This window comes from Phodopus roborovskii, unplaced genomic scaffold (genome assembly GCF_943737965.1).
Source record: "Phodopus roborovskii unplaced genomic scaffold, PHOROB, whole genome shotgun sequence".
Taxonomy (NCBI): domain Eukaryota; kingdom Metazoa; phylum Chordata; class Mammalia; order Rodentia; family Cricetidae; genus Phodopus; species Phodopus roborovskii.
The window spans coordinates 10,067,729-10,211,907 of NW_026126424.1; the positions used below are offsets into that span (position 1 = coordinate 10,067,729).

General features: G+C 40.1%; 1 protein-coding gene across 3 annotated transcripts; it reads right to left on the minus strand.

The window, feature by feature from the left end:
- Positions 1-8,225: 8,225 nt before the first annotated feature.
- Arhgap29 (Rho GTPase activating protein 29) lies at positions 8,226-71,895 on the minus strand. Of its 3 annotated transcripts, none has more exons than XM_051185571.1 (23): positions 71,769-71,895; positions 53,186-53,422; positions 43,833-43,967; positions 37,979-38,075; positions 37,589-37,661; positions 36,345-36,393; positions 35,511-35,648; positions 34,658-34,722; positions 34,132-34,242; positions 33,972-34,052; positions 33,648-33,836; positions 32,775-32,912; positions 22,829-22,989; positions 21,997-22,136; positions 21,646-21,750; positions 20,476-20,574; positions 19,325-19,464; positions 18,515-18,703; positions 18,147-18,284; positions 15,817-16,049; positions 14,277-14,607; positions 13,711-13,822; positions 8,226-10,300 (listed from the first exon to the last, which is right to left on the minus strand). In XM_051185571.1, exons 2-23 carry the CDS (start codon positions 53,388-53,390, stop codon positions 9,396-9,398), a joined length of 3,834 nt encoding a protein of 1,277 aa, XP_051041528.1. In that variant the 5' UTR covers positions 53,391-53,422; positions 71,769-71,895; the 3' UTR covers positions 8,226-9,395. The 3 variants fall into 3 exon arrangements, with proteins under 3 accessions (XP_051041528.1, XP_051041529.1, XP_051041527.1); XM_051185572.1 differs by lacking the exon at positions 71,769-71,895 and adding an exon at positions 59,047-59,175 and having other exon boundaries at positions 13,711-13,819; XM_051185570.1 differs by lacking the exon at positions 71,769-71,895 and adding an exon at positions 59,047-59,175.
- Positions 71,896-144,179: the final 72,284 nt, after the last annotated feature.

The following is a 144,179-nucleotide window of genomic DNA, read 5'->3' on the forward strand; positions in this document are numbered from 1 at the left end:
AAGGAAAAGAAAAAAAAAAAAAAAAAAAGGCTCTCACTGAGCAGTCTTAACCACAGAGTCATCTCTCTAATCTCTCTAGTCCCTTGCTTTTTTTTTTTTTTTTTTTTTTTTTTTTTTTGAGACATGTTTTCTCATAAAGCCTGGAGATCCTGCTCAGGTTGAGCTGGCTGGTCAGTGAACTCCAGGAACTGACCCGTCTAGGCCTCCGTGGCGCTAGGATCCCAGGCACATAGCTTCAGCTGGCTTTCTACTCAGTGGTAGGCACCAAACTCTGGGTGCTCATGAGTGTGTGGCAAGCACTGCACTAAATGGACTATCTTCCCAGCCTCAAATTCTTTTTACAATTTGTGTGTATTAAAGTGCCTGTATTTTTCTCCCTTTTAGATAATTGTGATAATTGGGACAATTTTCCAAACTCTATGGTAAACTGAACTAAGTCAGTGAGACCTGATGTCACTGGATAGTCACAAACTACACTGTCCCTTTTCTTCTTCGACAGGTTCTTTTTCACCAGAGGCTTGCAGAACGCAGAACACGAGCTCACCAAGCCATCTCTCTAGTTCATTTTCAATAATTTTGTCTGGATTTCTTTGGTCCTTAATTGTGTTCTCGTTCAAATACTCAAACTGAGGTTGTTCATTGTATCATTTCAAATGTTCAATTCTCTAGGAAGTTTGTTTTTCAATTCCAGAGACTATTTGTCCTTTGAAAAATTAATTTTGCTAATTTCTCAATTTTTTAGGCTTTTCAAAACTTAGCTTTATTGTTTTAAAGTTTATGTTCTTCTACGTCAATTTCTACTCTTTTATTTCCTTTTGTTTTCTTCTGTCATGTCAGGCATCTTGGGGTTCACATATACAGGACAAGCACTCCACTGCTGAGCAGTCTCTAACCCCAGACCCCTTCTGGTCTTTCTGCTTCTAAGGATAGTTTCAAAATTTGGAGTGAATGTAGTTGGTGTAATGAATGTAGGACGACAATTGCTCTCTAATCATTCTAATAGCTGCATTTCCCAACTTTTGGTATAGCTCCTGTTAGTATTTGGTTTAAAATACTGTTATTTCTTCTTTGAGGCATGATTTACTTAGAGGTGTGTTTTGTTTAATTTCTACACAATTCAGGCAAACCTGTTACTAATTCCCAGCACTTTCTCAGAGGTTGGGGAGCATATTTTGAATTATTTAGCACCTCTGAAATGTTTGGAGGCTTTCTTTTAGCCTCTGTTGTCAGTCTTGCTAACGTTGTGATAGAATCTTCAATGGAACAGGAATCTGTCTTTTGTCCAGCCTCATCTGTATGTCAGGGGGATTTGCTGGTGTTCTATTCTCATCTTCCAAGCCATGCTGTAGCGACCCTGTGGGCGACTATGGGCCCATCCAGTTTTCCGCTCAGCTGTTTTCTTTGCCATGAACATTTAGAAACAGTGTTATTTAGACGTACAGAGCCTTGATTAAGCGACTTTTTAGTTGTAAAATCTTCTCTTCAGTCGTGTTTTATTTAAAGTTTGGTCACATCAGTGTTTTAGTAGGAGCTGGAACCCACATCCTTCTGTCCTTCCATTTCCTGGGCACCTTTATTTAGAGTCTCTTGAAAACAGGAAGTGTGTTTATCCCTCTCTAGTCTGGCAACCTTAGTTCCCATAACTTGGAGTCAATTACTCATTTAGGTGGGGTTTTCTCTGCCACTTGACTATTTCTGTTTTCTCTTTGATCTTGTTATCCAAGTAACCCCACCTGAATTAAAGTCTACAAGTATTTAGTTTTCTCTTACTCAACCTTTAAAATATTCAAGCTTTGATTAAACTGAACACAAACCATTCCTTTCAATATTTCCTTGAACATTTCAATGTTTCACTCCATCCATTCGCCTTTTCCATCATGGTTGACATGTGTTCAAATTCATCATCCAATTCCAGTGTTCACTGTATTTATGTTTTTCTACACAAGTCTTCCTCCTTCCAGCTTTGCTGTATTTCTGCCTAGGATTACTTTCCTTAAGCCACTTAATCTTTTGCTTTCATTTTTTTTTTTTTTTTTTTTTTTTTCCTTTTCAAATAGAGTTTCTTGCCACATTGCCTGGCACTGGTCTTGAACTCTGCTACTCACGAGATCCTCCTGTCTTAGGCTCCTGACTAGCTGGGATTAGTGCCACTCATCCGGCTTCATTTGCCACACTTGGGAGAAAGCTACTACATTCCAGGTTTCCAGGTCGGGTCTCCTTTTCTCTAATCTGCCCAATTTTACATTCACAATGGGCCACTAATCCCTGTTAATTGTGTTCCTAAAAATAAACCAGGATTTACATCATTAATCCTAAAGGTAGTGGCTTAAGGCCTTTTTTTGTTCCTTTGATTTTGGGCCCTTTCCCTGATTGTGAGGAAAACTAAACATCCCCTTCACATCTTGTTCCCTCTATACTTAAATCTCTAAAAGCTGTAATAGCTTTGCTTCCCAAGTTGTTCTTCGGGGAGAGAATGGCTTGTTAAGCCTGTCATCGGCTGTGTTCTCTGACAAAGTATAACCTGTACAATTCACTATAAGGAAAAACTTATTTTAGATAAAAACTTGCAATACATTTTTATATGCACACACTAAAAGTGACCTTGGAGTCCTGCTATGCCTTAAATTCAATATCCTAGCAACCAGAAAGAAAAATCCCTAAGTATGATTGGTAGCTGCCTTTGCTTTAAGAAGATCAAGTTTTAGAAATGAGGTAATTTATAACACAGACATCTGAGTTCACCTTTTGCTAGTTACAGAAACTTTTGGGAGCTATTTAGGCTCTGTTGTCAATTTGCTTGTGTGAAAAAGCAGTTAAGCCTGTTTCACAACTATTAATTAACTACGAAGTTAACTTTTTAAAAGAGAACTTTCGAGACAGCAACTGTAACAGGTCCTATCTGTGCCCAAGGTTCTCAACCCGTGGGTCAAAATCCCTTCACCAAACCCCTTGCTCCCCCAAAATATTTACAATTTATAACAGCGGCAAAATTATAGTTAAGAAATAGCAATGCAAATAAATTAATGGTTGCGGGTCACCACAGCACAAGTGCCTGTATTAAAGGGCTGCAATGTTAGGAAGGTTGAGAACCTCTTCATGACTACAACTATTAATAAGCCCTTACTGTACAGAAAGGTCTGGTCTACCTGATCTCTACTGCTCAGAGCTACATTCACTGACCACCCAGCACTGCTTGGACAACAAAAGGCTTCACGTCTAGTGATGTTTGGACCTACCATGCCTCAGAAAGGCTGAGTGTTGAAGGCTTGCTCCCAGTTTGGCCTCGTTTAGAGGTCACTGATCATGGTGGCCTTCAGTCACTGACACATCATAGCTAAATGGACTATTACGAAGTGGCAGGGACCGGAAGGAGGGGCCTGGCTGGAGGAATGGAGGAGATATACCACTGAAAGACTGGTCCATTGCTCTCTTTCCTGACTGTCATAGGGACAGCACCCACGTACTCTCTGCATGATGATCTGTCTCAGTTCAGATCCAACACAATGGAGCCAGCCAACCATGAACTGAAACCCGTGAAACTATGAGCCCAAACCAACCTTGCCACCTTTAAGTTGTCTGTCTCAGGCATTTTGTCACAGAAAAAAAAAAAAAAAAGAGTACCGTCTCCCATTCCTCAGTCTCAGTTCTAAACATCTATCTATGCGCAAAATACAAAGGCACCCACATTCATAAAAGAAATATTACTAAAATTCAAATCGCACATAAAACCTCACACATTTATAGTGGGAGATTTCAACACCCCACTCTCACCACTAGACAGGATCACCAGACAGAAACTTAACAAAGGAACTAATAGAAGTTATGACCCAATTGAGTTTAACAGATATTAATAGAACATTCCATCCAAACACAAAAGAGTATACCTTCTTCTCAGTGCCATGTGGAACATTCTCTAAAATCGACCACATACTTGGCAATATAGCAAACCTCAATAGATACAAAAAACATTGGAATAACCCTTTGTATCTTATCAGACCACAATGCTTTAAAGTTAGAATTCAACAACAACCCAAATTGCAGAAACCCTACAAACTCGTAGAAACTGAACAATGTGCAATTGCACAATTCCTGGGTCAAGGAAGAAATAAAGAAATTAAAGACTTCCTAGAATTCAATGAGAATGAAGATACAGCATACCCAAACTTATGGGACACTTTAAAAGCAGTGCTACGAGGAAAGTTCATAGCACTAAGTGCCCATATGAAGAAAGTGGAGAATAGTCACATTAGAGAATTAACAGCACAACTGAAAGCTCTAGAACAAAAAGAAGGAAACTCATCCAGGAGGAGTAGATGCCAGGAAATAATCAAATGAGGGCAGAAATCAGTAAAATAGAAACTAGGAAAACAATACAAAGAATCGATGTAACAAAGAGTTGGATCTTCAAGAAAACCAACCAGATAGGCAAACCTTTATCCAAACTAACCCAAAGACAGTGAGAGAACATGCAAATTAACAAAATCAGAAATGAAAAGGGGGACAGAACAATGGACACTGAGGAAATCCAGAGAATCTTCAGGTCATACTTTGAAAACCTGTACTCCAGAAAATTCAAAAATTTAATGGAAATAGACAATTTTCTGGATAGATATCACTTACCAAAATTAAATCAAGAACAGATAAGCAATTTAAATAGACCTGTAACCCATAATGACTTAGAAGTAGTCATCAAAAGACTCCCAACCAAAAAAAAAAAAAAAAAAAAAAAAAAAAAAAAAAGCCTAGCGCCAAATGGTTTCAAGTGCAGAATTCTACCAGAAATTCAAAGGACAGCTAATAACAATATTCCTCAAAGTGTCCCACGCAATAGAATCAGGTTCATTGACAAACTTTTTACGAGGCTACAGTTACCTTGGTACCCAAGCCACACAAAGACACAACTAAGAAAGAGAACTACAGACCAATATCCCTCATGAACACTGATGTGAAATGATTCAATAAAATACTGGCAAATTGAATCCAAGGACACATCAGAGAAATCATCCACCATGACCAAGTGGGCTTCATCCCAGGTATGCAGGGATGGTTCAACATAAAGGAATCCCTCAATATAAATAAACTGAAAAAGAAAAACCACATGATCATTTCACTAGATGTTGAAAAAGCCTTTGACAAAATCTAACACCCTTTCATGATAAAGGTCTTGGAGAGATCAGGAATAACAGAAACATACCCAAACCTAATAAAAGCAATATACAGTAAACCAACAGGCAACATCAAAGTAAATAGAGAGAAACTAGATGAGATTCCTCTGAAATCAGAAATAAGACAAGGCTGTCCACTCTCTCCATATCTCTTCAATATTGTACTTGAAGTTCTAGCGAGAGCAATAAGAAAACAAAAAGAGATCAAGGGGATACAAATTGGAAAGGAAGAAGTCAAACTTTCACTATTTACAGATGATATGATAGTTTACATAAGTGACCAAAAATACTCTACTAGGGAACTCCTACAGCTGATAAAACACCTTCAGCAAAGTGGCAGGATACAAGATTAACTCAAAAAAAAAAAAAAAAAAATCAGTAGCCCTACTACATACAGAGGATAAAGGGGCTGAGAAAGAAATCAGAGAAACATCACTCTTCACAATAGCCACAAACATAAACTATCTTGGGGTAACCCTAACCAAATAAATGAAAGACCTATATAATAAGAACTTTGAGTCTTTAAAGGAAGAAATTAAAGAAGTTACCAGAAAATGGAAAGATCTCCCATGCTCCTGGACAGGAAGGATCAACATAGTAAAAATGGCAATCTTCCCAAAAGCAATCTACAAATTCAACGCTGTCCCCATCAAAATCCCAGCACAATTCTTCACAGATCTCGAAAGAACAATACTCAACCTTATATGGAAAAACAATAGAGTTATAGTCGTTAAAACAGTTTGGTAATGGCACAAAAATAGACAGGTAGACCAATGGAATCAAATTGAAAATCCTGATATTAACCCACAAACCTACAAACACCTAATTTTTGACAAAGCAGCTAAAATACAATGGAAAAAAGAAAGCATTTTCAACACATGGTACTGGCATAACTGGATTATGGCATGTAGAAGACTGCAGATAGATCCATACCTATTGCCAAGCACAAAGCTTAAGTCCAAATGGATCAAAGACCTCACCATAAATCCAGCCATATTGAACCTCTTAGAAGAGAAAGTGGGAGGTACCCTTGAACGAACAGGAGACCACATCCTGAACAAAACACCAGCAGCACAGACACTGAGATCGACAATTAATAAATGGGACCTCCTGAAACTGAGAAGCTTCTTTAAGGCAAAGGACACAGTCAACAAGACAAAATGGCAGCCGAATGAATGGGAAAAGATATTCACCAACCCTACATCTGACAGAGGGTTGATTTCCAAAATATACAAAGAACTCAAGAAGCTAGTCACCAAAACACCAAATAATACAATTGAAAAGTGGGGTATAGAACTAAACAAAGAATTCTCAATAGAGGAATCTAAAGTGGCTGGAAGACACTTAAGAAAGTGCTCAACATCCTTAGCCATCAGGCAAATGTAAATCAAAATAACTCTGAGATATCATCTTATTCCTGTCAGAATGGCTAAAATTAGAAATACCAATGACAACTTATATTGGAGAGGATGTGGAGAAAGGGAACACTCCTCCACTGCTGGTGGGAGTGCAAACTTGTACAGCCACTTTGGAAATCAGTATGGTGATTCCTCACAAAAATTGAGAATCAGTCTACCACAAGGTCCAGCAATTTCACTCTTAGGCATATATCCAAAAGATGCATATTCATGCAACAAGAACATCTGTTCAACTATGTTCATAGCAGCATTATCTGTAATAGCCAGAGCCTGGAAGCAACCTAAATGGCCCTCAACTGAAGAATGAATAAAGAAAATGTGGTAATTTACACAATGGAGTACTACTCAGCAGACAAAAAACAAACAAAAAAAACAAAACAAAACAAAACAAAAAAACCAAAAACAATGGAATTGTGAAATTTACAGGCTAAAGGATGGAAGTAGAAGAAACCATCCTAAGTGAGGTAACCCAGTCACAAAAAGACAAACGTGGGATGTACTCACTCATGTATGGATTTTAGACATAAAGGATTACCAGCCTACCAGCCTACAATCCACACTGCCAGAAAAGCTAGGAAACAAGGAGGACCCTAAGAGAGACATTCATGGTCCTCTCCTGAGGAGGGGAAAGGGACAAGATCTCCTGAGAAAATTGGGAGCATGGGGGGGGGGGAAGGGAAGACTGAGTTAGGAGAAAGAGAAGGGGAAAAGAGAATATGAGGGATCAGGAAGACTGAGTCAGGGATAGAGGAGAGCAAGAAAAGAGATACAATAATAAAGGGAGCTATTATAGGTCTAAAGAGAAATCTGGCACTAGGGAAATGTCCAGAGATCTAGAAAGATGACCTCAACTAATAATCTAAGCAATAGTGGAGAGGGTACCTTAAATGCCCTTTCCCTATAATGAGATTGATGACTACGTTATATGCCATCATAGAGTAGCTGATGGAAGCAGAAGCAGACACCCACAGCTAAACACTGAGCCATACTCCTGGAATCCAGTTGCAGAGAGGGAGGAGCGATGAGCAAAGGAGTCAAGACCAGGCTGGAAAAACCCATAGAAACTGCTGATCTGAAGCTCATGGACTCCAGTCTGACAGCTGGGAAACCAGCATAGGACTGACCCAAACCCTCTGAATGTGGTGTCAGTTAGGAGGACTGGGCAGTCTATGGGCCTCTAGTAGTGGATCAATACTTTGGGAGCCCATTCCACATAGAGGGATACTCTCTCAGCCTTGACACATGGGTGAGGGCCTGGGCCCTGCTCCAAATGATATGACAGACTTTGAAGACTCCCCATGGAAAGCCTCACCCTTCCTGGGAAGCGGAAAGGGATGAGATGGGGGTTTGGGGGGGGGACAGGGGAGAAGTTGAGGGGAGAAGGAACTGGGATTGACATGTAAAACAAGCTTGTTTCAAATTTAAATAAAAAATATTATCGTAAAAAAACCCAAAAAAACAAAAAACCCAAAGTTTCATCATGAAAAAGCCCGTTACTCATCTCTCCCTAGTTCTGCATGGCACAGATGCCAACACAACGTGTCACAAAACACTCCATGTTGTAGTTAAGAGATTCATGACCCCAAATGCTGACCCTAAGTCAATAGTAATGTAGTGTCAGACAAGACATGAGAACCTGAAATAATTTAACAAGTGAATATGTACATATATTTATCAAATATAACAAGGTCATACAAAAGCATAATATAATTAATACATACAAAGACTACTGTACTTTGTCCCTTTTACATCCTATTTTAGACAAATCAATGGCACAGATGGTAACAGGAATGCACAAGGTGTTTTTGTTTTGTTTTAAAGAAACAGATGTGATCACCTACAACTTTTCTAAAATTTCTAAACTCACTCATTTGAATGAACTATACATTTCCAATGGTTGAAAGTCAGGTAGAAAAAGTATATAAAATAATTCGTAAGTTAAAACATTTCTTATAAAAGGAGCAGTTTAAACAAAACCCGGGCAATAAAAAGGAAATGTACTGAATTTAAAAACTTCTGAAAATAGCATCTTTTCTGGACCACTATATAAAATATTTATAAGTTCAGAACTGTTGAAAAACAAAAGTTTACAGAGACAAAACTAAGAGATAAAACAAAACAAAACCCTCAAAGCCCTACCAAATGTACTAAAGACATCTACAGCCAAATAAAAGGTAACAGAACTAAACAGTTCAGGTTTAAGTGCATTTTTTGGGGTACAACTAAACCACATGTAAAAATTAGCAATTAAAATATAATTAAATACAGACTGGCAACCACCTTGGCCATTATGTAAATATTAAGAGGTGAATTTCCAATTGAAAAAATAAAAGCTTACATACAACTATAAGCACAATGGTTAAAGATGCCCTGTGACACTGTGTGGGAATCACAGCACACAGCATCGCCCAGGAACTAGTGTTCAGAAATACTTTATAAATATGCACTTGATCTCACTCCGCAATGATTTTCCCCAACTGAACCTCCTGCTTTTTAAAAACTATCATATATTAAGGATGAATTTCAATGGATAATTTTGTGGGAAAAATCACTTCTAAAAAACACAAATCCACACATTTTCTTTACAACTTTAAAGATCATTCCAGTGAGGCATAAATGCAGCCTTGTCAGAACAGTCTCCCATCTTACATGATCAACAAACAACACAGACAAATAGCTTTGGCAATCCCGTACAAAAGGGCCCTGTCCAAACATTGCTCTCACAAAACAAAAACCAAACCAAAAAAAAAAAAAAAAAAAAAAAAAACAAAAAACCCAAAAAAGAAAGTCTGAATTTTGACTTTTGACAACCCTACACAAACTGTGGGATTTCATCTTCAAGGTCTTCAAACTGCTGCATTCGTTTTAGTCGTGGTCTCTGGCAGGCCGGAGTCCCCTCAGGCAGGCCAGGCTCCTCACAGTTCTCTTTGGGTTGAGCACTTGACTGCACAGAACAAGCCGACGTGACCCTAGAGTCTGGGTCTGGTTTTGCCACAGGAATCTGGGGAACGCGCACCAGGACAGGAGATGCAGCTGCTGAGGGCACAGTTGCCGAGGGTACTGCTGTTTTCTCCTCAGTCCCCCTGACACTCAAGGTGGGGTTAGGTGGTTTGTAAAACGTTGTCCAGTGCTGAGGCTGCAGTGTTCTGGGTGCTCTGAGAGCAGCGACAGGACAGCAATCAGAGGACCTCCGTTCTGATGTGTCTCTTGCCGACCTGGCTGGATCTGTATAAGGGTTACTAAACTGGGCGGCACTACCGGAATGGTCCTCATTATTGACAACGTTTACTGTCAATCCCTTCTCAGGGTGTGCACTGGGCACAATCATCGTAGTCTTGGCAGTAAAACTGTTCTGTTCATACTGTTTATCCCAGGATTTCTGTAGATTTTGCGGGTCAAAGCCATTAACTTTAGAACAAGTAGTATTTGAGTTGTCTTTTCTGTGAAGTCCTTCAAAGGGAGGATTCTTGCCAAACTTGTCTGACTCTCCATTTCCTATATTCCTGCTGCTCCTCTCAGTAGGAGAACTTGCTAGCAGCAGCAGCCGGTCTACAGGCAAACTTACAGGTCTCATCTTGGTCCTTGGACTATGTCTCTGCACGCTGTTTGCTGACCTATCAGATTTCAGAAGCAGCAGCTTCGGGCTTTTACAGACATCTTCCATCTTTTGGGATGCTGATTCAAGCTCTTGGTCAAAATGCAAATGTACTTTGTTGCCTGAAAAAGAAAGTGGCACATGATTAGCACCAGAATCTGAGTATGACAGACAACAGATAGTTAACAAAATGTCCCCAGCATGGTGTTCTGTTTTCTGTATGAATTTAAAAGTTCATTTAAAGCTTTATGTAAAAATCAACCACAAAGCATTTACAAATCAGTTAAAAACAGAACAAAACACAAAAACTACTTGTCTAGTAATTTGTTTTAATGTGCTCCCCCATCAACAAGTATTTTCTAGGTCAAAAGATTCCACAGGCAGACATTGGTGAGTTAACTCAGAAAAATTACATCACCTTAGGCCAACCAAATGCAGTGTACTCTGAATCTCAAGATCTCAAGACACCTCACTTGGTCTGTTTTAGCTACATTCATTCCACAATGAGGGGGTGTTCACCAAGCCACAGCTCTCAGAGCTAATAAACCCTATCACCTTCTAGGTCAAACTAAGACAAAGTAAAACACTCATTCGCAGGTGGTGTCAAGGCCACACTTTGAGTCCTCACCTCCCCAAATTCTGTCTTTTCCAATTCCTGCAAAGGTCCTGAACTAGCTGCTTTTGGCCCTCAACTCCCTGATGTTAAGACACAGCAATTGTTTTGGTACCCTGACACTGTTCTGATTCTGAATAGCAGCTGGCCACGGGCCTGTGTATGGCTTGAGTCTTCCATTCTGTTACCTGACACTGTTTCACATTTCTAGACATGCTGGACATGGTATACAGGTGACCAACAGCATCACTTGCCAGTCATCTTCTCATCTGACCTCTATTCACCTTGGACTGGTAACCTTTTATTTACTAAACATGATGTGTCTGTGAGCACATATACATGTACTCTTAGAGGTTAGGTGTTGGATCCCTCTGGAGCTTGAGCTGAAATTCCAGGCAGCTGTGAGCATTGGGAACCGAATGCAGGCCAACTCAGCAAGCGCTCCCCCTCTCCCCCATGAGCCATCTCTCCAGTCCCCAGATGATCTTTCTTCCCTGGGCTCCAAAACAATGCTCCTGAAATCTACTTCCCTGGTCCTTCCCCATGGTCACTGAATATTCTCAGGGACCTGACTCACTGCAGTTGGCCTGCCAGAACCAAAGCGCATGCATTCCTTCAGTTCTGCAAGGAGAGCCACTAGCATAGTAGAAAATAGCATGGGCTCTAAGTCAGCTGCCTGGTCAGTTCTTGATCCTGTTCTTCACTGGAAATGTCCCTGCCTGTCACACAAGAATATATGTATCTAAGTTGTCATGTGTTCTAAATGGTCCAACAAGAAAAGTACCTGGAATTATCTTGTATATAATAAATACTAAAAAAAAAAAAAATCTTCAAATTATTTATGTATATTACTATTCCTAATTGGGAATCTAATTTCATGGGGTAGTGAAAAACAAAAAATTAGGTTAGATTTATAAATCAGAGCTAGATTCAAATCCTATCTGAATAATTCATTTCAGCATATGACTTTTGATATCATTTTTTTTTCTCTCAGACTGCAAGACCAATGCTATCCACTTTCCAGTACAGAATTGCTACGAAGATCAAATCTGAGTAATGGGATGTGATATTAATCTTAACTGTCAACTTACTGGGTTGAACAGCAGACCTGTAGGGGTTACTACAATAGTGTTTCTAGAGGTTATTAGAGTCATGATGGATCTAAGCCAATAAATAGATTAATTTATTAAAAAAAAATCATTGTGTGTATGTGCATGGCATGCCTAAGGCGATTAGAGGACAACTCTGTGGAGTTGCTTCTCTTGACACCAGGCCAAGTGCCTTTATCTGATGGAGCAACTTGCTGGTCTTGTATTAATTTTTTTGATAGATTCATATTATAATGGCATTGTTGGTAAGTTGATACAGCAGGCAGGGTCTGGCTGGAGGATGTAGGTCATAAGTGACATGTCCTTGGGGACTGTATATTACCCTCACCCTCCCTGTGTCCCTCCCTCAAGGGAGTTGTTCTTTCAGGTGTTATGGGCACAACCCACGTACAGCATCAACAGAAAAGTTGTAGGTCCCCTCCCTTCCTCAGGCTGTGCTCCTTCATGTTGATCACACAGCAAATCTGACCTTTCTGCCAAACTGGATTACAGAGTTATAGCAAAAATGCAAGCCTTTTTTTTTTTTTTATCAATGACAGCTTCCATTCAAGCAGATCAGAGGAAAGCTGCTGACGGAGATACCAGCTCAAAGAAATGAACAATGTACGCCTGTGTGTGCAGAGTGCAAGGGAGTCCACAAGAAAAGCAGATGGAAATGTTTGGAGTTTAAACTTTTCCACTTCTAGAACTCTTCAAAAATGAAAAAAGAAGCCTGGTAGTGGTGGTGTACGACCACCAAGCATTCATGAAGCAGAGGCCTCATAGAAACTCTTTGTGAGTTCAAGGCCAGCCTGGTCTACAGGATGATTCCAGGACAGCCAGAGCTTCACAGAGAAACCCTGTCTCAAAGAAACAAAAACAAAAAAAGTTTTTTCAGATTTATTTGATTTTATGTGTAAGAGTGTTTGCTGCATGTTCTTATGTGCACTATATGAATGCCTGGGGCCAGTGAAGTCCAGAAGAGGGTATCAGATCCTCTGAAACTGTTACAGATGGTTTTAAGCTACCATGTAGGTGCTGGGAATCAAACCTGGGTCCTCTGCAAGAGCAACTCTACCAAGTGCTCTAAATCATCAAGATATCTTTCTAATCCCACCTTTAGGGCTCAGGCAGCCTATTAGCAGTTAAATTTAGCAATACTTTCACTCACATTACAAAACATATTATCCATTAGTACACCATCTTGACTTTGAGTAAGAAGCAAAACCAAAGCAAAACAAAACTTGCAGAGGCACAGAACCCACTTAGGCAGCTTTTATAACTGTAAGGTAGAGGGCTGGGGAGAAGGTTCAGTTGTTAAAGCACTAGTCCCACAGTGAGGACCAGTGTACACTTTCCTAGAACCCATGTTAAGGTTGGGGATGGTTGGCAGCTTGCCTATGATTCCAGCCTCAGAGGGGCGAGATCAGCGGAGCAAGTTGGCAACCGGGACTAGCCCTATTAGCAAGCACTGGTTTGATTAGGAGACACTGCCTTAATAAGGAAGGTAGGAGAGTGATCAAAGAAGATTGCTGACACCAACCCTGGGCATCCATACACATGTGCCCACATACAGATGCATACACATGCACATCACACACACAAATGGAAAAAATAATATAAAGATGCAAGGTTCACTCAAAGGTAACTTTCTTAGTGACTGACATAGATTTGTTAAGTAATAAAATATGGAGGTTTGGAATTCCCTTAACTTCACTTTCCTTGGCTTGCGTTGGTTTCTGCAGCACTGGGAACTGAACCTGACTTTTAACAATGGTTTATTTGTAAAGTTTTAATTTCATACCCAGCTTTTTTTCACATGGCTACTCACCAACAAGAGAAGCATCACATTTCCCCAATGCATTTTGTTTGCGTTCTGATTCTTCAAATGACGTAGCTAATTCAAAAGCTTTGCTCTCATAATCTGTAGTATGAGAATCCTGCTAATGGAAGCAAAGCACATTTCAAATGAAACAGTTCGAAGACCATTAATTTACTGACCTAAAACACCATTCAGTTCTAATGCAATTCTCTAACAGTCAAAACTTTGGCTTAACAGGAAAAGGTGCTGCTCACCCAAGCCTGACAACCTGAGTGTGATCCTGGAGCCCATGTAAGAGACTGGATGTGGTAGCACATGTCTGTGTTCCTAGTGGTCTACATGCAGTGAGGCCAGAGGCTGAGACCCAGGAACTAACTGCTCAAAGCTTGCAATTCAGCTATCTTGTATCATAGAGCACAGGGGAAAGCAGGCAGACCCTGCCTCAACACTGGTGGGCGGTGAAAATCAACTCCCCAAAGCTGTCCTCTGACTTTAGCCAGTGCCATGGTATGTACAAGCCCATCTCATTTGTGTGCAACCTTGTACACACACATACAATTTTTTAAACAACTTACATCCTTTGAAGAGAAAAACAGTGGTTTCATAGAGCGATCCAAGTCTCTTTCATCTGGTGACAACAGAGGTCTTGGAAGATCCCCTTGATCAAGCTGAGGGGAAACAGCAGCTGTACTGGCTAGAACAACATCTTGAGGCTGGAGGGACCCATCGAAGATCTTCTGTGAGTAAGTGATGAGGAACTCTACGAGTCGTGCCTGGTTAGAATATTCAGCAAGAGAAGAGATGGTGACAGGAGCAGTTGTGGGCCTTGGCCTAATGAGACTCGGTCCAAATATGACCCCCAAGTTCTTAGAGTTCATCTTGTTTTCTTCTGCATGGTCTACCACCCTGCAAAGCAACAACACACACATCTTTATGAGACTTGCCTACTGAAGGTGTTCCATGTAGTTTACTACGGGTTAGCATGAGTAGATGGAAACCCTGTTTCCATCCTGTTTCTCCAGCCAGAGCCTGGCACACAGGAGGCATCTGAGGGACCATGTTGATTGTTTGAGCATAGGCAGGCTACAAAAACCTATAAAAGGGTCAAGGGTCAAGTTGAGAGAGAGGTCTAAGAAAAATACATATTTACTTGATTAAAATATTGACCACATGCCAAATTTGGTTTAATACTGTTTTTGTAGTAGGATAAAAATCAAGTAGAAAGAAAAAAGGCACCCTTAAAGATTTTTTTTCTGTACATGCTTCCAGGTCTTTATAATGGAAACAGAATAATACTGTCAATTCCCTGTAAGCAAGGCTATTTCTCAAGCCTAGATGACTCCCTGAGAGGCCTCCGCATTACATGTCACTCACATTCCCAGTCTCCTTCCAGCTCTTGTCACCTTTGTTTCTATGACTATTCACAGAGACTAGAACTTGAGTAAAGACCTCCACTCCAGCCCATTCTTATTTTTGCCAAAAGGATCTAACAGGCAAATCTGAACATGTAAAATTAAAATTCCCAGTTCAAAAATCTTTAGTGAGTACAGAAGCAAGATGGCAAACTCAACTGGTAGGTATTCAAGATCTTATCAGTTTACACTGTGCACTCATTCTGTAGTGTAGCCTGAGCACATTACTTTATTTCCTAAATGTAAACTGTTCCCACCTATCTGTGTCTGTTATCCTCTGCCTGGAATGCTCTTCTGAGCATTCTTGGACAACTAAGTCACTACTGAGTTCTTTAAGCCTTACTTGAGGGCTGATGCCTCTGACTTTTCCCATCTTCCTTTGCATGCTGAACACACCACCTTGTGAACAAATGATGCTGTACTGTACATGTGTATGCAAGCCTGTGAGCCCACAGATGACAGAAACCCTGTTCCCATCCTGTTTCTCCACCTAGAGCCAGGCACACAGCAGACATCTGAGGATGATGCTTGCTGCCTGAACACACACTCATTTCCTTTCCTTTAATGTGTTAGAAAAATGAAATTCATTTAAAAATACACAAATGTACTTAACACTATCATAGTATTAAAATGGTAAAAGCGGCTATATTTAATCAACAAACAGCTACCCACTAAAGGAACTCTACTCATATAAAACCCTTACCGCTTCAGATGTACTATGAGGTAATGAAGACTGTTAAAATTTGACGCTGGCAACTGTCTCAGTAGGTCTTTGCTCCTCAGCAGGATTCGGTTGATTTCTATGCACACATGTGGGTGTTTTCTGTCTTCAGGGCTATCCTTTTTTGCTTCTTGCTCTTCATTTACATGTTGTATCTCTTTTGCAAGGTCTATAAATTCCTTGTATAATCTGAATAAGATAAATGGTTCTGGAAGCTAAAGAAATAAAATTACATTATGAATACTGTTATCTTCTTTCTCCTGCTACAATGTTAACTATTATTCACAGCTAATCAATGATTCACCATGTTTTTTAGGTCAAGAAGTTTTAAAGAAGGCCTTTAACTGTGTATGTCTGGGGCTAGAGAGATGGGCTCAGTGAGAACTGGCTGCTTTTCTAGAGGACCTAGATTCCACTCCCAGCTCCCACACAGTTGTTCACAACTCTCTGTAACTCCAGTTTCAGAGGATCTGATAGGCTTCTGGCCTCCTTGGGCATCAGGCATGCATGCATGTGGTACAGACATACATGCAGGAAAAACATCCATACACATTTTAAAAAGTTTAAATGTATATGCTTACTACAGACATGACCTATTAAGTTAGTCTGAAATCACTGTCATAAATCAAATAATTAAGACATTAACTGACCAAAAATAAAACCCTAAACCTAAAAGTTCCACAAGGGATTATAAAATGCTAATCTATGTATATATTTATATTCATTACTACCCTAATGTTAGCACTGATTTATTAAAACAAATCCACTATAATACACAAGGTCATATGAATCAGAAGGAACAGACGTCTAGAAGTTTGTAGAGAATAGAGAAAGAAGTTTACAGCAGAGGGAAGAGATGATGCTGAGGGAGTCTTCTAGAAAGTACTGAGATAGTAAAAGCAGGAGACTGAGCAGAAACAGGGGAGGATACTCCAGAGCCAGTACAGGTTGCCAAGCCCCCAAAGCAAAAGTACAGACAGTTACTATCTACGCTGTCCCAGTCTCATCAAAACAGAATAAAAACATTTACAGAGAGTAAGGTCCATCTTGTTTAAGGACAGAAATGAGCAAAACACGGGGTGGGTGGGGAGGATGGGGACGGGGACAGAAACAAAAATACAGGGTATTTTCTTCACAAAAAGAAATCCCAAGATAGCAGCTGCATAAATGGACAAAAGGACCCAGAATGGAACAATACAACCCCAGAGCTGACATATAGAGCACTACCAGCACTACTCTCTTTGCTGCTACAATCTCTTCGGTTTCACCCAAGAACAGAGTGACAAAGGGGCTTGGCTCAAGGAGTTCTTGTACCTGGTTCACAACACTATGCCAAATCCCTGTAACTTCTCCCTAAGCTTCTGCCTGAGGACACTTACTTTACCCCATAGATATGTTTTCTTTGTAGGCAGCTCCCACAAATTGCACATTCAATACTGAGTGCAGAAAAAGACAATACAGGATGGCCATTTCCTGACCATATTCCTGTCAGCTTTCTAGTACCCAGCTTACAGGATAGCTCTGCTTCTTGCCCCAAATGCATACTTTACCGCTTTTACCACTGACCATCTAAAATAGATATTTTGAAGTATCAGGGAAGAGAAAACTAAACCATGATCCAAACACTGCTCTGCTTGCTGAATACTCATGGAACAGTTCAACACTGGCCTTTCCTTACAAAGCTGAACTATGCTTTCAAAGTCACATTTCTAAAACTTAATACAAACACTTCATGTTATTTACTTCTTTATGTCCAGGAAAATGTTTATTCCTTAAATGGTTAGGAAAGAGCTTCCATGGAGTCAGGCTATAATTGGAAAAGACACATAGAAGTCTTCTGTAAGGTGGAATAATATTCTATGGTTGTATACTGAGATGAGAAATCAGTTTTTATTATTATTATTATTATTAATTATATGTCTGACTTATTTGTGCTATGACCTATAAATTATTATTTAGAAGACCTCAGTTTGGCCTATGTTAATGAAAATACAAGTGTATGGTGGTTGGAGATAAGGTTCAGTGGTTCCAGAGGGCCTGGGTTCAAGTCCCAGCACTCATATGGCAGCTCACAACTGTCTGTAACTCCAGTTCCAGACGACCCAACACCCTCACAAAGGCATACATGCAGGCAGGCAAAACACTAATGCTCATAAAAAAAAAAAAAGAATATATATATATATATATATATATATATATATATGTGTGTGTGTGTGTGTGTGTGTGTGTGTGTGTGTGTTATGAACTGAAAAACAAAACACAAATCACATTTTTTACTGTTTCAATAAGATGATAGGCTATAATAACTTTACCTGTCGTAGGTATAATTTCAAGACATCACAGATGTCATGTGAACTGAATTCTGAAATGTCTACTAAGTGCATTCCATTTTCCAAAGCTTGGCACAGTTTTTCAGTTTTTATTTTGTTTCCACAAACACGGTAAATTCCCTTGAATAGAGAAACAAATTCTGCTTTAGTTCAAATGGCCACTGCAGACATCTAAACTTACTTGATGTGTCTACTTCACTTTTTTTGGTACTGCAGAAGAATCTTAGCCAGGGCCAAATAAAGTTTTCAAAATAAGGTGGAATAAAATCAGCCATTACAAATTGATAGCATAGTTTTCTTTTCATTAGAACAAAAGACATAGACTCTAAAAAATTTTTTTTAATGGGTACCTGAAGACACAAGGCTCTATTTTCAATCTCCGAGGCACATATTTTTAGTACAAAAGGGATGCCATCTGGTTCTTTTTTTGCCACTTGTATAAATTCTGCTCCAAATATGTGCATTTTCCCCTGAAGTTTTTGATGACCACAAATAATGACTAAATTCTCCAAACACTTTCGATGACAAACAAGAAGACACTATAAGAAAGTGACAGTTTAAAACCCATTAGTTCTCTTAAAACTTTTCACAATGAGCAAACTATAGATAGATTGGTTACATATTAGAAACATGTTTAAATGCATTACTTGTAATATCTGAAACAGACCTAACAACAGAACAAAATACAAAACAGTAAACGATATACTACAACACAACTTACTAAAAACTTCATTTGTAGGGGTGGAAGAGATGGCTTAGTAGTTAAAAGCACTGGCTGCTCTTCCAGAGGGCTAACATTCAACCCATAGCATCCACAGATGGCTCACAACCACCTGTAACTCTAGTCCCAGGGTATCCAATGCTCTTCTCTGGCCTCCAAAGGCACTGCACACATTTAGTGCACAGAAATACATGTAGGAAAACCATCAATACACATAAAATAAAAAATGAAGTAAAAATATGTACTTGCAAAAGACCCTAATAAATAAAATCCCAACAAAAATGAAATGTATAGTGAAAAAACCCAACACTATTTAATGACACATATGTATGAAGATGCTGCAAAGAAACCTTTCATTTTATATTCTATAGTGGTAAAAACAGGGAAATCAATCAAGTAAACAAGTGAGAGGGCCAATGCAATTCCAAACAGATCTCACCTCTTCACATTCAACGCCTGGGAACATTACAATGCCGTCACAATCCCTACATTTTGTGGGGGATCTCAACTTGCGAAACTTGTGAGTGAGAGCTGCCTTTGACATCAACGTCTTCTTAAATGCTCCAAGGGAATTGGGTCCTTGTAAAAGAAATAGTACATGAGAATGGAAAGATGACAACGATTTTATTTGTTCTGAGTAATCCTTAGACTTTTCAATCATCTACATGTTACAAAAAGCTGTCTGTGGTTTGTAACATCAAAAACATACAACTCACAGATAAAACCACACACTTCTATCTCATGGTTTAGCTGTACACTCACCACCAAGCCAGTGAGCTAATCTGGGACACCGAGACAATGTTCTCAGGGTGAGCACACACCTTTTATTAAGGTGTCCTGTACAGAGCAGGCAAGTGTGTTTATGGGTGGCATTATATTCCTAAGAAAACTCAGTAACTACTTTAAAAGAGCTAGTTACATAAAGCTAGCATGCCAGCAATATGTGCATTGTAGAACTAGTCGTATAAAACCACAGATTAATACTAGCTATATTTTTAAATCATAGTGGAAGTCAGATATCCTAATAATCTGGGAAATCTGCTAAAAGAGACAAACACGAATGTCCAAAGATACAAAAACTAATTTATATGAGCTTAATTCAAGTCATTAAGTAACTGACTTTTGTATCATTAACACCCACAACTTTCCTTGTCCTGGAGAAGTACATTTGGCTTCCTGCCATTTCGTCATTATTGGAATTGTTTTTGCAGTACTCAGGAGACAAGCCAGGGCTTCATGAACAGTAAGGGTTTTACCACTGAATTTTTTTTGCCCACAGCCCCTGCACTATTAAGAATGAGCTTTTCTAGAATTTTTCATGCATTTGCCACCCTCTTAACAGAAAGTCGCTGAACTGACTGACTCATGAAAGAACACCATAAACAACCTGCTATTACACATTCCTAGTATGTTTTAGATCTAGGAGGTTTACTCCTTATTCTTGTGAACATTACTTCAATCATCTAACCAATTCATTATAATTCATACTTATATATAAACATGTGGTTATAACAAAGTAATGATTGAGTATTATGCATTGCCACTATTACAACTGGTTTAGTGGGTCCTTAATAGAGATAAATGTAATACCAGCTTCTGAAGGGGATGGTGGCTCTCGTTCATCTAGATCATCAGCAGAAGACATGGTTCCACTGGATGGAGTTCGTGGAAGTTTCCGATGAAAGTCTCCTAAAAGGAAATTGTGGGTACCATCACCTGACTATTCGCTGGAGAACAGCAGAAATAAGTAGTGGTAATATTCTTGGAATTACATAATTTGTATTATTTTTTGATTGAAAATTTTCTTCTATTCTCAAAATCTAGTTAACAGGGGATTTGGATACTCAAATTCATGAGAACAAAAAAGAATGTAATTAAATCTGACTAAAAAAAAAGGCCAGGCAGTGGAGGTACACACCTTTACTCCCAGCACTCGGGAGGCAGAGGCAGAGGCAGGTGGATTTCTGAGTTCAAGGCTAACCTGGACTCTAAAGTGAGTTCCAGGATAGTCTGTTTGTTACACAAAGAAATTCTGTCTTAAAACACCAAAAGTTCTGACAATAAGAACTTGAGATTATAGGCTTTAAAGACTGCATCTGCCACTCATAATTTATTGTACTCTTGATACTAAGTTATTGTATAGTATGAACACAGAGATAGCTTTTCATATCAACATGGGTGAAGAAGTCAGCCAGGTTTTGTGGTGGTGCAGGCTGTAACCCCAGCTACTTGGGAGACTGTAGAAGAAAGAGCGCAGGACTCAAAGCTTGCCTGGGCTATGTCTTAAGTTCAAGGCCCACCTGGATAACTTAGTGAGCTTGCCTCAAAATAAAAAAAAAAAAAAAAAAAAAAAAAAAAACAGGCTTAGTGTACAGCTCATGCAAGAGGCCTTAAGTCCAACCCCCAATATCAAATCAAGAGTGAGGAAATGATTTTATTTTTATAGCATCCAGAAGAGGGTACAATCCATGAAATGGTTTCCATAAATAATTAAAATAGCTACACAATAATTTATCCTGGTGGGATAGGAGGTGAGACAGACACACACACATACAAAATTTATGTATATAAATGGGACTTCTCATGTACTAGTAATGTTCGCCTTCATGTAAAGGTTTTCTTTAAAATTACACATATGTATGTATATTCTCTTATGTCAGAGATAGATCATCCAAAAGTATGCTAGTTAAAAATACCCCAAATGGACTGTTTCAATCTTTCATTGAATTTTTAGTTAGACTTAAATACATATTTATGTACCTGGACTTATAGATTCTGAATCCAGAGATCTCGATTCACTGCTTCCTCCAGTACTCTCAGAGTCACTAAACATCCCGAACTTCCACGACCTCACGAAAGAAGGACCTTAAAAAAAAAAAAAAGAGAGAGAGAATAGTTAAAAGTTTTGCATCCAGTCAGATTTCATAGGATGAAATACCGATATTATATAGAAAGAAAAGATTCAAACTCTTCCACAGTGGGTAAGTATGGACTTCTGAGATAGCACAGTGGTTAGAACTGTAAAGGATCTAACAGTGGACTAAGTCACTTAGAAACCGCATTTGAGTGCCTGCTGCTCATAGGCAAAGCTTGCTTCAGTATGACACACACCTGTCATGTCTGCACTGTTGGAGCACCGGTCCTCTTCAAGTTTACTGCAACTGTCAGGAAGGCGGGCGACATCCTCTAAGGAGTCAGCAGGCCCATATCCAGGTGTCTGAGGACTACTGGTTATTTTTTTATTTACATTCCTGTGGGGTAAAAACAAATAAAGCTCAGCACAATAGAGTATTAAAAAACTTGTTAATTTAATAAATGTAGAGTAAGTACTTACTAAATATTAATAACTTTATTATACAGTTCATTTTCTTTTTTTTCTTCCCAAGACAGGGTTTCTCTGTGTAGCCCTAGCTGTCCTGAAACTCACCCCAGGCTGGCCTCGAACTCACAGAGATCCACCTGCCTCTGTCTCCCAAGTGCTGGGATTAAAGGCATGTGCCACCACTGCCAGGGTTTTAGTTCATCTTCCTTTACAGATGTGAATAAAGCTTTTAAATAATGTATACTTATAACAGATGAAATATGAAAGAGGTATAACAACAGAATAGTCAATGTTTATATCATGATAAACTTTTCTAATCTAACATTAGTGGAAAATATAGGTTTAGTTTTTGGTATACTCAAAATATGTAGGTCACCATTTGCTATCCCCTCAAAATTTTTAAGACTCAAAGTGAAGTCTGTCTGTGGGAAAGTGGAAGGCTTCAAGTATATTGCATCTATTCCTTAAATGTACTAAGAAACCACAAAATAATACAAAAATATTGAAAAAAATTAACATTAATATTAAAGTGTAAGAAAAGACACTTCCTTATACACATCGATAGGAACTCAGCAAACATTTTCTCTCTTGAAATCTTTTCACCTATACATAAAGTCTTACCCATCAACCTTTTCTTCTAATTCACTCGAACTTGTAGCCTTCACAAACTCACTATATTCTTGACCTGGATCATAGAGTTTGGCACTGTCACAGAGAGACTGTAAGCTGTTGGCAAGGGATGCAGCCTGTAGTTGCTGCATATGGAAGAGGTTAACTGTTACCTACAGTCAAAGATAAAGACAAGACAGACAAAACTCATGAGATACAAAATGCTATGTAAATGCACATTTATGTAAACCAGTACAGCAATAAAAAGGTCATACATGTGACACACACAACACTGAATATTGCCACCAGCATAGTGATGGCATGCACAGCTTTAATCTAATAGCCATGAGTGATCAGTTCCAGCAAAATGGGTTTAAAATCCATATCCTTGCTGGCTAATAGCTTTAGGACATAATGCATCTGAGGATCCCTAGCTCTACACTTTGATGGTTGAATCGCAATTGTCCAAACTCCAAAATGAAAATGGACAGGGATCTTCCAATCATAAGCAGCATTATTTAAACTATTTCCCCTTTTTTAAAAGTCCTTTTTCTTTGAGATGCAGTCTTGTTATGTTGTCCATGCTGGCCTGTAATGTGAGATATTTCTGTCTCAGTCTCCTGATTATCTGGGTGGGATACATGAGCCTAGTAAGTTTCAACAACTGTCATTGCTACTACTTACAGTAATGACTACAATAGTGGTTATAAAACTCACATAAAAAGCCAGAGTTTATAAAATATGTAATTTTATATTAACTAATTTCAAACACACACTATACATCAGCATATTATGGCAAATAGATGGGCTACTCATTCTCATTCACCTATTTATATATGATCCTAAAGGTGGGTCTTAAAATATTTCGTAGTACTAAAATGCTGAAAACACTGCAGTAAGAATGTCAACTTATGCCAGAGAGATGGCTCAGCTGGTAAAGACACTTGCCCACAGAAGCCTGGTGACCTGAGTCCCAAGTCCTGGAACCCATGGAAAAGTGCAGAACCCGATGCAGAAGCTGATCTCTGTCTTCCACTCACATGCTGTGGCATGCATGTCTCTCATCACACATACAAGCATACATACATCCCTCATAATACCAATAACAAATTAAAAAAGCAATTAATGGAATATCACCATGTATGTGTTTGTGGAAGGGTATTTTCAACATGGTAGGTTAGGGAAGGCTGTAGAGCTGACACCTGAAATATGACCATGTGAGAACGAGCCAAGATACAGCTCCAGGGAGAAGGTCAGTTCAGACAAAAGGGAGCAGAAGTGAGTGGTACACAGCCTGTGCTCCAGAAGCAGATGAAAGGCCAATGGTTAAAGCACACTTGGGGAAGCAGAGCTTCTGCTGGACACAAGGACAGGAAAGGTAGCAGTCAACTCATCCATGGAGTCTGAAGGACTGGACATAAATATAACAGGAAGTCAGCTAAAGACTAAGCAAAGCATGATCGCATTTATTCCTTACGACACCACTCTGGATTTGGTATGGTAAATATACCTAAAGAAAATCTTATGAAAAAAAAAAAAAGTCAAATTTTGATTATTGTTATTCAGCACTCAGGGTTTATCAGATGATAGGAGGAACTCATTACCACAGTCCTCTCCAAAGGGGATAACACATTTCTCCAAGGATATGTCAATGCACATAGGCAGTATTTGAAATGTGTACCCAAAAGAACTGTTCATGTCTTAACCCTTCAATTAACAAAGGAAATTCAGCCTTTAGTTGATACAGTTTAAATCAATGACTGGTGTATAAGGGCAGCTAATGGTAAGGTGAACTTGCTTGATCCAAAGGGTGACTTGTATGGGTTAGGGACAATGACCAAGCTACTTATAATCTCTCTGTCCCAGAAATCTGAAAAAGTCAAATTCAATGAAAACATCTGAGAAATCTTGTTCAAATGCAGATTATGATTCAAAAGTCTGGTTCAAAATCTAACCCTCTACATTACTTATGGGCAACCAGAACACTGGCAGCGTGATTGATCTGAAGACCATGCACTGGGAAGAAAGACTTTCTAAACTAGTAAAATGAGCTAAAAATACGTTTTTCTAACAAGACCTTCCGAGAACTAGGTTAAGTCTAGGTACAAAGATGTCTTAATACAGACAGTTATGTACTTAATCTTAGCTATTATCAGTTATGAATTGAGGTAAAGGAGTTTTGTAAATCTTTTAAGTTATTTTATAAACCTGCAAGCTAATAATCAAAATTTGGTAAACAAATGATTTACAACTTTAAGAGCTCAAAATATTGTAAAAATTCCTCACTGAGAAGGAACCTTTCCTCAACTGAATCCACTGAAAAGCCCTGTTCAGAATCTGTATTACTAGTATCACCTATCTAAAGACACAGAAATATATGGTAACTTTAGGTATATGTCTTGCTTTTCCCACTCCTATCAGCCTAGGCTGATTCCCACAAGTGCAGCATCAGATATGGATGCAGAGATCGTCAACAGAGGGCCTGTGTGGACCAGAACAGCGAAGGGGTAGGAAATGTGACTCAACAGTAGGAAAAACCCCCTGGTTTCTCTGCTCCACCTTCTCCTGCCCCATTCCCCATAGAAGCCCACTTCTTTGGGGCCACAGACCTGTAGCGGTGATGGCGGTTACAGGAACAGAACACATCTAAAACCCTGAAGTGAATCCTCCTTTAGCTTTCATTCTTCTCTTTATCCTTGCATCCCCCACCCACCTCCTCCACTTAATGCTTCCGAATTGCTGGCTCCAACTTTCTGGAGAGCTGAAGAGTAGACAGCATCACACTTCAGCTTCCTAGTCAGACCAAGGTGATAGGCACAAAGCTAGGAAGGTGAAGCTACTTTGTTCACATGGCCATGCACACTTTAAAGCAGTATTAGGACCCAGAGTCACACAAACAACACTGGAAATACCTGTTTATCCTAAACAGTCAAAATGTGTTGTGGAATGCTGTCCTCAGGGCGTGACCTGAGCTCTCACAGCTGTGATTCTCCTCCCTCCCCCTCCCCAAGGGTACACAGGCAGTTAACAGTTGCAGGGTGGGGGTGGGGCACTCACCGGGACCTTCCCCTGGAGGGCCTAGTCCTTTGTGGTAGAGCTTCTATGGGTGCCCACCCTCCTGTAAGTAACCCCACTCACACGGACTGGTTGACTAAACTAGACTCTGGTGTTCCTCTGGCAGTTACTGGTACTTCATCAGGGGTGGCAAGCATTTGCTGCTGCTGCTGCTGCTGTCTTCCCAGGACAAATTAATGTACAAAATTACTTGTCATGTGAAGTATCAGGAACATCTTACACACTTAAAAAGACAGATATCAACCTGAGGTAGCTCAGGTACCAGGACGGAGGCTCAGAAGCAGTTGTTATAACAGGCTGTAGAAGTAAGGGAAGAGCTGGAGAGATGGGGAAGTGCTTGTCTTGAGTTGAGGCCCCAGAACCCACCTTAAAAAACAAACAAGCACACAGGTTGGTGGCCTGTGCTAGCTCAGTACTGAAAAGGAAGAAGGAACAGATTTCAGAGGTTTGATGGCTAGCCATCCCAGCCTACTCAATGAGACCTGTCTTAAAAAAAAAAAAAAAGTGAAAGGTTCCGAGGAATGATACCCTCTGGTCTCCTATCCATGAGTACAATCACATACACAGACACACTCATATGCATAAAAGGGACACATTAATTTGAAACAATGGAAAGACAAATCTCCTCAGAGAAATCAAAGACAAATAAAATAGGAAGTTTCAGTATTGAAAACAAAATTTCCAAACAAAGTTACTGAAGGACTATATAGGAAAAGGAAAAAAACAAAGGAGAGGCAAATCAAAAGGACAATATAATACTCCTCAGCCTACAATGGGATTATATGTCAACAAACTCATTTACTATTCTGATAAAACATGGTAAAGCTGAAAAATCTTAATAGAACTTTTGTTAAGTTGGGGATATATATATATGTATATACATATATATGTATGTAACAAGAAAGAGGCAAAGAGGGGTATATTGGACAGTTTGGAGGAGGAAAGGGAAGAAGGAAATAATATTATTTCAATTAAAATAATAGAAAAGCAAACAAACCTCCCCCCACAAGAATTAAGACAGTGTGATAAGGTTTTTAATATATATGTATTTTAGTAAATATATACCTACTACAATCCACAAAGAGTATAGGGGCTTACATGGTGCTAAGTTTTCTGCATTCCACTTGAAATACTAAAGTACTGGTTCTTAGAGGACTGGGTAAAAATAATACAAAGCTATACACACTGGCACGCTTCTGTAATCCTGGTACTTGGTCAGTAAAGGTAAAAAGGGCTGAAAGTTTGAGACAAATGAGATCCTGTCTTCAAAATAAAAGTTTAAGTATACACTTGTTCTGCAGTATCCATGAGGACTGGATGTCTATCCAGGGAACACTCAGATATCCACATCATGGCCAGTTAAGTCTCGTATAGAAAATGGTATATTTGCAGTTAGCTTGGGCTTATCCTCCCATATGATTTATATCTAGATTACATACAACTACCTAATGCTACACAAATGCAATGTGAACTGCTGTTACACTCTATTACTTAAGGAATGGCAATGTGGAAAGATCTGTATATATTCAGTAAAGATCAAATTTTTGTTTCTATTGTTGAAGTCAAAGATTTGGAATTCACATCTATAGAGGCAACTGATAACTGCAAATACACAGCATGCATATCTGCATTTCAATTCCTAATTCAATAACTACAAAATTCAGAGAGAATTAACCCCCAAATATGAATTAAGTAAACAAGTTGGAATGTTGATAAACAGTCCAGATAAATTAAAACAATCCTGAACAGACAAAAATAGATGAAAGGAAAGGAGTTATATTTAGGAAGGAAATAATATATTAGGTCTATATCTGACCATGTGTTTACATTAAACATAAATGATCTAAACATTTAAAAACTGTCAAGAGAAGTTTAGAAATCAACACTAAAGTCAATGCTATTTGTATAAGAAACTCATTTTAAATAGAGGGGAAAGGGGCTGGAGAGATGGTGCAGCCAGCAGTTAAGAGCATTTGCTGCTCTTGCAGAGGACCAGGGTTCAGTGCTCAGCACCAACATGATGGCTTGCAATCATTTGTAATGCCCGTTCCAGGGGGTTCAATGCCCCCTTTTTTGACTTCTGGGGACACTAGACACACATGTGTTACACATACATACAAGTAAAATATGTACACATAAAAAAGTCACTCAAAAATAAAAGGAAAAATATACCATGTTTAAAGTAATTAAAAGTAAATGGAAATAGTTGTATCATATCAACACTAGAAACCAGAGTAAAAAGCAAGGATATTTACCAGGATAAAGAGAGAGAGTTGGAGGACAGGCATGGTGGCACACACTTTTAATCCCAGCACTTGGGAGGCAGAGGCAAGCCATATAAGAAATCAAGTTGAGCAACCTTGGGAAGCAAGCCAGAATGCAGCTTCCTGTCTGTAGGTTCCTGCCCTGGCCTCCTTGACATTGGCCTACAACCTCTAAGCCAAATGACCCTTTCCTCTTCAAGCTTATCCCATGTAATGTTTCATCTTAGCAATAGAAAAGCAAAGTAGGAAAGAGACATTTCAAAAAAGGAAAAAAAAAATCAGTCTACTATGGTATAATATTTGGTAATGTAGAAGCAACTAGTAGCAGATTTCAAAATACACAAAGCAAAAGCTGATAGATCTAGACACACAGTATGTTAAGGACCTCTAAACCTCTCTCAGCAGATAGACAGTTAAATACACCTAATCAAGAATGCAGAAGAGGCTGCATGTTGGTGGCACACACCTTTAATCCCAGCACTCAGGAGGCAGAAACAGGTGGATCTCTGTGAGTCCCAGCCCAGCTTGGCCTACAGAGCTAGTTCCAGAACAGGCTCCAAAGCAATACAGAGAAACCCTGTCTCGAAAAACAAAACAAAACACCAGAAGAACTAAATTACAACATAGACTAAAGAACTGATCTGTATGCACGAAAGAATGCCCATTCTTTTCAAAGTACAGTCATGGAACATTCATAATTTATCTTTTCAAAGCAGCTTTTTATTTCATTGTTTTTTGCTCTTTATTTTTTTTCAATTTTATCAACTTTTTTTTAAAACAAAACAAAAACTTAATACTGGATCAATTAAAAAATGTAACAAATTTAAGGAGCCTGAAATCAGACAATTAATTTCTCCTTCCACAACAGAATTAAACAAGAAGTCATTATCAGAAAGAACAGATGGAAAATACTCAAAAATCAGAAAATCAAACAAGAAACTTTTACATTATCCACTGTTCAAAAGGCAAATTTCTAGGGAACTTAGAAAAACACACTTCGGCGTGTGACCACTGTAAGTAAGTCACCTTCAGCAGGCATCTGAACCATTCAAGACTTCATTCTAGAGATTCGGGGAGGACTCAGTGAAGAGTGCCATGAAAGTTAAAAGAAAGTGACAAACTGTGAGTAAAAGCCAATAAAAATGGACAAAAATCAACTGAAAGCTTTTTCGGAAGATCAATGAAATATAAACTTCGTGTAAGATTGGGGGAGAGTGTGCATAAATTATTAAGAATGAAAGAGGAAACACACACACACACACACACACACTTTCACCAAGTGGAAAGGGATCAATTTTATGCAAGTCATATGCTACCAAATTTCACCTACGAAATAATTAACTTGAATATATCAAAAGAAATGACTATGTAGAAAAATATTCTTCCAATATCTCAACCCTAGGTACCACACATGCTGACAGATATGAGATAACACAAATTTGATAAGCCCTTCTCCCAACAAAAGTTAAAAATATTATCTCACTTCATTTTATGAAAGCAGATTACTCTAACCAAAACAAAGACAGTAAAGGGGGGAAAAGAAGAGAGGGAAAATGAAGGAGAAAAGGGAGAAAGAGGAAGGGAGAAAAGAAGATAAACTAGATGATCACAGAATAATATAGACTGGAAAAACTCAGCAAACACAGAGAAAAAAAGAAATTTCTTAACTATATAGGGGGCATCTTCAAAGAATCTATAGCTACTATCCTTATTTAAATAGCAAAAGACTAAATGCTTTTCTTCTAAGACCGAGGCCAAGACAAAGAAATCTCCCCTCATCACTCCCATTTACCTGACAGCCCTATAAGAAAATTAAAAGGTGCAATAAAAAAAGTAAAAGGACTACAAAAGAGAAAGACATAAAACTGCCCTGTGGCAAACAGCTTGATTTTTCTAAGACTCTTCAAAAGTCCCTAAAATAAAGGCGTTTTACCAAGGCTCTAAGATAAAATGATCATGTAAAAATTATCTATGATTCTAAATATTACAAAACAATTGGAATTTGAAATTAAGTGGAGTGGATATCTAAGTTGTGTGTGTATATAGATTACTCACAACAGCCTCCAAAATAAATAAATAAATAAACTGTCAAAGATTCTTATGTTGAAAAAAAGTTCTGATTTTAAAAATCAAAGACCTAAATAAACAAAGCAATGTACAACATGTTGTTAATTCTTCACAATCTGATCTAAGGCTTAATATATCCCACTGGAAATGCTTATAAGATCTTTCTGAATATAGACAAACTGATTTTAACAATTTTATGGAACATTAAAGGATTTCAAATATAATTCTTAAAAAGAATAAAATTGTGCTCACATCTGATTTTCAATATAAAGCAACAAAATCAAGAGAGAGAATTTGGCATGTACAAATATAGTCAACAGATTCTGAAAAAAATGCAAAGGTAATTTAATGGAAACAGCATAGTTTCCTGTTGTTTTGGGAGAGGTAGACCTCTGTATTGATTATGTTTCTCCCCCGCTACCTTTTTAAATGATATTATTATTTTTGAACATCTTTAAAAGCTGGCCAGGGAGAAACTGCACTTGAAAAAAACAAGAGCTTGGAGAATAACACATCTTCATGTACAAAACTAGTAAGTTCCAAGTTCATAGCCCCAACCAATGTATCTACTATACCAAGTCAATTTCCTCTGCCCAAGGTGAATCAAGAGTGAGGTTGGAAGCCTCAGATCTCATTCCCAACTAACAGAACTCTGCAAAACAGCCAGTCCACACCTTGTGTAGTCTCTGTTCACTTTGCCTTTCTTGAGGGAGTCCTGACTAAAAGTTTTTGTTGTTATTACATTTTGTTTGAAGCAGAATCTCAAGTAGCTTGGGACTCAAACTTGCCATATTACCAAGGATGTCACTGAATCTTGATCCTCCTGCTCACTATCTCCCAAGTGTTAGGACTACAGATGTGCACCGACTACATGTAATTGCCAATAAAGATTTGGAGGCAGAGGCAGGCAGATCTCTGTGAGTTAGAGGCTAGCCTGGTCTACAGAGCAAGTTCCAGGACAGTCAGGGTTACACAGAGAAATCTTGCCTCAAAACAAAACAAAACTTAGTTAATCTGCCCACCGAAGTTGCCATTCCTTTTATAGTTTTGTGTGTTCTGTTTCTTCTTCTATTTGGAAATATAAGTAATAAATTCTTTCTCTGGCACTACCCTCTTTGTGCTGGTATTTATTAAAATCCTTTAGGTATGATTTTAATATAGCATCTATATGCCAAAAAGCAACTTCAATCCATACCCTGCAAAAAGTAAACTCAATATGGACTATATTAAGTGTCAAACTCTACAATTATTAGTAAAAAACAAAGGGGGAAACTCTTTGACCTTGGGGTAAGTGACGTATTCTTAGACATAACATCAAAAGTATGACCCAAACAAGATAGACCTAGTAAATTAAAAAACTTTCCCCTACAGGACACTGCTAAAAATATAATTAAAAAAAAGCTCTGAAATGAAAGAAAATATGTAAGACAAAAAAAAAAAAAAAAAAAAAAAAAAAAAAAAAACCATACAAAAACAAAGAAATACAATGAGAAATTTAAAATGGCCGAACTGTAAATGAATCCTATCACTTCCCCTATCCCTTATTTGGAAACACAAGTGAAAAGCAAAATTAGATCTCTACCACACACCTATTAGAGCAGCTAAGCATGTCACAGTATCAAGGACACAAAACAAGCATTCTCACACTGATTAGAGTCACTCTGAAAAACTGTCTTGTAGATTCTTACTGAGTTAATCATGCATTTCACAGCTGTTCCACTCCTATATATTCTCCAAAGCATGAGAGTGTTAAAATATGCTAAACTATGTTCAACAAAAGCCTATTGGGTTTTCGAGGGTCTCTCTGTGGCTTTGGAGGCTGTCCTGGAACTAGCTCTTATACAGCAGGCTGGTCTCAAAGATCCACCTGCCTGCCTCTGCCTCCAGAGCACTGGGATTAAAGGCATGTGCCACCACCGCCCAGCTGGCTGTCAACAAATGTTTTCGGAGCTTTATTCATAATGACTCCAAACTATAAACAACACTAATGTCCACCTGGTGAATGAATAAACATTGTGATACAGTAGGCTGTTTGAAAAGGTTAAATACTATAAGTCCATTTATGAGATACTCTAGAAAAGCTGGAAAACATTTAGATACAAAAATACTTATCCTAACATTTTTACAGATAATTAACAGGATGGAGAACACAGCAGTATTGTTAGGGATATGTATACCAACTGACAACAGATGGGCAACATTGAGCGTTTCTGGTTCCTGACTGTGGTGGCAGTTAACACTTTACACACACACACACACACACACACACACACACCTGTCAACTTTGCCAAAAGAGTCTGTTGAATGTAAATTCTTTATGAAATACTTTAAAGACATAAAATGAAAATTGATGTAGGATGTTTTGTATTTACATGAATAATTTTTGGTTCAGTTTTACCAGACCCTGTTTTCAATAAAAAGACAGAAAGAAAAGAGGTAACTACTAGAAACAAAAGTTCTCAGTCTCAGAATTTAAATTTCTCAACAACCAAAGCTCATCAGATCCCAAGACTTTTTCCCTGTTGCGTTCAAATAACGAAGAAATAACTCACAGCTTTAAGGGTAAGATCACACTGGAAAACAAGTGTCCGAAGTTGTGTTAATATTTCTCTCTTGGTATTTTCTAGATCATTCCGCCGTTCTTCAACATTTGTTACACAAATTTTGTAGTGCTCGTTTGCTTCTTCTACCTTCAAGGGGCATCACAGAAACAACACTAATCACTAGAATTCATACTAAAAAACTGTGTAGTTTAAGCTATATTTAAAAAACTGGGAAGTCTATGAAAATTCTGAAATATTTTATTTTCATTTTAAATATAGTATTATGAAATATATTTTAAATAAGATAATTTAAAAATAAATAGCAGCATTTTGGTTGGCAATTTAAAAACATTTGATTTTAATTGCTGGGGGCAATTTACAATTATATATATGTATATATTGTTATATATTGTTTGCATACAAACATCTCCATTTCTATTTTAAAAAGTACTTCCTACTTATATTTATCATTTATTTGATAGAATTTGTCAAATTATACTTAATATATACATAAATGATACAAAGCCTTGGCTTGTCAGTAGGTGTGTAACACAGACTTGCCTAAAAGGTAGATTTTATAAATAATCATCTATAAAAATAAGAAACTACTATCCTCTCTAAGATACTCTTTCACAAACTCACAAGTATCCCAGCATAGTGATTTCCAGAGCGTGGATTTTACTAGAGCAGCACTGTCACCTGAGGACCTGTTAGAAGTGACCTTGTCTGGGTCCAACGCTTGACCAGCTGAGTGAGAAGCTCTGAGTGAGGCCCAGCAGCCTGAGTTTGCTTTCCTGCTGGCCTGCCTCCTGGGACGGTTTGAAGCCAAATCTCTTAGAGAATGTACTGGCTGGTTCAAGTTTCATCTAATAAAAATGTTACCTTTTGAAGAGCCTCTTCTTCCAGCCTTCGCTTTTTTTCTAGTTGCTTGTTGAGATTTTTTGCTAGTCCAGCACTTGAACTTAGCTGCTCCTCTTCTGCACGAAACATGGAAGACTTTGCCTTTTCATATTCATCTTGCCGCTGAATACATAGCAATTTCGCCTTTTTGAGAGCTGTCTCTGTTTCAAGCTACACAGAAAAGAGCATTGAATAAATTACAAGGCAGCACTTTAGGGAAGCCACAATAAGACAGGTGGGTTTATTTACTGCAGGTGATTTTAGATGTTCACAAACAAGCACATGAAACTCCAGAATAACACTAACCAGTTTATTCTGTTGCTGCTTCCAAAGTTCTTTTATTTCTTTCCTTTGCTTTTCCATCTCATTCTTTCTCCCAAGTAGAGGCTATTAAGGATAGTAAAAAGATGTAAGCTGTTTTATAAAGGTATGCTATTAAAAATATGCTGTATATATTCATTTTTACCTGTACAAATTTGTTGGCTTGGAGAGCTGCAATTGTCTGTTGTAAAAGGTTGCTGCTGTGTATGTCATTGAGAAGAGCGTTGGTAAATAGAGACTGCAGTGGCATAAACTCCTAGAATTTAAAATTGAAAGGTATTTTTGTAATAATACAGTACTGGAGGCACTTGCCTAATATACTGTAACTCAATCCCTAAATTTGACATTTTAGGAAAAAAATGGTATTAGAGTTCTAAATATGTCCTTGTTCTTAAAAAAGACAACTTTAGATTTTTTTTCTCTAGTAAAATGACTATGTAAAGCGTCTATGTGAGAATAACACTAGATTTATGAACTAGTTAGCAAAATGAGTTTCAAAATGTGTGTTTGTATAAAACTGTAAATACTCTAGTTTCATTCGTAAGGAACAGCCATTTAAATTTAGTTTTTTTTTTTTTTTTTTTCAGTAAGTCTTTTTCTCTGTGAACTGATTGAGAGGTTAGCTGAACAGTCTCTTATTATAGAACCCAAGGACTTCATAGAACACTTACTTGTATTCCAATGCTAGATCTAGTTGCCTCTGCCAATTTTACAATATTTCTAGTGGACTCCAATTCTGAAAGGTTAAAAAGACAAAAATTACAATTTTTCTCTATGGATAAACTCTAAAATTATTTGTGCTTCTTCAATTAAAAGGTAATCACACATATTTTATGCACCATGATAATAAGGAAGCAATTCTTAATCTAACTGCTCATCAGAATCAACTGGGGAACTTTGCTTTGCTGTTTTCTCAAGACAGGGTTTCTCTGTGGAGCTTTGGAGCCTGTCCTGGAACTAGCTCTTTAGACCAGGCTGGCCTCGATCTCACAGAGATCCGCCTGCCTCTACCTCCTGAGTGCTGGGAGGAACTTATCCTATGCCCCTCCAAATATGCCACATGTTCATAAGCAAATGTGCTATGCCCCTTTGGAACATTGCCAGAAAATGGACCTAAACACCCTGTGTCTTGCCTACTTTCCAATTATTAGGGGGTTAGCTAAGATAATGGATATGAAAACATCTTCTCAGCTGTGAAACTACTGGGCTGTAGTTTCCTTTCTGCTTGTGCACATACTTGCTCTCCTCTCCTTTCACCTTAGTATAGATTAGACTTTCTCACCCACTGTAGTGAGACCTCTTTAAAGGAAGAGTCAGTGTTGTCTGTGTGCCCATGTCTAGTAGCCTATAATAACTTCAGTGTGTATATTTAGTGTAAGAAAGCCTATGCAAGAAAAATTCTATTTATTAAAATGAAATAATCATTAATCAGAAGTCATAATTCTTATAGTCTACCGAAAAGGAGCCACAACATGTAAGCACTAACGTTTCCAAGTTAACCAGATGCTCTAACAGAGAACTCACCCAAGTTGAGCTTTTTTTCAACCCAGGACACTATGTTCTTGGTATATTTTGACCATGTTTTAGCATATGACAAAGCCAATTCTATAGAATCAGTGTTCTTTAACAGCAAGTTGTCTAGTTCTATAGGGGAGAAATTTCCTGAAAACACAAACATCAAAGTAAGTACATGTTACATATGAGCACATAATAATTCTAAAAAAGTAGTACTTGGATCCTTAGGAATTAATCAACAAAAACTAGTTAAAAATTCAAAGGAAAAGTCTATAAAAGGTCATTATTTATACTTAAAATTATACTGTACTTTTTTCATTAAAATTTTATTTATTTTTGCTTTATGTGCATGTATGTTTTGCCTGAATGTACATCTGGTGGGCACCATATGCATGCCTGGAGCCCAGAGGGCCAGAAGCTCGAATCAAATCCCTGAAACAAGAGGTATAGATGGTTGTGAACAGCCCTCTGCAATTGTGAGTGCTCTTACTACTGAGCTATTGTATCTCCAGCTCGAGTTTTTATATTAATATATATTTCTATTGTTTGTTGAGTTACAATCTGTATGTAATTATGATCTGTTTACATCACACCATCAAGCAAGATTTCTCTTTAAAGTTTTTTTTTTTTTGAGACAGGGTTTCTCCAACTCAGAAAATCTGCCTGCCTTTGCCTCCTGAGTGCTGGGATTAAAGGTGTGTGCCACTACCACCAGCCAGCTTTCTTTATGTATCACTTTATATTAAAATGAATATACTATATTACCAAGTAAAACAAGATTAAGCAATACAAAATACTTATTGAAAGGAAATGCAAAATATACAATAAAATCCCAAACATTACCTTTTTCATTGGGTATGTCCACTGAGTCCACAGAAATGTTTTCAAAAGACTTAACACATGGAAGAAAACAAATTTAATATTAGAGCAGAAAACAACAAATTGCTGCTTCCAAAAATCTGTCCTTTTTATTACTCTGACATAATTCCTGCTCAAGAATTTCAAGTATTTAAAACTCAAAGGGCCTAAGAAATCTGCTTAAATACCACAATACTGTAAGAATTACAAGTTTCCAAGACTCAACAATGAATAAATTCATTTAATCTGATTAGTTAAAAATCAATGAATCCATATGAACCCCAAATTCTACAGATCTAAAAAGGTTCAGAAGTTAAAGAAGCAGTTACAATAGACTTCAAGCTTAAGAGAACACTCAGCCATCTTTTCCCATTTTATCACAGGTATAACACAGTTTTTCGAGTTTTTTAGGCAGCTTAGTATAAAATTTCCTGTGATAAAAATGTCATGCATATTATGTATATCAGCCACATGTAGCTACTTAAACATTTAGAATATGACCAAACAATTAAAAAGTGAACTTTTAATTTTATTTATCAATTTAAATTTAAACAACTACACATAATGGCTATTAGGTGGTGTTTAAAAATGGCTGGCTTGGAACTCAGCATGTAGAACTTAAATGCCTTAAATGCATAGAGATCTGCCTACCTCTTCCTCCCGAGTGCTGAGACTAAAGATGGGTGGCTAAATAAGTCTTTGAAAAATCTGATCTACATGGGTAGAAAATACAGGGTGTGCAGGTTCAATGCAAAAGGGATCAAAGACACCAGGGTCTAAAATTCAGTTCTACTAGGTGTATGACATTGGACTGTACACTTAGGCTATCCTAACCTTACTTAGTTTGCCCTTCTATATAAAAGGATAGAAATCTATTTTCTATGTCCATTTCTGGTCTCCACATGCTCATACATATACCCACAACCATCTCCCCCCACTGCCTAAAAAAATTCCTCACTGAAGTTTTGGAACATGTAACATCGATTAATGAATAGTTAGGCTGCTTTCTTAATATAGCATCACTCAGAAAAGCATAACCAAATTATTATTGCTCTAGAAGCTGACATTTTATTATATAAAATGTGCTAATCTGCTTTGTTTAGCCTCAAAATAGTAAGAGAATCTATAGTTTATCAGCAGATTAATTAATATTAAGATCCATATTAGGAAGCAGCTGTGAGAGTAAGTTAAAAATATAGGAGACTTAGTTTTCATAAGACTGGGCCTACCTTACTTCCTCGAGAAACAGGCAGTCGCAGTACTGAATCATTGCCCACATCTCCCATGAGGAAGTTTGTGAGGCTATCCAGAGAGGTTAAGAAAACATGGAAATAAAAAGACAAGTTATTACACGTCTCTTACCTTCTCTATCTAGAATAGTTTTAAGAAACACCTAGGAATCTCATCACACAAAGCAAACAGAGGCTGCTGCTAAGAGCTCTATAGATACTTGCAAATAGTCAATAAAGTGACACAGAAGACACCTCTTGCCAAGTTGTAATGATATGTGATAGTCCTTAATACGTTACTTTTCACATAGCCTACAATTGTATGGTCTATGTATTTCTCACTGTGACATATTCAGGTGCACTAATTTAAATGACATAGTCTTTACTTACATATTTCCAAAGGTAAATGCCAAAGTTTCAATGGAGGAAAATACTTCTTGAAATAGACAGTTTTTGTTTTCTTCATTAACTTCTGTAAAGTTCACAGCTATAAGCAAAGATCAATTGCAGTAAGTGGAAGAAAATATGTTTTACACTAGATTTACATAAACCATTTACTCTAATCACTATTCCTTCAAAAAGCATTAAAAAGTTCAGAAACTTACAATCTAATATACAAAATGAATAAAATACTTAAGTTCCTTATTAAGGAAATCATGCAAATGCATCAGTTTGCATAGAAGTAGTTGGAATTGCAAGCTGGTTACTGTGTGCATTACATAATCCAACACAACCTAAAAAGTAACTCTGAAATCAATCAGTCTTGGGAGTCACACAGTCTGTGCAATGTTCTATGTTATTTTTTACTCATTACTCTCTGGCATTTTAAAAAACAACTAGAGAAGATGCTGGCCCACTGTAGTCACTATGAAGAAGTGTAAACTGAGTATCAATTACCAACAACTGGAGTCACGTACATTTCACATACCATAGAATGAGACATAGCATCACATTTAAAAAGCACTTTAAAGACGTTACACTATTATTTATACATAGCTGTATTTCCTGTCAACAGGATTCTGGGTTCTGAGGTGCATGTTTACAGTAGGGATATCCTGACATTTTGTATTTTGTTAATAACTATTAGGAAATACAGCCTGAAAATGTTCTTATTTTAGTTTCTTTCTGTGTACTGTTGTTAAAAACCAAGACACAATTTACCAAGGCAAACCCTGAAGGTGGAACTGGGCTTTTTTCTTTAAGTAAACCGTGCTACTCTGTAGGAAGCAGCTGGTCCCGGCGCTGCCAGTCCTGCACTGCTCTGCTTACAAAAGGCAGGTGAGGAAGCCAGAGAGCCACCCTCTCCTTTACAAGCCATTGTAAGTCTTGGCTGGAGTTCTAGCACCAAAGAATTAGATTTCATAGGTCTTTATTTTTTTTTTTTTTTTTAGAAGTTGATTCAAATATGCAAACATGGTTAGAAAGCAAGAACTACAGAAATTACAACCAGAATTGTTGGATGGATACACCTTTGTAGATTATAGGATCGGGACACTTTCAAATTTTTCTAAATATCCCTTATAAAAAGAGAAAAACTTAAGACTCATTCAGTGCAAATACTAAGAAGGTTTCTAGTCCTTTACCCTGGTCAAGGTAGAGCAACTGATTCTACTTCTGCCTAAAATAACTAAAAACAAGCAAAAGTGGAAAATAAACCATTCTTAAGACATGAGATTATTAGGCAACAAAAGGCAGCAATCTTTTTGTTGTTGGTTTTTTTCAAGACAGGGTTTGGATTTCTTTGGGTAGCCCTGGCCATCCTGGGCCTGGCTCTGTAGAGCAGGCTGGCCTTGAGTTTGGAGATCTGCCTGCCTCTGCCTTCCCAGAATTGGGATTAAAGGCGTGGGCTACTATGACCAGGTAAAAAAGCAGTCATCTTTGACAGACAAGAAACTAACCATGATAAGCTTACAATTGCCTCAGTTTACTGCCTAATATTACACAAAGTAGGTTTTCCAAAGGGCCTGTCCACAGATATATTTTAGAATGTTATAATCTGATGGATCAGTTAAGCAGGAGGATATAACAATTTTATAATTTGTGTACATATTCACAAATGTACACAGAGCTGCAAAATTCACAAAGCAAAAACTAACAACCACAGTGAAAAGTGGATTCATTTTCAGTGACAGATATCTTAATGCTAAGTGACAGAAAACATAAAATAAGGATACAGAGTACTGAATGATACTTATCAACCACACTGACAAGAAAAACATTTTGTACAACTCTACCCAGGAGCAAAATATACAAGACAAAGTTCTTATCAAGTGGATATTTAGTAACACAGCCATATTATGGGCCATAAAACACCTCTCAATAAACATAACTATTGAAATTATTCAAAATTTACTCTCTGACTACACAGAATCAGAGTAGAAGTAACAAACATTTTCTGAAAAATTCTTGAATACTTAGGAATTAAATAGCATATGTCTACATAACCCATGGGTCAAATACAAAGAGAAATTAGAAGGACTCTGAACAGAGTGGAAATGGATACACAGAGCATCAGAATCTGTAAGGAGCAGTGGTACAGGCAGGGAGAAGAATCCCAAGAGGACAAGCACTACCCTGACTATGGCGATGCTTTCACAACATTGTCCACACATCAGCACTTATTAAACAGGAGCAGCTTGCTGTCTATCAACTAGACCTCAAAAAAAAAAAAAAAAAAAATACTTTTAATTTTTCATTGGAGAGTACTTTATAGCACTATCCCAATTTTTATAATCATTCACCCTTTCCTATAGGTCTATCTTTTCATGACATGAAGTACAACTGGGAGACATAAGTAATTATTATAATGACTGTAAAAGTAATGATAAGGTAATTATTTTGAAGCATCTTTCTTGTCTTCCTTCCTACTTGAACAAGGTTTCAGTCACCCAATGAGAATTCCAGTGAATGCCTTCCCCTCCCTTTCAAAGCCGCTCTGTATGAGATTTTAATATGCTTCATCCTTGTTGCTCAGTTTCAAAAATCTTTGGACAATAATGTATCTCCTTATTCTGTTTCTTCAGAACCTTGGACCAACATTACTCTCCAGTAAATAAAGAAAGGAATAAAAATGCCTGTGTTCCCATATAACTCCATTGGCCCTCTAGCTCTCACTGCTGAGTTCTAAGTAGTAGGAATTCACAGGGCTTTGCACAGAAGCCTCAGAGGAAGCAATGTGAACATCTACTAGGCAACAATGTTAACATCTACTAGGATGAGCTCACCATGCAGTTTTGAAAAAGAAAAAAAAAATAAAAAAAACAAAACAACAACAACAAAAAAAAAAACAAAGAACTGAGAAATATTTTATGTGCAGACAAATGAGCAGTAGTTCGATACTATCATTTGTACAGCAAAGGGTTAAAAAGGAGACCTGTACACGTGTTTGCTTGTTTATGAGTGCAATCTCTCTCTGCAAAAATTCAAAAGGTATCAGTGACAGTCATGGTCTATCTCAGGACTACAATGAATGGGTCTGCAAAAGCAAGCTTTGTTGCTGAATACCCTCTGGAGCCATCTGCATTTTGAACTGTAAGAATGAACTACATGTTGAAAAATTAAGTTTGCAGAACTGAAAAATGAGATTTCAAAAATATGTATATAATTAAGGTTTATTTTTTTGCCAATTTATGGGCAATATATAGATAAAAACACAAAACTTTCTTTTCATTTATATTACCAATGAAACTGACCTAAACAGTACATCATAAATTACTGATATCTGAAGATGTCTTTATCTGCTTCAAAAATAGGCTGTATCTCTCTTACCATATTGCAAATATTTTGTCAACTGAACTTCCTGCTTGGAAACAGAAAGAGACACAGGAACTACAAATCACTGCCAAAATGAATGGGAGAAAGCTAAGCTAAGAATTTTTCTTTTAAAGTTATTACAAGGTAAATTCCATGCTTACAGTAAAACAAAACAAAATAAACAAAAAGCAATGGAAAGATTCTGTTTTAGAAACAGATACATTGTGACATTGTGTGAATTCAACCTGTGGCAACACAAACAGGCCCTGAAGCTAATCTGTGCTTTGTTTTGAACAGTCTGGCAATTTTGAAAACTGCCATTTGACAGCATCCAAAGAAAGATGCTACTCAGGTCCCTGGGGTCTTTAAAAATGTAGGTAGTTAGATAAGACTGTATGATGATCTAGATGACTCCTTTCTGATCACATAGGTTTTCTTAAAGTTCCTCCCCAAATGAAGGAAAGGAATGTGCATTCACACGATTCCCCTGCACCAAAGATGAAGTACCAACACATTTACTTTTTGGCACCTACCATCAGAGAAATAGTTTCTACCTAATCCTTGCCTTCTTGGGCTTTGAAAACTAAATTTCTATTAAATAAAGTCTGATTTAACCTCCACTTTGCAAGTCACTCAATATTTCTGGAGGGCCTTAAAAACAAAACAAAAAACCCTTTTTTAAAACATTTCCTGATTTCACTGGAATCCTAACCCCCCCACATTTTTTTTTTTTTTTTAACATTCTCTATTCGCTGGAATCCTGACAGCCTTTTATTTAACATTTTCTGGTTCCATGGGAATCCTACAGAAACAGTTTTCCACCAACAATCACTTTGATGTTTCTCTTTCCAATCTCATCCAGCACCACAGTAAACTGGTGGCAATAATTCTGCGTATAAGACAACCAACCGTCTTGGGAAACAATACTCCAAAGGTTGCTCTATGTTAAGAGCACTCTCTTCAGTCTGTTCTGGGATGTGGGCATCAGCCGCTTTGCGCGGGTGCACTCCTTCCCCAGGACATCCTGACTACGCACAATAGCCACTGACAACAATTGAACTAAGTGCTATTTCCAAGCATGGAAATTTTACTATCTATAGACACAAATTTCCATATCTAAGTAAAGTTAAATGGCACTTGTAAACAATCTACTTGAAAACAAATTTGGTTACTAAGCACATTTTTAAAAGGCACATGACAAGCTACCCTGTTTTCCACTTAGGATTGTCTACAGCACTTTTCCATCCCAGTGCTTCAAATAGAAAAAGGAAACCACACAAACAGGAAAAGTCTAAGTCAGAAGAGAAGTGTGTGTGAGTGATGGGGGGGGTAGGCTACATTTTTACTGAAAGGCTTTTATTTCCTTTCTGCCTTCACCCGGGCACTGCTTCTCGCCTTTTCTGAATATGTGCATATATTCAGCACCCTCACCCAGTTCTCTCTCAGAGTACCATCACCCTTGACAGCGCAGCAGACCATCCAGCCAGCAGACCATGGGGTGGCCGCGCCTCGTTGTCAAACTTTTAGAGTGGCAACCTCTCCTTCTGGTCTTTCCTTCACCTCAGATGGACAGCAGCTTACTGCGCCACACTGGTGCCTGTGACACCTCTGTCACTTGTCTGCCTCTGACTTTCCACACGACACTGCTACCACTTTTTATAGTGCCATTGCTGGAAGCCATGGTGTCTTGCCAGTGGCATTGTACTGTGGGGCAGTACCCACACCCCTGAACTCCGTATTTCTCTCCCTGCTGGCAGATGCTCTTTCAATCTGCCCATCTTCTCTGACCCTGGATTCCTGTCAACCCTCCATTTTCCCTTCCAAGGCTACATTTTCAAACACCTCCTGACAAATGCCCAACACCCCATCAGCTGCCATATCCACCTTCTACCTCAAGCTCACATCTTTGGTTTTTATCTAGATCACTATTGCTCACAATTTCCTAATCTAATATTCCCTTCACTCAGTCTGTCTTCTATATTGTAACCCAGAATGATTTTAACAACTTCATGTGGCTGTCATTACAGATGCCAATGTCCTAATTCTCAATACTGTTTTAGCGTTAATACACACACTCACACATACACACATACACCTGATAAAATTGTAATTTCCTTTTCACATACTAAACTGAGCCTTGTTTTTCTCCATCTGGAGTCACTACAAATGACCATTTTTCTAACACTATTATCTTCACATAGCAAAGGATCCACAAACAGCAATAAACAACTTTAAAAGGGGGTTAACTCATTGACATAACCTAAGTTTTAAACATTGGTTGCTTGGCTGACACAAGAATTTTTACCATGCCTAACAGTTCTTTAAAAGATACCTTTAGGTGTGACTTGGTGGAAATATTTATATATCAAAATATACCAAGTTCTTTATTCAGACAAGTCCTATAATGCCATGAAGGCGGCTATACAGTCATCATGGACTGAGATGTGAACGTGTCCCTGGACCCTCTCTGCCCTCAGTGAATCTTCCTTACCTTTCACTTTTGCAGCAAGCGTTTCTGCAGCATTGTGAAGATCTACAGAATTGAGGTTCTGATGCTTATTCATTATAGATTTTAAAACACGGAGAAGTTCATCCAGACGTATATGAATGGCTTCTTTAAAACAGTCTTTAAAAAGAAAACAAAAATATTAAAAAAATAATTTATAATGCAAAGTTCTAGAAGTCTGAGCTACAAAGAACATGAAGATACTTCACATAAAAACAGTGGTTTCATGATTTCATCCTACTACACATTCAGTTCTATTTTTAACTGTTGTAATTATATACTGTTTTTAACCCTTTCAGAAAGTCCTTTGTCACTTAATTCAGTAAGGGTTTCATGGCTAGATATGGTGGTGCAAGCCTTAATCTAAGCACTTGGGAAGAAGAGGCAGAAAACAAGGGAATAATTCAAGGTTATCCTTAGCTACATAGTGAGTCAGTCTGAGGCCAGCTGGAGTTACACATAACTCTCTTTAAAAAAAAAAAAAAATGGTGTTGGCACAGACCTTTAATCCCAGCACTCGGGAGGCAGAGGCAGGCAGATCTCTGTGAGTTGGAGGCCAGTCTGGTCTACAGAGCTAGTTCCAGAACAGGTTCCAAAGCAATACAGAGAAACCCTGTCTCAAAAAACCAAAAACCAACCAAACAAAAGACCAAATTGTGTTGTGGTGCACACCTTTAATCCCAGCACTTCCGAGGCAGAGGTAGACAGATCTGAGTTCAACACCAGCCTGGTCTACAGAGTGAGTTCTGTGATAGCCAGGACTACTCAAAGAAACCCTGTCCCAAAAGACAAACAAAAAACCCAAATCTAAACAAGCAAATAAAAACAGGACTAGTGGTATGGGTCAGTGGGTAAAGGTGCACACTCTTTAAGAGCCTGGCAACCTGAACTCACTCTGGTACCTACACAAAGGTAGAAAAAGAGAACCAACTCCCCAAAGTAGTCTTCAGACCTCCAAATGTGTTCCATAGCATAGCTGCACATACAAGTACATGCATAAACACACAATAATGATGATGACGATGAGGAAGAAGCAATAAAAAAGGATTTCAAAGGCTATCACAGTGTGGCCAATTTAACACTATTTTTTCATTTCTTCCACTCTAAGCATGTTCTTTGGACATCCTGAGACAACTAAATAGGGCCACTCCTACCTTAAGGTCTTTAATATACATGATAACAAACTCAAAATCCATAAAAAGTCTGATATATTAACCAATTTTCTCAAAAGTTAAGCTTCCACATTAGAAATGATTCGCTGCATTAATTATTAGTTATTTGAAACTAATAACCCACAGGTATATATTTAAGAAGCATCTGTACATTTAAAAATTGAGAGATAATTTACTTATTATAAGATACTCAGGTCTTTAGTGAGTTTTGCTTTTTACAAAAGCTAAATTAGTTGTTAATGATGAAAAACTGGGTGAACATTTAAAGAAATCTAGACTTCTACCTACTCTTGGAACAGTTCCAGCAGGCATAGTAGTTACTCTTAGCAGTGTTCTTTCTGGGACCAAGAAACCCTAGTCCACTTCTGGTCAGAAAATACAGATAGGAGTGTCACACACCTCTGTGAGGTTGTGACCATGTAACTTCTCATCCAAAGCAAAACGCTTCTTAGTAAAAAGGGAGTATGCTGTCCACAATCACGCTAACATGACTTATGTTTGGATCACCATCCTAAGCCAACCTGAACGTGTACACATACTACCCTTAGAACTGAAATAATGCTCAAAAGTTTGAAAAACAAGCACCTTAAACATTATTTCATACAGATTTTTTCCTTCTATAACCTTGCATAGCACTAATGCTCAGTAACATTTAGCATTTATTAAGAAGTGCTTAATATAGATTAGGCATGCTTAAAAACATTTAAGAGATGTTGGGCGATGGTGGTGCCCACCTTTAGTCCCACACTTGGGAGGCAGAGGCAGAGGTGGATCTATGAGTTCAAAGCCAGGCTGGTCTACATAGTGAATTCTAGAGTATCGAAGGATACACAGAGAAACCCTGTCTTAAAATGACCCTGCTCCAAAAAACATTTAAAGAAAATACTGTCTCAAAATATTTATTACTGTCTCATTTGATGGTACGCAATCTTATCAGGTAGACAATTAAAAAAAACAGCAAACATTATACAAATGAGAAGATTAAAATATACCAAATTTATCAGATTATTACGCTGTAGAGCCAAAATTTGAACCCAGAACATATAATTTCATAATTTATACTTTTTCTTACTGTTATACCACCACAAATGAAATAGCTTTAAAAACAACAAAAATTAGACAGCCAGTTATTTCATAATTACATAAGTATTTTTAATAACCATAAAGAAAATCTGTCTTCAGGATACAAAAACCAAAAACATTCTCCCGTCTCCTACTAACAGCACTATCAAGAAAGAAATGATAGCATGGGAGAGGTGGCCCCAGGGTGGCACCTTTGGGGAAGAATATAGCCTTTAGGAAGAAGTGCCAGGGAAGGCAACTGTGCGACCCCAGACCTTTCTCTCTGCTCTGCAGCATGTGATGTCATGAGCAATTTCCCTTTGCCACACACTGGCAACATCATGTGCTGTGTCACATGCTACAGCCGTGGGGTAAATGATTATCCACTGCATCTTCAAACCCGGGTTCTCTCTGTAAGAGTTAACTGCAATACATTCCCCATTGGAGGGTTCTTTGTTTTAATTCTGTAGCACATCCCACTATTAGCATGAATGGTTTACCAACTTGAAATTCCTTTATCCCTTTCCTACACAGGAAGCCCTTACAAATATCGAAGTTGTTCTGAATCAACATTCTGAAAGGTAGTAAATGAGTTACTTAAAATACATTTCATAAAACCTCAAATTGTACTCCCAAAAACTTCCAGTTCCCTATAATTTAATACGGACTTCTGAAAGTGTCCATGCATCAATAGAAATGAATATAAAGGAAATACAAATCATGAAAATTTATACTGGGACATTAGCACATCCTGATAATACTGAACCAGAAACATCACAAATCAGCAAACCCTCAACTGTCTGGACCATGAACTGTTCAAGAAAAAAAGTCACTTACAGCAAACATTCTTCCCATTAATAATAAAGCTACCTCAAATTCTTTTTATGAAGATCTCCTACCCTACTATGTAACTGGCAACTTTTCAAAACGTCCAAGGAACTTAAATGGTTCCTTTAAGCAATACCAATGATCTCCCCTACAAACAAAGTACCAGAAAACAAACAACACCAGCAAGACCACTTGAACAAACGGCTGAGAGGAGGCTGAGAGGGAGTGCTGCTGTATGTGGTAGGAACCTACAGACTTAGATTAAAAAAAAAAAAAAAAAAAAAATCCAAGCTCACGTCACCACTTTCAAACGAAATGCTGGGCTTCCTGAACTTGGATCCATCATAAGGTTGCTGTGAATATCAACTAATAAACAAGAAACTGCCTTTTGTCCTTATACATACAAAGAAGATCCTTACTAGTAAATCCAAAAGCCATTCAAACAAATGCCTTTGAGAACAGATATGCTTCACAGAGAATTATTAAGTAACAAATAATACATATAGCCTGGTCCCTCAGTATTTTGGTTAATAAAAAAGAAATAGTGAAGTTTGAATGTGATCGTTGTAAAAACCAATATTAGTAAATAACTTGGAAATCAAATAATCAGAATATATTGCATTAAAATATTTTTGAACCTGTCAACTTACAATTACTATGAGAGTCTTACAACTAAATACACGGCAACTTTGAATGTAGCCTTATTATAAATGTAATAGAAAGGAATTACTGATGCAAACATAAGGAGGTTTAATTGGTCTTAATCCTAGTTTCTTGGAGCAGCAATGTTTGTGTGTTCACCCTTTTAACGTGACAAACTAAATGACTTTTCAGTTCTTGTTTCAACCATTTGTGCTGTGTATTTTTTGCTATATTCAACTAATTAAGCGAAACCTTTTGGTTCTCAGGCACTAACACAATACCACAGTGTTTATACTGCAAACACTGCATGGAAATGCTTGAGTAAATACATGAAAAAGAAAATAAGAAAAATAACCAATTCTTTAAAAAAAAACAAAAAGGTTTTGTTAATTCAGTTTGCTCTCTCAAGGGAACAAAGTGAAAACAACAAAGGAAAAAAGTATCGAATCTTATCAGAGGCAAGCTTCTACTTTTTGCTATAATGACTTCTGACAGAGGGTAACTGTAAACCCTGAGGAGCAGTGGCTTTCTACCAATAGGAACAGTTGACATTCGAAAGCATGTAAGAACTCAATAAACAGAGACCCAGTGATACAGCACTGTTACCATCTTTCATAAAGAAATGACTCCGCTCTTAACGGAAATACCTTGATTCAGAGTATAGATAACCAGCAGGAAGCAGGAGGGCTCTGCGCAGGGATCTGTCTACAGTTTGTAGCTGTTTTACTGGGATAGCCTCTTGCTAAGTACCTAGCCTTGAATTTACCATCCTCTTGCCTCAGCCTCCCACGTCTTGGGATTGCAGGCACGTACCACACATCCAAGCTCTGAATCTTTATGACAAACTGCCATGCAGTTAAAGAAGTTATAGATTAATGGCAGATACCATGCAATACATGATTTAGTAGGCTTTAACATCCATCAAATATATAAGCTGCTACTATGCTGTTAAAGTCTATAAATTCATTCTAGGCAAGTGCAGAAGACCAAAATACCGTAAGAATTGGTACAAATATAATAAATGAGCCACTTGTATTCCACTCATTATTTTTGAGAGATTTATTTTACATGTTTTAGTCACTAAGCTACACCCAATCAACATTCACATTAACCTCTTAGGGATACAGATTTGAAACTATGTCTAAAGATATCTACTCCTAGGAGATACAGAACAGAACACATTTTGTAAGGAAAGCAGCTTAATATTTCTAGTATCTTACAAATCTGATAGTGTGCAAGGCTGCAGTTGGGTAAAAATGAAGAGTCTGAGAAAGATCTTATATATCCTTACTTACCACAGTGGGGAAAAACTACGAGTTAACCTACAAGTCAGGGTATCAACTGAAACTGCAAATTCAAGTAGAGTGTATCACACCACACCACACTATTTAACATACTAGCCTTTTATTTAATGCCTGTTATTCAATAAAATTTTCTTTAGAAACTTTGTTACCTATTCTGACTATGGCAAGAGTGGTGTTTTTTTTTTTTTTTTTTTTTACAAAATAAAAGTTTGGTTTTAAGTTTTTGTTTTGTTTTTCAAGACAGGGTTTCTCTGTATAAGTCCAGCTGTTCTGGAACTCACTCTACAGAGCTGGCTGGCCTAGAACTCACAGAGATCTTCCTGCCTCTGCTTCCCAAGTGCTGGGATTAAAGGCATGCACCACCACCATCTGGCTAAATTTTAAGGTTTTCTAAAAGTTAAATTTATAATTCACTTATGTTAGTGTTTTGCCTGTATGTATATCTGTACACCACATGTGCCTGATGCTTTTAGAATCTAGCATTGATTGGACCCTCAGGAATTGGAGTAAGAGATGGTTGAGAGCCACTGCTGGTATTGAACCTGGGTCCTCTGAAAGAACAAATGTTCTTAACCCCACTGAGTCATCTCTCCAGCCTCCAAAGGTTTTTTTTTTTTTTTTTTTTTTTTTTGTAATTTGACAATTTAACTAGTTTATCTGACTCTCACAATGAATGTTGTTATTGGGTTGTTTTCCCCGAGACAGGGTTTCTCTGGGTAGCCCCTGGCTATCCTAGAACTCTCTCTCTGCCTCTGCATCCTACACTTCTGTCTTCCATCCAACCTGAACAAGGAGGAGCCAATGGACCCCCACACTGATAGCTGGGAAACCAGCATTGTACTGACTCAGACCCCCTGAACATGGGTCTCAGCCAGAAGGCCTGGGCAATCTAAGGTGCCTCTGACAGTAGAACCAGTATATATCCCTGGCGCACAAAAGGACTTTGGGAGCATATTCCCCATGGAGGCATACTGCCTTAACCTAGAGGCAGGAGGGAGGGCCTAGTCCCTACTCCAAATGACTTGACAGATTTTGTTGACTCCTCCTGGAAGGCACTACCTTCCCTGTGAAGTAGTGGGGGGGAGGGTGGCCGGGGGGGGGGTGGAGGGAGGGAGAGGGAACTGGGATCGATATGTGAAATAAGAAAAAATAAAAACAAACAAACATAAACAAAAGAAGGGAGGGGAGGGCCGAGAAGGTGAAAGGGGGTGTATACTTGTGACCTCCAGTACTAAGAGGCTCAGAAAGGAGTCACTAGTTCAAGTTTAACCCGAGCTTCAAAGTAAGACTCTGTCTCAAACAAAACAGCAACATAACAAAAAACGAGAACAAGGAACCGTAATTACAGTGGTAAACTCTGATTAAAATCCATTTAAAATCGTGTTATATAAACTAAAGCAAAGTTACAAGAACAATCTCAACTTGTTTTTCCTACAAACATTTTATAGCATTCTATACTTTCAAACATGAAGTAGTAGAAAAACTAGTCATTCTGCAGTATTCCTTCTATGTAACTACTTTACAATTACTTCATAAAAAGCTTACGCAGTTAAGAGCGCTTGCTGCTCTTTGCAGAGGACTTGGGCTTGGTTCCCAGCAGCCACATCAGGTAGCTCCTCAATTCTACTTTAGCCCCAGCAGCACACTACACCCTTTCTGGTCCATGTGAGCACTTACCACATGTGGTATGCACATAGACAAAACCACTTTTAGGATTTATATTACTTATATGTTACTTTATAATTAAACATATAAATCAGTGGGGTGGTCATGGCCCAAGCCTTTAATCCCAGCATTCAGGAGGCAGAGGCAGGTGGATCTCTGAGTTCGAGGCCAGCCTAGTCTACAGAGTGAGTTCCAGGACAGCCAAGGCTACACAGAGAGACCCTATTTCAAAAAACCAAAACAAACGAAAACATAAATCTACATAATTAAGTACATGTACATAAGTGAGTACCTTCTGCCTTTTAATATAAGATACACAATTTATCCTTATAATTATTCATAATATACCTTAATGATACTAGATAGAAATCTCAAACTTAAAATTCCACACCTGCTACTTGTGTAAGACTACAGGGGAACCTCACCTTGGAGATAATGGTGGAAGGAAAATCAAACTCTATCACTTATCTTAGGCAGAGTATGTGCGGGTTCAGTCCTCAGATCTTTCACTTTAAGGAGCTGTTTAATTGTAAGTTCAGAGGGCATCCTACTGAACACAGCTTACCAGTCACCATCAGTCCAGCTGGCCAGCTTGTCCCTAAAGCCCTGTCTTTGCCACCAGCTCCAATCACTGGAGGCCGTTGTGTCTGCCTGGCTTCCATATGGGTTCTGAGCACCCAAACTCTCATTGTCATACTTGTGAGACAAGTACTTTATCCACGGAACTGCCATACTAGATGCTGTTTATTCATTAAAAAAAAAAAAAAAAAAAAAAACCCAATTTAAAAAACTCAATAATAATCTATTGTCTAAGTGCTAACTTTCTTACTAAAAGAATAATGTGCACACCAACATTTAAATTCAAGTTCACTGAATGAATCTACTTCCACATATACCTTTTTTGGGGTTTTGTTTTTCGAGACAGTGTTTCTCTGTGTAGCCCTGACTATCCTGCACTCTCTTTGTAGAGCAGGTTAGGCTTGAACTCAGAAGTCTGTCCCAGCCTCTGCCTCCTGGATGCCAGAATTAAAGGTGTACACCATCACCACCTCGCCTAAATGAAGCCTTTTATCTCAAAGAGTAGTCTCCTTCTGTATCTTATACTTATAACCACCTTTCTATTCTTACTGAGAACCACTGAGAATCTTCTTTGACTCTGAGCTATCTACTCACATGTTGAAGCTCAAATTTTTAGACAAAAAGTTGATACAAGTTGATATAAAACACCATTTTAAATGTGTGAAATAAAGAAAAACTATGTAAGATGTGGATTTGAAAAAATATAAATTTCCTAAGAAATATAAATACCAATAGAAATTTTAACACAATTCATTCATATTAACTAAAACATACTTAATTGGAAAAATTAAATTATACCCTACCATATGCTGAGCTAAATAACATATTACTTAAGATACCATTGTAGATAACCTTTAAAACCAATCAGTAATGGACTATATTCCAAAAAGAATAAAAATGACAACTTAAAAAGTAACCTATTTAAAAACAAGGCTTTATTATGAAGCCTTACTTCTTTGAGTGAACAGCAGGTGTGTCATTTTGTCTAGATGTGTTGTGAGCATAACAATGTGTTTAGGGGATCTTTCTAGCTTTACTGCCATCCAATCATCCATGGATCAAGCTATTAAAAAATAAACAGGACTGTGAGCAATTTCTTAATAATATTTATGCAATTTCTTATATAAGAGCAAATTTAAGTACTAAAATTTTGAACCTTTTATTTCAGTCTATTATTCAGGAAATTTCAAATTGACAATTATAATTAAGTTAGAAAGAAAACAAATTCTGTACAAGATGTGGTTTTAGAAAGTAAGTGTTCTAGTTATATGCCCAAATATATTTACTGAAATCTGGTAAATTCCTATGAAGGCCCAAGGGGGTCATATAAACATCAGGAATGTCCACTCTCTGTGTCTGAAGAGGGTGGTCTCTGGACCACTAATTGTCACTGATGCCAAATGTGGATATTAATGTGGCACTAATAGTTGGAAGACTTAGGTTCTCCAGTCAAGTCAGTGATATATAATCAAACCTCATGCTTCATTACCCATTTTAATTAGGCAAGAAAATAAATTAGGTGCTGATTTCTTATTTCAAGATTACAGATCATCAAAACATAAATTTATTAAGAAAAAAATTAATCAAATGTCAAATTTGGATTAAATTTTGACAAAAATATGAAAAGCCAATTTTAGATAAAAGAGTCAGCAATGTAAATTACAAGTGTTAATCTGCGTATCACAGATCAGTAAGTGCATTACTGTTACCAGGAGTGTTAAAACTCCAGTATTTTCAAGTGAGCCCACATAAAACATACTCAACTGCTCAAAACCCAAACTGAATATGTGTGTGTTTATGTGTGTGTGTGTGTGTGTGTGTGTGTGTGTGAGAGGGAGAGAGTATGTGTGTGCGCATATGCGCACTCTTGTTCCCTCACACCTTACAAGGTTTTTATTATGTATTGTACTGTTATCTGATTACAAAATTGTTTACAATGTAAGCATTTAACATGGGGGAGGGGGAGTCATAAAATCAGTAACGAAGAATGCCCTGTTCTTGCCAGTGTACACATATTTATCCATGACTAGGCTGGTACTTTTTTACAAACTAGCCCGTAAGAGTACTGAGAAAGCAGTTAACAAACCTGAAAGGATAGCTTCTTTCAAATATAGTAGCATATGGGAGAACTTCCTGATATCATTCACCAGCTCCTTGATGTATTCCGGATCAAAAACGGAGTTGGAACTTACAGACTTGAGCCCCATTTCAGAAGGTGTAATAGCAGCAGAGAGTTGGCCTGATGCCCAAACACGTTTTTTCTTTGCCTTTTTCTGTTTGTGAGCAATCATCCTCTCATTTAACAGTCAGAAAAACTGAAATCCTTAAGGGGATAAAAAAACAAAAGAGAGGAGAAAAACACTGTATCAGCCAAGAAACATCATACTAGGTTTCACAAATATCCCACCCTCCACTTCAGCATTCTAGTTTTAAACACTGTACTTCTGTTAAGTGTTTAACTTCTGTTAAGCATCTACAATTCTGACAACTTTCTATGATGAGCAATCCCTAGGATGTGCAAACTACCTTTCTTTCATTTCACACTGCAAGGGACCGGAGGTTCAGAGGCTAAAATGCATATATATTTGTGCTCATAATTACTTGGCTTTACTTCTTTTTAAAAATAATTTATTTTTATTTTATGTGCACTGGTGTTTTGCCTGCATGTATGTCTCTGTGAAGATGCCAGATCCCCTGGAGCTGGAGTTATATAGACAATTGTGAACTGTCATGTGGGTGCTGGGAATTGAACCTGAGTCCTCTGGAAGAGCAGCCAGTGCTCTTAACTGCTGAGCCATCTCTCCAGACCCTGGCTTTAATTCTTAAGATACAGTGTTTTTCTTTTTTAATTGTAAAGATACTTCCGATGTATCACTTAGTAGAAGGTCTATCTGCCCTTTGCAGACTTGTCTTCAAAACTAAAGATGAAATATATTTTGAGAGAAATGTTTCCCAAATCTTCATCTCCCACTTACTGTGTGACCTCACAAGCTGTTAAATCATTTCTTCACTGTGCTATGCTCATTTATGGAGAACATACTGACCCCACCTGTGCCAGAGATTACTGCCAGAGTCAGATGAAAGAATGATATACAAGTGTTCAGTCAGCACACTCGCTCAATTAAGAGTAATTTTCTGAGAATGCATATACATGTACATGTATCTAGCTAGCTTATCAAAGTTTGCCAAGAACATTTCTTTATTGAAAGAAGCTCAAAAGATGTCCAGTAATCTTTTACCATGACTGGACAAATAAATGTGTGATTATGAGATTATTATTTTTTTTTTTGTAATTTCAGGATGATGTAGTAAAGGGGCAATATTTGGTATAAGGAAAAACTTATACCAAATATGTAATTCCAGATGTGTAACCTATACAACTAATCTACAGGCTTATATGAAGAGGTCACAAAATGGAAAAGTTTTCTGTTAAGACATCTAATCCCAATCTATTGAAATTCAATTTTTTTTTGTCTTTCATCTTTATATAATTGTTCCAGAATTCAAAGTCCTAATTTTAGTTGTATCTCTTGAAATCATAAAGGAAACAACAGAGGGGAGAGGTGGCTGGGTGGTGGTAGCACCTTTAATCCTAGCACTCCTAAGGCAGAAGGCAGGAAGATCTCTGTGGGTTCGAGGCCAGCCTGGACACATACTAAGTTTTAGGACACCAGGACTATGTAGAGAGATCCTGTCTCATTTAAGGGGGGAGGGGAGAAGGAATTAAATTAGCTCAAACATTATTAAAAAGTTTTCCAAATATGCTGCATTTGGATACTTTCAGAATGACTGAAAACTGAACCTCCATGTAATAAACAGAGGAAAGTTTCAAGTAATAACCTTTGTTATATGTAAAATACATTGTTTTTCACACATCAGCATAATAGATTTTTTTGTAATTTCCTATCCATCCATCCATCCATCCATCCATCCATCCATCTATTCACTCTTACCTTCGCCGCTACTATACTAATGAACTACCATTATTTCTTATTAAGCTACTATACTAATTTCCTAAGGATGTGTCTACTTCCATTTCTGTGACATGAACCTCTAAAACATATACTCTTAGTATTCCTTCTTTGCTCAATACTTTTCAAAAGGACATAAGTAAATGCCATGATCTATGAGGTCCACAATGATAGCTGGCTCCCACCTGCCTCTGCAAAATTATCTAGATTCACATCTTGCCACACACACCCTTTTCATTTTCAGTTTGTTTACTATAAACACAGCATAAATTAATTATGCACAACTAGTATACACATTGTCATTTTTATATATAGTACGTGTATAAATGCATTTGTTTCACAAAACACATATTATAAGGGCCCATGTGATACATTTATATATTCTTATTCTATTTCATGTTTTATTTACTTTTATTATTATTTACTTTCAGTTATATGTGTATGCATACATATACATACACATACACACATACATATATATACAGAAACTGGCCTAGATCCCCATGGAGCAGGAGTTACTGGCAGTGCTGCCTCACATGGCTACTGGAAACCAAACTTACTTCTACAAGAGAAGTGTGTTCTCTTAGGCTCTGAGCTATCTCTTTTTAGCTGAGGGTCCTGAGGTTTCATTTTCCTGGACACTCCTTCCTCCTTGGTTTACTTTCTCTGTCAGCTCAAAAGTCACTGTCAGAAGAAATCTTCCTATAGCACTGGCATGCCACACCAAAACACAATCTCCAGTAGTCCTTCTGTAGTATCCAAAACTTTTACCTTATATTACTATAGTTCAAATAGATGGCTTATCCTATGATTCTTTGTCTAGGCTATGATCAAGACCATAAATGTTTGCTAACTTTGTATTCTATGCTTATAACACAGTAAGCATATTAGTGATAGCCTATGTTGAACTATCTGCAAAATGAACGAATTAGCAAGGACAGTAATGAATAGGCATGTAAATTTATTGTAACAATTTTATAGAAACCAGGAAATTAACTATGCTGTAATATTTAAGGGAAAATCACTTAAAATTCTATCCCTAAAACATTCTCAAAAAGAAGAATATGAAATTATATTAAGGCACAAGATTAAATAAAACAAAAATCAAAGTTGCATTTCTTTTATTTAGTTTTGTTTTTTCAAGACAGGGTTTCTCTGAGTAGCCCTGGTTGTCCTCGAACTCACAGAGATCCACCTGCCTCTGCCTCCTATCCCAAGTGCTGGGATTAAAGCCATGTGCCATCACCCTAGGCCTGAAAGTTCTATTTCTATTATTACTTCTTCTAATTATATAAATAGGATGCCTCATTACTTTTTAATAGTTTTAAAGATTTCTTTACTCAATGTCTTTTGTCAATTTCATTATTATTTAAGCATATGTTTTTTTATATTTAAACTAGCTTTAAATCTCAAATTATTCCTTAAGTGTGTAATTTCCAAAATGAACCCAGGACAATTTTGGGTCACTAATATTAAAGTATCCCTTTCAACTAACAAAAATAAATAGAATAATAGTCAAGTACCTAGTCTGGGAAGATCTTTTATGTATCACTGAGAAGGCTACTGTCTACCAAACTTTATCAACTTTGCAGTTCACACAATAAAGTCTTTCTGCTTATTTATGGAGTCTTTAAATTTAGTAAACTAGACAATTCATCACAGTCACTGATAAAGACTTGAAGAATTAAAAGAGGTAACAAGTTTAAAAACAATTCATGAGTAAAAGGAACGGAACAATTTGTGTCAAATTAGCAACTCAAAGTTGTAACCCTCTTTCAAAAAGGCTTCTAACTTTTAGACCAGACTTAGAAAATCTGTTAACACACAATCGAACACACATCGGAATTCGAATATATTAAATATATATTATACTAAATGTACAAATTTTTAGAAAGTTTTTTATAATTTTTCTCAACATTACTATTGAAAAGACATTTAAAATTAAAATCACACTTTCATAATTGAACTATGACAATGAGAAAGTTTGGACAATATACACTTTGCAAGATCCTACACACTACTTTCCCATGCGCCAAATGAATATTCTCTGGTTAGTGGTAATATAAGGTATAGTTAATAACAGATTGCAACTGGTAATTTAATTAAATTAGATAGTAATGCATGGAAAGTACTTAGCACAGTGCCTGGCATGAAGACTCAGTAATTGTGACTATTATTACCAGAGTACTTTATTGTGGGAAATTGTTCTTAAGCATATTTAAGTAATAAACAAGCTGTGGCTTCATAAGTCTATAGACTGTAAACAAGAAATATAGGACTGGAAACAATTCCAAAAGCTTAACTGATTTCATGGAAACCTAGTAAATGCTTCCAACTGAAGTTTGAACTGTGCAAACAGACTGCTGAACGAAAATACTTGTGAAACTAATTCTCCTCTCTTCCAACTCTAAGCCATAAACATTAGAAACTGCATTATCTATGTCTGAAAGAATTTTATAGGGAGTAGAAAATGAACATACAAAACCTACTTTGTATACTCTAAGCTCTACATCATATGTGCATGACAAATGGGGATTCAGACTCAATGGGAAAGCATGGCAGGCGGACCTGGGCCCAACTAACCACTAGGGAAAAAATGTGCACGCAAATTTCCTAAACTCCCAAATGGCGACTCTAACTAGTCTTCAGCAGTCCGTGTCAATCAAAATGCCCTCACACACTCCATAATGTATATGATAGAACAGAGAGCTAACTGGAATGTAAAACCTCCCCCAAATATCTTACTACTTAAACTTTAAAAGTTGTATAACGTCAGAAATCTGCTATTTCAGCATAACTTCTGAGTTTATGAGAATCTACTCAAAGGCACTGGGGGGGAAAAAAAAAGCCTCCACACGAGTCAAGTTTAAAGATCTTCATACGTTTTTAAAGCATGCTACAAAAAACGGAATAGGAACATGTCAGAAACAGCTTTACCCTTAACAATTTCTAAAGTAAGATATACAACACATATACATTTCGTTATTGTGCAGTTTGAACCCAGCATAATTTAAAAATAAAAATTAAAAAAGGTGGGGGTGGGAGAAAATGGGGAGGAATTAAAAAAAAAAAAAAAAGCTGCCCTGCCTCCTACGCCTCCAGAATGTTTAGCATTCCTGGCAGGGAAGGCTCACTTCTGACCAGCCAAAAACTACCCAACGCCAAAGTGCATGGTCCCCATCCCTGACTTAAATACAGAGGAAAGAATAAAGAAACGAAAAGGGACGGTAAACACTGATAGCGACGGACAAAAGGACACAACAGACAAGAGATACAAGCACAGAGTCGAAAGCCTTAGCAGGTGACGTCCTGTTCTCCAAAAAAGTGTTTGGTGAATTCTCTCAAGAGTGAAAAACTGATAAGCAGAAACTGTCATCAGCCACTAGAAATCCCCCTTCAATCCTGAGCACATACCTCCTAAAACATTTTAAAATTAAAACCATCAAACCTCCAAAAATATCCAAGGCAGAATTAGAACACACCACGACACTGGGGTGCGCTCAAAAAGAAAAACCCCTCTAAAGACAAAACAGATGAGAACAATACGCACGATGGAACGCCTAAAATACCTTGGAACTGAGCACCCAACTTGAGTGAGAATTGCAGGCGGGTTGGTGGGAGCAGGCTGCTCAAGAGCAGGGATTGTCACAAGGGCGCCTAGGTTTAAGCCTTGATACTGTCAACCACCTCTCTGTTTGGACAGCTTTTAACCTCACCTTTCCTGTGTGAGAAATGAGCTGAAGGGTCATGGACCTGTCCCGAGAATTAAAGGAGTTACAAGGTGTGAAGTTTCAGTACTCGGGTAGGAAAATATGCTCCCGTCTTCACTTGGGTCACCTCACCGGCTGCTCACCCCTGCAGGTCGGCGTCGGTGCTCACAGTCCAGGTCCAAAGCTCATATTCAAACCCAGATATTTTCACAGGATCCCCAACCCAGCAGCCTCAGTGAGAACGAGCACCACCGCCCCTCACTCACCCCGGGGCTCCATCCTGTATCCCCCGTGCCGACTCCAGAACTCCTCTCACGGCCTTGCGGCGGTGGCCGCTTAGAGCTGAAACTTGCTGCCTCCATCCCCCATGCCGGGCTAAGGCAGCACTGCAGCCAGGCAGCTGCAGCAGAGCTTCTCCGCCCTGACCCCACCCTCATCCCGCCTCAGCCCACCCCCTGGAGCCCAGACCATTGGCTCACAGGCGCGGGGGCGGGGGCAGCGCACACAGCAGGTAGAGGAGCCCAGGGTGTGATAGTCTGTCAACAATTTTTGTCAGGAAAAGTCACCTGAGAACTGGATTTGGCTGATGAGCGGTCTCGAATGATGAATCTGTATTTCCTGGACCACTTTCATCCCCCATTGACAACCCCCGAGTGATAAAAGAGGGAGATGAAGGCTCACAGGTGATAAGTAACACAACCTAGCCCAACACCTTTCCAAAGGAATGAGCTACAACTGGCTTGCGCGGTGGTGGCGAGGTGATGGTTCACGCCTTTAATCCCAGCAATTGCCAGGCAGAGTTTGAGGCCAGCCTGGTCTACAGAGCTAGTTCCAGGACAGCCAGAGCTGATACAGAGCTGATACAGAGAGAAACTCTGTGTGTTACACAGAAAAACCTGCCTCAAAAAAAAAAAAAAAAAAAAAAAAAAAAAAATCCAACAAAAATTCAAAGGGTCCCCAGAATTTCAGCACACGGAGAGGAAAACACGGGGAGGGTACCTGAGGGAATAGTGGGGACATAGAAAAATGATCCGATGTGGGAGAGAAAGGATGGAGGGCAATGTGAGGAAAGGTGGAAAGAAACTGCGGGTGTAGAGTTAAGGTAACAAAAACCAAAGGAGAAACAAAGAAAGACAGAAGGAAGAAAAGAGAGGGACCAAAGGAGACCAGAAAATAAGAGGCGAATGCCACAGGGCAAACAAGTGGGGCACTGAGACAAGAGAAAACTGTGAAAAAGAGACACTTATTGTCTTCCAATTGTTACAAGAAATACAGCCCCTTTGGTGTAACTTGGAGGGGAAAAAATGCAATTGCTTGGTTACTTTAGATCCACACTGGGTTTTTAACACTACCAAGTTTATGCCACAAGTATTCAGGAAACCCTAAAATTATAGTACCTTTTAATTGCATTGGGGAAAAAATGTACTAAAGACTTTCAGCATGGAAACTGATGTGATCTGAACTTGTAAAGTGAGCTAAGAGGAAAGGCATCCTCAAGGATAAAGGGTGTTAGGATGGAACAGCTAAAGTTAAAAGCACACATTTGGGGAGGAAATGTTAGGAAGTCCTTTTACTAACTCAAATACCCCCCTCGCTTGTTTTATTCAATTCTCTTTGTACTTATCGGTCATTCCACTGAGAAGACTGAGTTGAGCTTGGTGGTACACTCCTGTAATCCTAGCATTCAGGAGATAAAGGCAGGTAGATCAACAGTCTCTGCTACCTGAGTTGCAGGCCAGTCGGGGCTACATAAGAACATATCTCACTGACTTCCCACACACCACCAATCACCCCCATGCAACCAACGAAAAAGAAGACAGTGTTCTGATTTAAATGCACCTGGTTTTGTCACTGACCAATAAGATGAACGAGTATCTGGTAGAGAGAAAGGGGCACCAGGAGTCAGGAGAAAGACAGAAGTGTATAAGGTGTGAGAAAGACAACTGTGGAGAGAAGGGGGAGGAAAAAACAGGAGACAGGGAATGAAAAAGTATAAGATGGAATTGTAGATAAGGAAGCTAGAACAGTAGACTCCAACAGCCAGAGAAAAGAGGGGGAGGCACAGAATTGGGGCGGGGGAGGGGGATCAATGTAGAGGTTGAGTTGTTACCTAGCAAAAAACAAGTAGAGAACAGAGGTACTCCTTGGTCACTTAGTGTCACAGTTTTTTGTCTTTCCTATTTAATTGTTTAAAATGTACTCATAAGGCTCCAAATTTAACTATATCAAAATTGAAAGCAATAATAATATCTAAGACATGTAAAAAAAATTCTGTAAACAACATTGGAGAAGAATAATGCAGCAGCATGAACAACTCATGAAGCCACAGGGCACTCAAAACTGAAGAATACCAACAGCAGAACAGATTCTCAAGGCCAATTACATCAAGAGAAGAAAGTATGTGGCACACACCTTTAATCCCAGCCGGAGGCAGAGGCAGGGAATCTCTGTGAGTTCATGGTCAGCCTGATCTACAGAGTGAATTCCAGGACAGGCAGGGCTACATAGAGAAACCCTGTCATGAAAACCAACAAAAAGGCTCTATCTGCCCTGAATGGTTGTTTACATTTTCTACAGTAGATCTGACTCAACTCCCACCCTTATCCAAACAGCCAACTACTGTCCACAGAACCTGACACAAAAAAGATCAATGAATATGAGATGGTTACATATGTAGGGTTGTTCATGGGAAATTCTGGTATCTTACAATCTTAATCCTTCAATCGTCTAACATATATTAGCTACCATTCTTCATCCAAAGGATATTTGCAAATGCTCATAAAAATAAGTCCATTTTTAAGTTGAAAGGGTTACCTTATAAATCTTTCCTAGTTTACATCTTCTTTCTCCTTCCTTCCTTCCTTCCTTCCTTCCTTCCTTCCTTCCTTCCTTCCTTCCTTCCTTCCTTCCTTCCTTATTTTCTTCAACACAGGGTTTCTGTGTAGCTTTGGAGCTTGTCCTGGAACTCGCTCCATAGACCAAGCTGGCCTTAAACTAACAGAGATACACTTGCCTCTGCTTCCTGAGTTCTGGGTTTAAGGGCATGTGCCACCACTGCCCAGCATCCTGGTTTATATTTTAAAGTAACTTTATATAACACAAATAAGTTTAAGCATAAAAAGTACAATACTGAAATAATACACTTCTACATAAAATTATTGGTTTATTATAAAACCCACCTCTCAAAAGTAAAATCCATCTTTGGATCTACTGCAGAAATGCAACATTTCAAATTGTTCAACAAGTTGCAGAAAAACATTCTGTAAGCAACCTATAATTGGAAAAGAAATTATTTGTGTTTCTACCATTATCTGTTATAATTGTTTCTAACATTTTTCTCTTCTAAAATGGTAATTCACTTTCTTTAGTTGCCTGTAAATCACCACCCATTCTGTGAAGCATCAACTTATACATTTCTAATTTTTTTCATACATTCTCTTAAGAATGTCTATGGTACTATGCTGAATAATTATATTCCTATCTAAAATGGTGGTATCACTTGATTGTTAAGCAGATGTTTTCACATTCCTGAAGTAGGTCGTGTACTTTAGGCAGCTTCAATTTTTCATAGCAGATCATGGCCCTAAAAGCACTTGACATCTGGAGTCATTTTTAGTCATCACAACTGAGGAAGGGGTTCTACTGACATCTAGTGGGTAAAGGCCACGGACATGCTAAATACATTTAAGTATAGGACAGCCCACTCTTAACAGAGTTAGCCAGCCTCCAAAGATATCTTATTCTAGAATCAACTGCTTTATATTTGTACTTTATAAGATGTAAAACAGAAAAAGACACCAAATTATATGATGGTATGCCCTCAGCAAAACCTGGACTGAGTCAACACAATTTCTTCAATAAAAGTTACAAGAAAACAGATATGAAGAAAAATGTCTAGATTAAAGTCTTAAAAGAGGGCCATGGGTACATGCAGATAGATCTGTGAGTTCAAGGCCAGGTTGGTCCACACAGTGAGACACAAGAATGAAGATTACCAGATTTGTCCATTCACTATAGTAAACATCTGGAAGAGTGCATATGTGGGTGGGGGGGTATATATTGTTGAACTACACAGAGCTAGGGACAGCAAGTAGTCTTTGAGAGATGGAATCACAAACCAATAAAATAAATTCTACACTCTCTGAACTTTCAATGAAGTAAACTCTACTGTCTGCTAATTTATAAAGGAGTAAACTGAACAATCTCCTAACTTGTGCTTCATGGCACATTCTGACCACAGCAAATGAAGGGAGAAGCCTGGCAGAATATGTCACTTTTGCTAAACTGAGGAGAGCACCATCCTGGTTCCCCGGGGGGGGGGGGGGGGAAATAGGAAGGAGGACTCTCGGGCTCACATAGGGAATTCCTTAGTTCTCTCTGAATACCAAGCTCCCATCTCACGGTAAAATTCCACAAAGGTACAAAGAACTTTAGGGGGGTTGGCGACTTGTGTTTTTTTATTTTGTAGAGAAGAGAATGACCTACTGAAGACTCAAAGGGAGATCTAGAAGGCCATGTCTTTAAGTTCATTTAACTCTGCTCTAATGAAACTTCAAAACAAGGACATTCTGTTTGTTTTGTTTTTTCAAGACAGGGTTTCTCTGTGTAGCCTTGGCTGTCCTGAAACTCATTCTGTAGACCAGGCTGGCCTCAAACTCACAGAGATCCACCTGCCTCTGCTTCGTGAGTGCTGGGACTAAAGGCCATCACTACCCAGCAACAAGCACATATTTTAAAAGCTATTGCTTAAAACTTAATATGTTGTAGCATTTACAATGAAGAAGTAAAATGACATAAAGAAGGGAAATGAAAATTGACAATCAGTCTTATAGGTGAAATAGCAGCTATTTGAAGGTATAAATTTAAAGTATGTATCAAACTCTCTGGAAGTATAATAAGCTAACAGCTCTTATAAGCAGAATTTTAAAAACTTAATCCAAAAGAAAGAAGAAAAGAAACCATTTTAACGGTGGGACAAATAAAAAGCATCAATCAATAACAACATTAAATATCGCAGGAAAAGCAAAATGTGGGCTAGAAGCATAGCTTACTAGCAAAGTACTTGCCTAGCATGGATGAAGCCATGAAGATTCAAAGAAAGGGAAATAGCTGGGGGGAGTTGAGCCAGATTCTCAAATTAAGTAAAATAACAAGATCTAACTATATGCTGCAAACAACAGATCACAAATATAAAGATATATGTTTAAAGAAAAACAACAGAAAATGACACGACATCAAAATACTAATTACAACAAAGCACAAGTGATTCTTACTATGCCAGGCAAGGAATTCTACCAAACATAAAATGTACTATTTGATGGTAATTAAATAATAATGATAATAAGCCATTTCATCATAAAGCTGTAACAACCCTAAAATATAGTCTAACAACCCTATAATAAAGTCTAGGACACATGAGACAAACTTTGACTAACGAGACATTTAACTAACCTTGACGGCAATGTTAGTTAAAATATCAGCACTTTTCTCTCAGTTATCAATACAATAAAACCATAAAATTAATAGCACTATATAGGAGATCTGAAAACAATATTAACAAATTTGACAAGATAGACTTTTACAGAAAGTTCCACCCCAAAATGGCAGAAGGAACATTATTACAGACCCAACAGATATTAAAGGACTACAAACGAATTTTTTAGCAACTTTAAATGGAACAACTTCAAAGAAATCCAAAAAAAGAAACAGAAAATCTAAGTAGTCTTATACATGTTTTAAAAAACTGAATTTATAATTTAAAACTTCCTGTAACAAAAACTATAAATCTACTGGGTTTTACTGATAAAAATCCACTGAACCAGAAAAAGAATAATATATGCAAATACTTGCAAAACAGAGGAAGTAAGGATCTTCCCAAATCTTTTTGAGACAGGATTCTCCTGATATTAAAACCAAACAATGAGCTGGGCAGTAGTGGCGCACACCTTTAATCCCAGCACTCGGGAAGGAAAGGTAGTAGGATCTCTGGGAGTTCAAAGCCAGCCTGGTCTACACAGCCAGTTCCATGTCAGGTTCCAAAGCTACAAGGAGAAAGCCTGTCTCGAAAAACCAACCCAAAAAACAAAAACAAACAACAAACAATGATATCACAATAAAATTACAGATCAAATTACTTAAATGCAGTATTTACTCATAAACTGTAACAATATCATAGTTAAAAAGAGCTTGTTCCAGGGATGTAAATTTAACATTCACTGGAAGAACCATTTCAAAAGATGCAGAAAACACATCTAACAAAATTCCTTGTCCATTCATGATCATTAAAAAGTCAACAAAGTTAAACAAGAGGGGTAAACAACCTGGTAAGAAGCATTTCATAAAAAGCCTATAGCTACCATTACCGTAATGGTGAAAATACTGTTGCTAATGGAAGTTTAAAGCAGTACAGTAAGAAATAAAATGCATTCGAATTAAAAGAAAAGTAAACCACTTTACTCAGGGATGACAAATTTGTGTACCTAAAAGGAACACACACACACACACACACAAAAAAAAAAAAAAAAAAAAAAAACTTGAAGAATTTATTAGCTACTACATTTAATAGAACAAGATCAGAACACAAGTTAATAAATTTATCACAATCAACTTTATAAGCCAACAGTTGAATAATGAAAACTTAAAAATGAACACCATTTACAATATCATCAAAAAAGACATTTCAGAGATAAGCTTAACAAAATTTTCCCTAAACTGGTATCCATGACACACCACTGCTGGACTGGAGCGCCGTTGGCTCAGGGGTGAATAAAGAGGCTTGTACTGTTTGGTTCCCAGCACCCACATCTGGTGGTGGCTTAACAACTGCTTCTAACTCCAGGTCCAAGAGACCTGATGTTCTCTGGCCTCTGCAAAGCACCACATATATGCACAAAAACAACACACATACAAATAGCTTAAAAATAAATCTCAAAAAAAACCCCACTACTGTATGAAATCAAATAATCAGCTAAACTGACAATACAGCAGTCACTTTTATGAATAAGACTCAATAGTAAAAAATAAAAAAAGAGGCCCTTATATCATAGTCTAATGTTAGTCAAATTTAAAATATCAACTTCCAGTTATGTGGTGGTGGTACACACTTTTAGTTCCAGTACTGGGGAGGCAGAGGCAGTCAGACCTCTGTGAGTTCTGGTCTACAAAGTGAGCTCCAGGACAGCAAAGGCTACACAGAGAAACCCTGTCTTGTAAAAAGTCAAAATCAAACAAACAAAAACAAACCCCCATCAACTTGCTACAGCTTAGAATCATCTGGGAAGAGTCTCTAAGTAATAAATCTCCATATGGTAGTGATGGGAGATGTCATTCTGTAACTAAGTATCTCTTATTGGTTAATGAATAAAGCACTGTTGGCCAATAGGAAAGCAAGATAGGCAGGACTAGGAGACTAGGAGGAAAGAGGAAGTTATAGGGAGGAGATTCAAGATGGAAGACAGAGAGAGCAGAATGCCTGCCCCTCTCTCTGGTGAGACCACATGGAAATACTTAGATTAATAGAAATGGGTTAATAATTAAGACAGAGCTAGCCGATAAGAAACTAGTAACTGGCCAACAGCATTATATATAATACAGAGTCTCTGTGTGTTATTTGGGGCTGACATGGTGGTGGGACCAGACCGGAAGGAAAAACCTACTCATAACAGGGTTGGTCTATGGACATCTCTGTAGAAGGGCTGGTCTTGATAGTTAACTGTTCTGGGAAGACCCAGTCCACTGCAGGCAGCACCATTTTGTGGGCAGGGGATCCTGAACTACACAGGACAGAGGGAAGCCAGAGTAAAGTGGTAAGCAGAAGCAAGCAATGATCTGTCTATGTCTCTGCTCTTGATTGTGGATGTGATGCGAGTAGTAACTGCCTCGATTTCCCCTCAAGGAGAGACTGTAACTGTGGAATTGTGAGATAAACCCTTTCCTCTAAGTTGCTTTTAGTCAGAAATGAAGCCAGAAAAATCTAGCCTTCACCCAGGCTGGTCTTGAACTCATGGCCATTCTCCTACCTCAAATTATAGTTTCAAGGAATAATGTGGACCCTCCCCCGCCCAGGCCCAGAGACAGGGTCTCACTATGTAGTTCTTACTGTCCTAGAACTCACTCTGTAGACCAGACTCAATCTCACAGAGCTCTGCCTGCCTCTGCCTCCCGAGTGCTGGGATTAAAGGCATGTGGCACTACACCCAACCTGAACTTAAATTTTATATTAAAATGTTACACATATGAAACCACCAAAATATTTTTTTTTTAACTGAAGAACTTAAAACTTCTTTATTTCAAGATTTACTGTTCAGCTACAGGAATCAAGATAGTATGATTTCTGATATATTGACAACACACAGCAATAGAATAGAGTCCAAAAGTAAAAAGCCAAATATATAGGCCAACTGATTTTTTTTCACAGAAAAAAAAAGTAATCTTTCAATAAATAACAGATTACCATATTCGATGAAAATAAGTATCAACCCTTAATTCATAATACTAATTAACTTGACATAAACATAAAATCTAAACACCAATTCTTCAAATTTAGGGAACTAGAAAGCAGGTGCCTATTTTTAAAAATAAAGTTAATTTAGGATTACAACCATGTATATATATTGTATATAATTTCTTTCCAGCCATAGGAGCAGGATTAAGCAGTTGAGCCAGTATGGCCTATAATATTTATCATCTGTGCCTCCAAATTCCAGGATATTTTTTGGAACTATAAACAAAAACACAGGACATGATTTCTCTGACAGACCCCGAAAGAAAACATTTGCAAACTGGATAAAAATTAACTTTTCTTCTTTAAAATATCCTGTTAATATATGAAATGCAAACTAAAGTTGGAAAAAATATTTGACAAAGAGTTGGCATCTAAATTATGTCAAGAACTCTTAAAAATTAATAAACTCAACAAGTAATGATGAATACTTTACAGAAGTAGATACACAGCAGGGAAATATGCACTTGGAATAGTGTCCAGTATCACGAAGATGCAAATTTCAACTACACAAACACTAATAATCACAAGAAATTTTAATTCCAGCTAAACCAAAATATTATATGTTGTTGAGGACGCAGAGCACCAGTAACTGCAGTACAGTATTGCCATGCAAGTCACACAGTTGTAGGAAAACAACCTGACAGCTCCTCATATAGTTAAATCTTCTCACATACCCACAAGAAATGAAAACACGCATTCGTTCCAAATCTTGTTCACAAAAACTTTCCAGGTATTTGGAAACTGCAAACAGCCAATATCCCTCCACACGATAAGCCAATAAAGTGGGGTATAGTCTTAAAACGGAATACCACCCCAACAAAAAAAATGCCCATGACTTAGCAAGAATTCATCGATGAATCTGCTAAAGGCTGGAGAGGCAGCACCATGGTTAAGAGCACTTGTTGCTCTTGTAAGGGACTGGGTTGAGTTCACAGCACTCAGAGGCTTTCTGCCATCCATAAGGTCAGTTCCAGGGAATTTGGCACCCTCCTCTGGCCTTTGCTTAAACATGTATGTGTAGCACATGCATGCACCATACACATAAAAAATAAATAAGTCAAAAAAATTAAAGCATTATGCTAAGTAAAAAAAATGTTAGAAAAACAATTTATGTATGTTAGCTTAATTATATTTACATAAAACTTTAGAAATATGAAAGCTAATATTTAGTAGCAAAAAACACCATTTGGTTGTCTATGGACAGACAAGAGTAGTATGTAGATGTGGGAAAATTACAGATTAGTATGGATAAATTTTAGAATGATGCAAAATCATTCAAAAAACATTTATATTATTATAGTGACTACTCAGGCACAAATCATTTGTCAAAATTCAAAGTATATATTTATGAACTTTAAGTTCTATTACATATAAATTATGCACCAATTAATTATATGTGCATGTCAATGTGCATATATCAATTACAAAATATGAACCTTATCTGTACCTTGACTCAAGCTATTAAAAATGAGCTATAATTTGACTAAACACTGGACTCAATTATGGAGAATGCTGGTGTTATATTTAATAAATAATCTTTCTTTTTTGTATTTATTATTTATTGATATTTATAAGTTATCATTTACATTATTTATATACTTTCATATGTGTTTGAAATTATCCATATTAAAAATATTTTTTCATAGAGTCTACTCATCAGATCTACTTTGGGGTCTCTCAAGATTCTCCCCATCAATTCAGTTACAATATGACCTTGTATTCTCCCCTTCCCACTTTTCCTTCAGAAGCCAACCAGGTATACACCAAATCAAATACAAATGCAAAAATCTGACAGATGGATAATAAGCAAAACTATGTAATGTTGTGTCTGGAAGGTCCTGAAACTCTGTTTTCTCCTTCCCGGATACTTTTATGTGGGTTGAAGAAATGGCTCTACCAGTTAGGAGCACTTATTGCTCTTGGAGAGAACCTGGGTTTGGGTTCCAGCACCCAGATGGCAGCTCCCAACCATCTGTCACCCGGGTCCCAGGGGATACGATGCCTGTGTAACCTTCATGGGGCTCCTGTACATGCATACATTCTGGCACACACATACACATAAAATACATGTTTTAAAAGCATATAAAGTATTGATTACCCCTTTCTTTAAAAAGGGAGGCTGGTATTTGAAAACTTTCTCAAGAACACACGACTGACACATATCTTAAGAAATTTACCAAAGGAAGTAGTCTCACCCAGTGTCTACCTTTCCGAACAGGGTGGCTCATTTCCTTATCACAGAAGTAATAAAGAGAAACAGTAAAATGTAACCTTCTATAAAAATTTTATTATAAAAGAATTATCTGAAAACCCCACCTTGTTTCTTTACCCACAAATATATGTGGCTCACGACCACGATGGAGGTAAATGGGAAATCTTAAAAAACAAACAACAGCAGCAACAACAAAACCTCAAGCAAGGAAACAGCCCTGTATGCTCACTCTTAAGCAGAACTGGATCCTGACATTCTGGTGTGTAGCAGTGATAACCTGCAGTTCCTCTTTGTTTACTGAAAACCCATTCCCTGGGCCTTCAAACTCATACAAAAACACTTTTTCCAAGAAACTTTTTCATTCTCTCCACTAAAAGTAACCATCTCCTACTTTCCCACAGGACATACAACATACTTCTTTCTTTTAAAACACCTACATTCCATATGGTCTACTGTTACTCAATAAATGGAAAGGTTGTACAGGGCTCTCTCTAGCATAGTGGGATACTGTCCAGTCTTCTCAGCGAATGCTGAATAGGTTATCAATGGCACAGAATAAAATAAAAACCCTCCCACGATGCTTTCACGGCATGAACTTTATTCAGCATAGTACTAAACCCTTGGGACCAACAGCAGTTGCTGCAAAAACAGCTTTTGGAGAGCAGATGTGAGATACTGGAAATTCAGGTGTAGACTCTATTTTATGAGAAACAGAACAGTCAACATGTATTTGCCAAATAGTGTTTTCTTCTTCCCAGACAAAGTTCCATTTTGGGAATTTGGGGTTTTGAACCATTTTCTATCTGGCCCTACCTTACCCAGTTCACTCTCAAGCGTCTCAAAATCATGAGACCAGAGCTACAAGTATTGAGGCTTAAGTGTCAGGACTTCTTACTTGCACACTACTTGAAGCATTTCTAAGTAGGCATTTCTGGCAAACTGCCTGAAGAACTCACAGAAGAAAATTACCTAAATCTCATGTTGGGGTTAACATATCATTTTAACTATCCCTTCATATCTAGTTTTGAATTCTTTTTCTTGACGAGGTAACCCCTCTCCCTCAAATTCAATGAGAATGTAATGCAAACTCCCAAATGAGAGACGGAAAAGGTAAACAAAACCAAACCTCCTGGGTTTCACTATGGTCTTCAAACTTTAAAGATAAGTAACATTTTCCTTCCCCTTAAAAGACCAGCAACCAATGCCTTTAATCTCAGGACTTGGGAGGCAAAGACAGGCGGATCTCCATGAGTTAGAGGCCAGCCTGGTCTACAGAGCAAGTTGCAGGACAGGCTTCAAAGCTACAGAGAAAAGCTATCCTATCTCGGAAAAACAAACTACAAAAAAAAAAAAAAAAAAAAAAAAAACACGGTCAGAACATGTTTAAGACCCAAAAGAACACGGTATGAAACTCAACTCAATCCTTGATCCCCAAAGACGGTTGGTGGTTTAAAAAAAGGGAAAAAAAAACAAACAAACAAAAAAACAGATAAACTCTGGGTATTGTCGAAAAGCTCCAAGACCAAAAGCAGCCTTGGGCAACTTCGTTTTGTGGAAGCAAACACCAGGTTTCTATCAAACACAAAGTCCTGGGCCATTCTCAGCAATAAAACTTTCAGGGGCAGGCTCCCCTGGTGGTAACTGTAATCTCAGTTTATCAATTCCTAGTCTGCCACAGCTGGCAAGAGGGTGGCCAGAGCCCAAGGAATGCAAGGAGGAAAGTGACAGAAACGCCTGGGAGGGAGCAGGGCACCAGAGGGAAGCGGGGGTGGGGTGTGTGCGTGTTGCGGGGGGGGGGGGGTTGACAAACAGCGGGCTCCCTGCCACAGGGAAAGTGAGGACGGGGCAGGGGGTGTTTGCTACTGTACCTCAGACTCTGCATCTGTCACTGGGAGTTAGGTGAATGCCACCAAACTTCCTAACACAGTCCCCGAGGACACGGGCGTGGAGACCCGAGGAGGCAAAGCAATGGGGAAGCTCCCGGAGCCCGAGTGGCTGGCAGGGGAAGGGCCCGGGGCTGCCGGACGCCGGCACACGAGATCGCGGACCCGACCGCCCACGCCTATCCCTGCGCGGGCCACCAGGGTCCGCAAGGTCCCGCAAGCGGCCGCCCGGGCCCCCCGCTCCTCAGAGCCAGCCCTTCGTCCCCGTCCGCCCCTCGGAGGTGGAGCAGACTTGCAGCCCGGAGCACCGGCCCCGCCCCGCGCCTCGGGGACCCCAGACCCCAAAGCCCCGGGGCACGGCGGGAGCCCGCGCCGCCTCCCCTCACTCACCGTGGGGCGCCATCCCGCGTCCCCGACGCCAGGCCGACACTCACGGCCGCCGCCCCCTCTGCCGGCTGGAGCTCGCCGCCCCCATCCCCCACGGCCGGCCCGCGGACGCCGCCGCCCCAGCAGCTACCGCCACGACCGCGCCAGCCGCGGACGCGACGCCCCGCCCCGCCCCGGCCTCGCGCCCCACGCCTCACGCCTCACGCCCTCGGGGGCCCGCCTCCTGGAGCCCAGCCCATTGGCCCCCGCCCAAGGGGGCGGGGCCACTGCTGCGGGGGCGGGGCCAAAGCAGGTGCGGGTTGGGGAAGGCTTGTTTTCTTCCGCGGCCAAGGGGGCGTCTTGAGGCGATCAAAGTCCCCACGTCCCAGTGGTTCTGGTTGTCCTCAGCTCGGCGGCAGTCGGACACACCAAGGAAAATTAGCTCCATATGGGAACCACTCCTCCGTCCTGGTTTAAATGGCCGTTTTTCAGGCGGGCCCTATGAATACTTTTCAATCAGGACTTTTTAGCCTTGAACTTGTTTGGTTGGTTTCCTTCCTCCTCCATCCTTGTACCTTTCAAAACCAAATTTGTGGCTCACTTTGAAACCTTTTCACTCTTTTCTTTCTTCAGTTGTCGTTTTCCGAAAATTGAATCACTCAGTTACATCAGCTGAGTAATTAGATGCGGGTTAATTAACTACAAATCCCTCTAATCATACAGTATACTTCTCATCGAATGTTACGGGTAATAGGGTCAGTGAGGATAAAAACAAAAAAGCATAGGTGTTGGGGAGGGAAATGTATAGAGTATTGCACATCTAACTTATACTTATCTACTCCAAGAATATCTTTCCTGTTGGTGCTAAGACACTCCCTGAATATTGACAAATCGGCAAATTTATAGAAAGGTGTCTTGTCTTCTTTTCCTGTTGCTGTGAGTAAATACCCGTATCGAAACAACTTAAGGAAAGGTTTACTTTAACTCACAGTATTCAAGTCAGGGAAGTCAAGGCAGCAGGGGCTTGAAACAGCTCGCTACTTACAACATTCACGGTCAGGAGGAGAGAGCCAAGACTATATACTAGTCCTTAACTCGCTTTCTCCAGTCTTATACAGTCCGTGATCCCCTGCTTAGGGAATAGTAGCACCTACAGTGAGCAGGCTGCCCCCCCCCCCACACACACACCGTCAGTATAAAGAAGATAATGTCCCACAGGTACACCCAGAGGCTCATCTTTCAGGTGATTCTAATTCCTGTCTGTCAGAACATGCTCCAAGAATGGAACCCTGCGAGGAGAATTCTGAGTGCTTGTGAGGAAAGTACAACTAACCAAGACAGAGTCTTGTACCCCAATTTCTTCAGAAGCACCGAACTGTTTTTGGATTGTGCTTTTCTGTCTCTTCCAGGTGTAGCAGATAGAAGTAATTTCACTTCAGATTATTAATTACAACTGGCTATTGTATTCGTTCATATGCCTCTCTGGAAAAACCTATTTGCCATGTGTGGCTTGCCCTTGTGATTGTACATTTTAGTCATGAGACCCCTCTTAACCCTCAAAGCATAAATTGTCTGGTGTTTGAATAAAATTGGCTATTGTACATTTTAATCATGAGACTCCTCTTAACCCTTAAAGCATAAATTGTCTGATGTTTGAATAAAACTGGCTATTGCGTAAGACTTTAGTTTGCCTCATTTATCGGCTCCATTCTCCCAGGTCCCATGCCTCTAGATCCTAGAATGATGACACTATCATGGTGACAATTAACCCTAACTAGCACAAAAGGGTATTTAGAAAAAAAACCCTCAACTTTATGTTTCTCTTAAATATTTTTTTCTAGATGCATAATAGATATGTTTATCTAAAATAAAGTGCAAAGCCTAGAGAGATGGCCCAGTGGTTAAGAGAACTTGCTGCTCTTACAGAGGACCTGGAGACTAGTTCCCAGCATTCACATGGTGACTTTCAGCTGTTCTTATCTCTCGGTTCTGGGATCCAGCACCCTCTTCTGGCCTTAGCAGGTACCAGACACACACGCAGGAAAATATTCATATACATAAAATAAAAACAACAAATCTTAAACAGAAAATACAATTATTAACTGGCCAAAAAATGAACATAAGAAATCTGATGTCTGCTAGCAGTGACTGTGTTTGCAAAAACATCCTAAACAATAAAGGTCAATATTTTAATTAGTTTCTCTGAAGAATTCCAGATTATTCCCTGAATCATGATGTAACAATAAACTAATACATGTTTGCTGGTTAATGGCTCATGATCATAGCTTTGGACAAACAAGCAATCAGAGGAATACTGGGTTTTTAAAGACATTTGAGGCCATATCACTATTTGTAATTTTAGCATACACTGATAACTGATCACTGATCTGCTCATTTCTTATGTGATAAAGGATAGCAGCTCCACTCCGAAATCTTCCTTTGCTCGTCCTTAAAATCAAGCCACTTATTGCTATGATGTTGTTTTCTTGCAGTCCCGGCACTGGGGAAGTAAGAGAGGTAGCGGCAGTAGGATCACAAATTCAGGGTCAGGTTGTGTCTGTGGCTGGGGCCAGGGAAGACAGATAAAGAACATGGACTATTCATTTCGGTTTGAAGCCACATTTATTTAGTAGTGCTTATACTAAGTAGATGCAGTTTGGGTTTCCATTAAGGACTTCCTGGAGAAATATTGAAGGAATGAACTGAAGATCCAGGAATAAATTTTTTTTCCAGAATCCCTCCCTCCCTATCTTCCTCCCTCTCTCTGTTTTTTCTTTCTCTTTGTCTCTCTGTCTTTCAGTCTCTCTGCCTCTCTCTCTCTGTCTCTGTCTGTCTCTGTCTCTCTCATACACACACACAAAGCTGTGTTCAACTTAGTCATAAGTAGCAGAACCAATCCTGTGGCTATAAAAACTTCATCCCTAAGGGAAAAATCTGTTCTTGAGATCACGTGCACTGAGGTGAGAGGCTAATTATAAAGGTGCATGTTCTATGTGGATGACGGAACCAGGAGCCCAGCCCCTCAGGGGACGGGTATTCATCCTATCCTTCGGGCTTCAGTGGCAGTCTGTTTAGGAGACTGCAACGTTGTCCACCCGGAGTCTAATTTATACTCCTTTCACAAATATTTGTTGAATACTTCTAATATGTCAGGTGCTGTTCTTAGCACAGCAGATATATTAAAGAACTTTAAATCCACTCCCAGTTGTATTTAAACCCAATAAAACCAATTAAATACTTGGAAGAGAGGAAGAGCTAATGAAAAGTCAGGGTGATCTAACAGGCAGGCACCCCAGACTGCTGCTGCCCTTGACCTCCCTACCTGTGTTTTCAGAGAGAACGATGAAAACCTGCCGGGCCACAAGGAGCACAAAGACCTCACATTCCAAGGTGGACAAAACTCACCGAGCAAGTTATTAATCTTGATTCCAAGATGGCTGTAACCGAGAAAGAAGGAACCAGTCAGTTCACGTGCTGGAAATCAAGCATTCACAGATTCTGCGCTGCCGTGAAGATAAGAAACAGACTAAGAATGATAAAATGAAAGAAAAATTTAAATGAATATTCAGATATACTCATTTCAAGTTAGATTTATGTGTTAGCATTATGACTAGATCACAACATTATTTTTGGGTTATTATACACATTCTTAAAGAACTTAGATGTTTAAAAATTTTAAAGTGTGTGTGTGTGTGTGTGTGTGTGTGTGTGTATGGTGCATGTGATGCTCAAGGATTCCAGAAGGGGGTATCAGATTCCCCCTAGAGCTGGAGTTATGGCCAGTTAGGAGCTGCTTGCCAGGGGTGCTGAGAACCTAACAGGCCTTTGAAAGATAAGAAACTGCTTTTAACCCAACCCCTGAGATAGTTCTCCAGCCCCTCTTATAGTAATTCTGTGACAAAAACCTCTATGCTCTTGTTTAAACCTCTGCCTATTTCCAGATATAGTGATACTATGTATGTATTATGTATGTATGTATGTATGTATGTATGTATGTATGTATGTATGTATATGGTCAGAGGCCTTAGAAGTACAGTTATTGGCTGAGCAGTGGTGGGACACACTTAATTCCAGCACTTGAGAGGCAGAAGCAGGAAGATCTCTGTGAGTTTGAGGCCAGCTTGGTCTACAGATTGAGCTCCAGGACAGCCACGACTACACAGAGAAACCCAGTCTTAAAAAACAAAAAGAAAAAAAAATAGTGATTGTAATGTTTGCAAAGAGAGTCCCCACTTTCTCCAGACATCCATGTTTTCCTGTGCTACACACTACATTGTTTGCATCCTGTTTAGTGAATTACTATCATTACAATCTTACATAATTATTAGTTAAATTTTAAAAATGAAAAACTGAGGCAAATAATAAAAGGTGAAAAATATTATTTCTTTTGTGGCACTGGGACTCAAACTCAGGACCTTGCACTCTACAACTGAGTACGCATCCTAATCCCTCCTTAAAGAAAAGATTTCTGGGACTGAAGAAATGATGGCTCAGCAGTTGAGATCCAGAGGACATGGGTTCAATTCCCAGCGCCTGCATGGCACTTCACAACGGTCTGTAATTCCAGTTCCAGGAGATCCGACACCCTCACACCGATATAATTCAGGCAAAATACCAATACACATGAAATAAAATGTTTTTAAAAAAGTAAAAGAGAAGGAATTTCTGCCTGACTTAAAGAAAATTGATAGTGACATAAAGATAAAGTTGACCAGACTTCTCCTAGTGGGAAACCACTCCTATTCTACCTTTGGCAGTGTGACCTTCCTGCCCTTCCCCAGACACACAGTCTTTCTTAACTTTGCTTCTCCCTCTGCCTGAAATAGGCTCCTCTCTTGTAGCTATGTGAATTGCTCCCTGTCTTTCTTAGAATGACCTCGTGTCTGCGACATGTCACACTTTGGGTGTCCTTGTATTTCTCACTGCTTTAATGTTTGCCATACTACTCGCTCCTTCCCTGAGTTGACACCAAGTTATACATACACACATCATATCCATAATGTATGTGAGTGTGTGCTTGGGAACTTCTATGCTCCACAGTAGAAGCAGCTCTGCCTGTATTGCTCATGGCTGTGTCCCTATACCTTGGAATAAGACTTGGAATTAACCAATCAGTGAAATTTTTGTAGAAAATAGTGCTTTCCTGTGGAAAGGATCCATTTCAATCAGATAAGAGAACTATATTGCTGGGTTAGGTGATACTTTAATGCTAGCTATAATCATCAAGGTAATAACACATGCCAAGTCTGTCTGAAAGCCATAAACAACTCCAGAGTCTGAAATTATTTCCTTCTTCCTTTAAAGCAGAAAGGTGAAACTGCTCTGCTATCATTCTCTTTCACCCATTGAACTAAATGTTTGCTAGCACAGAAAGCAAGCAGAACTACCCCTAACCTCCAGATCCTATTCTCAGGCTTCCTGGAAAATGACCAAAAGACATCTGTTTTCCCCAGACAGAATTTCAATATTCTGACTTGGAGGCCTGTGAAAGCATATATATTCCATCTCCTGTAAGTTTATAGGAAAGCCTCAGTTCTGCAGAGGTCACTGGCATGAAACTGGCCTAAGCAGACTGCAACCAAGATCAGGCTTCTTTCTATGCTGATTGGCTACAATTTTAAAATCTCTGTAAGTCTATGAAATTACATCAGAGCACAGCACCCCGAATCATTCTTAGCTTGATATGTGACTGTGTAAGCTATACTAATATGCTGAAATATAAAATTAGTTCTGTAAATTGATTCCTATTAATTTGGAGGTCTGGCTTGTTAGTAGTACTTAATTCTAACTGTATGTAAATTCATTATGTTGCATAGATTTGGGGTCTGGTTAATTTTGATGTATGACATTTTTCTTGATTTGATTATATATATATATATATATGTATATATATATATATAATCTTATTTTTCCCCTTTTATTGAAGGTAAAGTCCTTTTCTCACATAGTTTACCCTGACTACCATTTTCCCCTCCCTCTATTCACACCATCACCTCCCCTCCCATCTGGATCCACCCCTTTTCTGTCTTTCATTAGAAAACAAACAGGCTTCTGTGGAATAAAAATAAAATAAAGAGATAAAAAAAAAAACCAAACTAATAGCTCAGAATTGGACAAAACCAACTGGAAGTCATAATATGTACACAAAGGACCTGTAGGGTAAAAAGAGAAGAAGGAAGAGAACAACATTAAGGGACAAGGAACCTCCAATGACACTGTTGAGTTCATTTTCTGTTGACCATCTATTGCCAAACTACCCTTAAGAGTAGTTTGTTCCCCCAATAAAAATTCCCTTGGAGGAAACTAATAATAAAGCATTTTTAATTAATGAATTTTTTAAATTCCAATCCCCATTACCCTCCCTCCTCTCCTCCTGCTCCCCTACCCCACCTCCCATCTGCTCCTTGGAGAGAGTAAGGCCTCCCCTAGGAAGTCTACTAAGTCTGTCTCATCATCTCATTGAGGCAGGACCAAGGCAGCTCTCTAACTCCCACACCCCTGTGTCTAGGCTGAGCATAGTAACTCTGCATATAGAATGAGCTCCACTAAGTCAGTTTGTGCATTAGAGTTAGATCTTGGAGCCACTACCAGTGGCCTCATATATTGTCCCAGCCACACCATTGTCACCTGTATTAAGGGAGTTTAGTTCAATCATATGCAGGTTCCCCATTTGTCAGACCTGAGTCAGTGATCTCTCACTAGCTCAGGTCAGCTGATTCTGTGGGGTTCCTTTGTTTATATTATTGCTCCTTCCTCACTTCAATTGTACTCCAGGAGCTTAGCCCAATGGTTAGTTGTGGATTTCTGCATCTGCTTCGATCTGTTTCTGGAAGAGGGTTCTAACTTCTCTGTGGTTGTGGATTGTAGGAGGAGTATCTTTTTAAAAAGCATTTAAAAAATAAGGCAGTAAGAAAAAAATGTTCTTTAAAATGGGCAGCATATTCCTACTATATACAGATGATAAATGGGCTGAGAAAGAAATCAGAGAAACATCACCCTTTACAATAGTCACAAACAACATAAAGTATCTTGGGGTAAGGCTAACAAGTGAAAGATCTATATAGCAAGAACTTTGAGTCTTTAAAGAAAGAAATTAAAGAAGATACCAGAAAATGGAAAGATCTCCCATGTTCTTGGATTGGTAGGACCAACATAGTAAAAATGGCAATCTTGCCAAAAGTAATCTACAAATTCAATGCAATCCACGTCAAAGTACCGGCACAATTCTTCACAGACCTTGAAAGAACAATATTCAACTTTATAGGGAAAAACAAAAGACCCAGGATAGCCAAAACAACCCTGTACAATAAAAGAACTTCCGGAGGCATCACCATCCCTGACTTCAAGCACTGTTATAAAGCTATAGTCCTAAAAACAGCTTGTTATTGGCACAAAACATCGAATCGAAAATCCTGATATTAACCCACATACCTATGAACACCTGATTTTTGACAAAGAAACTAAAGCTATACAATGGAAAAAAGGAAGCATCTTCAACAAATGGTGCTGGCATAACTGGATTATGGCATATAGAAAACTGCAGATAGAGCCATATCTATTGCCATGCACAAAGCTTAAGTCCAAATGGATCAAAGACCTCACCATAAATCCAGCCATACTGAACCTCTTAGAAGAAAAAGTGGGAGGTACCCTTGAACAAATCGGTACAGGAGACCACTTCCTGAACACCAGTAGTGCAGATACTGAGATTGACAATTAATAAATGGGACCTCTTGAAACTAAGAAGCTTCTATATGGCAAAGGACACAGTCAACAAGACAAAATGGCAGCCCAACAAATGGAAAAAGATATTCACCAACCTCACATCTGACAGAGGGCTGATTTCCAAAATATACAAAGAACTCAAGAAGCTAGTCACCAAAACACCAAATAACCCTATTAAAAAGTGGGGTACAAAACTAAATAGAGAATTCTCAATAGAGGAATCTAAAGGGTGGAAGACACTTAAAGTGCTCAACATCCTTAGCCATCAGGCAAATGCAAATCAAAACAACTCTGAGATACCATCTTACTCCTGTCAGAATGGCTAAAATCAGAAACACCAAAGACAGTTTATGTTGGATATGGAAAAGGGGGAACACTCCTCCACTGCTGGTAGGAGTGCAAACTCGTACAGCCATTTTGGAGATCAATATGGCGGTTCCTCAGGAAAATGGGAATCAGTCTACCACAAGATCCAGCAATTCCACTCTTAGGCATATACCCAAGAGATGCACAATCATTCAAGGAAATCTGTTTAACTATGTTCTTAGCAGCATAATTTGTAATATAGAACCTGGAAGCAACCTAAATGCCCCTCAACTAAAGAATGGATAAAAAACATGTGGTAATTTACACAATGGAAAAAAAAAAAAACAATGGAATCTTGAAATTCACAGGCAAATGGATAAACTAGAAGAAACTATCCTGAGTGAGGTGACTCAGTCACAAAAAGACAAACACGGTATATACTCACTCATATATGGATTTTTGAGCAAAGGGTTACTAGCCTACAATCCACACTGCCAGAAAGCTAGGAAACAAGGAGGACCCTAAGAGAGACATACATGGTGCCCCAGAGAAGAGGAAAGGGACAAGATCTCCTGAGCAAATTGGGAGCATGGGGGGAGGGGAGAGGAAGACATGAGGGAGCAGGAAGATTGAGTCATGGAAAGAACAGAGGGAGCCATTATAGGTTTAAAGAGAAATCTGGCACTAGGGAAATGTCTAGAGATCTACAAGGATGACCCCAACTAACAATCTAAGCAATAGGGGAGAGGCTACCTTAAATGCCCTTCTCTGATAATGAGATTGATGACTACCTTATATGCCATCCTAGTGCCCTCATCTAGTAGCTAATGGAAGCAGAAGCAGACACCCACAACTAAACATTGAGTAGAGCTCCTGGAATCCAGTTGTAGAGAGTGAGGAGTGATGAGCAAAGAGATCAAGACCAGGCTGAAGAAACACACAGAAACAGCTGACCTGAACAAGGGGGAGCTCATGGACTCTAGACTGATAGCTGGACAAACCAGCATAGGACAGACCCAGACCCCCTGGACGTGGGTGTCAGTTAGGATGCCTGGGCAGTCTATGGGTTCTCTGGTAGTGGGTCAGTACTTATTCCTAGTATACCAATGGTCTTTGGAAGCCCATTCCACATAGAGGGATACTCTCTCAGCCTAGACCCTGCTCCAAATGATATGACAGACTTTGAAGATTCCCCATGGAAGGCCTCATCCTCCCTGGGGAGCAGAAAAGGGATGGGATAGAGGTTGGTGGGGGACAGGGGAAGAGGGGAAGAGAGGGAACTGGGATTGACATGTAAAACAAGCTCAATTCTAATTTAAGTAAGTAAATAAATAAATAAAACATGGGTGGCTTAGCATAGGACCAATGAGAAGCTTTGTTTGCTGTTGAATCAGAAAATTCTTCTACAGCATTTTGGCATGCACACACACACACACACACACACACACACACACACACACACACACACACACACACCCTACCATCTAAGGGCAGGCTGGCTAGCTACAGGAAAGAGTAAAGCCCAATGGAAACATTGCCAATCTCTTTCTTTATCTGCTCACTGAACAAATATTGCTGAGCCTTCTGAGAAACAATGCTACCACTAGTGGATTTAAAGTATGTTTATCTTCCTAACTTCATATTTATATAGGGGTGACTGCCTAGTGTGATTGCCAGAAGATTGAGAAGTAACTGCTTGTAAATGTTGAAGAATATTTGATTTACAAATCTGCTTTTAAGTTAATTCAAGAGAACATTACATTTGGTAGCATAGAAGAATTATTAGTGTCCAGTTATTACTATACCATCTAAGTACTTGGATATGTATGTATGTATGTATGTATGTATGTATGTATGTATGTATTATGTATTTAAATCTCAGTAGCTGACCATGTGGAACTTAAATTAGAAGAAAATGTAGAAGTTGAATTTTGTGCCACATGCCTGTAATCCCAGAACCCCAGAGTCTGAGGCAAGAGAATCTAGAGTTCAAGGCCACAGAGGTAAGTTCTAGTCCATTTTGGACTATAGTAAGATCTGCTTCAGGGTCTAGGGCATGGAGAAAACAGTATTATGAGTTATTAATTGGCAAAATTCTATTTCAAAGCCATTAAACATTTGAAGTATAATTTAAAGGTTGCTGCTTTGAAAAGGAAACAACAAACCCAAGCAAAAAAAAAGCTGATTGGTATTCATTGGCAGACAGACATTCTTCACCTCATTCATTGTGCTTGATACAATATTTAGTGTGGGATGTTCAACACCATGTTGGATTTTGTCTGGAAGCTGCATAGTACACGAGTATCTGAGTTCAGAGACAGAACAACACATCCTACCAGGCAAAAGCCTGATGAAACAGCTGTTGGGTAACCTCACTGAAACCATCTGCTTAGTATGTGCCGGGTGGGGACCATAATGAGTAGCCAGGCATCTGGACAGCAAGCTCTCACTCAGGAACTGACCCAAATAGACAGCAGGGCAGCATGTGCTTTAGAATCTATAGACCTCTCCTGTGAGTTCATCTGGGTTGGAACAGAAAGGTCACACTGACTTCTAGTAAGTTCTTTCTGAGTAGTGATTAAAGCTCAAGAACAGTGGAGAAAGGGCTCCATTTAGGAAAAGTAACTGAAAGATAAATCTACCAAGACACCAGACTCTAAGAAAATGAGCGGCCTGGTAGGTGCTTAAGGAAAAAAAAAAAAAGGAGGAAAAAGCATCTGTCGGTCAAAGGACAGATGATTCTAAAAGGAGCCTTTGAAGGTGTTTCACAGAGAACTGGTATTTCCACGTCCCAGACTTATCTTGGACACCAATACCACAGTGTAATGAAGCTGATGATGCCAACAATAGTGTTTTACTTATGAATCAGAGTTTGAGGTGCCAAGCGGCTTGGGGAATTGGGGGCAAGGCAGAACTGGAGGGAAAAGGGAAAGAAAACAAGGGAGGTGTGTGTGTGTGTGTGTGTGTGTGTGTGTGTGTGTATACACACATAAATGGAGAGACAAAGGCAGAGAGAGAGAGAGAGAGAGGCAGAGGGACACAGAGGCTTTGAGAAATTTTCTTGGGGACAAAGTAACCACTTATTTATCAAGGAAGTATTATGAGCTGAACTGTAGCCCTCTAAAATTCATACTCTGAAGTCCAACTCCCCATAGCCCCCCACCCTAAGTGCCATCAGAAAGCCCAGAATCTGATAGTATATCTGGAGGTAGGGCCTTTAAAGAGTACTTAAGTAAAAGCGGGGTCTTTGTGTGACCCTAATTCAACAGCTGGCATAAGAAGAGGAGATTAGGACACAGACACATCGGGAGCAGACCCCGGGGAAACACAGGGAGAAGGCAGCCGTCCAGGACCCTCAGAAACAAGCACCCATGCCAGGATTTGGACTTTAAGCTTCCAAAATCGCGAGAAAACACATTCCTGTTGTTTAGACAACTCAGTCTAAACACACTGGGTTGATCATCACATCAACCCTAGCAACACAAGGTCATTTCTGGGACTTGGACAATATCAGCTACACCTACGCCATAGAGATTTTAAATCCAGTTGTTCTTGAAGTTGCCATGATCTAACTGTGGAAGTGGGACATGTCTTCTTTCTAATACAAGTCACAGTGAGTCAATATCCCTCCTACTCTGGGGTGTGGGCCAGGATGCTGCATCGTGTTCATTGTAATATTGTCATTCAAATCAGAAGGCAGGAAGTTTACAAGACTGGTGTTGTATAGATCTTTTCTGGGGAGGGAGTTGATGACTTCCTGCTCAAATTTGAAGGGGTATCCTAGACACTCTATTTGTATGCAACTGAGGAAGAGATGCCAACTTGGAGGATAGTATCACAGACACTGAAATGGATATTTGTGATTACTTAGTAGAAGTATAATAGCCATGATAGAAGTTCTATCATACTATTTGGGTTCTAATATAAGCATGACAAGTGTTAACTTTTGTAATCTTTTTTGATTCTAGGATACAAATCCTACCATACACGGTATCTCAATTAGTTTTCAAAGCAAGTCTATGGAATGTTGACTATTGTTAATATCCTTATTCAGTTTAAGAGAAATATATCTCAAAGTTGTATGAGTTAATAGATTAAACTCTAGACAAGGTTACCTGTCTAGAGAAATATACCCTCAATTGTTAGCTCCATCTTACTCTATAAATTTATAATGACCCACTTCAATCAAGCAATGACATTTTTGGTATTCATAAAATATTCTAAGTACTAACAAACTTTAATGTATCCACTCTAGGAAAAAAAGTACCTGAAAAGATACTTTGCACATACAAATAGGCAGAGGAGAACATTCCAGAATCTCTTCATAGGTTACATTCTCATCACACCACATCATCATGGCTGCTCTGGGTTCAGAATTCCTTGAGGGTGACTGGTTAGAATTAACTTTCTCTTTCATAAATGCAGTTTTAATTTAACCAGTTAAAATGCAGTTAAAATTTAATTTAATTTATACCTGAGACTATATTTAATAGTACTAAATCTTTATGTAGCTCCTAATGTATTTTACCTTAAATGTGTATTTGTGCAACATAAGTTTTTGGATTCCTGGGAAATTTTCAAGCAAGCTCACTGAGGGGAGGGAACTTCTGAAAACTAAGAATTTTCAAAGGCTTTTTTACATTCCTTCAAACTCACCCTTCCATGATTCAGAAGGCACTTAAGGAATCTTACAATGTCTCTAGCTGTAATTATGACATATGTGACATAGTATTGTGACACATGCCTAAAGAGGGCTAATAGATAAAACACTGAGTGGTTACTGATGACACTGCATAAGTCACACTATACTACTGTAAATTATACCATACCCCCTTATGATAGCTGAATGAACCTCAGAACTGATGTGATAACTCTTATGGGGAAAATAACAGAGCAGAGATGTTGGATTCTAAAATGTTCTCTGATTTCACCTCTTAGAGAACTTGACTGTCATGTGGCCCGTATGAAAAGTCTCTGATGTATCACCATAGCCAAGAGCCTTCCGCTCTGGGAAGTTCTAAGGATGACAACCAAGAGTCCAGAAAATAATAGCCTGAAATGAGTGGTTTGGGTTCTTGCTACCTTATCCCACAGTGAGGAGAACATCCAGGGTGGTAGATTAGGTCTTTACTCATCACAGTTTTAGCAAGTACCTCTCTGTAAAAGCTATTACTACTCCACTTTTCTCACGGGCAAATTGGGGCTTCAAGAGATTCATTAGTCTGAACAAGGTCACCTAGTAGTTACTGGCAGAGCCAGGATCTGATGTCTTGTCAGTCTTGACTCGAAGAATTTATCCTCCATGTATGACTGCTTCCAACACAAAAGGAATCAGCTTTATTTGTCCACTGGGGTTCATCAAAGGACTCACAAAAATTCACCACCTTTTCACTGGGTGAATCCATATTGAACTCTCCACACCAAGAAATTGTAAACTCCTGACTCTGGGTCTATAAGGAAATATTTTCTTACTGTTACTCAGGACGTTAAGTCAGAAGTCTGGTGACTAAGAATAGGAATAGCAATGTAAACCAAAGTGCCAGTTTGGTGATAAGCAGGGTTCATTTACATTTCAGAGATAAAAGTAAATGAGCATATCAACAGTAGTATTTTTTTATATTTACTTTTCTGTGTGTGTGTGTGTGTGTGTGTGTGTGAGAGAGAGAGAGAGAGAGAGAGAGAGAGAGAGAGAGAGAGTTACACACACATATTTGCTCTATCTGACCAGCTGTTCACTTTTTTCCCTTGGGGAACTATTATTCCAGTTATCATTTACCTGACTTATTTTAACCTTTGCCAAGGGTTCTGCTTCAGATTGGATGGACTCTGCATTGGAGAGAAAGCTCTCATTCTTTCAATTCATAGAATGCCCATAGCTCCTTCTGAGAAGAGCTATCCCCTATGCCTTGCAATTGCCAGGTTTGACCAGATTTCCACTGTTATGAGGGCAGTTTATCTAAAGGTCTTGTCAGTGTTTTATGAAGTAATCTGGTAAGGAAGTGCTACCAAATAAGAGGGGTAGGTACCAGTACCAATAAGGCCTTATGTTTAAATAAGAGGTTTGGGTGGTAATGCTGTCGCAGGTACAGAGGTTAAGAGTTACATACAGAAAGCAGACATATGGGGTGGCAGGCACTATTAGTGGGCAGAGGCCACAAGACAGCAAGAAGAATAAAGGAAGTTGAGTTAATATCAGGGACAGTGGCAGCACTGACCAACAGCAACTGTGTCATCATAGAAATGGCACAGCAGTACTGAGGGCATCTGATGCTGATACCAAGAGCCCCAAACAATGAGTCAAACCATTCTAAAACATCAGTGAGATGGAGCAGTTCCCTGTCAAGTGCTTTCTGACTTCCTTAGAGCCACATGAGTACTTCATCCCCATCCATGTACGGCATGGTCCAAGGCAAGCATGTCTCTGTTCTTGAAACACAAGATCATGAAACCACCTTGTGTCACCACCAAATGTATTGAGGGTACACTTTTGCTACCATCATAAGCATCCATTTATCTCCTAGACAGTGATACTGGGCCACTCCTTTTCACTTGCCTCACCCTACCCCCGAAGCTTTGCTCTCTGCTCTACCGATGCTTCTAAGTTAACGCACATAAGTTACAACAGCACCGATCACATTTGATGTAATTTCATTTCCGTACTTGAACATGAGAAAAGAATATATGCTTATTCACGAATATTTGGATTTACCGTGTTATGTGTACAATATACACATACTACTACAACGATAGAATCAAGGCAAGTAGAATTAAAGAAGGATTCAGTAACTTAGAAATATAAGTCTGTGTTCTGTATGACTGTCTATTTCCTGAAATCAGGAACAACGGCACTCAAAGGCATTAAAAGTCATGCAGACCATATGCACATGCCATACATGATTATGAGATACCATCAAAGGAGGCAGAGCCTTTCATGTAATGAATGTCACCTCTTCCCTATTTCCCCTTGGGTTTTATACACACACACACACACACACACACACACACACAGACACACACACACAGACACACACATCTATAATTATACAGACTTCGTGAGCATTCTAAATTACTTAAGATAATGATTATTAATTGCTACTATGTGTACTTAGGACAGTATTATTTCCTTTATAGATAAGATTTGATGTGGCCATGTAATGTTTTCTTTTTTCAGCTTGGTTGGTTTTCTTGGCCCCCTCTCTCTCGCCCCTCTCTCTTCTCTTCGTCTCTCACTTGCTTTCTCTACCTTACCAACTCCCTACCCTTTCTCATGGGCTGGTTCCGTCTATTGTCCATGTTTAGTTTACTACTTTCTCTCCCTGCTCTGAACTCTTCCGGATGCCTCTGGCTGTACCCTCCCTCATATCTACAACAAAAAGCTCCTCAACCATTAAAATTTTTTTTTTCCTACAAGTTTCTTCTGATGGCTCAGTTCTCTTCCATTTAGTGTTTTTATTGTTTCCAATTTTCTTTGGGTGCAAATACTATAAGATTGGGCTTCTTTGCACATGAAACTGAATATAGCAATTCTTATTTCCTTGGTTTAGATTCCTGGATGTGGAAGTATTTGGTTAAGAACTAGATATATATATTTTACCACTCTTTCTGTGTAAAGCCAAGTTGAGTTCCAGAAAGAATATATACTCAGAGCTTTGGCAGCTCTTATTTGGGTGGCTACCTCACTACAGCAGTTTTTAATTTCTTTTCCTGTCATTTAGAGGAAGTCTTACTGACTCTCCAGAGTTTTTGCTGGCTCCTCTCTGAGCCCTTCTGTGTTGGTCTATGTGTTGATTCTCAGGACATCATCGGTGCCCAGCTGTCCAAAGCCTGCACTCTCCATTGCCAGATGGAGAAGACTCCGTTGGGTGGAATCTCAGTAGCCCTTGACTGAATGGCCAGTGGGGTTTGGGGATGTATTTCTGCTCATAGGCTCAAACTTAATATAGAAGTGCTTCAGTGACCTTGGGGTTTCCCTGAATGTCCCCAGATGTCCCTGATTTCCCGCTATGGTTCTCTTGGGCTCCTGAGGTTACTCTGGGGAGCTGCACATTATACTCTGCCATCAAGATGATATCTGCTTTCCCTGCAACACCAGTGCACGCTCCACTCTCGGCCCATGTGGTTATTGCTCATTTCTACTTCCTAGTACACTTCCTGGATACTGAGTTTTTAATCTTATAAAGCTCCAGTCTGACGTACCCCTGGTCTTCAGAAGAGGTCATTGACATGATCCCTTTATGCTTCTCTTCCGAGTTAGCTGTGACTTTGACACCTATGAGATGTGACTACACTGACTATGCCTTTCCTTTGTCTTGGTCTCTCATTGCCAATTGTCCCTTGGGTTGCCACTTCTGCCCCAGTTTTGCTCCTGACTTGAATAAATCCTTCCCATTTTAGCACAGAGTATCTTCCCAGCATACCCTGGGCCATGTACTACAAGTCTGGCGAGAAACAGACACTTCAAGGCCTTGCTGCAGGGTATTAAGGGAGTGTGCTAGATGCGCAGAGAAGGACGATGGCAGTTTGCCAGTTTCATTTTAATAAACCCCATTTCACTCCCCCAGACATACTTTCCATGTCCTCCTTCCATTATGTCCTTCCTGCTTTCCATTCGTTTAAGATCCACTTCTGGCATCTTTATAGACCTGTTCCCCACTTGGCTTTCTTGCTGCCTTGGCACTGCTGGCTTGGCCTGGCTTCCCTATGAGTTGTATCCATAATCTGCCAGTAGGCATGACCTGAAATTCCTGAAGGCTCTGCCTCCTCCTAGGATCTGGCTGTCCTCTAGAAGACGTATGTGTGCATCGGCTATTTTAACTCCAGAAAGCTTCATTTTCTCCTACAAAGGTAGGACATGACTTTCAAAAGAATGTGAAAAATGGGAAATTCTTAGATCTGAAGAAACTTTAAGAAACAAACCTTCAGTGGTTGCCAAAATGCTCTCCAAACCCCAATGACCTTTTCTTAGACCTTCAGTTAACTGTTTAATCGCCACTCCTGACTTTTTTTTTTTTTTTTTTTTTTTCAAGAGTGATGGTAGCAGGTGAGGAGATGTCTCTTGGTTAATGGAAATCAAAGTCCAAAAATCTCATCTCACTAAAGATAAAGTGAGAAGTCACCCGAGTCAGGGTCAAAGCTAGGGTAGAAATGGTAATTCAAAGGAGAAAAGGCAAAGGGGAGCAGAATGTTGTCAACCTGCCTTCTAAGTACTTACATTTATAAACACAGACCTATGCTCTACTCTCAAGCTTGGTGGGATAAACTGCCTTTTATAATGGACAGCAGTTAATGTAGAGAGACACAGCTGGTCAAAGTGCTCAGAATAAATGACTGGGAGGCCATGACATTACATGGGACATCTCTCAAGCTCTTCACTCCCCATCCTTGCCAAGGCTCAGGAAACATTGGAAAAGAGGAGTCAGAAAGAATGGAAGAGCTGGAAGAATGCTGTTTTCTGGATGCAACATAGCTATTGCACGCATGAACTCAGCAGGTGTGATTATCTGCAAGAAATCCACACAAGAGCAAGTCAGCTAAAATTGTATATCCCTACTCCCAACTAAGAAACCATGGACAACTGATATTTGTTAGAGAGGGGACAAATCAGTATTATTTGGATGTGTGGCTACTGGTTGGTTGTTCATGCTTCAGTGGTTTTAGTTATTTTTTAAAAAGAGTTTTCCTGCTGGCCTGGTCCCATAGCTGCGCCAGCCCCAAATAACACACAGAGATGCTGTATTAGATATAAAGCTGTTGGCCTGTTACTAGTGTTTCTTATTGGCTAGCTCTGTCTTAAATATTAACCCATTTTAATTTCTAGCATCCGCATGACAACTGACAACTGTTTGTAACTCCAGTCCCAAGGAATCTGGTGCCCTTTTCTGGCCTCTGTGGGCACCATCTGTGTATGTGGCACACAGATACTCATGCAGACAAAACACTCATACACATAAAATGGATACATGAAATTTTTAAAAGTAAATAAATTGAAAGGGAAATCAATGCTGTCAAACTCATCCCATGAAGCCATCATTGCCATAATACCTAAACAGATAAGGGCACAAGACTAAGAAAACTATAAATCAATTTTCCTATTGAACACAGACACAAAATTTCTCTATAAATTTCTTAAAGAGCAAATTCAAGAACACATGAAGATGAGACATCATGTCCATGTTGGTTTCATTCTAGGGATCTAGGGCTGTTTCAACATCTACAAACCAGGAGTGTAATACAGCACATAGACTTAAGGACAGAAATCTTATGGTGATCTTTAACAAAGCTTAATATCCCTTCATGATAAAAGCTAAATAAAGCAGTTGTGGGGTCATATCTCAGCATAATGATGGTTAATATAACAAATATACATCCAGGGCTACACTAAAAGGGAAATGCTGAAAGTTATCAGAGCTTTGAATGGGATTTGAGTCTATCTTCTGATAGATGATCTCACTTTGAATATTGAGCTCTTTGTGCTCACTGGAGACCTAACATTTCCTCTCTTTTTTTCTTTTCAACTCTGTTCTTCTCTCTATTCTGTGATGGGAGGTGTTTAGTACTATGGCTTTGGTATCCTGAAGGACCACAGAGTGTGGGGCACAGATAGAGGTAGAGAGAACCAACTCCTTGCCATATAACTGTGATTCAAAAGAAAACCCTGCAGATAGAGTACGTGTTAGCCCATCTAATACAGTCACATAACTTACCTCTTCCCAAACCAAACTCTGTCTGTCTTCAGCTTCCACAGACTCAGGCAAGTCACCTATTTATGACAACCCATCACCATCTCCTGGAGGAAGCACACTCACTGGCAGCCTTTAAGCTTTCCAGCTTTGAACATCATACTGATGAAGAAACTTGGGACCCATAGAGGTAGAGTGACTTGCCTAAGTCACATGAGCTAATGGAAGGGCTAAGACAGGAGCTCAGATCCTCTTCCCTCAGTCCAAGAATTTTTCCACTATGCTGTCATGCCTTCCTCAGATTTTGCTCATCTTTGGCTTATGCAACACCATTTCTTGAGTCAAAATTACTACCATAGCTTATAAGTAGAAAGCTATTTCATGCGCATTTTCCTTTGGGGCTTTATACAAAAGGGCCTAAAACTAATGTAGCCTATTAAAGAGCAGGGGCATCATGGGCCATCTTATGCCCTCAAGAATTGTGCTAGTAAACCTGAATCCCAGGAAGGTCCTGTTAAGATATCCTCAATGGAGATGCAGCTATAATTTGGTAGTGCAAGTATACAATCCAGTGTGAAACTCCACAACTTCAGAGTGGCAATTCTAACTGCATAGAAGTTCACTGAGATGTGCAGACTTTGGGTCTGGTTCATTTCAGTGTGTTTTTATTTCACTTCAGTGTGGTATTTGAATAAGAATAGCCCCCATAGGCTCATATATTTGGATGCTCAGTCATTAGGGAGTGGTGCTATTGAGAGGGATTAGGGGTGTGGCCTTGTTGGAAGAAGTGTGTCACCAGAGGTGGGCTTTGGTTTTCAAAAGCCAAAGTCAGGCTTGGTGGCTCTGTCTTCCTGTTGCCTGTGGATCTCAGTTACTGCTCCCGTGTCTGCCTGCATACCTCCATGCTTTCTGCCATAACAATGATGAGTTAAACACCTGAAACTGTAAACCAGCCCCAATTAAAGTTTTTCCTTCCTAAGAGTTGCCATGGCCATGGTGTCCCTCATTGCAATAAAACATTGACTAAGACTATAAGATTTTATAATAAAGTTTATTTAAAATTTTTGAAATGTGCATCCACAGCTCTGGCTCAAAGCCCCCCTTGTGACAAGTCTGAAATACTGGTTATGGTAATGAATATCCTGGTGTGACACATGTTAAGTTCTGGGAACAAGTAAATATACAGTGTCATTGTCAAATTCTATTGACATTTCTTTTCTACTCATATGAAGATTCAATTCAGATGTATTTTACCTCCCATTCTACATGTGAGTGGATTAGTAAAAGAAGTATGCAATGTAATAAAGTAAAGAGTGAAACCAATGCCAAATAATCTTGGTTCATATCCTGAGCTGGCCTCCCGTTAACTGTGTGAGATTGTAAATTATATAACCTCCATCCATTCACAAATGTTACTTAAAATTGTCATGCGAAGTAATCTATGAAATACATACACACACTTCATATGATCCAGCCTCAGCTTTTTTGCTACAGCAATATAAAATGAGCTAATAGCTAATACTTGATATATTAATTTCAAAGATATCCACTTATCTAATTTCCTCTGTTTCTGGATCTTATTCAGGTATAGGCTCTGCATGGGGCTTATTTTAACCAGATAACAAATTATGTAATTGTATTATGTTTATTGCCTGATTATTGGCTAAATGAGTTAATTGGTATATATAATTAAAACAGTTCTAAAACTATCAAATAATTGTTTTATATGATTAAAAAATATAGACAAATCATTGGGCCATACCTCCATCTATCTTTTCATATTTTCCTGCTAAGCCAAACTAGATTTTAGTGTTGTACAGATTTGTATGTACACATATCCATATGTACATAATCATATATAAAAGCTTACACATAGGCTATGTAGAAAGATTACATTTTTCCTGGTACAGTAACTTAATTCTCTCAACAGAATATATTTTTTTTCCTTTTTCTATTTTGAGACAATGTTTATTTCTAAAGAAATAGAAGTTTCATCACATATTCCACAGAGCAAGAATGCCCTGGGGTAGAAGTCCAGAAAAAGCTCTTTTTCAAAACTCCCAGAGTCAGTTTGAGTTTTGGCCCGAAACCAGTCCCACAGCTGAACTAGTTTCCATGGTTCTCAGAACCGGCACTTTTGAGCTGCACCCAGAAGGAAGTAGCTTTTATCTAAATTAAACCTGTGAACTGCTGTTTACCCCGGGAAGGTGACCTGATTCACTTATCCATAAACAGTCACTCAATTAACTTATTTCCTATTCTTTGACAGGCATGTCAAAGCTATGTCCTGGTTATATATGATTAAAGGACAAAGTTCCTTCCTTTAAGGAATCTAAACTCGGGACAATGATAGACAGGGAAAGGGGACAATTACAATACAATGTATGTGTCTCTCCAAAGCCGATCACAGGATACTGAAGGAACAAAATAGGTTAGGACATATTTAATCTAAGCAAACCCGACTGCCATTGTCTTAGGATTTCTATTGCTGTGAAGAGACACTATGACCACAGCAACTCTCATAAAGGGAAACATTTAACTGGGGCTGGCTTATTGTTCAGAGGTTTGGACCATTATCATCATGGCAGGAAGTATGGTGGCATGCAGCAGACATGGTACTGGAGAGGGAGCTGAGAGTTCTACACCTGAATCAGCAGGAAGAAGCAGTGAGCCATTGGGCCTGGCTTGAGCTTCTGAAACCTCAAAGCCCACCCACTAGTGATACACTTCTTTCAACAAGGCTGCACTTCCTAATAGTGACACTCCCTATGGGGGCCATTTTCATTTAAACCACCACAGCCACCAAGTTCACCTATGAACAATTAGGATTTCAGGATTGGATTGAGCCTTTTGTCTACTCTGAGATGGCAATTGTCGAAGAAACAGAATGTAGTGCTGATATTATTATTGTTGCTGTTGTTATTATCATCATCATTATTGTTATTAGTGTGTGTGTGGTATACAAATGTGTGGTTTATGCACAGGGGTGTGTGTGTGTGTGTGTGTGTGTGTGTGTGTGTGTGTGTGTGTTGACATAGAGACCAGAGAAGGACATGAATGATTTGTTCTATCATTCTCAGACTTACTTATTTGAGTCTGCCACTGAGTAAGGCCTAGGCTGATGGCCAATAATGCCCAGGGATCTTCCTGTTTCAGGCCCTTCAGCGCTGGGATTGTAGGTACTCATGGTCATTGTTTGCTTTTTACATAAATACTGGGATAGGAACAGAGCATTTCATGCTTGCACATGATTCTTACCCACTAAACTTTCAACAGCCCCTGTTAGTATCGTTTTGAGACAGAGTATCAATCTCTAGCCCCTAGAACTTGCCTAGAACTCTCCATGTAGCCTGGTGTAGTCTTGAACTTGGTACAATCCTCCTACCTCAGCCTCTTGAGTGCTGGGATTACAAGCTTGAGCCACAATACCTGGATAATTGCTATATTTTTATGATAATATAGAAGAGGAAAGATCAGCCTGAACAATCTTACTCATAATGTAATGCAAGTTAAAATAATGTATGAAGGTTTATTCAGTCATTGAATACCTATCATGTGCCACACACTCTTAAAGGTACTGAGGTAGGGATGAAATCTAACAAAATCATAGTTCTCAAATAGCTCATAGGTCAGTTGGTTAGGCATAAACAAATAACTAAGGAATGGGTGGTACATGAGTTTATAACTGAAATCCCAATTTACAGGACCTGGTTATAGATGCAAATGGAAGTAATTTTTCAGCATAATTGAAATCAACAAAAACGGAAGTTGGAAATGATCAAGATGGACAAGGGGACAGAAAAGGTACATTCTCTACATTGGTAGTTTTTTTAGCTCTGTGGATTTCTGGGAACAACACATTCTATATTCAAGAACACTGCTACACTCTACCAGTGTCACAAGAAGGCTGCCATCTTTGAGGTGGCAGCCAGGACAGAAGATGGCTCTGAAACAGGTCTACTACAGTTTTACTCTGGAACCATGTTCATCATTCTATTGTGTGTCGTAACACTGTGGAAAAAGATCAGAGCATTGCTATCATTTTGCTGACCAGGCAAAAGAATAGTCAAAAGAGGTAGCTGTAATTCTGGAAACACTGGGCAGATACAGGCACTCTGAAATGTGAGGGGAATCTCCAAAGATTCAGGCATCTGCTATTTCAAAGAATTTTGGTGTGTGAGGGGGTCTAGTGGTCAGGGATTTGCTTGGATATGCCTTCAAAGCAAGAGATACCTTACTTTATCTCACATTCCTTGTTAGGAAACTCAAGTGTAAGAAGCCCTTTGGTTTCTAGAAGCAACACATTCCATGCCTAGGAATATACCAGCATCCTGGTATGTGTATATCTTGGAGTTGAACCTAGGTCTACTACAAGCTGCGTGACTGATTAGCCATATGTCTTGGTAGAGGTGTCAGTGTCAGGAAAGTAGAGTTAATAGTACACCCCAGTGGAAGACCCATGGACCTATGCTGTCCTAGAGCGTAGCCACGCAGTGTAGAGGGAAGAAAACATGCACCTTTTGAGAATTAGCTCTTGGTGTGTAATTGAACCCTTATAGACTTGGAATGCATGATAATGGAATTCTCCATTATGAGCTCATATATATATATATATATATATATATATATATATATATATATATGATGTAGCACTGGAAAGCAAGTCTCATGAGCATATAGCACAGACTGTCAGATCACCAACATAGTTACACCATCAGCTCTCCCTGAGCTAGCATCTATGGCATATAGAGCCCTCCCCCTGCTGTATAACTGGCCTACTGAAGATGCAGCTAGCATACAAATCTGTTGGCAATACCTTTCAGGATGGAGTGCCATCACTCAGGACACAATACTTTAGAGCTCTTTTAATGAGGAGCTTACATCCTCTCTAAGAATACAAAAGGAAGAAAAAGAATCATCTCTCCATCACTCCTGTATTATGTGACAAAATACTCTGCCAGAAGCAACTTGAGGGGGAAATGGTTTATTCCATCTTGTAGTTTGAGATGGCATTGTTCCTCATGGTACCGAAGCAGCCACAGCAGGAGGCAGCTAGTCACATAGCACCTGAAGTCAGGAAGCACAGAACAATGGATGCTGCTGGTTAGGTCACTTTCTCACCCAGCCCACAGAGCAGGGCTATCCACATTCAGGGTAACTCCTCCCAGACATGCTCAGTGGTCGTTCCCACAGTGACTCTAAAGCCCATCAAATGGAGGAGATAATGCTCACAAATCCTAGAGACTGGTTGTTCTGTAGGCTTAGAAATCCTGGTCCCCTGAAGGAACAGACCAAGGAGCCCTGTTGAATTACCAGACACAGTTTCAACTCAGACCCTTGCAACTGTTATGTCCAGAGAGCAATAGGCAGGAAGCAGAATTGCCATCCAGGCAGGATGTGATTGATTCTGAGCAGGAAGGCTGAGGTGTCTGCTTTTGTAGTTAGGGAAAGGATGCATGTGTAGAGAGCCCATGTATTTACTTACCTGCGCACTTCTTGGTAATCGCCTACCAACTACAGAGCTGAACTACTTCACCAACCTTCTCAGTTTCTTTTTGGAAGGAGGACTATAGAAAACATAAAGGACCTGCTTTTGAGCCTGGATCAGATCTATGGGGTGAAGGATGGATGGACTGAGGTGACATGTATTGCTCCCATCTTTCTTGAAGAGAATTGGATGCAAGAGGGGAGTTGGTCAACGGTGTCCAGCTGTTTAACCTTTGGATGTCCAAGCATTCACTCCCAAATCACAGTACACTCAGGCTGGTCCCAGGCAGTGATTAAGATGGTGGTGGGTTCCACTTTATGCCCAAGTGTGAAACTCCTGATGAACAACCTTAGTTGGATCTCAACACTAGCCTGACCAGAAGGACCACAGTGGTTCACTGTGGTCTGAGATCCCATCCATCAGTTCTCCCTTCTCTCTCCTTTTAGGTGTGGCATCTGCACCACAGCCTGACAGCTCTTTGTGATGATTTCTGCTTCTTTGCTCCATCCTTCATGGGCCTTACCCTCCCCAAATCGCTTGTGTGTTTCTTGGGGGACTATAGATGACACGGAGCAGAGTGAGTTTATTTCTTGGAATCGAAAATTCCAGAAGCATTAACTTAAATCTAGATAAATTCTAATCCCAGTTGTAAGTATTATTATTCCAATTACTACCAGATATGCAAACCCTGACTTGACATGGTAGACTTAGATATTAGCAAAACATGATAAATGCCTACAGGGCCATTAGGAACAGTATCCCAGCAGGTAGGTTCTTAGATGGAGAATACCTAGCAAATCCAGAGTGGGACTTGTCGACTGCTAAACATCCCTATAAAGCAGACTGTTGGTCCATGCCAAGGCTGCAATACTACAGGAAATCTAAAACTCCAGTTAAGTTCTGTGGTCAGAAAGAGAAATTATTAAATGAAATGTTAAATGAGTCAGAACACAGGCCTCCAGGATTTGCATGGGCTGCAATCTACCCTGCTGCATGGATTTCTGAGTATAGGACTTAAGCATTTTATTTTGGATTGGCCAGTAGATTTTCCAGCAGCAGGGCTTGAATGTTAAGAAAAATATATTCATGCAAAAATTTTGGCTTGGTCTCTTAGTTATTATTTAGATTTTTCTTGTTATAAAGATATTGATTTTTTTGTATTCTTTTCCTTCCAACCTTCAAGTTAAAAAGAAAGAAAGAACATAATAGAAGTGCTGTGATTGCTCTGAGAGGCGCATGAGAGATACCAAATTATAGGTTAACATATGTATAGTTGAGCCCCCTTCTACCAGGACTGCAGCATATAAAAACAAACACCTGATATCAAAATATATTTACTAGACTTTCAAAAGGTCTATCCTCGGTTTGGTTTTGCTTTTTCCAAATATAACTAATCTTTTAGACTCTTTATTCACAAAAGCTGGAGTAGTTTATCAAAAAGTGACTGGGCTCAAAGGTCTTTTATTAAGACTAGAGAATGGTCTGGCATTATTTTGATTAAATATTTAAAAAAAAACAGGTGAGAAATAACAAGGCAAACACAGCAAGGAATGCAGATAAGGTTGTTATAAGTTACAAATAAAAGTGGGCCAAGTGTGGTAATACGTGCCTGGAATCTCAGGACCCGTGGGAGGATCATGAATTTGGAGCTAGGCTGAGCTTTCACAGGGATCCCCTCCCATCTCAAAGCAAAAGATTATGAAAATAACAGCTAATATATGCTAATGACTTTGTGCAGGCTCATGGGGATTGAGCTCACTTATTCCAAACAAGAGCCATGTAAGACAGGATGTCATCACTGAATTCTGACATCTGTGTTCTCATTTTCATTGGCCCTCTCTCATCCCAAAGAACAACCTGGAGAGAGTGACACATGTGGGCAGGTTTCTCATGGGTTCTGCAACAGGGCTATTCCCTGTTTATTTCAAGTAGAATTCTGGGATCCTGACCTTAGTAATGTTGAAAACACTAAGTGCCAGAGAATGCAACTTTTTAACAAGTTCCACAAGTGTTTCTGATGTGCGTGAACCATGTTTGGAAACTGCTCAGCAGGAGGATTTCTGAAGTTGCTTTTAACCTTCCCAGGCAGCTATTCAGTGTTTATTGCCATGGCTACATTTACAAACATCTCAGTAAAGAGCAAGGCAACATCTAAATGGCTTTAAGGATGTCTTACCCGAGTTTCTACCTTCCTGTCACTACCATATAAGGCCATTAGTTTGTCTCATAGGTTGTTGTGTGGGAGGCAGCTTTGCTGCCCTAATATGCTGAAGAACAGCCTGGTCTGGAGTTCCACCCTAGGTAACAGAAGAACACTGTGAGTCTTGGCTGGGTCAGGCGTGCATGCATACTGGAGGCATGCTTTACACCTGTAGATATATGGAAACACAACAAGACCCTCCCTGCTTCCAGCTACATGACAAGCAGTTTAGGCAATCTTTTGAACTCTCACTAAATGTCCAATAGGTCACAGAGTGCCAGTTAGCAAAGGTCATAAGCAGAAGACAGAAAAAGGAAGATACAGACAGGGCTAGAGAGCAAGAGAGAAGTATGCCACAGACAGAAAGGTTTATTTCCTGAGTGTCCTTGAAAAGTTAGGTCAATGACTGGACCTAGGGTTCTTTTATTAAACTTTTAAAGTTACATTTCTTTTTATTTATTTGGTGTGTGTGTGTGTGTGTGTGTGTGTGTGTGTGTGTGTGTGTGTGTGTACCATTCGACTTCCAGACATCAAACCTGAATCATCTTTACTAACAAAGCATCTTGTTTGCCCTGGATCTGGGTTCTTTGGCCTTCCAAATATCTTAGATTCCTGGTTTCTGTCCCAACTGGGGCAAAAATTTGGGTAGATGCAAAACTATAAGATCAGCAGGGAAGTCTTCAACATAAAAACAGGGGTGTCAGAGCCATGACCTAGCAGTTAAGAGCACTTACTGCTCTTCTAGAGATCCAGAGTTGAGTTCCCAGCACTCAAACGGTTAGATGGCTCATAACTCCAAGTCTAAGAGATTTGATGCCCTCTTCTGACCTCTGAGGGCATCCACATATGTGGCATACATTCACACACAGAAACACAGACAGACAGACAGATAGACACACAAACACATACATGCAAATTTACAAAACAATTTTGGAAGGAAGTCGTCTCAGGATATGAAGTTGCTGCAGGTGTTGCTTCAAACTACAGGGCAGAGGGCTATCTCCTTAGGAACTCACCCCCCCCCCAAACCAGATGAATATAAAGAGTTAACTGGGGGAAATAAAGGGTTCTCAAATTGTATTTTGCTCAATCTCTTTTCTATATATTTTTCACTCTATTCCTGAGCATTGTAAAACATTAACTTTACTTAACCATCACTGGCTTAGTGCCCCCTTTCCAATCCATCTCTGTCCATAGCTTTGACCCTCAAGTTGTTGCTGAGGTCCTCATAAACAATGAACTCAAAACAGGCCACAACAGGGTCTTCCCCGATTAGTACACCCTCTTTGGAGCTGAGTACACTGTTTCTTCTTACTTTGGAATGTGTTTGTATTTTAACATTTGGATATGGATGCTTCTAAATTTCTGGGAACTTAAACTGAGTTTAAACAAAACAAAACAAAAATGTTGCCCTTCTGGGAAGATCTAGCTTGGAGGAAATTGGAAAGCAGGCCAACTTCTTAAAGATGAGCACAGAGGGAGGGAACAATGTTACAAAGAAACTGAAAGGCAGATTTGTCATGGATTTGGATAATCAACACTTGGCCATTCTGAATGAGAGAGTTCGGACACTGCTTTTCCTCAGATCTTGTTTCCATAAAACATGAAGACAAATGTCCATTTAACCAGTGTTTTAAATATGTTACATATATTTAAATAATGGGTATTTTGGGGGGCAATAGGTAGGTCAGACAGTCTTTTATGCTACCTTGCATGCTTGTTTTTTTGTTTTTATCTTAATATAAAAGAAGAAAAAAAAGGGGTTACATTCCACAAGTCTTCCCAGGAACAAGGACTATTCAGTTGCCGCAAATGAAATAGGTAATAATTTAAATTTCCTCTTTTTCTCTGAAATTCTCTCCTCCTTCCTTACCACGTTATTTTCCCGTAGTGGGATGGCCCTAGCATGGGTGATGGGAGAAAGGAAAGGAAGTATGGGCCAGTGAATTGTTTTGCCCCAAGATCACTACTTCAGGGAGCCAGACTGGTAAGAGCTATCAATTGTTGATAGGCCTTTAAGGTGTAGCTCCTGATAGCAAAACAATTCAAATTCTTTGGAGTAAAGGAGCTAGGCAGTTTTGAGACAATCAATGCATCTTGGTTACTCTGAGTGATCTACAAATTTTATCTGTACATCGAATGGTGAATAAATAGCATTTCAAAGAATCTTCCAGATCAATGATGGCATGAATCTAATGTAAGCCTACAATGTGGGCAAAGTTGTTGAGTCATTTGAGATTTATTTAAGCATATACACAGAGAGAAACCAGACAGACACAGCCAAACAACATAGATTCTGAATAGACTAGGGACCTCTGTCTTCCTAAAGCGAAGTACTAATAGCACTATTGTATGACAAGACTTTTCCTGGAGGAGGGGAGGGGAGGACACAACACACATATCTATTCACCCCAGATAGGGAACCCATGACAGACCAAAGTACAGATACCCCAAAAGTCCAAATTGGTTATCCAATGAGTTTTATTGGGGTTACTTAACAAGAGTATGGATGATGGGTACTTACAGGGACAGAAATAACTAGAAAATACTTGCATCACCAAAGCCCACCCAGAATGGGTGACAACTCACAAAATCTGGGAACACTGAGCATACTGAGCAGTCTAAAAGATCAGCTCAACATGTTGGAGCATGTCCCTTCTAAGGGACTCGGTTGTTTTAAACCTCTTCCAGGCAGCTTGGCCTGCTTCTGCTTCTTCCGGGCAGCTAGCCTGGTCCAAGTCTTCTTTGCAGCTTGGCTTGTCTGACTGTGAAGCTCAGCAGTTTGGGCCTAGTGAATCTGGTCACCTTCAGGGACTCTCTGAACCTATTTTGAGTTGTTCACCATCTGATTGAAGGAGTTTCCTTGTAGGGTGGGATGTGGAATGTTTCAGTCTTAGAGGAAAGAGACACAACAAACATCCACTCTACTTTCATCAATAAGAAGCAAGAATTGGAAGGGTCTTTGAGAAGCTTGTCTGAATCCCTTCTCAAATGGGAAATACCAGCAGTTTACAGATTCTCCCAAGATTACAGTTAGTACTAGTGATGTGGGATGTCTTTCTGCATGCTGCAAATATGTGCTGCTTTTATTGGTTGATGAATAAAGCTGTTTTGGCCAATGGCCAGGCAAAATATACCTAGGCGGGCAATCTGAACAGAGTTACAGAGAAAAAGAAGGCAGAGTCAAGGAGAGGCCACATAGCCTCCAAAGGAGTAACATGTTGAAGGAACATTACGAGTAAGCCACAACCTCATGGCAATACGCAAATTAATAGCAATGGGTTAATTTATAAGAGAGAGCTAGCCAGTAATATGTCTGAGCCATTGAACAAACAATTATATTTAATATTAAGCCTCAGAGTGTTATTTAATAAGAAGCTGTGGGGACCTGAGAGTAAGAAAGAAATTGGTTCAGGGGGATAGAGAAAAACATTCAACTACAGAACCAGACTTTTTAGTATCAAAAGCTAAATCCACATCAGGTGTGTGTGTGTGTGTGTGTCTTCGTGCATGGTTCTCACCACATCTCTGGAAGGAATATACTGAGAGATGTTCTGAAACTCATTAAAGAAATTAACCTAATGGAGGTTGAAGTTAAAGGTGTCTTAATTGGTTATTAAGTTTATTAAACCTAACTCTGCTGAAGACCCTCAGGACATGCTCATATTAAAATATTTTACAGCTATATAAAAGCTCCAACTTTAATTACTAACTATGTGTGCCAATCTAGAAAGATGGGTTTCCAACCAACTTGGCTGTCAACAAATACCAGCAAATACCAGCAAATAGGGTCTGCTCTTCTGGTATCAGGACCTTTAGTGAAAGGGATGAGGATTGCCTTCAAGTCTATTGGATAAATGCTCAAATGGAATCTGAGGTACCATTTGGGAAACACATCAACTTGTGATACATAGAATAAACCAATGATGACAGCATTGATTAATTTAATCCTGAGAAGAATCACATAGTGATTAGCCACTTGTTTATCCTGCTAATGCTTGTGCGGATGATGACAAACAGGGTCCCACTTCCTGGCTCTTTTGGTCTCTTTGTTCAAGTCTGTGTTTCTCATGGTTTCTTTTGCTCTTTTACCACAGCACTTCTCAAAGAGCAGCTGTGAGCGTGCTCCAGATGGCTAATCTCCAGCAGCATTGCAATTTCTGCAGATTAGTGGGCAGCTGCTAGTGGTATGAAGCAATGCTTTACTGGCCCGGCAATCTCGTGCCCCTTTGTGTTGTAACCCTGGCCTAGAATGCCATGTTCCTCTCTCCCACCTTCTCTGCCCGGCTTCTGCTTCAATGCCTGCATCTCGATGTCGTCTCCTTGATGAGGTTTGCCAGGGGTTTTATTTTGTTTTGTCTTTTCTGACCCACAAGAAGTTCACTGTCTTTCTTTGCCCGTGTCCCATTGTCTTTAACCCATGCCCTCCATTCCGACACCTTTCAGCCTCTATCCCCACTATCTTTCTTTCAAAGCAGAACAGCGTTCCACAAAGACAGTGTCTGCTTATATTTCACCTCGAAGCCAAAGAGACTGGTTACAGGTGGCATTTCACCCATATTGGGTAAGCATCCTCTGCTGCTTCTTGGTCTCCTCAAATGACTCTGTTCATAGTTTCTCTCCTCTGGTAGACATTTCTGTCTTAATTCTGGGTCTCACCTCTACTCTCATTCCTACTCTGGAGCCCTGAAGGGGGAGGCTTGCCTTCAGGATCGATCTCTTCATCCCGTAGGGAATTTGCTAAGCATTGCTCTTTGGAGTACCAGTCGTAGCTCCAGATTTGTTCCATGGCATCTTAGTACCGCCTCTGCCATCTACCCTGGCCGCAGCCAGCTATTACATGTCATTGTTAGATTGCCCCCACAATTTTGCAGTCATTGGCCTTTTAAGTTTGGCCCTCACTTGTTTATCCAGTAAATCCCCATCACTTCCTATGCATCCATCACTGCTTTTACTCTGTCCTCTCTCCCTGTAGACACTCTTTTCATCTGGTATCGCCTCCTTAGACTTAATTCTTGCTTCTCCTTCCACCTCTTGGCATCAGTTACACTTGTAGGTTTTTATGTTTCAGTTTCACTTGGCATTTGTTCTTTATTTCTTTTGAGGAGTGGTGGGGGCAGTGGTCTGGCTTGCTTCTCCAGCAAATAAACAACAACCTAGAAGCCAGAAGCCATCAGCAGTGCTGTGTTTCCCTCTCAGCCTAGCACAACACTCACCGAGTAAACTTTTCACAGTTTAAAAAGAAAATCTCTTCAGTCAAGGGCTGGAGAGATAGCTCAGAGGTTAAGAGCATTGGCTACTCTTCCTGAGTCCCTGAGTTCAATTCCCAGCAACCACATGATGGCTCACAACCATCTATAATGGGTTCTAATGATCTCTTCTATTGTGTAAGCATATTTGCAAATAGAACACTCATATTCATAAATAAGTGTATCTTTAAAAAATAATCTCTTCTGTTGAAAAGGAGGTCAAGGAACATGTAGAGGAAGAGAATGGGTGTGTGTGTGTGGTGGGAGGGACTTTTGGAATTCTTGATCATAGTCTGCTGTTAATCTTTCTCATAGGTATACTGTCTAGCCACCATGGGCATGGTAGATTCATGGCATTTGCCATTGAAAAATTTCATGCTGGGGATGTAGTTCAATAGGTTAAATGCTTGCTTAGCATGCACAAAGCTCTGTTTGACCTTTAGTACCTTTTAAACAAAGTGTCCTGGCACATACATGTGATTCAAGTACCTGGGAAGTAAAGGTAGTAAGGACTGGAAGGTCAAGGTCATGCAGCAAGTTTGAGGGTAGTCTGTGATACACGAGACAATGTCTAAAGGAAAAAAAGTATGAGATTTAATGCTTGAATTGCACCTTTACACATCGCTGAAATGATAAATATTAAGTTTATTCACCACACACAAAAAGAAATTCCTGAAGTTCAGGAAATAAAGAATAGAGGAAGAGAAGAGAGAGGAAGGGGTACTAGCAGGAAGCGGGGGCATTTCTAGGAAGTAAAGAATGCCTAGCGCTTACCACGACTCTTTAATGATGGCCCTCTTCAATCCCTGCAGGATGGGCGGGTCAGAACTGCCCATCACTAGCAAACGATAGCCCAACCCAGCCCTCTTCTACACCTGCGAGTGCAGTGCACTGTTACTCTCCTTCCTGTCCATCCTGTTTCTCAGTCTTGAACTTGTAGGAGCTTCCTTCCCTGGATGAGTAATAACTTCCTGTTGTGTAAAATCATTCAGTCTTTTCAAGGGATAAGTGTGTCTCTGCAGGTGATCAGCATGACGTTGTGACTATTACCTAAAGAAATGGTCACAATATTGTCTTTGAGACATGAAAGCAGGGGACTATTTGTGTCACACAAATACATGCATGTATCCACATCCAGGCATTTATAAGATACACAGATGTATGTGCATACACATTTAAGCTCTATAAAACAAGGACCTGTAATTTTCTAAAATTGCGTAAATCTCTGTGCTTGCCCAACATGACAGCATGATAGGGAAGGAATTGAGGCCCCCGTGCTATCACATCTCACTGGGCAAGCACAAGGCAGGAGTACGCTGGAGGCTGCTCTTTTTGGGAACAGCCCAGCACTTACAACTAACCCTGAGATCAACACGGTCAGTGAGTTGAGTTACAGGGCTTCATGGCAGAACATCACAGAAATTCAAGAGCATATCAAAGCATCCGTCACCCTGGTGGCAGGAAATAAGCTAAAAGAATTCAGAGAATTGCAATCACACATAATAGTGTTATCACAGGGGATTTCAGAATTTGAGTTATGTACACATAGGCTTCTCTTATTAGACGAGGTCCTCTGGTAGGTACTGCTTATGAGCTCTCAAGTGAAAGGCGTTCTGGATAGGATCAACAGTGCTCACAAGCACTCAAGGAGAAGGGGTTCTGGATAGAATCAGCCAGGGACCAGATCCGTAGGGTTGGACTAATGTTATACAGTGCAAGCAATAGAATGGATTACAGCTAGAGAGGGTGCAATTCAATCCTGAGCAATAAGGACAGTTTGGGCAGCATTGCTCTACGGGATCTCCACCCTGGAATATAAAAGTGGTACAGTTACTATGATGGACAATGCAATTGCTAAAGTCTCTGCATGAGTATTCTCAAACCACAGATTTGCACCGCTCCTTGTCTGGGAGTGCATGGTGGTATGTCTCAGAGGTAGGGAGAGGTATGCTTCCGACCCAATTTCCAATTGCCATAATGGCCAACGCCCCCCCCCCCCCCAGTTGTAGCCCTTTTTGCAAGGGCAGAGACCATAGCTCTGCAATGATACTGAAACTTCCAGAAGATGACAGATAAACAGAAGCGCAAAGAGACTTTATAAACAGTTTCCAGACAATCATGGTGGTATGCACCTGTCATCCCAACAGGAGACAGGAGAATGGAGACTTGAGGATAGCTTAAGCTACATAGTAACCACTAGCCTAGCCAGGGCTGCATATAAAGAACCTATCTCCCCTCCCCCAAAATAAAAAGTCTTCACAGATTTCTAGTCCCACCATCCAAAAGATTTTATTTACATGTGTGGGGTAGAGTCTAGCACTTCAATTGTTTTTTTTTTTTTTTTTTAAAGCAATGAGCTGGGGGAGAGCTCAGTTGGTAAAGCCTGTGTTGCATAAGCATGAGAACCTGAATTCCATTCCCAGAACCCAGGTAACAGGAAGATGCTCTCTTATAATCCCATTGCTGGGAAGGCAGAGGCAGATGGAACCCTGAATCTCATTGGCCGACCAGCCTAGCCTACTTAGCAGGTTCAACAATGATAATCCCTGTTTCAGAAGCAGCTGGTCCATACCTTCAGAGTGGCATCTGAGGTTGTCCTCTGGCTTCCAGAGCCACACACAGACACTTGCACATGCACCCACATACACATGCATGAATAGGCACATGTGTATGCATACACACAAACAAGAAAAGGTGTATAGCTGGCAGAAATTAAGATCTGAGCCAATCTTCATAAAATGAGATCTAGTGCATTAAACTAGATCTGGATGGATGTAAATCACTCATCTAGACCAAACCAGTATTTCTCCTCTGAACAAGAAGGATGTATGTATATATGTATGTATGTATGCATGTATGCTTTCCCTTAGGGGTGGTATAGTTTGCCCAACTTCCTTCTCCCTTAGCAGTTTAGGCCCTAGTGTTTAGAGCTTCGTAAATAAATACCCAATTAAAACATTTAGCAAAGATGCAGACCAGCAGCCAAGCCATCTTTTCTGAAGTTGATGTAAAAAGCAAAAGATAAGTGTACTAAATCTCAGTGTCAACTCTGCATAATTGTTATTGAGTCAATTTTAATGAAATAGCAAACACAAAGAGTGCTTTGCTTTCATAACCAAGAGGAGGCCATTGGGTGCAAGGCTCCTGGGTACCATTGTTCCTGTCTTTGAAGCCTTAAGTTATCACCAACACCTTCCACACCAGACGGCGCTAGAATGATAACCTGATTGTCAAGTACACACTATGCACAGGAGGACTGTGTGGCTTGGAGGAGTCTGGATAGGTACCACTCATGTGACTCTCGGACATCTCTCTAGTGTCATACTTTAAAGGAGGATTTTTCAGAAGTGAAATTAGAAGATCCAGACTAGATTTCAAAGTCTTACTTTGGAATCCCCCCAATTGCACAATTATGCCTAGGTTGTCTGATAACTCACATGGTTACCAAATATTTAAAGGAACTAGAACAAATTATATCATGAAAAGATGTTTCAACTCTTTGCATGTAGATTTACATACACACATAAATTTCCTTTAATCATTCTAAGAAAAGTAACGGTAAGCAGACAAAAAAAAATTACCATTCAACTTAGTTTTTTGACGGATCAATTCAGAAATGATATTACTTGCATCCATATAAATTTTTACATGCAAATTCAGATAAATGTGCTTTTTTGCTCTGACATTATTTAATAGAAAATAGTATGTACTTTTAATAAATATATGAGATGCAACTTTAAAAATAAAGTTGCAAACTTAGAAAATCAATGGGTGTTAGGTAATGATGACAAAAATCTCAGCTACTCCTAAACATCCTTACCAATACTAAGAAATTCTACCGGTGGGAAACTGTGATTACTTTTTCCTGCTGGCTGGGGATGAAACTCATGGTTTTGCATCAGCTGGGCCAGCACCCCAGCACCATGGCATTCTCCAGCTCTGGTCCTAGTTTCTAATGATGCAAAAACTATGAAACATGGTTCCAGATCCAACTGTTTGTGGTCCTATTTGGAAAACAGACCTCACATGAAATAGATCAAATAATAAATCATTAACATTTGTTTCCAACCTATTTGTTCATCTATTTCTTCTGATTCTAGTGTTGAAAAGCAGAAATGAAAAACTTACCAAGCTAATGCTGCAAGCATAATTCAGTCAGCTAGTGGATCTTCAAAGAAAACTTCAGATAGAGAACTAATTTATTCTTAAATTATTAGAGATGATTTTCCCCCATAGCAATTTCTCGTAGTGACTATCAGGATTTTTAAACATTTTTGTTTTGTTTTGTTTGGGACATAACTTCTGTGTGCAGCTCTGGCTGCCCTGGAATTCACTCTGTAAATCAAGCTGGCCTCGAACGCAGAGATCAGCCTGCCTGTGCCTCCCAAGTGCCGGGAATAAAGGTGTGCCACCACTCTTGGCTTAGGATTTTTAAACTTTTCAAAAGAAGTGTGTGAGCGCTAGCAAGTGGTACATGATTGCGTACATGTGAGTGTGTGGCATATGCCTGTGTGTGCACAGGTATGTTTGAGTGCACTTGCTCATGCATGACTATGTGGAGGCTCTCCACCTTATTATTGAGAGTTTCTCAATGGTCCTGGAGTTTTGCCATTCTGCCTAGATTGGCCAGTTATCCCAGCACCCACACATTTTCGACCTTCAAAACTGAGATTACAGGCATATATTGCCATGTTACATAGAGACAGGTGATCCAAGCTCAGGTCCTAATGCTTGTATAGTAGCATTTAACCCACTGAGCCATCTCTCCATCCCTGCCAGTAGAATTTATTTGTAGCCTCAGCTCCATCCTCAATACACACATTGTCATTATCATCTTAATGATGATAAAATGGTGACCTCAGCAGGTTGGCTCATGCAGGATGGCAGATGACTTGTTCACTAGAAGTTGAGATGTGGTCATTTGTGAGCAGACATGATACATGTCGTTTCTGAACAGAAGCTTTATGAACCATGCTGCCTGTGCTTTCTCCCTGCCTTAAAAGCAGTGATATGAAAGCAGGCCCTGGAACATAGACCATGCAGAGCAGAGACGCTTACAGTCCACGAGGAATGTGTGGCATACAAGAGGGACAAAGATGGAGTATGGTCAGATACTGACGTTTTTAGATTATTTCTGCAGCAAAGCCTACCATCTCCTGGCTGGATGTGCATGTTGGGGGAGGGGTTCAATTCTGCCTTCTAAATTTCTAAGCCTTTGGCATGGAATAAAGGTGCTTGGCTCAGTGTAGGCACTGCATAAACATTTGTCGAAGGAAGGAATGCACGGTTGTTGCCCAGAATTGAACATAATATTTCAGATGTGATTTGATACACACAGGAGGCACCAGGATTACAAATAGTCTTTTACACCGAACATCTGTTAACGAAGGTTTAGAGCACATTGTTTTTTGGAAACCGGACTGATTTCTTTGACAACAATGGCAACAGAATTATATTCTCCTTAACGTGTCCAAAAGCATGGGGAGCATGTCAGGGTTGATACAAAAAATAAAAGATGAAAGTAATTGCGTTATAGCTATTCACGATTTCATGAGAGAAGGTCAAACGTTCAGTCAGCTGTGTCACGGTGCAATGACCACAGATTGAAGAGTGGTTGGCATGTTTTGTCTGTCAGTCTGTTTGTTTTGAGACAGGGTTTCTCTGTGTAGCCTTGACTGTCCTGGAACTTGCTCTGTAGACCAGACTTGTTTCAAACTTAGAAATCCACCTGCCTCTGTTTCCCAAGTGCTGGAATTGAAGGCCTGTGCCACCATGCCCGATTGGAAGAGTGTTTCAGTAAATGTATTGACTATGGAACTAGGGACTGTACGTTTCAGTCACTCCACACTCCCGAAATATATATTGAGAATCAACAATGAGTTGATGGCTCTATTCACTTCCATAGACCCACATGTACAACACACACACACACACACACACACACACACACACACACACACACACACAGGCTCACAAGTGAGGAGACATAGATTGTTAATGGTGTATCACAAAAAAGAATAAGAACTATGACAATATTGAGCTCAGAAAGCTATGGTAGATGGATAAAGAATGTGAGAGTAACCTAACTTCATCAAAAAAGGGTTTCCTGAGGAAGGAATCTTTCAGATGATTCTTAACAGCAGAGAATGCTCATAGATGAAGACAGAGAGAGGGCATGTTGGCTTAGAGAAGCACATTGGCTTAGTCACCTTTGACTGCCATAACTAAAGACTACAGAAATTGATAAAACTACAGAAATGTACACTTTACAGGTTTGTAGACTTGGAGTTCTATTTTAGCATTAAACCAACATGGTGGGTTTGGGTGAAGGTTCTTTCCCTGGCTTCCAGACAGCTGTTTTTGTATTGTATCCTTACGTGATGAGCCTGGCATGTGGGGGAATTCATTTCTTATAAGGCCACTCATCACATCAAATTCCTCCACCCTTATGACCTCATTTCACCATAATTACCTTGAATGATCTCCAAATACAATCACACTGAGGTTTAGGCCTTCAACATATGAATTTGGGGAAGACCCAGACATCCGTTCCATACAAAATAAAACACAATTCAAGGATTGATGAAGAAAGAAAGCTGAATGATAGAAAGGATGGAGTATTTCTAAGACGTGCAGCCTGCTCTCAATGATTCCCAGTTGCTATAGACGGCCTACACATAGCAGGCAGAGTTCCTTATGGCCACATTTGTGTCATATCCCCTGCTACACACACACCTCTATGTATCTAGAGATTAATCATTCAGTCAACTTGTGCCAATAAATATACTGTTTCTGGAAATCTGAAAATATTAGTGAAGGATGTAGACTCAGAGAGTCTACATGTCTCCAGTGTCTTCCAGTAAAAATGCCTTCTTTTTCCACCAGAGTTCACCCACGGGTAGTCGTTTATTATCCCTTGCAAACAAAGGGACTTGCATATAAGTTAGTTATCAATCTCATTATCAGGGAAGGGCATTTATGGTAGGCAGCCTTTCCACTGTCGCTCAGATTGTTAGTTGGGGTCATCCTTGTATGTCTCTGGACGGACATTTCTCTAGAGTCAGTTTTCTCTTCAAACCTATAATGGCTCCCTCTATTATGGTAAGCCTCCCCCCCTTTTTTTTTTTTTTTTTTTTTTTTTGCTCTTGTCTATTCATCCCCAGACTTAATCTTCCTGGTCTCACATGTTCTCCTCTCCTCCCCACATCCTCTTCCCTTTGTCCTAACTCCCTCTCCACACAATGTTCCTCTCCCCACTCCCAATATGCTCAAGAGTCTTGTCCCTTTCCCCTTCTGTGAGAGACCCGTGTATGAATCTCTCAGGTTCCTCCTTGTATCCTCATTTCTCTGCTGGTGTGAATTATAGGCTGGTGACCTTTGCTCTATGTCTAAAATCTATATATGAGTGAGTACATACCATGTTCCTTTTTTCGTGACTGTGGTTACCTCACTCGGGATGGTTTCTTCAAGTTCCATCCATTTACCTGCAAATTTCAAGATTTCATTGTTTTTTTCCATCATAGAGCTCTCATCTAGTAGCTGATGGAGGCAGAAGCAGACACCCACAGCTAAACACTGAGCCGAACTCCTGGAATCCAGATGCAGAGAGGGAGGAGTGGTAAGAAAATGGGGACAAGACCAGGCTACAGAAACCCCCAGAGACAGCTGATCTGAACAAGGGGGAGCTAATGGACCCCCCACACTGATAGTTGGGAAGCCAGCATTGAACCGACTCAGACCCCCTGAACGTGGCTCTCAGTCAGAAGGCCTGGGCAGTCTCAGGGACCTCTGACAGTGGAACCAGGATGTATCCCTGGTGAAGAAGGGACTTTGGGAGCACATTCCCTATGAAGGGATACTCCCCTAGCCTAGAGGCAGGAGGAAGGGTCTAACCTAGTCCCTACTCCAAATGACTAGGCAGATTTTGATGATCCCTCCTGGAAGGCATCACACTCCCTCTGGAGTGGGGGAGGGTGGTATGGGAGGGGAGTCAGGGGGCATGAAAGGGAGAGAGGGAGAGGGAGCTGGGATCTATATGTAAAATAAGAAAAAGTGATATATATATATATATATATATATATATATATATATATATATATATAAACAAAAACAAACAACCAAAACAAAGGGACTTGTACTACCTGGGGTTTTCAGAGGATGCTAATGAGTATGGATTCCATCTCCCAAGCAATGTAGCCTTGCTGAAGTTTCTGAAAAGAGAACTAATATACGACTCTAGCTTTGCAATCATCACTTTGTTGTTGGGAAGAGGGGCATATTAGGGAAATAACATCTTGGTTAGAAGACTGTCACAACATTATAATATGATAAACATATAGTGTTTTAAGCAAGAATTAATGAGGTCAGAGCCAAGCATGGGGTGTACCCATATGTACCCGTAATCTCAGAATTGTGGAGTCTGAGGCAGGAGAATTTGAAGTTTAAAATCTGTCAAAAATGAAGTGAAACTGAACTATCAAGACCAATATGAGAGAGAGAGAGAGAGAGAGAGAGAGAGAGAGAAAATGAGGTCAGAAGGAATAGAAAGGGAGTACATTTCAGATTCAACAAGGACTTAATACTCAAATGAACAGGTAATGCAAGGCATGGGGGCTCATGCCGTTAACGCTCTAGAGAGGCAGAGGCAGGTAGATCTCTCTGAATTTAATGCCAAGCAGTAGATAAGAATATCTCAAAGAGATAAGAGTGTGAAGGACATGGGATAACTGGAGGTGTGTCTCAATGATAGACTTCTTGTCTACCAGGTGTGATGTCCCACTTTCAATTTGAAGAAAGTGTTGTGGATTTCTCTTTTTGTTAACAAAAGGTTTGTATCGTTGAGGGGACATGAGAAGGACAGAGTTGACATTAGAGATCTTAAAAGAATAGTGGGACTACATACATCTGTGGTTCTTTATCAGGGAGGGAGCGAGGATGAGCAGTTGGGTTGACACGGTTTGGGGATTTTTGCCACGTAGACATGGACGAGGATGAAAGGGAACGAAGATGGCAAGGGTGGGGTGGGGTCTCCGGTCTCTAAGCTGGAGAAGGAAATGAGAACAAAGGAGGCAGAAAAGCAGAGCGGAGTCCAGGTGCTCACTGCCTTTGATACAATTAAGAAGTATTCCATTTGCAAGACAATGGTGCTCAGATGTTGGACTTTAGAGATGGAATTCAGAGATGGAACATCCCAACTGATGATAAGATAGAGAATGTAGCCAAGGGTGCAGGCTACAAAAATTGCTAGACAACAGGAAAAGATTATGGACGAGTACATCTAGGATGCTTGAGCATATTTATAGTCCGATGCAAACAATTTGTCATAGCAAGAGAGTCAACAGGAAACAGATGAAATGCCTGTTAGGATTCTAACACAGATTCCACATTCTGTAGAGGTAGAAGTCCACATTAGAATAAGGAGGACAGACAAAGGGGTTTACTCTGTGGCTCACTGCATCACACCACAGTGTCTTTGATGAGATTCTTATTTTTTTTTTTCTCAAATTTTGGGTTTTTTTGGGGGGAGGGGAGGACTCGGGCAGAAGTCAGATGTGAAGGGATGGGGAAATGAATGGGATCAAGGTGCATGCTGTGAAAGACACATTGAATAAATAGAAAGAAATAAAAAAAAGAATTAGGAGAATAAACTACTTATGAGGGTAACGATATAGAGACCCAATAAAGGACTGTAGAGTACTCCAGGGTAAGAGAAGTGCAATGATTTCCCTACTTGTACTCTCAAAATTAATTTGTTCTTTAACGTGTGTGTGTGTGTGTGTGTGTGTGTGTGGGTGGGTGGGTGGGTGGGTGTATTATACACCCACATACACATACATATGCACACATATATGTATATAAATAATATTCTGGCCACACTAACGTCCCCACTCTCTTTTATCCCCTTCCTACCCCCACCGGCTCCCCTCCTGCATCGAGTCTCCATTCTTCTTTCATGCGCTTCTATTTGCTTTTGTTTATACTTTTTGACCCGCTGGGCTTAACTAGAGGTACTCATGTGGGCGTGGGTGTGGAGCTATCTGCTGGACCATAGGTTCCTCACTAGTGGCTATACCACTGAAAAGGGTGAATGAAAGAGAATAATTTATAGAATTCAGGAGCTGGCTGTCTTGAGAAGGCAATAATTTGGGTCAAAGAATACTCAGCCAAACTGCAGAGACCTTTCAGAGATGGCTCCAGAAGCAGATATGATCTCATGCCCTTCCCCCTCTAGATCTGCTGCTGGGAGGAGATGTAAAAGTAGAGACAAGGGGAGTCTGTAGAAGTTCTCCTCCAGGCTTTAGCCTGTTCCAGTGTGGCGAAGAAGAGAGGAGGATAAAAAGAGAGCATTACATAGATAAGCCACGAGCTCTCCAAGCTGGTGAGCTTGAAGGGTGGGAGAGACAGGCCAGAGAAGAGCTGAGAGTGCATGTTTCTACCAAGTGGAGAGGGTCTCAACGTTCAAGTCTTAGATGAGCGGATACTACCCAGGCAGAAAAGGCAAACTAGACCTGGTAGTGAATTCTAGTCATTCCAGTACTCGGGAGGTTATATATTCAAAGTCCTTCTAAGTTACACAGTGAGACCCTGCTTCAAAAAAGCAAAAGGAAAAGACAGAAAACATTATGGGAAGAGAAGATAGACAGTAAGTTATGTTTACAAACGGCTTTTCCAGTTCCATTTCGTACAAAACGAAGGATGCCCGTGATTGATGTGGTGAGAGATGAAAATGGTGAAAGGTTTGAGAACAGTGCTAAAGGTCTGATGTTTTCATTGGAGAGCATAGCAGAAGGGTTTCCATTGGTCCAGGTCAGGTATGACCATGAACCCTGAGTGGAATCAATCTGTCTGTTCTGTGATTTTTCTCCCTGGTCAAGAAGAGAGAAAGCTAGCAGGTAAGAGTATGGGATAAATTTGACCAAAAAGGAGCAAAGATGTCTTTGAAATAATGAACCATAAGTTTGAGTTACAGAGAGAAGAAATTGAAAGTAGAAGGTTATAAATATGGAGAAGATGAAGGAGCCCTGTATGGCTAGGGAGTAGTTGAACAAATGTGCTCAGATGAAAAGTTGGCCAGGCTGTGGTGGCTCATGCCTTTAATCTGACTACTGAAGAGGCAGAGGTAGGCAGATTTCTGTGGGTTCAAGGCTAGCCTGGTCATCAAAGAGAATTTCAGGACAGCCAGAGATACACAGACTTGAAAACCCAAAAAAGATGAAATTTGGAGAACTAGAATTATGTCCAAGCTGATGGTTTTGATAAAGTTAGTCTGAACCCTTTTAGTTGCAAGGAACAGAAACAATCTAAACTAGAGTCTAAGTGAGCTTCCACACGTTACTATCACGCTCAGAATATTGATCTCTCTCTAGAGCAACCTCAATACCGAAATTTGGTTTAGAAAAATATTTGTCTCACCCACATCTTTTATACTGGGAAACCTCTCAATTACAATATTTCTCTTTCCCCATGGTGTCTCTTGGAAGAGTCTTCATGCAAGTGAGGTCTGGCCAAGCCAGGTAGTCTGCTTTCCTTTCCTACCATCCATGTGATTAAGGGATGGGTTGAGACTCAAGCAAGGCCTGTTACAGTTCTTCCACGAACTCTGATCCATGGATATGGGCAGAGTCTCTTTTTCTATGGAGTCGTCCACTGCCAAGAGATGGGCTTGGGACTTAGCAGCCATTTCCCCCAGGGAACCATATGGAAAAAAAGAAATTTTATGTTTGAATATTTACCTCTGCGCTTGAGCCTTCAAGTTATATGAAGAAATAAATCCTTTTTTTTTTTAGAATTTAAGCTAATTTACAATGCTTCCAGTGGCTCCTGAACTTCTCCAGCCCTCAGTTTTAAGCATGATCAGAACTACTTTATATCCACACCATCTTAATCCCCGTGACAACTCCTACTGAGCACTGAGCCAGTTGCCTCTCCACTAATCATTCCCTTCCTTCTTTCTTTGGAGTGCCCAGATATTACGTGGGGAAATAAGTGCTCCCTCTTTCTTGGCATCGTTATTAGAAAGGAACAAATAGTTCCTGACCCGAGTCATTCATCTCTCTGGGCTCAATAACTGCTGTAGAGGTAAGTCTAGTCAGCCGCATAGGACTTCCTGGGAATGCCGGGAGCAGGTTTTCTCTCTGGACTGTGTGATAGGGTAAGGAAAAGCTTCATACAGTGCCATGCATTAGATTTTTCTTCTAGTACAAGCTCATGCTGATTTTTAAAATGAGGAATGCTTTCCTTCATAGTGGCACTACCATGTTTATTGTCATTTTAGTTAAATATTGGTTGCTGTTTGGTCAGTTGCAAAATTCTCATTATTTATTGATCTATTGCCGTGGGGGCCCGAGAGATGACTCACCAGTTAAGGGGACTTGTTCTTCCAGAGGACTCAGATTTGGTTCCCAGGACATACATGGTGACTCACAACCCTCTATAATTCTGATTTCAGGAGATCCAATGCCCTCTTCTGATGTCTTCCTATATGAGCACACATGAAACAAACACACATACGTGCAGACAAAATACACACACACAAAAAATAAATCTTAAAAAAAATCAGTTTGATGTTGCCCATCTTCAACTTACATTACCTGATTCAGGAGCATCAGCCCTTCTCCTCTTTCTGAATTCCTCTCCCTTTCTTCTTCTTTCCCATTATTTCCTGGGGTTTGTATTTATTTGTGTTTATAATGTTTTTACAAAACAAGTAAATGGTTCTTTAAAAAAGAAATCTTTGCTTGTTTTCTGCACTCCAGAGCATTCATAAAAATACCAAAGAGCAATGACATAGTAAGACCTCTGTCCCTCCCTGCATTTGGAAGTAAGAAGACTGAAAGGTTTGAGGTTATTCTGGGCTACAGTGAGTTCTAGGGTGGCCTGGCCTGCCAGAGAGAACTTGTCTTAGAAAATAAGAAACAAACAATAACAAAAACTATGTTGCTATTTGACACAAAAATAGAAATCTAGAGAAATAGAAGAGTAAATGTGTATATAATGAGTTCATTTATATTGGTTCTCAGAGTTAATCTTATGAACCCAACTCGTGACAATAAATTTGTGGAAACAAAAGAAAACAAATACAACATTAAAAACCTTCAAAAATAATAATAAAGCATAAACACAATGTTTCTGAAACTCAGCCACACCACATCCTCTGCTCCCATTTGGATATGACACGCTGTTTTAAATGGCATTGGGTGGAGGCCCAGCAGGAAGGAAGCATCGGATATTGCTAGAACATATCTTTGTTTGAGCAACAGCTAATGAGAAAGGTCACCATTATGCCTTGCTTTCAAACCCTGGGTCTGTTTTGACATTCGTTCTGAATAGGTCATCACAAGTGCTGGTTTATAATCACTGAAGCTAATAATCCTGAAGTACTAATCTCTTCCCTCCTATCCAGGGAAGTAAAAACCAAAGTGACGAGATCAAAGTTTATTTTTTTGCCACTGTTTTGATGAAAATATTTCAGTAGAAGATAAAATGCCTCTTTATTTGTGGGCCCTAGAATTCCTACTTCTTTTCGAAATTCCAACAGTAAATTTAAAGGAAATTTAGCCTTCTGATTTCCCCTGCAGTTTCAGGGGAACTTGTTAAACTCATGGCCAGTGTTTGAGATGTGAGGCTCTTTGGATATTGTTTCCTAACATTTATTGCATTCTTGTGCCGGGTCAAGCAAAAGGCACTGGAAGTCTACGCAAGACTAGCTTTTGTGCAAACTGGCAAATTCTATAAAGTCCCAAAGCCCTCCTCCCAGGAAGGACTGAGTTACATCAAGAACAGTAAAAGCAGCACTAGCAGACATTTCTGGCACAATTCGGGAAGGGAGAACTGAAATCTATCAAATATCTCAGTTTATATTTTTGGTTTTCCCTGTTGGCCCTGCTGTTGTATTCCCATGTAAGAATCACGTTCCACTGTGAGAGCTGGAGCTCTCAGAATAAACGTTGGGAAAGGCTGGGTCCACCCTCTGGGGATAAGAGAAGCAGGGGGAGGAAGGGGAGGGGGCAAAGGAAAAGGGAAGGGGACGGCTGTCTTCCTGTGTTTGGATGACCTTTCCTTGTGTTTATCTGGAGAGACTGGGCAGCCACACTGTGTTTGGTGTTGGGCTGCCATGCTGCTTAGTTTTATGTGGGCAAAGGACTTTTGTCTTTGCTTAGAAGAACTGGATTTAGCTGAGTGAAAAAAACAACAGAAAAAAAAGTTCCCTAGAGTGAAGGCCTTAAAAAAGAAATCTTTTTCTTTAATTAAAACAAAAACAAAGCAAAAAACATTTCTTTTAAAGTGTTTAAAGTGTATGAATGTTTTCCCTGCATGTATATATGTATACCGCGTGCATGCCTGACGCCCACAGAAGCCAGAAGAGAGTTACAGGTGACTGTGAACCACCATGTGAATGCTGGAAATTGAACCTGGGTCCTCTAAAAGAACAAATGTCCCTGACTGAGGAGCCATACTTCCAGCTGCAAAGAATCTTTCTAAACATTCATGCTAGCTTGTGTCTAAGATCCTCTCAAATTCACTACGATGAATCTTGGAGCCTATTGGGGCTTTCTAGCCTTCTGCTAGGAACTGGCTGGAGATTGTCTTCCTTCTCCCAGAGCTTTCCAGACCCTTTTCAGTTTAATGAAAGCTATCATCTACACCTTTATTTATTTAGAGACAGGTCCTGCTACAGAGCTCAGGGTTGACCTTGAACTCGAGATAAGTGTGTGCTGCATCAGCCAAACCTTCAACTTTTAATACAATGCTCCTCATTGAAGTATTCCATGAAAAAATCTTAATGGGTGCTTGAATTAGTGAATAAACCCAGAGAGTCATTCAGGGTGACTCTGGGGGTCCCTAAGCCTATTTCATCAATTTGTGTCATGAAGACCCTGTGTTTGGAAGCCTCCTGGCAGCCAGGCTGTGATGGTGCATGCCAGTAATCCCAGCACTTGGGAAGCAGAAGCAGGTGGATCTCTGAGTTTGAGGCCAGCCTGGTCTACAGAGTGAGTTCCAGGACAGCCAAGGCTAAATAGAGAAATCCTATCTTGGAAAACAAACAAACAAACAAACAAAAAAAAAACAAAACAAAAGAAGAAGAAGAAGAAGAAGAAGAAGAAGAAGAAGAAGAAGAAGAAGAAGAAGAAGAAGAAGAAGAAGAAGAAGAAGAAGCCGCCGCCGCCGCCGTCGCCTGGCCTTACATTGCTCATAGTGATTCACCTATTTCTTAAGGGCAGTGAGACCAGGTCCTCGGGTTTCTACCTTCCTCTCAGTTTACTGGGCCGAGACTCAGTTCCAAAGCTATTTCCCAGAGCAGTTCTATCCTAGTCTTCCTACTCTCCTCCATGTATAAACTAGGTCCCTATGCCTCCCAGGTTGCCGCTTATGGGATACTTCCTGTTTTCTTCATAGCACTTAACACTATTTTAATCATATTCAATTGGAAGACACCACACTCTGTTTGCTCCACTAAACAAAACATGGAGAAACATGGTTATTTTTTTATCGCTGGATCCTGGCATAGCACCTGACATACAGCAGCAGTCACCAGGGTACCTGATAAATGTGAAAAAGAGCAGGTTAATGGAAAAAAAAGAACAGCCTTGAAGAAAAACTCCAAGTAGCTTACTGAGGCTAGGGGAATAAATGTCAGAGACCACAAGCCTGGTCACGGTCAGATCTTGGATGCTGTCACAAGGTTGAGATTCTGTAAGGGGGGTAAAGTAGCTAGCAGACTTCAGAAGTCTGTATTTCTTCAAGTACCAAACACCTTCTAGTCTGAATCTTCTTCCATGACAACTTATTCCACCTTTTTAGAACTAGCATATCCAACCTGGTGGCCGTGGTGCCCACCTTTAATTCCAGCACTTTGGAGGCAGAGGCAGGCAAATCTCTATGAGTGAATTCGAGGGCAGCCCGATCTACAGAGTGAGTTCCAGGACAGCCATGTATCTGAGGTGTGTACCTCCTTCTCTCTCCTCCGTCTCTGTTTCTTCCTCTTGAGCCTAGATTTCTCCTCCTACTTATTCTCCCTCCCTGCCTGCTCTGCCTATCCTGTCTCCTGCCTTGGTATTGGCCGTTTAGCTTATTAGACCAATCAGGTTCCTTAGGCAAGCAAGGTGCCTAATTATGTCTGTATATAATTGAACACATATCCTTACATTGTGGTGATATATTGTTTATGACTTAATAAATCATGCCTAGAGATCAGAGAAGCACATTATACCACTAAACAAATGCAGCATACACAGTCACAGACCCTCAACTGCAAAGACAGGACACACAGGGAGTGTGGGTGGGCTAGGAACTAGGCTGTGTCAACCTGCCCTGCTCCCCTGCACATTCAATCTTTCTCTAGCCAACTATGCTAGTCTGGGCAAGTTCACTTCTTTAACCAATTTTCTCATGATGATAATATACATTATTTGATGGAATATTATCCAGCCTTAAGTGGGAAAGAAATTCTAAGACAGGCTAAGACACAGATGACTCTTGAAGACATACTGAATGAAATAAAACAGTCACAGAAGACACAAAACTGTATGACTGTATTTCCATTAAGCAGCCAAATTCATACAGACAGAAAGCCTGATGGTTGCTAGAGGCCGGGGAACAGAGGAAATGGTGGTCATTTGCACTCCTGTTTAAGGAGTACAATTTCAGATCTGCAACAGGAAAAGCATTCTAGAAATGCATGGGGTGATAATTGCACAAAATTGTGGATAGTTGATAGCCATGAGCTATACTCTTAAAAGCAATTTAGTTTAAATGGCAGAGTTTTTGCTATCTGTATTTTACCACGATTTTAAAAAAGTACAGCTGACAACCTAGTCGTAATAACTGTTTGCAATGCAAATATCATTCTTCCCTAAACAGCCCCATAAGTGGTGTATTGATAGCTGTGTGCTTACAGCTGATTAAATGGGGCTCGGAGATAATTACATTCAGTCTAATCTTTTAATACTGCTCTGCTCTGATTACATTTAAACTTCAGTTCAGCAACTTAAGAGTGCTACATACCTCCGGTCTAAGGCTTAGATGCTGCTTTTGGGTACATTTCTTTTTTACAGGCTCATACAATTACAATTTTAGCCTCATTCCAGTTTTGAGGCCTTCCCTATGTTCTCTATTATTATTATTATTTATCATCCCTTTGCTCCTAAGGAGCAAACCTAGGGCCTCTCACATGCTAGTCCCCTTTCTGTATGAATCACATATGCTGGTTTTTCTGACACCCTCTATTAAGACCCATTTTCCATGTAGGAGAAAAGCATGTTCACTCCTCTTCACTCCCACAATATTTGTTATTTGAACAACATCCAGACTACAACTGCTTTAATGAGTGTTGTTATTCTAGCTATTCATGTCTTAACTTCCACATCCAACTCTAAGTTCCGGAGACAGCGACTGTGTCTATTCATTCTTTAGAACTCCCTTATGGCCAGGTAAGTGTTCTGTGTTGAGTAGCCCATGTATCATTCTCTTTCTTGCTTGCTAGAAAAGATGCTGGAACTTTTCCTCATGCTTTTAGGTCAATTCAGGACATAGGGTTTCCTAGTCAGTATGAAAATAGAAAAGATCAAGGCTGCTCACAAAACTGACCTGCTGGTGGGCCTCTGTGAGAGGTAGATGTCTTTTACTGATAACGTTCTGGGAAGCAGAAACAGACAGAAGTATTTATAGAGCAACCAGAGATGAGGCGGTGAGTTTTTCAAGAATAGCTTAGAAAACGTAAGAGGTCGTTTTAGGTCTGCCTGCCGCATGAACACTTCATCTCTGATCAGTACTGGAAAAATCAGGTCCATAAGTCTTGCTAAACAACTCATTGCCTCACTTCCAACCCTGGCTCAGTGGCTGGTCCTCTGGGCCTGTGGAGAGCATGGCAGAAGCTCCCCGGGGAGGTGAGCCTGCTCAGGGGGTTGGGAATGAGCAGCTAGAGTTGCTGCACACCACTGGGTCCTCGGCAGTGATAGTTGTGAGTGGCTATGCTCTCACTGTCGGCTCCTCTCCCTTGAGTATTTTCACTGTCACCTCTGGGAAGAAGGAACAATGCTGGGATCTCTGTGTTACTACACAAACACAATGGATGGACAACAGAGATGAGGCAGGAAACATGGGCAATGACCAAAGTTAGGGGAATGCAAATCGATGATCTAGGCCAGTGAGCCATAGAAAACCATTAAGTAGGCAAATATTGCAAATGGATTGCAAAAATGAGAGAGATTATTTCAACAGGCTTCTGCTGGATACCAGATGAGAGATGAAGACTTGAACCGTGAACTTGGCGCTATCAATGGAGAGAAAGAAATGGAAAAGAGATGTTTTTAGGTAAAATTGACTTAAGACTGGATGGAGAAAATGGGAGTAGTAGTGTCAAGAGGAGAAAAAACAAAAATCTGAATACTCTCTCTCTCTCTCTCTCTCTGTGTGTGTGTGTGTGTGTGTGTGTGTGTGTGTGTGTATACATGTGTAGGTATAATTCTTGGGATCAAACCCAAGGCATTACTTGTGTTAGGTAAGTGCTCTACTACTGAGCTACACTCCAGCCTTCATTTTTCAATGTATGTGCATGTTTGTGTGTGTGTGTGTGTGTGTGTGTGTGTGTACATGTATGCACATGCATGTACGGCACATGCATGTGGAAGCTCTCATTCTTCAGTTGCTGTCCCCTTGTTTCTATTTGTTTCCTTATTTGGGGAAGGGTCTCTTGCTGACTGGAACTCATCGAGAAGGCTAGGCTGGTTGTCCAGAGAGCATCAGGGGTCCGCCTGTCTTCACTTCCCCAGCTCTGGAATTATAAGGGTGCATCACCACACCTGGCTTTTTAAAACGTGGGCCCTGGGCATTGAACTCAGTCCATATGTCCATGCCAGCACATGCCACAGCCAGCAATCTCCTCAACCCCAAGCCCTCAATATTTTGAGGCAAGATTTCACTTGTGCAACTAAAGTTGACCTTGACCTCACAATCCTCCTGTCTCTGCCTAGGGCACAGGAATTAAAGGCATGTACCACCATACCCAGCTGAAGTGTGCACTCTTCTTAGTGGTATGTTCCAAGACTACACTGCTGTTTCACGTTGATTTTCACTGTCTTACCTCAAGATTCAGATAATGCTTTGTGGTTGACCATACACAAGATACACGATAAGAGCAGTTGCATGGGTGGTTCCTGGCAACTATTGTCTAACAGGGTTACCACATCTGCCCACATGTTGGGTCAGTAAGTCTAGACAAAAATAACAACTCATTTAGCATTGCCTGGGTCCAGCTTTCTGTGGCTGAAAGAAATACAGAAGGTGGCTGAATGCTGACAAGGTCTATGGAAATAGCAGCCGGAAGCCTTTGGATGAGAGCATCCCATGTACAACCAATGTACAGGACATCATTTCTTCATGGTCACAGCAGTTGAGCATTGAGTATGCCTGGGATTTATAGTTTCTTTGGGTCTTTCCCCAACAATCTGACAGTCAGGATGGGAGAAACTGGGTATGAATAAGCAGCATCCTGAACCTGAGAATTCCCAGAGAAAAACCTTAGAGTTATTCCCAGGGTGTACACAAATTGCCTTGCTGAAGCCTGGCTTCACAGATAAGAAAAATACTAAAAGTCTATTTCATGTGGGTTGGAGAGATGGCTCAGTGATTAAGAGCACTTGCTAATCTTTCTCCCAGAGGACACAGGTTCGATTCCCAGCACCCATGTGATGGCTCACAATGGTCTGTAACTCCAGTTCTAGGGGATCTGGTTCTCTCTTCTGGCTTCCATGGGCACCAAATGAATGTGGTATATGGATATCTATGCTGGATACACATAAAACATAAGTTTTAAAAGTTAAGACTATATTTTACTTATTGATGTTGGTTTTTTTGAGACAGGGTCTTACATAGCTCATGCTGGCCATGAATTCCCTGTGTAATTGAAGTTGGCCTTGAAAGCCTGTTTCTCTACTTCCCATGTGTTAAGATTATGGGTATATACTAGCACACCCAGCTCTCAAAAGTTGATTTATAATGTTTTATACCTAAGTAAGAGAAAAAATAATCCAAAAGGTAATTTGAAAATCTGAAACATTCAGATTGCTTCATCTGAATTTTAGCACTTCAATTTTCAAATGCAGGATTTTATTTCAAATGCTACTTTTTTTTAAAGATGGAAACAATGTCTTCTCTAAATGAGGACTAAGACTCTGGTGTCTTTATAGTTTAAGAAGATAAACTTTGCTTTGGACCTGCAGAGAAATATTTAAATGTCATAACCTGAAAATAACCTCTGAAGTTTCCCACACTCCAACAAATGCTCCAATTGCCAGATGGATGGTGCACCAGCATTTCCAGATTCTCTGGGGAACGCAGTTGGGAATGCTGAATTCCAAAGAAAGAAAATGCTACGGGAAAATGCACACACTTAGAAATCAGGACTTGAACCGATGAGTGCTCAATGCCACAAGGATGGCAGCTCTACACATTATTATACATACACATCACAATACAGAGGTCAGAGGTCTGCTATGATTTAGTTTTCTTCAGACACATCAACAGTTTCATTTTATGAATATATTTATAATAACGAAAGCAACAACCATTTGCATATCTTGCTCAATCAGGGGAAACCAGTTATTTCTATCCTGAATTTACTGACTAATAAAAGTGATTTTTTTGTTTGCTTGTTTCTCCACCACCCTTTTTTATTCTCATTTTGTTAAACAAGTGCAAGCCTAAATCAGTCAAATCATTCTCCATGCTTGCTCCCCAACAGCCCATCATTGATAAACATCACCCAAACTTGAGGTTGAGGTTATTAATTCTTGGTTGCCTCCTCACCTGCAGGACAATATGGCAATCCTCACCTTTCTCTTTTCAAACATCTATTCTTCTTTTCTACCTTATCGGAAAAGGATAATTTTATATAATATTCTATACAGATGATAAAAACAAACCATACTCAAAACTCCGGTAAGATTTTATAGTGTAATATAAAGTGATTATGAACTGTCCAGAAAAATAAATACACAAGACCAACCAAGAAAATGAGAGAAACAAAAGGGGTAATAATTGACTCTCACTAGTTATCAAACTATAAAACCATCATACTAAATAATGTATAATAATAGAGTGGAACAGACTGGTGAGCACATATAAGAATAAATTAAGATAAAAGTATATTTCAAAACAATGGGGAGGGGTAGAATAAATGGGATAAGAAAATTTGACTGGGAAAAAAACTATATTTCTGTTTCTTACAAATTTAAAAAAATGAAAAAAGCATCTTGTAAAATATAAAATAAAATAGTGAAACCGCTAAAGGGAAAGGACAGTTATAAATAGGAGAGTGGTCATAATTTTCCAAAACAAGACAATCCAAAAGCAAGACTTCACTTTGGGCTCCTTCATCTGACAGATCCTGGATGCTTATACAGTTTCTTCCTGGAGTTAGTATTCATGAGCTAGCAGGACCCAGTTGCCCTTTCTCTCCATGGGTCTTTGTGTCCATCTGCAGAGAAGCTGTCAGACAGAGCTCTGCGTTTTGTTTTGGGTTTGAACAACTCAAATTACTTTGATTCTAGTAGAATCCAGAGAGAAGAACAGACATTAGTAACCAATATTAATACCCAAATGACAGCAAGCCCTCCTTACTTGTAAAATGTTTTCAGATAGGTCTTCTAATGAACCTCTTTCCATCTCCCCAAATCTCAACAGCAGTAGGACCTAACTGGGGTGAATGGTAGGGTCCCAAGCTCAGCAATAAATGCATTCATGGTTTGCTTTTCTGCTTTCTCTTCTTCACTGCAGAAATCATCGAACAGTTTTCTCAGGAGAAAATCAAAATAGCTAAACTGTAGGGACAGTCAGTGTTTCAAATGGCTTGCTGGCTTGCTATCTCTTCTTTGGGCAAGGAAAGTTAAAGAATAATGAAAAGCAAATCTGAGGATTCTTTGGTTAGCTGATGCTGTCTCTTTGATACAAAAAGCTAGATGGGCCATTTTATAAACACACACACACACACACATATATATATGTAAACTTAAGGCTTTTATAATCTTTAATTCTACATAAATACAGAGCATCTGACAAAAGTGGATTAAAAACGAATATCTTCCAGCCTTCTTGCCTCCTTTTGTACAAACAGATGGTATATAATACCTGACATAAACACCCAAGGCCATGTCATGTCAGCAATTTTGTTTTCACTTTTCCCAGGTGGGGTGGTATCTCGTCCATCACGTTAAATCCTTCTGTTCTCATTTCTAACCCAGCTACTGTTCCAGGAGGCCATCAGAGCAAGCCCCAAACATGCCACCTGCCGTGGCCTGGCTCTACCACACACCTTTGCCTTTTCCTTCTGCCCCAAGGCTTCTGTCACACATGGCATGTGTGAAGAAAGGGGGCTTTGATGTCTATAGGCCGCCTTAACCTGGTTGTTGGGAAGGACATATTTGGGTGAACTGTCCCAGGGTGGACATTTCTGACACTCACTTCCTGTAAGGCTCCTCAAGAGCTTATGTGGGATCAGGTGTAGGGAGCCGTCCCGGCATTCTCCATTACAAGATGGCGCCTGCATCCGGCTGGCGTTGAGAGTAAACAAGTCAGTGCACAGGTGCAGGGTGATTTTCCCTCCCTTGGCCTCTGCCTCTCCCGTGGCATCATATAGGCCGATGGGCTGCAGCCAATCAGGAGGTGACAGTCCGAGGCGAAGGTTGTAAACCTATATAAGGGTTGGGTTTTGGATGTTTGGGGTCTCCGCTCTGTAAGCTTATGCTCTCCCTCTCAAGATGCATTAAAGCTTTACTGCAGAAGGATCCTGAGTGTGCCGCGTCATTCTTGCTGGCGAGACGGTAGCGCAGGACAATCAGGCACCTACATCTCTAAGCAACTCAGTCAGCCATCCCTGTATCGCCCTTCCCACAATCTTCCTTTCTCTCATCCCTGTTGCCAGGTGCACAGTGGTATCTGCTTTGCCAGGAGTTCAGCCAGCGGCTTAGTTAACCACTTACTTAAAAAAAAAAAAAAAAAAGATACCAAGCATTACTTCCTAACACTTGTTTCATATTTTAAGGTACCTTATTGGGTTGTCACAACAAAATTTTAAAAAGTGTTATCACTATTTCTACCTGGTGAGGAAACAGGGTTCAAAGAAATAAATAACTCCCCTAGGGTCACAAGAGTGGAGAACAGTGGGACCAGAACCCAGTAAAGGTCCTGGTAGAGAAGGTCAGTGCTCACACTGTTATAACACAGCTGCCTCCTATCAAAATATTTGCAGAGGGCTTTGATCTCAGTGCCCAGCGCTCTGGAAAATGCTTTTTCTCACTTATCAGCTCGCTGCCACAATACTCACAGCTGTTCCAACCCCATCCACGCTTTTTCCAGCCTCATACACACACAGATGATTCAATGTGTGTGTGTGTGTGTGTGTGTGTGTGTGTGTGTTGTGTTGTGTTGTGTGCATGCTCTCGAGCCAGTAAATAAAAAAGAACAATAGTCAGAGAAAAGAATAATTTAGGAAGTTTTGACCCACAGATTAGCCACCTCTCCAACTCTTGCTATTTCATATGCGTAAATAAATATACACATGACCTTAAAAAAAAAAAGTTGGTCTATCAGGGACCACACCCTCTGCGAGACTGACTCTCTCAATAGTTCTTCAGTTAGAGGGTGGGTCTCAAGAGTCCCTTCCCTCTCCATGCCAGAATGTTGACTAATGATCTTGTGCTGGTCTATGTAGGCAGCACAGCAGCTGTGAGTTCATGAGTAGAGAGGTCCTGTCCTATCCAGAAGATGCTATTTTGTCCTCCCCAACCCCTGGCTCTCACAATCTTTCCCCAACCTCTGCTTCCATGGGCCCTAAGCTTCAAGACAGGTCTGTAACAAAGATGTCTCCCATGTGGCTGAGTGTTCCACACACTCTTTCACACTTCGGCCAGTTGTGAGTGTCTGTATTAACCATCGTCCACTGCACAAAGAAACTCCTCCAACAAGTTCTGAGAGCTTCGATAATCTAGAGCTATAAAAGTATGAACTTATAGGGCAGTTTGACGCTCTGTCCTTTTAGCAGAATAATAGGTTTACCCCTGGGGCCTGTGAGCTCCCGACCATGGGTTCTTGGTTTACAGTTTCAGACATGTGGTTCCTCCTATAGAGTCAGCCTCAAATCCAATTAGAGGTCTTCTTTTCAATACTATATAAAGAGAGAGTTCAGGAGGAGAGCGAGATCGAGAGCACAGAGGTGCTCCACCACTCTTAAACACTTGCTTCATTAGCTTCTCCAACCTTCTTCTCTCAAGGTGATTCGACCTCAGTAGTACTTCCCAAGCTCCTTCTCTGTATGCCTTGCTCCTCAGTGTTGTTGGAGGAAGCAGCAGTCTACATCCGGGAAGCATGCTGGAGCTATGGGTGTGCATTTGGATCTCCTGAGCCCAGATTCCATGATTCTGTGCAGTTATGTTCCCAGAGCCCATCAGCAGCCCCTTGAACTTTAACCTGGGGGTTTTCTTAATATACTTTCAGATGAACTCCCAGCCTCTTAGCTAAGTATCTCTACCCGGCACTGACCAAACCCCATCCCCACCCCATCCCCAGACTCAGACCTCTTTGCTGGCTTCTCTTTCTCTTCTGGTTCTGTTACCCAACATTGTTTTTTACTCTCTACTCTTCTAACACTCCTTCTAAAACTCCTGTTAATAATTATCTTTAGATGATAGTACTAGCATGAGAAAGAGCAGCAAAAACCTCCTAGAAGGAATATTTTAAAAACAGAGCATTTCCTTTGCATTCTGATGAAGAGCCTTGATTTTGATTCTGAAGAATTGGGTTGAGCCCAGGCAAGCATAGCCACTAGCCAGTATATGTCTGTGGATCAGACTCATTTTCCCTGCAATCTGTTTCTGCATTCTTGTGATAGGGATGAGGAAAACTTACCTCACATATTTTGTCTTATATATGAGCTAGAATTACATCTGTATGAAAAGTCTCATAAAATATAATTCGGTCTCTGAAGAGTGAACTGCAAGAGTCACCAGAATGCTGTCTAATGTAAACGATAAATACGGGGGATTATCTTCTCATTTCTCTACTCAGAGAAACATTTTTGTTTGCTTTACTTTTTCCTTGTCTTTTGGGCCTCATGCCAAGACCCGATCAAGTCAGCCATGCATTTGTAACTGTTCATGGACCAAGGATTATATTCTTAATCTAAAAACGTGCAACCACCATGCTGGGGGAACCCATAGAAACAGCTGACCTGAGCAAGTGGGAGCTCACAGACCCCAGCCTGAGCTAGGGAACCAGCATAGGACCGAACTAGGCCCCCTGAATGTGGGTGTCAGACAGGAGGCCTGGGCAGTCTATGGGGCCTCGGGCAGTGGAACCAGTATTTATCCCTAGTGCACGAATGGACTTTGGGAGCCCATTCCACATAGAGGGATACTCCCTCAGCCTAGATACATGGGGAAGGGCCTAGGCCCGACCCCAAATGATGTGACAGACTTTGATGATCCCCCATGGAAGGCCTTACCCTCCCTGGGGAGTGGATGGGGGTTGGTGGGGAGTATGGGAGCATGGGAGGGAGAGGGAACTGGGATTGATATGTAACATAAGGTTGTTTTTAATCTAAATCAAGAAAAAAATGCAACCAAAGGGACTGAACTGAAATACTTCTGTCCGTACCAGCCATCAATGGTCACTGTGCTCAGCTCAGTCTCCCTCCTAGAACAGCCTTCAAACCCTCATCAGCCTGCCTCGCAGCAGCCTTCTCTCTTGATGGGAGCTGGGGCCCAGCTGAATCTCAGGTGCTCATTTGGAATTTCAGCACATTCCTGGGCAAGAGAGGGAAACTTCTGAAATTCTACAGGCTGGACTCTCCTTGTAGTCAAAAATCAGACAAAAAAAAAAAAAAAACCACTTTAATTTTATTTATTTGGGTGCCCCGCCTCATGGCATAGAAATACATACCTTGAAAGAACAAAAAATCAACCAAACAAACAAAACCCCAAAAAGCTCTACATGTGTTACAGTTTAGGGTCCATGAGAAGCCAAGCTAGTTTTTAAAGGTAGGAAATATTTAAAGTTACTCAGCTGCTATTGTAATAGCTCTTGTCTAATGGTTAACACACAAACCTCCCTAACCAAAACATTTGTGGAAGGATGACTTCTTAACCGGATCTAAAATCAACCTTTTCCCCAAAACCCTGTTAAAAATTACACCCTTGGAATTCTGTCCTAGGCTGACTCAGCTGCTGGATTCCCTTTTAATTTTTCTGGGTTGGGGGACGGGTGAGAGAAGAAGATGGCAAATAGCCATATTACATTTAAGTTGTCCCATTTAATCTGGTATTAGATTTGACTCTTTGCTGAAGGTAGGCTGACCAAACAGCCCAGTTGGCCTGAGGTACAAGACTTTTTATGACTTGGCAAAATGGGTTGAGCTGACCACCACCCTAGAAAGAAAACCCTCCTCTGACTCTCATCGCTCTCAGCATGAACGAATCTTCCCTAATAACACACAACAATGCTACTAATGACTGTAGGGCTGAGACCAGTTACCCAATGCCCTATATCTTCGGCTAGGGCTCCCAAGACCCACTGTCCTCATCTGTGGTAGTGAAATTCAGAAAGTGCAGTATGATTCGGGCTTGTGGGCATTGCTTGATCTAATTCACATGTAAACAAATGAAAAGCAACAACCAAAGTACATTCCTAACCAGTAATCATAAGTGTACATATGTTCTAATCCTTTGTGTGAATGGTCACTCTCTACCCATACTCATAGCAGCATTATTCACAATAGTTAAAATACGAAGAAACCCAGTGTCCTTTGCAAAGAGATGGACAAACAAATGTGGTACAGATATACAGAGCTATATTACTCAGCCATACAAAGGAAGGTCATTCTGATATTTATTATCCCATTAGATGAAGCCCGAGGGCATAGATTGAGTAAGAAAAGCCTTGGGGCTGGGGAAATGAGTCAGGGACCAAAGTGGTCTCCACACAAGCATGAGAACCTGAGTTCAGACCCCCAGAACCCACATGAAAACAGAGTGCAGCAGTGTGTATCTGTCACCCCAGCACTAGGGAGAGTCCGGAGCTCATGGGCCTGCCGCTCTAGTAGATTGGCAAGCTAGCTCCAGGTTCAGTGAGAGATACTATCTCAGAACACAAAGTGGTTGAAAAGGGTCTCTGGCCTCCATGCTTAAATACACGTGCTTGTGTGCACACATGCTCAAGCAATTCATAGCTTCCATGCTTGAATACATGTGCTTGTGTGCACACAGGCACAAGCATTCATAGACTCACACACTAAAAGTAATAAACATCCTTTAAAAACCGGCTAAGAAAGTAAGTGTTAAGTTATGTGTGTCCACCACAATTTTTAAAGGAAAAGATAAATTAAATGAAAAGATAAATTTTAAATGAAAAGGTAAATTTAAATGAAAAGATAAATACCTCTAAATAGTTCATCTATTGCCTGTGCCAGTATTTCTGTTAAAGAGGTCTGCAAGTGCTTTGTGGCTATTTATTAGCTTTGGGATGTTTTGTCAAATCAAGCCACATTCTTTAGATAAAGAATTTAGTTTGCTTTGATATTTAGTGACCTTCCGTCAACTAGGGCACAGACTTCCCAGATGCACAATGCCCCGGTACCTATCGAAGGCTTGCTGCCTGGCACAGAGTACATACGCTTTGCTCCATGCATGTACTTTTCCCCAATAAATAAACAGCAGCAAGGACTAATGTTTACTTTAGACATTTGTGTAGAAGTAGGTTCTCCCTGAAGCTGGTGGAGTTCAAGTTTCTAAATCGCTTGCTTTAACAAGTTTTCAAGCTGAACCTTTTTTTTTTTTTTTCCAAATAAGGTGTCTTTTTTAAAAAATGTATTGCAAGCTAGTCAATGATGGCATACACCTTTAATCTCAGCACTTGGGAGGCAGAGGCAGGCAGATCTGGCTGAGTTTGAGGCCAGTGTGGTCTATAAAGTAAGTTCCAGAACAGCCAAGGCTGTTACACAGAGAAACCCTGTTTCGAAAAACCAAAAGGTTATATATTTTTATGAGACATTACTACCCAGTTCAGATGGTAAGCACTAAAGGTTGCAGGCTTTAAGGACAGGCAGCATCTGCCACTCATAGTTTAATGGTACTTTCAGAGTTCCAGAACAACCATTGCTACACAGAGGAACCCTGTCTCAAAAAACCACACACACTCACACACACACACAAAGTATTGCATCTTTGTGTGTATAAGTGTGTGCGTGCTCAAGCACAGGTGTGGAAATCTGAGGATAATTTTACTCTCCTTCCACCTTCCATCTTGTGGGTCCTGGGGGTCAAACTCAGACTGTCAGTCTTGCTGTGTGGGTTTTTTTGGTTTGTTTGTTTGTTTTGTGTGTGTGTGTTTTGTTTTTTGCATTCATATATTCACATAAAACTTGCAAAAGTTGGATTTACCTTCTTTTTATTGCAGATGACTTCCAAAGACTTGTAATTGCCAGGCCTCATGGATCTCTGCCTTTCTGCTTCTCTGCTGATAGCTTTTCATCATTACATTACAGACATCAGACAATTGTTTACCTCTGTCTCTCGGATGAAGAAAGTGGGTGTATTCACAGCTTTCTTTATTATTGTGACCAAAAGCAAACTGACAAGAAGCAACCAATGGGAGGAAGGACTTTCGGTTGGAGGAGATACATTCCATCACAGCTGCAGGAGCTTGGGGCAGCACATTCAGTCTTCAGTCAGGATGCTGGGAGAGCTGACAGCTGCTACTACTCAGCTTCCTTTCCTTTGACTCAACTCAGGATCCCAGCTCATGGACTGGTACCACTCACATTTAGGCTGGGTCTTTCCCTCACAGGCATGTCCAGGGCTATCTCTGAGCTCACTCTGCGTCTTATCAAGTTGACAACTGATATTAATCATCACACTAGGTAACTGGCCACAGCTACCGCATGAGGGAGGGTTAGGTGAGGAAGTACCTACACATTGGAGCCCAGCTCTACAACCCCACTGAACAGAAAGAGGGGCTGGTCAAACCTAACTCCAGTTCCTGCCAAATTAGGGGTGGACTTGATCCTCCTCCTCCTCATCTCACCTGATGCAACTGCAGTAACAATGATGCAGTCTTTGAAAATGGTTATCATTTCAAATGATTTCTGGCAAACATGTATTTTACGGGACGTTTCTGTCCCAGGCCCTTGGTAGTATTTTTGTCAGTAGAGGGAAGCCAATTTTGAAAGAGTAGGGAATAAAAAGGCAGGGCTGAAGAGGGGAGAGAAAGGGTCTGAGATGTCCTTTCACACTAAGGGACAGCTCCCTCCCTCCCTCCCTCCCTCCCTCCCTCCAGCTTTGTGTCTTGGGAAGTTCCACTTTGCTTTTATCTTTGACATATATCTGCGCTGACCCTTAGGCCTTCCACCCTGGGGTCCCCATGTCTTTTCTGAATGCTCTAAGTCAAAGGGCAGAAAGGAATCTTTCCTGTAAACATCCTCTGGGCCCCTCCCGGAAAAGGTGAGCAGCAGTCGCTGCAGCATCCTGTCTTTATTCTGAGTCTTGGGGCTCAGGGGTTTGGGTGGGGTGGGGGGAGTGTATCTGGGCCAGTGGGAAGAAGGAGCTGGAAGTGTCACAGGATTGAACACATCCTCTGACAGGGGATCTACTCTTCACATTCAGAGACGCTGGCTTAGGAAACTCATCTGTGTACTCCGCAGCCATCGAGTTGCTGGGGGTGGGTATGCTTGGCTCCACCCCTTCAGGAAACGCTGATGGTGGACCCTGCCTCTCCTCAGAGAGCTGTCCCATCAACCCAAAGGCACCTCTCCACCCTGCTCCAGTTTCTTGTCTCCTCCTTCAACGTTTTAGGTTTTGATTTTCCCTATTTCTGGTTGCAAAACAATTATCACCCAGCTGGCCAAACCTCAGGGTCACTTCTATGACCTCGTTCTCCTCCCGTCCCATGAATCATCAAATACCACAGATTTTCCTTCCTGTGAGTGTCCAAATCACTCGCTGGTTTCCATTTTCTTTGTTGATGCTTTGTTCTCGGCTCCTCTCACTTTAGGTCTGAGAAGTTGCAATTACTTCCTGGCTGAGCTCCTGGTTTTTAGAAGGACTCTCTTCTCAAGGCGAATTTGCCAGTTTACTGAGCAGCCATAAGCCCCAGGATGCCTTGCTTAGATAGAGAGACCTGTTTCAAATGAGTGTACTTGATTTTATATTTGCAACTTTACATCCTTAGTCGGCTCCAAACCTTTTGTATTTTGAGCTCAGCTGGCAGAGTAATCTAAGAAAGAAAGAAAGCCGGGCCTTTAATCCCAGCACTCAGGAGACAGAGGCAGGTGGATCTCTGTGAGTTTGAGGCTGGATTGATCTACAAAGCTAGTTCCAGGACAGGCTCCAAAGCAATACAGAGAAACCCTGTCTTTAAAAGACCAAACACAAAACAAACAACAATAAAAGAAAGAAAGAAAGAACTCCCCCACCCCCCGGAAAAAAAAAAAAAAAAGACTTTAGATTTTGGGGCAGTTCTGAGTTCTGAAGAAAACAGAACAGAAAAATGCAGGCTGGCTGCGCTCCCCTGACACCTCCCCATCACACTTCCCCACTATTGATGCTCCATACAGGAGAAGCACATTTTAAACTGGTTATCCCACAATGGGCAATGTGTCTTATCACTGTAAGTTCACAGTTTGAATAAAGATGAATCGTTGGAGGGTAGAGTGGCGTGGAGGGGAGGGGCTCTCAAAGTTCATTATATTTGCAAGAAAATTGCCTTATGTAACACAGTGTAACGTAATTTAAAGTATGTTTTAAAAAGACTAGTTGCTGAAAAATATTGCTCTGTTATGTTATTTTCTGCTTTAAAGCTTCCAGCTGGGCTGGGCTGTGGTGGCACCTTTGATCCCAGCACTTGCCAGGCAGAGACAGGTGGATCTCTGTGAGTTCAGGGCCAGGCTGGTGGTTTACAGATCAAGTTCCAGGACAGCCAGGGCTATTACACAGAGAAACTCCATCTCAAACAAACAAACAACAAAAGCAAAATAGAACAAAAAAAACCCCTTCCAGCGGGACATTAAATTACTGCCGGTTTCCCAGTTAATGCCCACACTTAGACCTCTAGTGCTCTCCATGATTTGCCCAAGTTATATTCACCAACCTTATTTCCTAGCACCAATCCTGCTAGGATAGTAGTTCTCAACCTGTGGGTCACTACCCCTTGGGGGTTGCATATCAGATATTTACATTATGATTCGTAACGGTAGCAAAATTACAGTTATGAAGTAGCAAAGAAAACAATTTTATGGTTCGGGGTCAGCACAACATGAGGAACTGTATTAAAGGGTCGGAGGGTTAGGAAGGTCGAGAACCACAGCTCTAGGAGTCCCACAGAAGGTACTTGTACTTACTGGTTGCTTACTCCCAAGCAGGCCATTCCACCTGGTGTGTTTACATCTCCTCCACCCCCATCTCCACATAGACTGTGAATCTGAAACAAAAGAGAGCCACGGCCTGACACGGATGTGCATCTGCTCCCAGTAGGACTTGTAAATCTTACCCAGTTCATGCCACTGGGACGGGTCAGCCAGTCTCTCCAATTCTGCTTGCCTCGAGGCAGCGGTTTCTTAGAGAGAAGGGGTCTTAATTGAACCAGTAGTATTTATAAAAATAATTATACAACCTAATATAGGGTTATCAATTCTGTACTTTGACAAATAGGAGCGTGTTCAAAATTTCCACACTCATGATTCGCTATTAAAGAAAAACAATTTTATCTCTAATTGTGAAAAGTATCGCCTCAGAATAATGGCCACTTCTTTAACAGCAGCACAGTTAGCTTCGGAAAATGGACCATATCCCCAGGATCCTGTGGCTCTCTGGGGTAAGGAAAACTGCTCAGACAGAGGGCATATTTGGGCGTTGGCTCCTAGGCACTTCGTGCTTTCTGCCACCTGCTGCTGCTTAAGCACAAGAGCCCGGGGGCACATTTTGCAGTGTCAAGTCTTCCTTTGACTTCTTGTGCATGTAAGTCATTTCCTCAACTACAAGGTAAGCCTTGTAAGGAGCCGGTAAAAGCACTGCGCCCTTAACTCTCCGGTGAGGCCAGGCACATAGAAAATGTTCCAGAAATATTTGCTGAATGAATGAATCAGCCCTGAGTAGGCTTTCTAAGCCTGTGGTAACCCATAAATCCTGCCTTAATGGGTTGTGAGCGCCCACCCTGGGGCGATTTCTTTCAACAGACTTCTTCAAAAAGAGGTAGCTGGTACAAATTGCTTTGCTTTTGAGTGAAACCAGAAAAAAATAATAATAATAAAGAAAAAAATCCCATATGAAAAGTAAACAGTTTCTTCCTTGAGGCAGTAGCAAGCCTCAGCACAGAGAATCGAGAGACAAACACACCTTTTGTAGCTTGTCATTTAGCTGATCCTGGGTGTTTAGGGATTTGTTGGTAGTCATGTGTGCAGTTTGTGCCTCTGGCTCAACTTGCTTGATAGGGTACTTGGCTTTCCTTCTGTGGCTTCCACCCCTGTGCCTAAAGCCTCTGTAACTATCCATTTTGTTTGCTTCCCTCCACCTGGGTGACTTAAAAAAAAAAAAAAAAAAAAAAAAAAAAAAAGGAAGAACAAAAGGTGTGTGTGTGTGGGGGGGCACAACTTCTTGGTCAAATCTTGATCTCAGCAGCATTGAAAAGTGTGTTTTGGATTTAAAACACTGTTTTCACTCAGCATCTGGAGTCAGCTCCCCAAAATATAAATTAGTCGACACCACATGGCTTTGGAAAACATCCATTAACTTTCAATTTAACAGCTATTGATTGAAAACCTACTGAATGGGGTGGACCCTGTTTGCTGATGTTGGGGATCTATTAAAAGAAATATAATAAAGAGCCAATTATTACTATGATCGGTGGTGACAGATATGATGGGGACCAATTGGACAAAGGGAATATTATAATTCAGAGGCAATGGGCAGGACAAGCTTCCCTAAAGCCAAGACTTGGAGGAGGGGGAGGGGCCTTGTGGGAGGAAAGAAAATACCTTGCTGAGGCATGAGCCCATTCAAGTCCTTTGTCAGACCCATCTTCTTCAGCAGTTGTCTTATGCACCTCTCCCTCACCTTCCCCTGCTACCCCAGCCATCTCTTTCCCACCTTGGAGCTTCACACGCCATGGTCAACTCAGTAGCCTCTTTTCCTGGCTTTGACCAATGACACCGTCTTGCATGGGCTCTCTTTGTCCCTTATAACTTTAGAAGCCCTTGCAATTGTTACTCTCCCTTCAGACACTCAACCAACACTGTTTGAATGAATGGGTACACCTAACAGCTCAAGTAGGATGATCCTTTCGAGGGCAGGGATCCAGAATGGCTGATTTATGCCTAGAGCCAGGCACATTGTTGACTGGCGCCCATAATTAAGGCAAGTATTGTGGTTTGGATGTGGAATGGCTTCCACAGGCTCGTGTCTTTGAACACTCGATCTTTAGCTATGGAAAGCCTTGAGGTTGGGATGAGTGGGAAGAGGTTGATCACTGGGAGCTGGCCTTGAAATTTGTTAGCCTGGCTCTACTCCTGTTCTCCTTCATTCATTTAAGAGGGTAGTTAGTTGTGTGACCAGCTACGCCATGCTTCTGCTCCCAGGCCTTCCTTCAGCTTAAACCCAAACAGACCCTTCCTACCTTCACACAGCTTCTTGTCAGGGATTTAGACAGGGCATCAAGGAAAGTAACTAACAGGGGTGGACAGAAGGACCTCGTTGGTAACAGTTTGTTACAATAATCCTTGAAGACCAGATGAAGGGAGATGGGTTGTAAAGCATTAAATTGTATTGTGGGGAACAGATTTTTCTCCCTGCTTGAGCTTTTCCCTAGAGTAAAACCTTTCAACCCTTAGCTCAGATGGACCCAGTGAAGGGTCCGATGGAACCGTCTGGACTGCATGGAAGTGCTGGTTCCCCTGCAGAAAACTCTTATCCAACGTAACGAATACTGCACGTTTCTTCCAGTCTGAGACCAGCGTGTCTTTAACTTCTGTGCCTAAAATAATAAACTTGTCTTGAAGCATATTTTTCATTAAGATATCACTCTATAACAAATTCTTAATTATCTGGATAATTAAAAACATCCTCCACAATTGTCCCACAGCTATTCAGACCTTTGGTTTTTCTCTTGATGGGATTCAAGGCACCTTGACATTTGAGAAACTATAGTAGCGAGAAAGCTGGCCTCACCTGCCCCCCCCCCCACATAATGATAATGATAGTGACCATCTTTCATTCTAGACATGTCTGTGCTGTACCCTCAGCAAAGGAAGACCTTTGTCTCTGAAGACATGAGGACACAGAGGAGCCTGAACAGATGGGCCTTGCTAAATGCTTTCTAATTCATCACCATTAGATTATGCCTCCATTATCCAGGCCGAATTAAACAAGACTTCCCCCGTCCTCCTGAGCAGCATAAAAGTACACAGTTCCCCCATTTCTTCAAAATTTTATTTCCAAATGGTTTCATGGTCTCTCTCTCTCTCTCTCTCTCTCTCTCTCTCTCTCTCTCTCTCTCTCCCTACCCAGCCCCCACCCATGAGTGTATTTGTGCATGTTGGGAGTTACACATGTGTATACACATGTATAAAGGCTAGATGTTGGTGTCAGTTATCTTCTGCAACTGCTCTCCACCTCATATGTTCAGGCAGGGTCTTTTACTGAAACTGAGCTCACTGATTGGTTAGGGTGCTTGACCAATAAAGCCCGGGGATGTTCCTGCCTCTGCTTCTCTGCCTCTGCCTCTGCAGAGCTTTCTAGCACTGGGATTACAACCACAGGCTGCAGTGCCTGGCTTTTTGTGTGGGTGCTGAGGTTCTGAACTCAGACCCGAGTCATCTCCCCAGCCCCACTTTTGTGGTTTCTTTGTTTGTTTGTTTTGTTTTGTTTTGTTTTTGAGAAAGGGTCTCACAACACAGCCTTGGCTGGCCTAGACCTTACGATGTAGACTAGGCTATTGTCACACCTCCAGTGAGCCTCTTGCCTCGTGCATGCTAGGATTATACTATGTCTGGATTAGATAAAACTAACAAATAAATGTGTATGATTTCTCTAACTGATCTGTATTTTGTTATAGGTGCCCAAGACATCAACCTAGTGATAGTCCCTGCTTGGCAAGTGTGTGGTACACCTCACTGCTATGGCTTAGAAAATGCCATAAGAATGATTTCATTAATGTAAAGATTCCATCTAAAGCCTGTCTGGTTTCAAAATACACCTTAGGTGACCTACTAAAAACAGACAGCCTAATTGAATCAAAAGAAATTAATCAGAGCAAAGAAAAGTAAGAGCAAGACAGTAAGTCCAACCACAAAAAAAAACACAGTGGTTCCTGAAGAAACCACAGACTTGGCTCAGCGACAGGGAGCAGACAGTTACGGACGCTCAGTCTTTTGTAAGATTCAGACAGAGGCCAGGAGCTTAGAGAGTAGGGAAATATTTTCCCATGCACCCTCAGAAGGAACATTGGTGTTACTGGAAATTTCTGGACATTCTTGCTTTAGCTGTTGGATGATACCAAAGAAATTGGGGTCCCCTCTTGAAGTTCTTAGTTCATTAATAAAAAAGAATTTAACAATGGATTTGTAATTAAGAAGTACAATTTATTGCCACTTAAAAGGAAAACCCCAGGACAGGCATGCTGTAAATCTCAGCAGTTGCCTAGAGGAGTGCGGAGAAAAAAAAAAAAAAAAAAAAAAAAAAAAAAAAAAACATGTTTATTTCTGAACGAGCCTGGTACGGAGGCTAGCCGCATGGCATCAGGCAGGCAGCAATATGGCGGGGAGGGAGGCTTTAGGGAAACAGTAAGAAAGCTGAAAGTACCAGGGGGAAAAAGCACACTTAGGTTCTGGCCTGTCTTCAAAGAGACTCCGAAGAGATAAAAAGGTAAAGTTGCAACTTTAGGTGCACAGACTCAGTGACCCTCATGGCACTGTACTGTACTCGTAGGGACTTACTATGGGGATTCTGGGAAGGAAAGTCACAATATCTCACTAACGGGAGGGGGGGTGGGGGGTGGGGGGGTCATTATCCCTCCTATGTCCTTAGCACAGTGAGCCTGCCTTCCTCAGGTGGGCCTGCTTTCCCCTTGGCAGGTTGATTGATCCACCCACCTGAAATGTCAGGGGAAGCATTCCAACCTCTTGACCAGAAGGAACTAGTTTTCTCTTAATGGACATGTACTGTTGCATGGGCTACGTGTAAACCAAGGGGCCTCAGGTTAGCACTGATTGTCAAAGACCCTCCACAACTAAGTTCTTCTAAGGGACGAAATGATGCTCCTCAAGTGTGATAGATTTTTAAATTTAATTATCTGAGCTAATCCAGGATAAGATTTAAAATGCCTAAAAGAATGAAATGACTGGGGCCATTGAGATGGCCCAGGGGGTAAAGATGCTTTGCTCCCAAGACCAGTGATCTGAGCTTGATTCCTGGAACTCTGCAGTAGAAGGAGAGAGCCAATTCCTACAAGCTGTCCTCTGATGTCTGAAAACATGTCATGGCATGCATGCATGCACACACACACACACACACACAGAGAGAGAGAGAGAGAGAGAGAGAGAGAGAGAGAGAGAGAGAGAGAGAGAGAGAGGATAAATGTATGGTTAAAAGAAAAGCAACAAAAACCACAGCACTCCATTCCTCTCTCAATGTCTTACTGACCATCAAGCATACATAAGAATGAGCACCAGCATCACAGATAAGTTTTTTTGGCAGTCACATGTGGAAACTCTGTAGTACTGCTTAGACACAGGGCCACACATAAGAGTGTAATAGCCACTTGTAGAAACCAATGATCCAATCGAGCCAGACACCTGCCTGGACCCATCCTTGGAGAGATGCAGACTAAAGTGTCCCCATGGGCTAGGGCTAGATTTTCTTCAGAAAACAGTGCTCCTTTACTCTCAAATGACAGCAAATGGGCAATCCGGGCCTGTAGAACAGTGTGTGACATCAGTAACAGCCCCCCCCCACCAGTATAGTATATATTCCCCCAGGCAAATATAAATTTAGTTTTCTATTACTGTTTTGCTTTTGTCTTTCTATTGCCTCCCCATCCTATAAAGCAGACAGCTGAGAATTGACGGTTGAAACCAAAATCAAGGGCTTAAAGATATGACTGAGTAGTGCCCACTTAGCATGCTGGGTTCTAGCCTCTACCTTGAAAGAAAACAGTAACAAAATCCTGAAATTAACCTGTTGGATTTGTGACTGGGGTAGTAGGCTATTGACTCAGTATGTAATTAGGCTCCCTCTCAACCAGACAGTGTCATCAGCAAGATGATTTCATGTGTATGCATGCATGTAAAGCATATTTATGCACTTGGAGGCCAGAGGTCAGCCTTGGGTGTCACTTCTCACCCACCTTCTTCTTTGAGACAGGGTCTCTCATCAGTCCGGAGCTTTCTCATTAGGCTAGGCAAAGCTCTTTTCTCCTTTAGATTGCAAGTATGTCTCCACCACACCCTGCTTCTTTCCATGGCTTTTGGAGACTGGGTTCAGGTCCTCATGCCTATGTAGCAAGCGCTGAACTATAACTGAGCGATGTCCCCAGAGTTAGTCCCCACCAGCTGGCATCAGGTGATGCTGTGGCAGCTTAGGCAAGATGGCCAGAACTAACACCCAGCCCGTGACTTTGGATTTCAGAAACTTTGTGCAGTTAGTCAGTGAGCTTTTAAAATGAGTTATGCTTAAGGTATGCGTTATTCAGGGGGAGAAAATATTTTCAGCACTACTTGAAGTTTTTATACCCGACTCGGCATTACAGCTTCTATCCAGCAATCTTATTGTTCTAGGTGTTGCTAAATCATTACTCATGCAGCACCAATGGGAAAAAACCAGTGATGATTTTTCTTCCCCAACAGTGTTTTGTGTGTGTGAATGTTTAAAATTTGTTTGGGATGAATGCACCGAGCAATTCACCATCTGTTGTACAAATATTTTTTTGTAGACATGAGTCCAAATACCACAAAATCACTGCCATGGCCCAGGCTATCTGAGTCTTTTTCTTAGGCAGATTTTTATTAAGTTCTCGTGAACCCTGAGACTCTCTGGAGAAACATTAAGAGTAGCCTCAAGAAGACATCTTTCTATGGTGACTTATATTAAAAAAAAAAACAAAATGGAAAGGAGAAGTCACCTTGGAGCTAATTTGAAGGGGAAATGACTTTTTGGTTTTTGTTGCCATGCTGAGCAGCACACAAAGGGAAATCAAAGCGACTCGGTCAGTGACATTCCTACCGTGAGTGAGTGGTCTGTGTGAGAAGATGAGGCTTGGCTAAGCTGTGCCAAGTCCAGCTTCAGTCCTGGCAGGGGTAATCGGAGCCGGTCTTAAAACAAAAGCCTCCACTTCGCTCTGGTGAGAAGACACTCCAGTCCCCAGTCAAAGGGAAAAGCAGCAACAATTACACCAGGGTGGGAAGGGGGTGGGGGGAGGATGGGGAGTCAGGGGACCCGACACCACACAGGACACCAAATGTCAACAGTGGGTTTGGGCCACACCCGTCCCTCTCCGTTCACTCTGGGTTCATTGTCATATGTTCACGTTTAATATAAAATCCTTCCTTCCATTCTGATAAATGGGAGTCATTGCTTTTGTTTGTTTTTTAAGGCTGTGGAAATTAAGCTTCTTTTCTCAATCCAGGGTAAAGGCCGAGTCTGAGCATCTTGGTGGGATTCTTAGACCGGGGGTGGGGGGGTGGGGGTGGGGGTGGGGGATGGTTTGAGGATAGCCAGTGAGAGAGCACCCTTGTTTAACTCAAAATGTCGCTTGGAAAATTGCTCCTGTGTTTGAAAGTGCTACATAGCTAGTTAGACTTTTCATTTGGAAAATATGTATGTAAATAAAAGATAAAACTTAACCAAAAGGCTGTTTGGGAGAATGTGGTGAGGCATGGTGTATCCTTGCAGCTTCTAACCTTACCGGTGGGTCTAACTGAATGCCCATTGAAGTAACCACAGAACCCAGGCTAGCCATAGTTCTTCATTGGTAAGAGTATCCCAGAATGTCTGGGTTTGGGTATAGCCGCCTTGGGAAGCACAGGAGAAATATCGCCCCCATGCCAAGGAGTGTAGAAATGGAGCGGATCTGCTGTGTCAGAAATGGCTGAGGAAATGTAGGCCTCCAGTGATGCAGTGTGGCCTCAACAGGAGGAAATTAAAAGCCTGCAGTGTGGGAAAAAAACAATTAGCCATGACAGGGGATCAGGAAGGAATACAGAATGAATGACAATCAGAGGAAACTAGTCTGCAACAAAAGAGGCCTAGCTTGCTTCAAGCCCAGAGGAGTCTAGAAGTCACTGAGAAAAGCTTGCTTTTCTTGGGTTCTGTCAGAGCCTTAGTGTTTGGCTTGCTGGAGCTCATAAATTAACTCCTTTGTGTCCCAAAGCCTCATTCTGAAGCAGATTCCTTTATTCATAGGGTTCTTTGAAATGTTCCATAACTGTTATGAATACCAGATATAAATGTCTGCATAGTTATTGTAAAACAAAACAAACAAAAAACCCAAAACAACTGTCCTCTGCCCCCCCACCCCACCCCCGTGCCAGGAAAACATGCATCTAAGGTTGGGCTAGCTGAAAAAATATTTCTATCAACTTATACCAGAAGTACAAGTATTAGCATTAGCTGAAAGTAGTAGGAAAATAAGATAATTTTTAAGAAGAAAACTGTAAAGGTATTTGAAAGTTATTTTGACGAGTATCAAGATTATTTGAGACCATAGCACATTCTATAACCTAGGATAGTGACGAGATTGGGATGGGAGAGGGAAGTGGAATTGTTTCATAAAAATAAAAATTTGATTACTCTTAAAACCAATGTGTTTGCCACACATGATTTTTGTCATGCAGAAAAAATATTGAACCCAAAAAGATATTTTAGGTTTTTAAAATTTATTTCAACTTGATAATTATCCAGAAGAAACCTAAGAAGCTCTCGGGTTTAATCAACCAAGATGCTAAACGCTAAAAGACAAGGTAACTTCAACTGGCAACTCAGTTATTCAAAAAGTGTGTGTGGGGGGGGGGGTGGACGGGAGGAGATTATAAAGCAGAATGAAGTTGCTAAATAGGATTAGACGACCAGATACTACTACAAAGGGATGATTTAGGAGACAAAGTGGATAATAAGGCAATTTCAGGATTCTTAAAAATTCTGTGTCCAGGAAACGAATTGACTGTCCCAAACTAATACCAAACTAATAAACAAAGAAGCACCACACACAGTTAAATGTGTTAAATTTAATGAGTTAAAGGTACCCTGAGGAAACCCATGCCTCTGGTTTCTAAACCTAGCACACTTAAAAAAAAAGAAAAAAAGAAAGAAAGAAAGGGAGAGGCTCTGTGTTTAGAACAATAGCAAGAGGGTGTAAAAGTGAGCCAGACAATCTGAAGTAGACAGTGATGGAAGAAGGGCCTTCGAGACAGACAACCCAAAGAGATTCTTGGAATACCTTAAGGTGACAATGTGGGGTGGGGTGTGGGGGTGGGGGAACACTGGGAACTTGACCAGTTAAATGAGGTTTTATTTTCATGTATTTTAGCCTCTTTTTCTTTCTTGGGGGTGTGAGCAAGCAAATGTGTCGTCTAAAATGGTAACAGTACACTAACAGTGATAGATTAAGGGCCATTAGGATTTCTCCTCAAGTAAATTAAGATGGCTTAAGAGGAGACAAGTCCTTAGTGGGGGGCGGAGGGAGCTTAGAGTTAATAATACTGCCATGCATGCCTGAAGGGCTCTTTGGAAAGACAGAGAAACTCTGCGAAATCAGGACAAA

What these genes read in the sequence shown, in the direction of transcription:
- Arhgap29 (XM_051185571.1), bottom strand. Translation starts at nt 53,390, where the DNA reads ATGATTGCTCACAAACAGAAAAAGGCAAAGAAAAAACGTGTTTGGGCA. An exon ending in GTGATCTTACCCTTAAAGCT is followed by an intron (nt 22,990 to 32,774) that starts GTGAGTTATTTC and finishes CTTTGACTGTAG; the next exon opens with GTAACAGTTAACCTCTTCCA. An exon ending in CAACAGTGCAGACATGACAG is followed by an intron (nt 21,751 to 21,996) that starts GTGTGTGTCATA and finishes TTTTTTTTTAAG; the next exon opens with GTCCTTCTTTCGTGAGGTCG.